The sequence below is a fragment of the Plutella xylostella genome, chromosome 16 (genome assembly GCF_932276165.1).
Source record: "Plutella xylostella chromosome 16, ilPluXylo3.1, whole genome shotgun sequence".
Lineage (NCBI taxonomy): Eukaryota > Metazoa > Arthropoda > Insecta > Lepidoptera > Plutellidae > Plutella > Plutella xylostella.
In genome coordinates, this window is record NC_063996.1 from 221614 (window position 1) to 343509 (window position 121896).

The 121896-nt window shown below is 39.6% G+C and overlaps 7 protein-coding genes and 1 non-coding gene across 9 annotated transcripts; 5 read left to right on the plus strand and 3 right to left on the minus strand.

Annotated features, from left to right (window-relative positions):
* Nucleotides 1-25079: 25079 nt before the first annotated feature.
* Nucleotides 25080-26602, minus strand: LOC119693899. Its single transcript, XR_007267178.1, has 2 exons — nucleotides 25957-26602; nucleotides 25080-25703 (listed from the first exon to the last, which is right to left on the minus strand). It is a non-coding gene; the product is annotated as an uncharacterized LOC119693899 (transcript).
* An 831-nt stretch (nucleotides 26603-27433) lies between these two features.
* Nucleotides 27434-29022, plus strand: LOC119693792 (circumsporozoite protein). Its single transcript, XM_038118288.2, has 2 exons — nucleotides 27434-27594; nucleotides 27948-29022. The coding sequence occupies exons 1-2, from the start codon at nucleotides 27559-27561 to the stop codon at nucleotides 28644-28646; spliced, it is 735 nt and encodes a 244-aa protein (XP_037974216.2). The 5' UTR covers nucleotides 27434-27558; the 3' UTR covers nucleotides 28647-29022.
* Nucleotides 29023-42046: 13024 nt separating this feature from the next.
* Nucleotides 42047-43690, minus strand: LOC105382657. Its single transcript, XM_011552578.3, has 3 exons — nucleotides 43428-43690; nucleotides 43216-43317; nucleotides 42047-42947 (listed from the first exon to the last, which is right to left on the minus strand). The coding sequence occupies exons 1-3, from the start codon at nucleotides 43566-43568 to the stop codon at nucleotides 42507-42509; spliced, it is 684 nt and encodes a 227-aa protein (XP_011550880.3). The 5' UTR covers nucleotides 43569-43690; the 3' UTR covers nucleotides 42047-42506.
* A 527-nt stretch (nucleotides 43691-44217) lies between these two features.
* Nucleotides 44218-52528, plus strand: LOC105382656 (bleomycin hydrolase). Of its 2 annotated transcripts, none has more exons than XM_038118658.2 (12): nucleotides 44218-44414; nucleotides 45224-45381; nucleotides 45696-45826; nucleotides 46714-46828; nucleotides 47715-47852; nucleotides 48378-48498; nucleotides 49066-49193; nucleotides 49610-49737; nucleotides 50128-50226; nucleotides 50569-50689; nucleotides 51971-52081; nucleotides 52327-52528. In XM_038118658.2, exons 1-12 carry the CDS (start codon nucleotides 44318-44320, stop codon nucleotides 52450-52452), a joined length of 1473 nt encoding a protein of 490 aa, XP_037974586.2. In that variant the 5' UTR covers nucleotides 44218-44317; the 3' UTR covers nucleotides 52453-52528. The 2 variants fall into 2 exon arrangements, with proteins under 2 accessions (XP_037974586.2, XP_037974585.2); XM_038118657.2 differs by lacking the exon at nucleotides 44218-44414 and adding an exon at nucleotides 44732-44912.
* Nucleotides 52529-53361: 833 nt separating this feature from the next.
* Nucleotides 53362-54942, minus strand: LOC119693857 (uncharacterized protein F58A4.6). Its single transcript, XM_038118684.2, has 3 exons — nucleotides 54389-54942; nucleotides 54186-54300; nucleotides 53362-54060 (listed from the first exon to the last, which is right to left on the minus strand). Exons 1-3 carry the CDS (start codon nucleotides 54742-54744, stop codon nucleotides 53761-53763), a joined length of 771 nt encoding a protein of 256 aa, XP_037974612.1. The 5' UTR covers nucleotides 54745-54942; the 3' UTR covers nucleotides 53362-53760.
* A 378-nt stretch (nucleotides 54943-55320) lies between these two features.
* Nucleotides 55321-86230, plus strand: LOC105397604 (eukaryotic translation initiation factor 3 subunit A). The gene is made up of 24 exons (XM_048626511.1): nucleotides 55321-55507; nucleotides 55736-55964; nucleotides 56179-56353; nucleotides 58321-58509; nucleotides 62288-62392; nucleotides 62854-63062; nucleotides 63726-63892; nucleotides 64234-64371; nucleotides 64976-65180; nucleotides 66783-66882; nucleotides 67287-67516; nucleotides 67994-68140; nucleotides 69925-70075; nucleotides 70434-70563; nucleotides 71049-71251; nucleotides 71702-71853; nucleotides 72511-72637; nucleotides 75737-75842; nucleotides 76533-76764; nucleotides 77078-77158; nucleotides 77474-77567; nucleotides 83213-83445; nucleotides 84486-84553; nucleotides 85038-86230. Exons 1-24 carry the CDS (start codon nucleotides 55459-55461, stop codon nucleotides 85091-85093), a joined length of 3576 nt encoding a protein of 1191 aa, XP_048482468.1. The 5' UTR covers nucleotides 55321-55458; the 3' UTR covers nucleotides 85094-86230.
* A 922-nt stretch (nucleotides 86231-87152) lies between these two features.
* On the plus strand, nucleotides 87153-111701 carry LOC119693879. The gene is made up of 2 exons (XM_038118791.2): nucleotides 87153-87688; nucleotides 110471-111701. Exons 1-2 carry the CDS (start codon nucleotides 87683-87685, stop codon nucleotides 111449-111451), a joined length of 987 nt encoding a protein of 328 aa, XP_037974719.2. The 5' UTR covers nucleotides 87153-87682; the 3' UTR covers nucleotides 111452-111701.
* A 1364-nt stretch (nucleotides 111702-113065) lies between these two features.
* On the plus strand, nucleotides 113066-120858 carry LOC105382654 (phagocyte signaling-impaired protein). The gene is made up of 13 exons (XM_048626149.1): nucleotides 113066-113221; nucleotides 113324-113548; nucleotides 113871-114064; nucleotides 114450-114906; nucleotides 115226-115461; nucleotides 116110-116225; nucleotides 116558-116652; nucleotides 117269-117391; nucleotides 117860-118029; nucleotides 118550-118737; nucleotides 119099-119400; nucleotides 119830-120062; nucleotides 120363-120858. The coding sequence occupies exons 1-13, from the start codon at nucleotides 113155-113157 to the stop codon at nucleotides 120693-120695; spliced, it is 2739 nt and encodes a 912-aa protein (XP_048482106.1). The 5' UTR covers nucleotides 113066-113154; the 3' UTR covers nucleotides 120696-120858.
* The last annotated feature ends 1038 nt before the right edge of the window (nucleotides 120859-121896 follow it).

Below are 121896 nucleotides of genomic sequence, written 5' to 3' on the forward strand. Positions count from 1 at the left end.
AAAATAAATATAGCTACCTGCAAAATTATATTATTAATTTATCTTTTCAATATAAAAACACACATTTAATTTTACATGATCATGCTCACTGCATGCAGTGTGGTTCATTTAAAAGATCTCTTAATTTTATGCATCTACAGTTTTATTTATTTTTTACACAAGCAAGATATGTTAAAAGCAATCTGTAATGTTCATATTCAGCGCAAACTCGACATAACCGGCAAAATCTGTACCGGGTTCAAATTCTGGCCGGGCAGGTTTTCCTCTTGAGTCTTGAATGATCAAAGTGTGTATCCTTCAATCTCTTACATTACCGATTGCATTACCTCCAACCTCCAACTGTGGAGGATTGTCCATTTGATTATAACTTTTTCCGAAATTAAAGTCGTAACTTTCTACCTATTTACCAGTGTCACTGAATCAATTAAGAAGGAAGACGTCATTGCTGCCACGTGTTACGTGCCTATGAAGGTAGGTTCACGTAATTTATTTATTTATGGAATAAATTCGGAGTGCGTCAAGATTAATGGTCAGGTACAATATGTCCTCAAAGTCATTGCTTTTTAAAATTATTTAAGCAAAACCACTTTGCTATTCTCTGCGTTATATAAGTAAATTACGGCTTATGTTAGCTGTGAAGATAAAGCTGGCTGGTTAAACCAAAGCTTAATGGGGTCCTTATGAGGATCACATTTGGTTGAATTTCGGCAAATTAATGGGTTTCAGTTGAGTTAAGATTTTGCCACCAAACCTGCAATAATATTGAAGTTTTCAGCATTTTAGTCACGTGAAGAGGCACGTGCCCACATTTAATATAATATATAATTACTAATATACTGTAAGTTTGAGCGTGAGAAATAAAAGAAAATACTAATTATTCCATAAACTCTGAAACCAGTTATAAAATTATACGTTACGTCTAGAAATAAGAGTCGAGATGAATGTAGCCCAGCGATTTAATTTATTTAATCATTTTAATATGCTCGTGAGATTCTTGTAATAGCAAAAAGTTGTCGCAGCCATTGTAGTTGACTGATTGCATAGTTTCTTGACATGATAATCTAAGTAGGCCTTGTACAGTCAACAAAAAAGATTATGACAAACAATTTGATCCTAATACCCATGTAGGTATTCTACTAGTAGAATTTATTAATATAAGTAAATAACTTCAGAATTCATTGTTATTATTGATAATTTGAGTCCTTTAATGAATCAATGCCATGGTCAATAGGTCATGTCACGGGCCTTGCTTGGCCCTTCGCCAAAGATACTGATGGGTACATACATAGTTATTTACTTTATATACTATTATTGCATAAGCACATCATAAATCATATTTTACATATGCCCCACTGACTGCATGTACAGATATGGCCCCCAGAACAGGACAACATGTCAAACATTACATATCTTTGTACATAGGCATACTTACTTACAATTTTACATCGTACATAAGTTATAAAAGTGTCACGTAACAGAAAGTCTAGACAAAGTTGGCGTCACAGTAAAACAAAGTAATATATTATATACACAATAAAAGTGTATACCTACTTACCTATGTAGGTATTGTAATTTTCTTATTATAATATCAATCACGGCCATCCGACCGCAAGGTAGGCAGAAACTGTAATATTATGGGTACTGGACAGATGATAATATATCTACCTACACAATAACACCCAAGACCCGTCTATAAATATCTGTCCTTAAAAATATCTGGCCCGGCTGGAATCGAGCCCGGAACCTTCGGCATAGCAGCCAGTGTCACTAAACACTGCACCATTCGTTCCATATGCTTGTTTTTGCTTCATTATTTAAAATTTGTGTGTAGGTAGCTGATACCCTGGATAAACAAATAGGCTTTTTATCCCGGAGTTCCTTAGAAAACATATCTCTGCGGAGTTCCCATGGGTACTCTTTGAGAGTAGTTCGCAATTGGCAATCGTACATAATATGGTCTTCACCTACTTGAAGAGCTTTGCAGGAGTTTATTAGAACTGCAATCTGTGCACTAAGGGTGCCTTCTGTCTACAGACATCAAACTAATTTCGGTACATTGACTCTGTAAAATATTACCTCATATAATATTACCGAGACTACGATAAATAAGATCAGCAAAAAAATCACGTTTTTCTCATGACCCCAGTAATTTATTTAATTTTGTTGTAATTGGACTATGAAATATAAAACCTACGTATCTACATGACCTTGGCAACTAATGTATTTACACATGACTATTGTCTACTGTTTAGGATTAATGTATTAATTAAAAGAAAGCTATTAACATCTGATGAGTTCTACACCTTTGCAACATTATCAGGACCCGCTGCTGGCCACGAGATGGCCGCGGGCGTCCCACGCAATATGGGTAAGTACCTATATAGGAATGTATATAAGGCCAATTATTGTAGCCTAAGTGGGTATCCATTTCATTCGTACAAGCATATCTAAAGTGGACAAGGTCTGAATGACCTGGACGCTCCGTTTTTAAGTTATTCTAAGGTTCACCTCTAGGTCATCAGAGATAGATAGCTAGATAATCTAGAAGAGGATGCTAAATACCGGATGAGAATAGGAAGTTAGTCTGAGGAACATTTCCTGATGAGATAGATCTATATAAATAAAAGCAGATGCTGTTTTTACCTAATTACTATTCTATTATCTGAGGGGGTATAAGTATCTGCACATCCCCAAGGTCTAAACTGCATTCATAAGGTTGGACCATTCATCACCACGCTGCCGCTGGTCTACTGCGGGTTGGTTGGTTCACATATCTAGACGAGCTAAATCTAGATTGTGAACCGCATCTGTCGTGCAAGAAGCGGCCGGCACCATGTCGTCACCGATTGACCAGCTACAATAATAACAATAGGTAATATAACATATTCTTTCACTTACACACAATAGAATGCCTAAATATACGTACACGGAAAAAATATCAAGTTAATTTGACAGACATTATTCAGAAAAGAAAAGAAGAAAATGCAAATGTACCCTCAGAGATTAACAGAAGCCCCGCGCTCCTATTCCGTGAGAAATACGATCGAACGCAATTCTAAAGCGATACTCAACACAATGTTTTAAATAACGTAACTTCAAGTTTTATACATATTTATCTGTCCTGGCCGGGAATAAAACCCGGGGCCTGCGGCATAGCACTCAGAGTCACTAACCACTACGCCATTCGGTCGTCAGTAGCTTCCAAGTCCAGAATACTGCTGCCGGCGCGTCCGCCTGTAAACCTTGATGTCCTCTCAAATGAGGTGTCCATCCTCGTGAATAAACATGACCTTTAATCACTGGCTTAAAGAAAGAAACTCTAGCAGAAATACTTACCCGGAAAGCAATAAACTTTTACGATAAAAACAATAATTTAATGCTTGATTTATTTCAAAATGGGCGCCATTTCGTCCGTTTTACGAGCGTTAATTATTTACCGAGGAGCTGGCGCGTACAATATATATTGATTGAAGTTATGAATGGTGTTGCAAAAATGGTATAGTAAAGGGGTAACTGATGCCGAATTGCAGAAAGGAACAATAGCAAATGTCGGCATTAAATCTATGTCTGTCTCTTACTGTCCGTATACTGTCAAAGCAAAGTAATAGATTTAATGCCTGCGTCCACGCCTACGTCCAGCAGTGGACTGTTATAGGTTGATGATTAGCTTAGGTTCCTTTCTGCAATTTAGCGTCATTCTAAAAAACCTTTGTTCTAAGACCCGTATTTATAAAGAAGTACCTAGTTACTTTTTGCTAAGTAGTAGTGCTTTTGGCCATTCGCTCTTCAGTGGAGATATCACCAACAACAATACTTCAATCTCCGTCTTCTTTAATCACATCACTTATAAACTGTAGGTATTCTTTAATTAGTCGGCGAGTGCTTGATGACAATGAATAATGGTGAAGTTTGCGTGCTTCTAATGACGATGACGCCATGTCTCTTTTACATCTTTAGTACCTACCAAGTACATCTACTTCCTCAGGAAAAAAAGGAACAAAGATACTTCCGATTGTTAAATCACTTGAAACTTTGTATTTCCTGACAGACATTCAATTATATATCCCTATGTACATTGTAAAGATAAGACATAATTCAATCATTATTACAAAATTTATACTTATTTCATTATATGGAGCAAGTCTCGCAACTCTTCTCATTAATATTAGTTATATTGATAGTTATTAATATATAAAATGTTGTCACTTCTAGGTAATGAAAAACTAAGTTTCGGGGGCTCTATCTGGTTATATCCCCAAGGACTAAACTAGGACCATTTCCCACCACGCTCCGGTCCAGTGCGGGTTGGGTTCAGAGATCTAAGATATCCTAGATCTAGGTAGATGTCGTGACATAACCACCAACACTATTATGTTTCTGTGAAGATTAAACACACAATATTGTTCATACATTAGCTTTATTGTTTAGCTGCGCTGGCTTTAATCTGTGACGGCCTCACCTTGGGATCTGTCTGTTTCTATTTTCTTTCCATTATACTTTCTTTCTTTTGTTTACTATTTTTTGCACTTACATTTTGCCTTGTGAATGACATAACAAGGATAAACTATTTTCTGGCAAGGACGCTATCAGTAAAATACGCGATTTTAGATTCAACTTGCAAAGTTCGGAATTTTTATAATACTTAGGTACAAAGAATGCCCTTAGGCCTTAGGAGCAAAATGTAGCTAAACACTTTTGTACCTTGTCAATCTGAAACCGCCTATCAATTCATTGAAACATTGACGGTTCGTCAGTTTGACAAGGTACAGAAGTGTATAGCTACTTATGCTGCTGACCGTACATTAGTCAAAATAGGAACAAGACGTTGAAATGTACAGACAGTACATAAAAAAAATGTGCAATAATAGAAGGCATCATCCTAAGATTCCTAAAAAGACGAGTACTTATGTATTCTTACATTCAGAAATTAAAAAAGAAGCTAATTTTAGAAGAAATTACCAGAAAGCATCTTCAAAGCACCACCACAGAATAGGAGGCGACGCGACGTGACGTAGCAAGGGAATCCGATCACTCGTCTTGGGAATACTTACATATAGTCCTGTTACTCCCCTGTGGAGCTTAGGCCTACAGACATTCTTCGCCACGCTTCCCTATCTTGAGCCACCTCGTTCACTTGGGCCCGCGATAGACTTGCTCTCTTCATTTCCGCCTCCACGGACCTTCTCCAGCTCTGTACGGGTGTACCTGGTCTCATTCTTCCGCCAGGCTGCCACTCGAAAAATCTTGGGAATCCCCTTTGCATATTCGGTAAACAAGCAATTGTCATGTCGTCATCACGCCGTGGTCCTCATAACACTCCGTATCGCTTGTGGATGTGAATCACGTATGTGCTAGTTGGGCGGCCTTGCTCTTACGCGGAAACAACGCGTTTCTGTTGTCGAAACAAAGAGAATCCAGGAAATGACCGCCGCCCTTAGGGACTGAGATTTCATACATAATAATGTACTTTGAGGTGCGTGCGGTGTTTAAATGTCGTAGTGAATACGAGTAGGCTCTTGCATGTCGAAATAACTAAGTAAGTACTTGATGGGTATTAGTGTTGAGAGACAAGTTTTTTGAGTTATTAGTCCAATGCAATGCTACCTTTCTAATTTGAATTCTATTCAGTAAGTAGCCCCTGAACCTGAAGTCTGCTCAATTTTAGTTTAATCAATAGTAGTCAGTACCAATAAGGAATGACATAATTATTTGCCTACCAAATAACTGTTAAATAAATTTCTACAATAAAATTTAGCAGACTTCTTGCCCTGGTGTGGTCTAGGTCTAAGTAATTCAGACAATGATTTCAAACAATGCACTAATTAGAAACGGAGACCATCATAAACTTTACGTACATTTGCAGTGTCCATATAGCTCCACTTAAAATTACATACTGTACAAAGTCCACATCATACTGCCCGCATAGACCCCGTGAATGGTCCATTACAGAAGATACTTCAACATTACATCTATAAGTCCATAGGTACTTACAAATTACAAGCAGGATACTCAATTACTCACGTGTGGTTTTTGTCTAACCGTGTCATATTTTGGCCGCTGGACTGCTAGCTATATCAGAGCGGGCAGGAGTCCAGCGGAGATCAAGCGTTTATCATCTTCATCATAAATGCTACGTTAATAGCTGCAGATGAAGTAGGTGTACACGAGTTGTAGGTGTACTTGTGACGACGTGTCGGGCATCGATTTAAATAGTCTGGTTATTTACATCTTCTTTTCTGGTTATTCCGCAAACAATAAGTGCCGTTCAAAAATCGTAACGATTTTATCACGTAGATACAATTGTTATCCAGGCATCATGAAGCAATGTTTTTATTGTTAGGTAAGTACTTATATTTAGAAAAAATTGAGGCAAGTACATACCTACTACCTAGTGAAAATAAACCCTGGACGACACGTGAATGTAAACAAAAACGTGACTACAACAAATGTTTGTTTAATGCGCGCTCGCGGCGGCAGACATTAAACTTTCATGCAGTTTTTGTTCGAATAATCTTTCTGAATGAATACCAAATGGAATTGACCTAGCGACACAGTCGAGACTTATATATCTCTGAAATAATTGGCTTTTTGTATTATCTACCTCTTCTATCCTCTGTGGGGGTGTAAGTACCTGCACCTGGCTCTCTCGAATGGAACCTTTGTGCAATTCCCCAAGGTCTAAACTCTCTTCTTAACTCTCTTCTTGATTAAGCTTGGACCATTTCTCACCACGCTGGTCCACTGCGGGTTGATGGGTTCACATATCTAGAATATCTAGATGTTCTAAATTTAGAGATGCAGGTTCCATACGATGTTTTCCTTCACCGTAAAGGCTTTAATATACATTGTACTTAAATTCCAAAGAACTCATAAAACTATCCGTAACGCGGGTGTGATGCAACACATGTGATATGACGCCCGAATGATGAAGTGGTTATAGTGACCCTGGCTGTTATGCTGAAGGTCCATCATCGTTATCCAGGTGTCCATCCCCGGAAGGTATTTGTTTATAGGCCGACACGGCACTGATATTTAGAAGTTTATTTTTATACCATTTTTATGTTTTGGTTGCTTCTGTAGTGGATTATTATTACGGGCTATAATTTAGACAAATTACAGTCGAACTATAAAGTCCTGACAATAAAGAGTGCGCTTTTGCTAAGACTTTTTATCATTGTCAGTTATTTACTTACTTTTAGATACCTACATTTTACGTACTTTATAGTTATAATGTAATCTAAAGTAATCATCATCATCATCATCATCATCTCAGCCATAGGACGTGCACTGCTGAACATAGGCCTCTCCCAATAATATAATTATTATATTAATTAAGTACTTATTGCTTCAGGATTAAGTAAGTAAGCATAACTACAACCTAAACTATATCCACTGGAACGCATGTGTAGGCTGCACGTGTCGCCCGCGGGTGTGGTCGCCGCCCGCTCGCCGCCCGGCTCCCGACAGTAATCGCCACTGAGACATGTCGTGTGACAACTTGGGACGGGTATTTCCGGACTGTGGACACTCGACCACTCGCTCATCTAACTTCAGTTCCTGTGGGTGAGCTGTGTTGCGGTTAAAGTTCAAGTTAGGGCGTATTTAGTACTTGCTGGTAGACTGGTCCGTTTTCATTGGTTAGGTAAAGTATGAAGTAAGTACCTCTTAGCCAACATATTTTACTACCGTCAAGGTACAGTACTTCCTCAATTTCAGCTTGAAGTATCAAAACATCGCGAGGAGACATATGTCCCAAAGGGTGATATGAGAGGAATATAATATCATACGGGATCCTCACGGGAGTATCGTGTTGCCGTTTACAGCTCAATATCTTATTGAATATATATAAGAAATGTACATAAAAGTACATACTTACTCAAGTAGCAGAAGAAACGTGAGCTTAACTTAACGATACATGGAAACTTTACACTCTGCGAAAGTGTCACTGAACTTGTTACCAAACTCAGTAATCCATATAGCGGGTGGAAAGAAACTTTGTTTTCTCAGATCACTGATGAATACAGGGGCCCATACTACCGCCCAACTGGCCAGGTTTCCTGCGGGCCAGCGAACCGCAGGGCTGGCAGGGCATCAGTGTCTGTTCACGTTCTGTGGTTTTTCTTATTGTGTCGTAAACACAAGAGCTACACTAGGATTTATCCATTGTGGTGATAGGATCCGTCAGATTAGTTTCAGTCGCTAACAGTGCATGGTGCGACAGAAATAAGGAATACGTGATACGTCACTAGGGGACACTTCTTTCTTACACCTGCTGTAGTAACTGCTCATAAATTTGAGTAAGATAGCTGGACGTTTCCTCAAACGCCCGGTGGCTCTGCCTGCGACATGGCGCGGCACGCTCGCGCTCCCAAGGTCGGCCGAGGACAGTGACTCCTCCGTGCAACTATAACTCATACTCGGCTCGAGAGTCCCCGATGTACTAGAATGAACTGCGCGAGCCTTGTTGTGATTGTTTACTTGTTGATGAAAAACTGCCTCTGTGGTCTAGTGGTAGAAGCTTCGCTTCATGACCCAGAGGTCCCGGGTTCGATTCCCGGGTGGGACCATCAATTTGTATTTCTAAATTGTGGTTCCAAGTTTGGTTAGGACATAGAAGGCTGATCACCTGTTGTCCGAAACAGTGAAACGATCCATGCTGTCGGATGGGCATGTAAAGCAGTCGGTCCTGCGCCTAGCTCTCTCCAGTCGTGTCGGTCAATCCGTCCCATTGGGCTATGAGAGTGATGGAACAGAGAGTGCTCCTGTGTACTGCGCACACACTTGGGCACTATAATCTACTCCTGCGTAGTTGGCTGATCTCAAAAATGAAATTGGCCGCCGTGGTCGAAATTCGGCTAGGAGTACATCATTACTTGTTGATGCATAAATTAATTAGCTGTTTAATTACATTTGTGGCAAAGGAATGGAATTAATTTTGAAAAGTTCACGCTAAATGAATTTTAATTTTAAATTGTGTAGCTCACGGGAAAATATTATAAGCATGCTTTAACATCAGGAGAAACAACTACTAGTTGTGTTGTAATAGTGCTACGCGGCGGCGTAGCAGCATAACGGCTACGCGCGCCGCTACGCGCTGCTACGCCGTGCTACGAAATCCGTTACAATACTTACAACAAAGCTTTGACTTTTGTGGCCAGGGCACAACGGTGCATTATAATTATGTAGAGGGATACAAAACTTTCAGGTAAGTATTTTTATAGATTACTAGCTGTTCCCGCGCGCTTCGCTTCGCCTTAATAAGTTTTCCCGTGGGAATTCCGGAATAAAAAGTAGCCTATGTTCTTTCCCAGGGTCTAGACCATATGTATACCAAATTTCGTTCAAATCCGTTCAGTAGTTTTGGCGTGAAAGAGTAACAGACAGACAGACAGACAGACAGACACAGTTACTTTCGCATTTATAATATTAGTAAGGATAACTAATACAATTAAGTACCTAAGTTGAATAAAAAAAAAAATAAGTACTTACAAAATGCCAGACTCCTAAAAATATTTTTGGAATGGTCCTATGAGTAATTATTACTTAACAATAAAAAAAGTCTTTTGTGTGTTTTTTTTATATAAATTCATGATAATTTGTCTCTTTTTAGCTATCAATATCTCTTTGAAGTTGTTCAAATTTTCTTCGTTAGGAACGTCGATCGTATCATTAGCGGTGGCTGCCTCGCCTCGTAATACTGTTGTGGATTTATTCGTGTGCGAGGTCAGCGCCCCCTGGCGTGAAGCTTCCAGCAACAGGTGTTAGATAAGGGAAATGTTCAGAATTACTCACTGAAAATACAGACGTACACACACCCACGGCGTCTGCTGTCGTAACGAAGGTTATATAAACTGGTGTGAACCTATAACTGATTGAATTAAGTTTATTTCTTGCATGTTAATTAAAACCATTTGTTACGTAACCTACGAGTAGTCACATATACATAATTAAATACATGCCTTACGTAGCTAAACGTGGTAACTAAGCGAGTGATGGTTTTTTAAAGTAGACAGCGTTGCACTTGCGTAGGCCACTGGGAGTGATATCACCATTTTACTAATCGAAAAAAAATTATTGCAAAGATATAAACAGGAATTAATGCTATCTACCAGACAACCCACAGGAGTTCCAAGATAATTTAACTACAAGGTGTGAAAAATAAAACAATTGTAGATTCTGGTGGTGACCCCGAGTTAATTAAGTACATCATGCAACTGGGACTACATAAGTACAGTTCCCCAAAATTGATAATGCGCATAGAAATCTTCGCCATTGTTCGGCAACGGTCGTATTTCCGAGCGCCAGAAAACTATATGTATTTAGAGTGGTTAAGTGCATATTCTTCATGCATTTTTTTTAGATTTATGTGTTTGGTGCTAAAAGAGATATTGATTTATCAGTAACAAAATTTGAGTCGATAATTCATAATATTGTCATAATATTAAAATTTACTTCGAAAATGTTACAGTACTTTTCAAATGTCTTGCTCAAGCTGGTGTTAATATGGATGAAATAAGGTTTGAATAACACAAGGTTTATGTTAGAAGAAGAAATATCATGGATTTAAAACACAGGTTTACATTAAAATCTCAGTTCAAAAGTATTTACAGCGCTGATCATTCACAATAATATTACAATTACAAACTTGGTCTTTTGGGTGTGGCTTTATTGGCTAAGTGAAGTCTATGAATGTGACGTATATTTTATTCTTAAATGTGCCTCATAATATGGCGTCGTCAAAAATAATTAAAGTTGAAATTAAATTCACATTTGAATAAAATAACAAGAACGATGTGTAATTGCAGCTCTTCATAATTCCACAAAAGTAATGCTGATCTTGACCTTGAGATCTTTGACAGCCACCGACCGCCCAAATTGTTTTCGATTATGTGTCACATGATATTGACTACTATTTCTTTCGAACAAGGATCAAAATGCAAGTGCTCTTACGATTCAATGATTCGGGTGTTTCCGGGAATACGACAGTTTGCGAAGATTTGCATGCGCATTATTAATATGGGAGAACTGTACCTACATGATTGTAATTTGTGCCTTTTTATGACATTCTAATAATAATGATTTGTAAGTTATATTTAGAGAAGTCACGGCGCGGGCACTCGTGGGCGGACCACCACGACCGGTGTTAAGGGTCGGCAATAGGCAATCGAGGGTTGGCATTGTCATAGAATTATGTAGTAAATGATGCTCTACAGCCTTGAAAAAAATCACACCGGTAGTCGAAGAGTCTAGCTAGGTGCTGAATCATTTGAATTTAAGTAAAAGCTTATGGATAACTGTAAATTAAATTCAGAATATGACGAAAAACCAGTAAATGACACTCCCGTATTGTAACAACTGTGTCGTAATCATCGAGAATTTTCATATGATTTTTATCATATTATAAAGTTAAAGGCTTGGACTAGGCGCTAAATACCTTGTTTTTTAATAAACACACACTTATTTTGTGTAAATTAATCCCAAACTTGAGCAATTTTTTCCCTCAAAACTTCATACAAATATCTATGGCGGTTTTCTGTGTTATAAAATCATAAACACAAGTGACGTTTGACTCAGTTGGCCGCTGGCCTCCAAAGAAGGGTCACGTCGGTTTAGGCAGCACTGACAGCTCGCGATCTTATCGTGTACAGATACAAAATCACTGCACATTGGTTGTCATTGCACTTTTTCAACTTTTATGACACCAACATAATTTGATTTGAAATTGAGGAAGCATATTTCTTCCAGTATATTCAATACATTAAATTAAATTAGATAGTGTGCAATATTCTCGTGACATTACAGTCTCGTAAAGGTCTGATGAGGAGCAGGAATATAGCGAATGGATCTAAGTGATGACAATACGCATTACGCACCAACATTAGGTTAGGGATCAAAAATACAGTCTCTTGGTGCTGGTTGAGGTATGGTCTCGTGAGGATCTGATGAGGGCAGTAACACGGTGGTGGCTCAATTTTATTTCAAAGATGTTAATAGCTAAAAGCATCGAGTTTGGGCTATTAAGTATGTTTTTCAGAGAGAGAGAAAGAGATTTTATTTTTCCTCTGGATGTGTTAGGTTTACTGGGTTTACTAAGTTCATTCTGTTAATGGCATCAAGTTGTTATGTGTTCATAAGTAATAATTATTTTTTAACAAAATGCTGTTGGTTCTCCACGAAAATGTAAAAATAAAAATAAAATAAATAAAAATAAATTCGTAACGTAAAATTGTCAATGACGGAATTTCTTATATAGACAGTAGCCACAAAAAAAACAAACGATAGATGGCGTGATTTGAAGATAAAGATACATTTATTCGACACATAGACAGCAACAACAAAAAAAAAATACAGATTTAAAGTAAACAAACACATACTTATACAAAACATCAAAGAAAAAAAAGGATACACATCAAAATAACTGGAAAAAATATAAGCCCCAATTTACTTGTGTGGGACAGGGAGTACCATAATATTTTTTTTGGGTTACTCCCCATCTATGCGAAATATCAGCTTGATATCTTTACCCGTTTCTGAGAAAAAGGGCGGTGACAGACGGACAACAAAGAGATCCTATAACGGTTGCTTTTTTTCTTTTGACGTTCGAAACCCTAAAATTAAGTAAAAATATTATGCTGCTACCAAAAAATGTACTTACAGGTATTGAAAAAGCGGTATATAGTACTAAAAAAATTATAAACAAACAAAAAACCCGACTGCACGCTAAAAATATGAAGTTCACCATTTAGCTGAATGTTACTTAGAAAACGGCCTTGAGTGGCGGTCAAGTTGGTCCCCGCCTGCGATACTTTCCATTAACATTGGGACTTGTTTTCATGTTTTTAGCGTACAGTCGGGATTTTCGTTTGTTTATAATTGTATTTTTTTATTTGTAACTTTTTAGTTGTTTTTATTTTATGAAATTTTACGTCAGTAGTTCATGATCATTTTTTATTTCAATAATTTTGGTGTTTTTATTTAAATACCTTCAATATGCATATTTTTATAATGTGAAAATCAAGCCCTTTCATTTGATACCTTACACGGCAAAGTTGAATTATTATTTTTTCGATCATCACGTTATGTCCTCTAGAGGGCGCTATGTTCATTTCAATGGAACGTCACATAGCCTATAATCATCGCGCCATCAATACGCTTCTAACAATACCTCATACATCAAAATCTATCAAGCCGTTTAGGCTACAGGAGGGAACAAAGAAACAGACAAACATAAATACATACAATCAAAAAACATTACCCTCCTCTTTCGGCAGTCCGGTAAAAAGGATTAAGACAGGGGGTCATTCTGAACTTTTACTCTGCGAGTTTTGGAAATTAACTTTGTTGGACATGTGACTTTTTACCATGGAAAACGAATATTTTTTTTCGCGAATTTGCAAATCTCGTAGAACAAAAGTTGTTCAAAATGACCCCTTGAGTCATCCCCTTTTGGTTTAGTATAGCCCTTTTGCGACACTATGTATTTTTGCGACACTACTTTGTCGTCGGGGTTCAGTTGGCTGGAGAATGCCCGAAACTTATTATCTACACTTTAATACTTGTAGTTACCTTTCTACAAGTAAATACCACATTTGTTTGAGAAAGCTAATCGGGTTCCGAGTATAGAGTAAAGTGGCACCCCTATTAATTTCTACTCTTTCCTGGTGCCTACCAGTGTAAGTAAGAATTATACTTACTTACCCTAAAATCACCCAAAATGTACTTGAACATAATTGTCAATAAAGTTGGCGAGTAAAAGTTTATCGACCCACTGTGCAAACTTACATGTGTGCGTGTCACTGCGTGTGCTGTGTGAAGAGCATTGAAAACCCAAAATTGGCGCGGCACGTCACCCTGTACGGGCCCTTAAGTAAATTTGTAAATGAAAGGTTATTGCTCTTTTCCTTATATGTTATTCAATACATATTATATTATAAATGTATTTTGATTTGACTTTGAATTAGTTTGTATGGTCTTTTGAGTGAAAAAGAACAATGTACAAAATGTTACTTGTATTACATTGGAAGTAACATTTAAACCACCTCTGAGAGTACACGTAATATAAATTAATTTGCAGTCCCAATTTCTCAGTAACAATCCTTATTTCAACAACAAACAGGTGGCAGTGTTCGTGTCCGAATATATTATCCTACGCAGTTCAGAAACCTGTAGCCTGGGCTAGAAAAGGGACATCGAAATTACGAAAATATGTCTATTCTGAGATCCCTAGATGTGTCCCACTTAAGCTGCGCTCTACATTTTGTTATTATCGTAATTATATAGGTATTTTAAGCCCACGAGTTTGTGATACACCAGATTTATACGCTTGGTTACATTGTGTAGGATTATTTCCTACCTACTTACCTATATGCAGGGCAACGTTATACTCTTTATAAATATTAAGTATAACAACATCAGTCACTGATAGTGAATATGTCCTAGAGAGGCAGGATACAAAGGTTCATGTCGCTTGTTATATTTTATGAGAGTTTACGACCAAAAGTTCTGGCATCAGTGTCCATAGAAATTCAATGAGGATACGAATCCCGACGAGTTACAATCAAAGTTTTTGTGAGCCACCCACTTTTCGCAGCACATTTGTACTCAAGTGATAGGTTGCGAACCATATCGCCGTTTTGGAATAAGTACAATGCACTTAGGATACACATCTAGAATCTAGATGTAAAGGTTTCCTCACGATGTTTTCCATCACCGTAAGAGCACGTGGTATTATTGTACTTAAACTCCTCAATTGAAAACACAATTGAAAGAATTCATTGGTACAGGCCAGGATTTGAACCCACGGCCTCTCGATTGAGAGGACGAGGCCTTATCCATTACGCCACCACCGCTCTCTATCAAACACGCGGCCATTATATTGACCAAAGCAATAATGAGGCAGTGAATCAGGTTAAGATTACCTAGATCTAGGCAATAATGGGTAAATAGGTCCTACAACATAATAGTGATGGTACATAAGCCGCAGTTACACGCGCCACCACGCTGTCAACAAACAACACGCGTACCCGTTCCAGCTCCCGCTCAGCGTCGCCCGCATCCCTGTAATATTGAAAACATATTGAATAATGAAGCCCATTGTCCGCCGGTGTACACCAGCAGCAATCAGCCGCCTCGTGCCCTCACGTCCTCGTTAGAGGAAACCCGTGTAATGTACAGAATGAGGGAAAACGAGCTACTTTGAGGAAATTAAGCTTAGTTATATTGAGCTAAATTGCCGATGTAAGAACTGCGCAGTTTGAGAGCTAAGGCTTAGGCAAGTACTCAATATAAAACTGTTAATGTGAAAAAATAACAGTTAAGAGAGTACCTAGCCTCTGTCCATCATCTCCTTTCATGTTCTCAAAGCTTTCTTGAGAATAATTTACGAAATCTACACTTGACTTTTAAAATAAAAATTAGAGGGTTATGATTATGATGAGTTCCTCGTATTTTTCAATGCTTTGAACAGACCAATGATCGCACATGATCACCAAAAGTCTCGACAGGACATTAAATTCAACACGAAATTATTAATATTCTACATAGCCCTCACCCCAGCCCGGCACACACTCCAGTGCTCACGCCGCGGCGCCGCGGGGCGTCCCACGGTCGCCTACCGCGGCATGCGCTACAGCGGCGTCCGACCCGCCCCGCTGTGTCCAGTGTCAAGGGGGTCACTCTATATGACGGAAAACTAAGTGCGAGCCACGACTCTATCTCGTCGTATTAAACGTGCCGATGGCACGAAAGCTCTCGTTCGTTCCTATTTCGTGAGTATAGAGTAAGTACCCAGTACCCTCCAGCAGGCAGTGGCTGACGTCAGCGGCCGAGGGTGCAGTCACTGCTTCACTTGCAGAACCAACAAATTCCAATGCACTTAGTGTAGTTTCTTCCAGTCATGTTCATACATAACTGTCGATGTATTTATTTAATACCTACTTTTGTTAACAATCACTAATAAAACCATTAATTCACGGCGGTTGAAAGCTGTCGGAGAGACATTCCAGCTACACCTCTACTGACTTTAAAATTATATTAATGTTATTATGTACTTGGTGGTGTCATCATGGTTCATCCACGCAACATGCCCTCGTGTGTTCATAAAGCCTCTGAAGTTTACTGAAGTTTACCAGGATATGTAAATTAACCAGGAAGCCAAAATTATTATAAGCAAGGTGATTATCTTATATTTATTTTTAGATAACTGTTATGAACTTTTCAGGAGGGTATCATTATAATTGAACAAGACACGTGTAGTGGCAATAACGCAGCTATTCAAAGATTATTATAATTCTCCAGAGAAATTGAGCTTATAGTGCTACTAAATATAATGGAATTGGCAAGCTCTATCGCCACGCGCGAACTTTTCAGATAAAACTAGGTACAAAGTTACTATCTTCAGGCGGTGCAATGAACTCTGTACAGTAAGCTTCACAAGTTTGTGTTCACATTTTAGTGACATTTAATAACTTGATAAGCCTTATTTCCACATTTATCCTCGTCCCTGTAGGTATAATTATCGTATGTATTGGGGGGTGGAAAGGGAGCCTCTTCAAGCCTCAAAATCAGTAAGCTGAAGTGGCTGTGGGCTTCCATATATAGCGAAATACCGATGACTAGTGGTGTAAACGAGTTCTTGCCTAGTCACCTCCATCGAACTGGCAAGCGTAGCTAGACACCCAGGCCGCTGGACCAGACCTTGTACGAGTAGCCGGTAGTGGCTGGATGAGGAAGGCCAAGGTGGTAGGATGAGGACAGAGTGTTGTGACGCTGCTTGGGAGAAGGGCCTATGTCCAGCAGTGAATCATTACGTACTAATGATTATACTTATAGTGTATGTCACAGGTAGAACTTATGAGGCCGACTGTACACTGCTCGCTGCTCTCTTATTAGATGTGTAGTAGGTGCGCCCGGCACGAGCGAGCTATATTACATTACACGAGTACCTCTAGGTACATCACATTAGAACAAATAGAAACCATTTACACGGGGAGATGATTATCAAGACATTGCCGTACTCGCATTTTCACAGACAGGATTTTTGTTGCAGAAAATAACTCTTAAAACAATAAGAAGTAACATAAGAAGTAGAGGTACACTATTTCTAGGGGTACCTCATCATGATCATCATCAGCCAGTTATGAAGCCAGCCACTGCTGAAGTCCACTATATAAGCATCTCGCATCAAGGAGGGCCAAGTTGTACAACACAATCCATGTCGTTCTCTTGATACCTAGTATATGTATAAAATCCAGACATCTGCAAACACCTTAGTGGATGGCAGCCATTGGCAGCAACAACATGGAAGTGCGTAGTAGCTTCCCGATGCCCGAGTGGACTGCGTTTGACCTGGATAAGTTTGCAAATACTCCGGTTTCCCTTCACCCTACTGCGCTACTGCTAATACCAAGGTGGTACATCGGTAGATATGGTATAGTGCAATGTGCGTATGTATGTAAATAAAGGTCTGAGGGAGGCGAGGTCTCCTAGGTGAGGTCATTGTCTCGATGTAGCCTTTTAGGTTTCGGTGAGAAACAGTTCTGTATTTGTAGCCATTCGTCATCGTTGTGATGCGCCTAAAATAGCTGAGATAGGGGAGCCGGTTGGGCCACGGGCCACGGATGGAACTGTTGGTAATGATTAATTATGTCACTTTTGAATGTTGATGAAACAGATGAGGTGTGTATAGAAACTAACAAATATAACCATAATGATAAGGTAATGTTATTCACTTTTTGTTTTGGACTTAATAAACATTGAAAATAAATTGAATAAATCGAGTTTTCTAATTAGATTGTGATTATCTTTGTGTTATGCTTATTCTCTATTCTATGTAAATCACATTTCCATAGCATTTCAGCAAAAGTAGTAAGTGATTATATGTGTATGTATGTTTGGTTGGTACACAACTCCACACGGCAGACCCGTCAGGTCTATCAACCTTTGACCCACTTCCAGACTATTTACTAGTTTGAGTCGAGCGAGGAATGCCCGCTTAACGCGCGGGTTGGACCCTGCACAAACTTTCCCTTATTAAAACACTGTGGTTTATTGCTCCTCCGCACTGGAGGGTACAAACACAAATATTTGACACTACGAGATGTGAGCTCGTATGTTGAGGACTTAGGACGAACTTAGTGCGGCTGTTTGGATTGGACTTAGGCGCTGAAATGTGGTAGTTCTTTGTTGAGAGTCCACTCAGACAAAGTGGTCGTGTCTTCTCATTTGTGGGTACTTTGTCTTTATCGATGCGACGGATTGCGGGTTCATCGAGGACTATTGTAAGTATATTGTGGGTCCGCAATTAACATTTAAATGTCCCGACAACTCAAAAGCAGAAGGTAGGGGGCAGATTTGCCTATACTTTGCAAAATATACTTAGCATGAGCCTTATGACGTTTGATTGACAGATCCTTATTCCTGGTAGGTAAATCAAGTTGGTTTTCCCTTGAAAACAAACAAATGTATGAAATGTAGGATTTGACAGTTGTCATAGGACTCATGGGACTCATGCTATATTTTACAAAGCATAGATGGCATAGGTGCTGACTTTCGTCAATGGTGCTGACCTATGTGTCAGCGTGTCATGTCGACCGATACAAAATATTAACAAACAACAATATTAGTATTGCCTATTACAAAAGATTCGAGACTCTAAGAAAGCTCTATTTCCTTAGTTACCCCAGTTATCTGTTATCATAATATCCACTGCGAACACCCTCAAATTATAACCATTTTCTCTTGACCCACACTCGTTCACACTTCGTCTACATGAAGAGGTCTGCCTAAGCTGTTCATGTACAGTTGGCTATTCTTTTGTCACTAGTGGTGTAACGTTTATTAGATTGGGTCACCTCGATGTCTGGACTCCTGGTATGTGGACCTAATGTTATAAGATTGAAAGATGGCCTCAGCGGTGCGGTAATAAACCTAGTTGTCACCTCCTGGGCTGGCCTGCTCCCCTGCTCCTTATCAATTCCCTTATTAGGAGCACTCCGTTATCGAGAGCAGCCTGTGTCATCAGTTGGGGCTGGTAAACAAACATACTTTATGTAATGGCATAAATATGTAGATAATAGGTAATCTTTATAGCGGCATCTCAGTGTTGAAGTAAATTGTTTGTTGTCTGTACTGTATGTAGGTACCTTGAGCCTTGGTAATCCAGACAATTGCTATAAACAGGGGCTCTATAGCGAAGTCAAAACAAAATAACATTATTTTACGAAATATTGTTTTAAAATCCAAAAATTATTATATCAAAACATTTCTTGATATGCTTACTTAAGGGGATTACGAAACCTAAAATGCTAAAGTCGGTTTGATATACTTGATTAGATTGGAAAAACGGTAGCTTCTATCACTTTGAGAAAAATATATATTGTAGCAGAGGGTATACTCAACATGATATTTGCTTAGAAATTGGTGCAGGATTATAATAAGTATGTTAAAAAAAATTGCAAACAGACCATGTCTTTTGCCATTTTTCGACTTATTATGAAAAAACCCTCGAAATCAGAGGGCCCATTTTCATGGAATCTTATATGTATGTGTTACCTACACATACATATAAGATTCCATGAAAATTAAATTCTTAACAAAGTTACCTTAAAGAGTTGGATTTAATGGACCAGAAGTCAACTTTTTTTGCAAAAAACTAATAAATTCCGGTTTAAAAATGATGACGCCGTGACAGATTTCAGATTTCTTCAGTCGTCGCCCTGGTGGCGGCCTGTTAGGAGCGAGCAAATATTTCACAAAAACTGATTAAATCAACAAATGATGACTGCAAATATTATAATACATATGCATTTGCTATGAAAAGTTAATTTTCTAAACATTTTAGATGGAGAAAAGCCGAAAATTTTTAGAAAACATTTCGCCTTTTCGATTTGTTTACATTTTTTACTATAGAGTTACAGATGCATAGATAAAGGTAAACATTACACATAATGACACTTATTAGATTCTCCGAATAAGAACTATACGGTCAATACAGTATGCCAAAGCGCGAGCCTGTTTATATTCTGAGGGGTAATAATTTAACTTTATTTTATTTTAACGGTTGTGTATGCTAGGTAAGCTACACAATATACAGGGTGTTGAAAATTAAGTTCTCAATTTGTATTATTTGAAACCAAAAACCGTAATTTTTTATAATATATATTTTAAGATGTGGTAGTCTGTACACTAAAGGGTGTTCAAAAGTATAAGTACTTTTAAAAATTGAAGAACTAAAATGTACATATTTTTTTAAATCTATGAAGGTATTTAACAAGCTTTGCAAGCGGTTAAGTGCGACTTTATCAACATATATACACACATACATACACTCTCACGCCTTGTACTAATGTAATCCCTTGCGGGGTAGGCAGAGGTGCATTGCTGCACCCACTTTTCGCCAGTGTTGTTTAAATCCCAATGTAATGGGGGGCGGGCCTATTGCCATTTTACTGATATTACCTATATAGGATGTTGCAAAAAGATTATACTATGCCAACAGGGGGTGACTCAGGGAGTTATTCTGAACAACTTTTGTTCTACTAGTTTTGGAAATTCTCGAAAAATAAATTCGGTCTTTATAGTAAAAAGTCACGTGATCGAATAAGTTTCTTTGTAAAAGGTTTTATTTTGTGAATTTTCAAAATTGTTGAAAAATTGTTGTAAAAGTGGATCAGAATGACCCCTAAATCCACTTTTGGCTTAGCTTTATACCCATTTTGCAACACCTTGTATATCGTCAGCGTAACCTCAGATCGTAATCATCGTAACTCCTCGTGACCAACTTTAAGAGGAGACACATATACTGTTTTATTTGTAGTTCTAGTTGACATTGATTCATTAAAAAAAATGGACAACATTTCATTTTTTTTACCCTACATTTTTATTAGCTATTCGGAAAGTTTATTAAAAATTAGAGGACCCGTATTTTTTTTTTTCTTGTACATTTCTTTTTCCATGTTATTTTTAACTTTAAAGTTTATTATTTTAAAACCGGAAGTGACGTCACATATTAGGCTCAATTTTGATTTAAGTCCTTTGCCTTAGTCTCGAAAAAAAAAACATAAATGACACTGACAACTGACAGGTGACATAAACTTTGTTTACGTGCCAACCAGCAAATGGGTCATTTTCAAATGACAAAAAAAGTGTGACATTGATAATTCTGATGATACAAAATACTTATCATGAAAAAATAATTTTACTAAGCATTCCAGTCAAGCATAATTGAAACACATGAATGCATAATATATTACTATTTTAAAATAAATATAACGTACTTATCCCAATTTTTTTAGCTATGTAGGCGGTGGCATGCTCTGGGACATATTATATAGCGGGTCATCTCTTAATGCGTACTAACCATTTTATATACGATCAATAAAAAAAAAGTCAAAAAGTGTCGGAACACAATTTATGAAAATGACCCAAATAAACAATAAAACGTCAACGTCAATCAAAAATGACAGTTACTTTTTGTTTTTCATCGATAGGCTTTGAGCAACAAAATTCATCGCACCTAATGCATGACGTCATCAGCACTTTTTGACTATTTTATGAATTTCTCCAAAATGATACATCCAAAAAATTCAAAAATATTTTTTTCGTGGCCTTTATAGCTAAATCTCGAAATGGTTTCCGATTTATAGCAGCTTTAGTTTTTTGAAATGTTGTCCATTGCTGGAGCTGTGCTCGCCATGCAGTGCATGGGCTACTTAGGAATCTGGGAGGCTGTTGCAAAGGAGTCCGTTGCCTCTATACGGTACGGGTGCCGTGCGATTTATGGCCCTTCCAGGAGCACCTGTTTTGTCAAGTCGAAGAGAATGGCTCGTATTCGACGCAACCTGCAGTACTGGTGGGATTGGTTGGAGGTCTGGACAGCACGTAGCTGCAGCAGCCGTCATGCCGTCATTCGACGCATAGATGCAAAAAAAGTTGAAATTCATGTTAATAATTAGATTTTAATTTTACAATATTGCAAAAAAAAAATATTAACATTGTTGAGTATGTTATTTTATTTTAGTAAAGTAGTAATAAAAACAAAGGCTTATTGCATAGTTTTCGTTCACGGTTAATACCGGTATTGAAGTAATACCGGAATCGGACTTTTTAGGCTATAAATAAAGCGATTAAGGTATAGTTAGCCTTGTGTTCTTATATACTATGAAAGCGCACTTGTTTCCAATAGTTTAATGTAGTTTTTGGCCGTTGGAAATCTACTGTTGCCCATGCGTAAACCGACACCAATTTTTTTTTTCAAATCTATCATTTTAACTCTAATACTCAATTGTCATAGAAATCTATATCTATAATTACAGAATTTGATTGCCTTTTCTTGTTTAATTTTGGCCTATAGTCCTTTAAACACAATATTTGCCATTTATAACAACAAGAAAGTCTAATACCGGTATTAGTACCGGAATCCCGAAGTAGTAATACCGAAACTCAATACCGGTATTGAAAATTATTCCGGTATTGCATGCCCTAATTGACACCAACTGACACTAATTGACTTTTCGCCGAGAAAAGTGGAGTTATAATGTTTGCGATCTAAAGTGATTATAGAATAATTAGAACTATCTATTTTTTTTCAGTTCACCCGGTGTTGACTGAAATTGTAATTAGGTACTGACTCCTTGACTTGAAAATAACTTTTTTTATAATCGTTATTACAAAACCGCAATTTTTTTAATACAGCAATATTTGTAGGTACTTACAGTAAGCAAAAGAGCGCAACAAGGTTTTATTTTTTTTTGGTTTTAAGAAACAAAAATATTATTTCTATCATATCCAAAATACACATACTTAAGTACATATTATACCTCACCCAGACCACCCCATATCACCACCTTTGCCAGCTACGTAACCTTTTGGGACACCCTGTATATGCAGAGTTCTGCAAACTACTGTTCTGCTTTTAAAACACCAAAATAAAACAGATCGTCTAACTAAAAGGTCACGTGACCAAAAAAAAATATATGGAGAAGCGTTTTTTTTTTTTACGAATATAAAAAAATACGTAGGATAAAAGTTATTCAGAGTAACGCCCTTTCGGCTAACTATACTTTTTTTAATACAACACCCTGTAGTCCCTCTTATATTAAAATCTGCCCCCAAGTGAGGCTATACTTAATTCGCGAAAAAAAAACGCGAATTTTTACATTCTGATTTCATTTCCAAGGTTTTAGACATAACATCAATAACATGCTGCACACGTAGGTTTCGGCTTAGTTTAGTATACCCTTTTTGCAACAACCTGTATAAATATCGGCACGGGCACGACTTTTTATAATTAATGATTAAATATTAAAAATACTTTCAAATAAAAATAAATATTTTCGTATCACTTACAAAACAATATTACTTACTTAGTATATGTTTAACAAAGTGGCATGTCTTCACTTTAATGTTTTCGAGTACTATGTTAAAATTTCATGTCATTGTCCGGAGAACGCCCCCGCATACCTCAACCCCCCTCACTAGATTTGACAGATTCTGATTTTCTTCTAGCTTTAGTGACAGCCTTAAAGAAGAATTCATGATACAGCGATCTTTTTGTGTAATGGGTTTGTGGTGGCGGCCGACATGTAGGCCGGCGCTTGAGTTTCAATGTTTCCAGTCCACTTCAGCTAAAATAAGCCGCCCTCCGTCTCACTGTGTTACTCTCCTCATTTCGCAAGCGCATCCACCTACAGTCCACACGTACTCGCAGTTTACGCAATCCTTCATTCATTCACTGCCTACCTATTTTGTGCAGTCAAATTATACGACAGAATATTCTTGGCGGATTTTCAAGAATGCTGTAGTAAAACTGGTGTTAAACTTGTAACGGGCATTGTTTTATGGTGCCGAGTGGATTTAAGCTTTATAACTAGGGAGATAAGGACTAACGCGTCAATTATTGCAGAAATATCGAAATCAAATTTGGTAATAGTGACCAGTATATTATGAGCTCTCGTGATGCCAGCTGGCCCTCTTGTTGCTACTGCCGGGGAGGGGTCACGTATCCTGGTGGAGGAGGGCTGGAGTGTCCATAAATAACAGTTTATTTGCAATTAACTTCAGGCAGCCAGGTAATGTGCCACTGTCAGTATTTACAGTTATCGGTCAGTTTCAGTGCATTCGTCTTTGAAGTTGCTATACATTTGAGCAAATAAAACATTTAAGGAACTTGTCCGTCCCAAATAATAATAATAAAGCATTTATTTCAAAGATAATTCCATACACAATGGACAACATTTCATTTTCTTTACCCTATATTTTTTTTAGCTATTCGGAAAGTTTATAGAAAATTAGTGGACCCGTATTTTTTTATTTTGTATATACATTAATTTTTGCATGTTATTTTTAACTTTAAAATTAATTATTTTAAAACCGGAAGTGACGTCACATATTAGGCTCAATTTTTATTTTTGTCTATTGCCGGAGTCTCGAAAAAAACATAAATGACACTGACAAGTGACATTTAAACTTTGTTTACATGCCAACCAACAAAGGGGTCATTTTCAAATGACATTGATATTTCTGATGATGGAAAGTAGGTACTTATCATGTAAAAAAATAAGCAGAAGCATTTTTTCAACTGTGTAGGCGGTGGCATGCTCTGGGACATATTATATAGAGGTCATCTCTTAATAATAAATAAAAAAAATAGTCAGAAAGTGTCAGAACAGAATTAATGAAAATGACCCAAATAAACAACAACGTCACGATAAAACGTCAACGTCAATCAAAAATGAAAGTGACAGTTACTTTGTTTTTAAATCTATGGGCTTTGATCATCAAAATGCATCGCACATGATGCATGACGTCATCAGCACTTTTTTACTATTTTATGATTTTCTCGAAAATGATACATCCAAAAAATACAAAAACATTTTTTTTGTGGCCTTTAGAGCTAAATCTCGAAATGGTTTTCGATTTATAGCAGCTTTAGTTTTTTGAAATGTTGTCCATTGTGTTAGTAATACAATACTTAATCTATGTTAGTTAGTAAATTAAATATTAATCAGTATTTATGTACACAGAAATTCAAATTGCACAGCCAGCACGCTTCCTAGGCTTTATCACCTGTTCGGTTTCAGGTGTGGTGTGTCCAGTGTTGTAGCGACGGACTATATAAGTTTTGCCCAACCATGCACACATTATGCTACTACTATACCTACTATTACTACCTATAGGTACAAATGAGATACCTACACTATCTATATGAAAGTATACTAAAAATAAAAGCATCAGTGATAGTATTTCTATATGAAAGTAGGTATACTAAAAATAAAAGCATCAGTATTTGTATTTGGCCAGCACGTTCGCCTCCCTCATGAAAGTTTCTTTCATGAAAATGCAAGTCCGTCGCCAACAACGTCTTAATAGTTGTAGTCATCCGGATAACCGTAACCGCCATCGCCTCCGCGGCCGCCCCCTCCCCCGCCTCGTCCGCCCCTTCCCCCACCCCGTCCGCCTCTTCCCCCACCGCCTCCTCCTCTGCCACCCCTCCCGCCGCTGCTGCCCCCGCTGCCGCCTCTGCCGCCGCGGCCGCCGTCACTGCTGGCCATCGCCACGGCCCTGCCGTCGCCCGCGACAGCCGTGGCCCGGCTGCCGTCGCCCCCCGCAGCGGCGGCTGCTGCTGAGCCCTCGCCGCTGTCGTAGTCATCCGTGTAGCCGTCGTCGTAGTATGTTGCCGTTGTAAAAGCAAACGTGGCCATTGCCTGAAAAAAATGCAGGTATTGTCAAGAAAATGCATTATGATAATTATGACTACTCCTCTCTCACCCCGCTGGCGATCAGCCCTGCCGTCGTCGTCTCCTGGGTCTCTCCTAAAAAGCTCTACCGTAACCGTAATAGATACGATGGGTGACACAAATTAATAACAACAACGATAAACGCAAATAAATTAACAACATATTCGATGAATTCACTGTCTCTTGATCCCAAACAGACAAAAAGAATTAATAGACTTACCACACAAGCGAATAACAATATCACTAAAGATTTCATTATGTTATGGTTTCTGATATTATATTCTCATTAATAAACTTAGTACGAGTACCCAAACTAATGTCCCCACACTCCCCACTTGTAGTGGAGTAGATGCACTGACTCAATACTATTAATTGCAATTAATTTATAGGGTTTTATTTACAAATTCGAACGACGCACAGCTATGGTGCATTATTTCTGTTTATGTTATTCGCATTAATTACTCGTATTGACATCGTATTACAGCTTTTCTAAAAAATGAGTTTAAATTATTGTTATGTATAATTTATGGAGATAGTAAGACAGTCCCTTGGCGGATAATCAAAGTGTCCGATATTAGGTACGAACAGTTAAAAATACATGACAAGTTTAAGACATCGAATATAGTTTATTTCAAAAAATCGTGCGGTTATCCGCGATCACCACCCCTACTGCATATTATTGTTATTATTAATTCGTGTGAGTAAAACGAATTTTGTTGATATTTTATTGCAACTGTTAAGTTTAACAAACATAAAATTACACAAACCCGTTAAATATACAAGTTGGGTAAATAACTTTACATGCAACTATGAGACAAATAAACAATTTATGTATAATACTTATGTACACAGCTGTGCTGTTGTTTCATAGCTGAGGTCACCCAACGATACCTAGAATACCTAGAGCTAGTTCGCAAGGTATTAGTATCTGGAGGGTTACTCTATCTATACTAATGAAAAACGAACGAACGAGAGCGCAAACGGCTCGTTTAATACAACGATATAGATTCGAGTCGTCATACAAAGTGACCCCCTGTAAGTAGACTATACTTGTCTCGGCATCACGACCCTTCACTTCCTTACTTTTTGGAGCACGTCCACCACGCTGGCCTAGTGCGGGTTGGTGGACCTCAAAACAAGTAAGCTTGTCCTGCGACAGTTGTTGGGCAAGTGGGCCATCCGACTGTCAGATATTTTTAAGCTGCCCGAAGGCCTCTGGCCTCTGACTAGGCTTAACGACTGCTGCCGAAGCAGCAACCAGGACCCACGGCTTAACGTGACGTCCGAAGCACGGAAGCGTCCAGAAAAGAACCACTTGAAATCGATCACCCATCCAATGGCTGACCATGCCATGTGCTTTACCTCAGTGATCAATTACGATCACTGAAGCTAGCTGGACTACGGACGTTTCTTAAAGAATAGAGAAAAAACCACGCTGGGGCCGTTTTGGGGAAGTTTGAATCCGAAAATTGTTATCAAAATGATCGCGAAAGGGCCCCTTGAGCCTTACAGCATATTCCACTGCATCACGTACATATGAATTAAGTACATTAATATGAAAGACAAAATAATAATTAACTATGACAGTAAATAATTTAACAGCGGAACAAAAGGCATGAACATATTTCCATTTATTAACCGAATACAAAACCGCGTGATGAGTGTATCTAATCGTATCAAATTGTACAGAATGTGAGTGCATCAGGGTCCTATAAATGATCAATTTTAGCGGAGTAGAGTCACATTCCCCTCACCAGCTGCAGTGAAGGCATTTGGATCAAGTTACTTTTCTCAACGAAGGTAGTAAAGGAAAATAAAAATTATGAAGTCGTTTCTGATCCTGTCAGTCCTTTGCGTGGTAAGTTTATTAGTTCTCTATCATCATAATCATCAGCATAGCAGAACACACACTCAATATCGATCGATAAATACGTTTTAACACATCTATAAAGTCTGCCTGGCATCGAAGAGCTCTGAATCCAACGATAGATTTTAATGGACCTGTAATCCAGCTCTTTGTCTTTGTATAAGCAGTCCCTGTATGTATACTTACATACATACAATGACTGCTCAGTGCTGGGATCCAGAGTAATTTAACACTTGTCTATAAGTTATTAATCAATAGGTGGCTCACCGGGAACTTATCTTATGAATATCCTATACTAAATTCTCTGGCAGCAGAAATATTTAAAGATCCTTTGTATTTTTCAGACAATGGCCACGTTTGCGGCCGCCAAGCCAACTTTCGACTTTTTGTCGTTTTTAGGCGGATCCCCTTCACCTTCGTCGCCGTCGTCTGATGACTGCGACGATGGGGGCGGCCAGAACGTAGCACCAGGGGGCGGCCAGAACGTAGCGCCAGGGGGCGGCCAGAACGTAGCGCCAGGGGGCGGCGGCGGCGGCGGCGGCGGTAGCAACGGCAACCCAATCAACAACTATCCCGGCGGAGGGCAAGGCACCACTGCTCCTATTCCTTCTAACCAAGGCCAGGGTTATCCTACTACTGGCCAAGGCACTTCTACGGGTACTACAGCACCAGCTGGCGGGAATTCCTCTGCTGCTGCTGCCTCTGCTACTGACGACGCCGCCGCCGCGGCCGCTGCTGCTGGCAACAAAAAGGGTAATAGCAACGCTTCTTCTGCTTCTGCTGCCAACGACAACGGTAGTGCCAGCGCGGTATCGGCTGCTAGTGGCGATAACAACGGCGGTGCTAGTAGCACGGCGGCGTCGGCTACTAGCAACGGTGCCAATAACAATGGAGGTAATATCAACGGCGCTCCTGCTGGAGGCAATAACAACGGTAATGGTATCGGCGGGGGTGCTCCCGGAGGCCAGCAGGACCTCGGGAGCGCGGCGGGGGGTGGAGGGGGCGGGAACATGGCCCCGGGCACTGGTGACGATTGCTATTGAAGACAGTGTTGGCGACGTATTGAAGGGATGGCTTTCTCATAAACTAAATGTATGGTGGACATTATAATACCGCTAGGATCATTATCTCTCGAAATCGCGAAGAATATAACAACTCACAAATAAAAAGAAAAGGTTGATCCTGTTCGAGATCTGGTGACGGTTTCACTAATAAAACTTCACCCTATTACCCTACACTATGAAAAGTATCTCCTTCTCAACTTAACCAATTCCACTGTGATTGTAATTACTTTTAAATGTTGTTTTAGATTTTATTCTTATATTTTTTTTATAAATTATGCTATCACTTCCAAAATTTTGATAATCTGTTATACTACCTACATATGTACCTACCATAATAAAATATATTCATTTTAAATTGACTTTTATTATGATACTGAAAATTTCATCTTTACACCTCTCGAATAAGACCACAAAAGGTGGTCTGCAAAGGTCTAAAAAAGTCTAAAAGCTATGAAGTTAATCCCTGAAAGAAAATATTATGTAGCAGATACCTAGCTACCTACAGCAAGAATAATTAATACTTTACATGTAAGTGCACGATAATCGCCTGACATCCGGATCCTCATTAAGAACTCGTTAAAACGTCGATCAATGGAAGCCACAATTAAAATAATAATGCCATCTATTCTAAATACCATCCATGATCGATTATACTTAAATATGAGAAAAGTAAGACAATAATGTAAGAAGGTAGGTGTAATTTACTTCAAACAATAGGGAGGAAAACCAAAAGAAAATGTTAACTGGAAACCCTTAATTTATAATATACAATATCTAATATCTTTGTAGAAACAATTTGTTTAAGTATTATTGATTTAAAAACTGTATTACTTACCATAAAATAAGTTAAACCCGTACAGAAAAATAAATTTTCTTATTAAATTCACCTCATAAGTACCAACTTACTTTGTTAATAATTCTACAAATTAATTAAATTTCCTGCTTCCGATCATAATTATATTCAGTTAATCACTAATAATTACTAGATCAAACGGTGAAAACTGCCTTCGTAACCAATACATTTATAATTTGATTAATTTTCTAATCTAATCTACACATCGACACGGGCCTACTGAGGCGCGAGTCGGTCTGAAACCGCTGAAATTTGTCCTGAAAGTGTCACGACGACTCCGGGGTCGTTCACCCCGCACCTTTCACAATTCCTAGGATTAGAGTGATCCTCACACCCGGTGAGCAGCGAGCGGGAACCGACAAACAATCCACATAGGCACAGTCACTTTAAATCTACCAAAACATGAACTTTATGTTCTCTGGTGTTAAAAGGTAGATAATATATATTAGTTTAGTAATGAAATTAAATTACATTCCTTTCAGAAAGACACTGAACCCTATTTTTGTGTCTCTTTTAGTTTATCCATCCAAAGTTGTCTGAAAGAGATGGCTATACCTAAGCGATAAGACAGCATTTTGTACCCTAATTAAGTTGTGATGAAAATAAAGAGTACTCTATCAAACTCTATCTATCTACACCTATATCTTCCATGTCCATACGTTACCCAGTATAATTTTATTATCAATCAACTATAAACACAATTCAACTATAAATCTGCAGCCTTGACGTGTCGTGTGGAGTGCTCGCCTGCTGGCACCGCGGCGATGCCGGCTGCTCTTGTGCTGGGCTTGAGCTGATGGTATCTCCGAGGGGCATATTGCAGGTGGTATTCATGATGATGAAAAAAATATGGTTAGGTATAGGTATGTTATTTTATATTAAAATGTCATTGGGGAATACAAGATAAAGCTTTATTGTAAACTTTGTAGTAGTTTCCTAGCTAGCAGGTACCTGTAACACAAAGTGGCTTCCCACTGCTTGCTGCTTTCGTTCAAAATCATACCGAGTCCGCGTTGTTCTATGTTCAAAATACATAAAAAAAACATCTTACTGTCTCCAAATTTTGAAATAGTTTGGTACTAGACCTTTTGTTTTGTTTGTTAAAAAACATAGTAAATAGGTATCTATTTACATTTATTCACAGATCAAACTAAATTATAATAAGAGACTACTAAGACTTAATTTTAAACGAAATTGATAAAATGTCGCTTACTATTTAACCAACTCAATATTTAACACCTGTGTAACAGTGTAACATGCAATATTAAATTTGTATATTTTTGGATTTGTGTTGACTTTAAATTCAACCGATCCGATTCGCCTACAATAACACAAGCAGCCAGCATACATGTAGGTGCTTGTACTTATAAGTTTGTAAATTCAATGTTTCTGAAAGAATGTCATTATCATCAATAATTTTAACTGTTTGTAGAAATGACTGAAGATTGCATATCTTCAGCTCCCAGAATAAGCAACTGGAAATGGCACGTGAGCAGCTGAGCAAGAGGGTTACTCTATCTATACTGACGAAAAACCAACAATAGCTGTCGTGCAATCGGCATGTTTAATATCACAAGATAAAGTCGTGGTTGCAGCAGGGCTCCGTAACTTAGTTTTTCGTCATTATAGAGTGACCCCTCAGCACTCGACAGTTTCGGGGTCAGCCCCCGTATTATGTAACTCCGAGTGGGGTTGGTTGGTATAAAATGGCTGACAATTTAGAGCATTATTAATTAATAACTTTTTACTGACTTATCTGATTTCACAAACGTTTATGTTGAATGTAAGGATATATTGGTAGGCTTCTTGCATATTTCTTTCACTAAGATTTTTGGTGTTTTCGGTTAATAAGTCTCTAAGTTGATACCAATTATCACCGGTTGCTAACTCTCAAAAAGTTACAAAATACGGGGGCAGAGCTGAGCCCGTAATGGACGAGTATCGAGTAGTGCTGCGGCTATCGATGTCGATAACTGTTGGCTTCCGCGGGCGACCTCGGGCAGTGTGTCGAGTGTTACTGCTGTTTCCTTTCAGCTAGTGTTGGGAACATACTGAGTCTAAATATATTGGATATACTGGAATTGTAGGTAGTAGGTATACTGGGTTTGTTTTAACTGTTAACTAAATTAATGCAGACAAAAAATATATAAAACGTGTTTTTTGTATCATTTTAGTGCATAGAATTACTGTTTCAACAATAGCAATCGTTATCGTAGCAATAGCAAACTAAAGAAGGACATTATTGTAAAGTTGGATATTTATACATACAGTAAAATAAAAATACAGGCATATTTATACAAAAGAAGCGTTGTAGATTGTATCTAAGTGTTCTTTAAAACTTGGAACTCTCAAGCAGCTACCAAAAAAACTACTAACCACTTTATAAATGTAATCTTTACACATCGACATCAATTATTTATGTGACTGTCCCATGTCTAAATATTGGATAGTTATCGGCAACTAATATTCGAGGTTGTGTAGACGGCGGAATGGCATTCGAGATCATCTTGAATTCACACTATCTACCATCTTCAGATGCATTTTTGCGGAAACCTCTCGTGAAATGCACAAATGTTGTCGATACTGAAATAGCTGAAAGGTATAACCTATTATGAAGGCCAGGTATACATGTTGCAGTTTGGTTTCTCTTGGTCTGAATTTCTGAAAGTATACATTTCATCATCATCATCAGCCTATAGCAGTCCACTGCTGGACGTAGGCCTCTCCCAAAGCACGCCACTGGATGCGATACATGTAGGTAGTAGATATCGATCGTTTGTTCAATAAATCGAGGTGAATGACAAGTGACTAAGCTGCTACAGGATGGTAATGTTAGTATGTATATCTACTGAATAGGGAAGACGTACAAAGGGTAACTACTTATAAAATAACGGACATCCATGTCTTTTTTAAATAGCTGCTGCTATAGCTCGCGGAATCAGACTATGCGAGCAATACTGAACAAATTAACTGACTATAAGTGTACCATATATAAGTGGTCTAACTTTTTATACTTAATGTATTATTGTACGTATCTGAATAACAAACCGCCGGGTACCTAAATTATTCGTACCGTTATACCGATTCATCAATTCTTCGAACCGTTATATCGTTATTTATTGAGTTATACAAACTATTCGCTGAAACATTGTAATTGAATCTGGAATTCTGAGCGTATGAACAAACGCCCTATTTATAGTTTAATAGAGCAAGATTAGAATATACGTGTGATGTTGTATGGACATGAAACACCAAATATACAGCATTGACATAGATCAGGCTCCGCCACAGTCTATATGCTGTGTACAGTCGGAGACATATTATAGTTGTATAAGTAACTTATTAATGAAGGTAGTAGATGCCTTTTCGGTACTTTTATATCGTTCGTAGACATGATACTCCTGGAAAACTAATGGCTAAAACGTCCACAGGTGACAATAAAATTCATCTTATCGTGTCGATATTTTTCTTTGGTATTCCACCACCCACGGTGAAAGGATTGGTCAGTCAGATTAGCGTCAGTCGCTGACTGCCCACCTGCCCAGGTCCAGCGACACGAGTTCGTATCGACTACCTCAAACTTGTGAAATGCGCGCTCCACTAATCACAGCGGCGTATTTATCGCGAATGGCGATAATGTGACGTTTACGTCGGTAACTAACCCATGCAGCGGGAACAGTAGTACCAGGTGATACGCCTCTTGAGAGGGCTGCTTCCGTGGAGTCCTGGTGACAATTGAGGATGACTTGTGACTGCAACTGTCCTCAGTGCATCAGCCGGGGTCACGTGGAGGCGCGAGGGTCACGCAGGTGTGATGGCGGCACAAACGTGAGTGCCCTGCCGCAGCCTTGCAATGCTCCGAAGGGTTACTCTAGATTACAAAAACGCGCAAATACAATGCAAGACGGATCTTCTTGAGATCAGCACGTTTAACTAACCCAACCACAACGTTAAAAAAACCCCCGAAATTCAACACATTATAGGTCGTATAAGTTTATAACGGCTGAGCCGATTTTCATAAAATATGGCTATGAACACATGTATTTATTTTGGTAACTGCTTGAGGGTGAATTCGTCCAAACATCACGTTACACGAGAATAACTATACCGGAATTAAAATTATACGCGAGTAAATATCTAGGATAAGTACATTTGCATTCTACCAAGTTATACCATGATTAAATTGAATGAACGAGGAACGAAACTGTAATGCAACTAAAATAAAAATAGCTGCGTTTCAAAGCATGCAATAGAAATGACATGCCATTTTATTCGCTGTTGTTATTCTGAGACTTTGCCTTTTAACGTACTTTTGTTTATGTTTTGACAGATGTGTTTATATGTCATTATGACGGTTTTCTAATCAGCTGATGTGCTGCCGCCATTACAAAATTACTCTCGGATAAGCTCGTTACACGGTCAATTTTGGCGGTATAACATTTTATTCTTGGGATAAGCTAGTTATCTTGGTTTCAGGTTTGGTAGAATGCAAAATCTGCCTACTCGCGAGTAACTGGTACTTTACTCGTGAGTAAAAAGTTACTCGACGTTGGTCGAATCCGCCCTGAGAGTTGCAAGTTTTAGTAGCTAAAATATTAAGAAGGGCGAAGCTCAGCCACCTTTCCTAAGAACCAGCCAGTATTTGGTTTCCTGCAAAAAACAAATAATGTCACCTAAATAACGTTTACTTTGAAGAAAATTCCTTTGCGATTTCTTTGAACCACAACTTTTCTCAGATATTTTGAGTCCTTTACATAGAACAACGTCCTTTAAGAGATTTCAGAGACTGTGGCTTCAGGGTATTTTTTAGGTATTTATTTGATTAGGTACTTATATAGTTAAAATATCATGTGAGTATAACGTAAGCATATATCACACGTCAGATCTCCGTAATTAAAGATACCTAACGATGTATTGTTCATTTCTGTATGTATGAAAGTCATGTTATGCAGGACTGCAAGTAAATAATTTACAAATAAAGGTTTCTATTTATTTCTTTCGACAAAATGTAGGTATAACTATAAGTACTTCATAGAAATAATAGAAAAATCTATGTAATGCCGTCTTGTCTGCTGCACCATCATATTGACAGTGTCAGTCGGTCAGTCCTAATAGATCTTTAATTGCTTAAAACATGCATTAGAAATGCTAAATGAATCACATAATACATAATAAATAACTACCTACCTACTTATGTATTTCAGAATGAGACGCATTTCGCTGTGGAGACGAAGTTTACAAACAGTGGGCCGCTTCATGCACAACTGCACACTAACTGGAGCACATTTCACTAAAAATACATTGGTAAGTGGGTACAGTCAACAAAAAAAGATCGAAACGCATTAATAAGGGTCATATGATATAGGTGGAATACTTATTAGGAATAAATTAAAAGATCTATTCACTGTACTTTATAAATAATCTATCTCTTGGATAAGTACTTGGTGAATAATGATTCAGTAAGTAAGTTAGTTTGTGCAATAAAAATAAAGATCTAAGTAGTAGACAGTAAGTAGAACCTTAAATGAAAACTCCTTCCCGGATACTTGCAGACATGAAAACTACTTGCAGGTTTTCAAAAGTACTTACTTTTTTCCTGAAAAGATTTTTATTTCAGTTAAAGAAGTCGTTCTACAAAAAAGTTATAAGTAATTACATTGCAACGCTTCATTAACACAAAACAAAAGAAAAACATTACGAACACCAGAAATGAGGCGTCAAATTAATTAATCAACAACTTTTTAGTCGACCTCTAGTACACTTTTTTCTTAAAATTGTCGACAGCCAGTAAAAACGGCCAGTCAAGTAAAGAGGCTATACCGCGTAGCAACTGGCCACCGAGTAGGAACAAGGAAACTAAAGATGAGAAAATAGTTTCACAGCTTGATTTGAGTAAAAACTTTTTGTTTGTAAACATTTAATGGATCAGTGGGTCAGCCTTGCTTGTGATACCGGAAAGCGGTTTAAACTGTTTAGTTAGTTTAGTTAACTAAACTGGAAAATAGTAACAATCCTTCCGAATATTCAATAATGCTTAAATTTTCTGCCTGTAAAAATATATCTGAAAGAAAGAATTCATTCCTCATACTAAGAAGCGATAAAAAAAACTTCAATTTATTATATAGGTATGTTCCTTTTGAGGCGCAGAAAGCGCGAAAACCATAAAAAGCTTAATATCCCTGTAACCTCGGGGGTCGTGCCTGAAACAGCTGAAGCCGACATGTACCCGGTTCAGCCGGGGTCGGCGACCTTGCCGGAAGCACTCTGGTTCGCAGTAAGTACCGCGTAATGGGCCCTTACTACATATATTTTTTATAGGTTATTCGGTTGTTATTCTAATTTTATTATTTTACTACCCACGAAGGAATGGAAGAAACTGAGGTTTGATTTAAAGAAATTGTTGTTCCATCGAAGATTTATGAATTATGTGCCCATATACTTGCTTATTATCCATGCCTTAGCTACGGCCTGCTGAATTACAGGCTGATGATGTAGTTGGTAAATAGCACAGTGTTTTCCCTGGTTGACTCTTGAACTATTTTTTCTTATACCTACTTAAGTACCAACAACAACTAAGTATGAAGAGGTACAGTTTGTAAAGTTATAGGGTAAGTAAGTACTTATAGCAATTCTCGATTTGCAGATTTTTACAAGAAGTGGCATTACACTTTGTCCACTCTGCAAAACTCTACAGGGACCGAAACATTCATCAACAAATCAATCCAAAAACAAACTTCAAGTCCAACGATCGATGTGAAACGAGCAAAACCCTGAGGTATATAAATATACAAACATTGTGTTTCACAACACAGGTAAGTAGCTAATCTCACTCGCATTACTTTACCAAATGTATCTCCATATATTTGAGTATGTTATGCACCGTGGTTTCACTCGCAAGAAATATATTTTAACAGGTGTTTAGATCACTATTTTGAATATTTTTAATTCGTTTTACCACGTATTGACAGCGATTAACTGTGGTAAAGTCAATAAAATTGCGACATTTTCGGTCATCGTGTGCACTATAAGTATACCTACTACAATACATTGCATATTAATACCAAAATCATTGTAAGTGATATTAAAGAATGTAAAAAACTATGGCGATCTGTGATTGGACTTTCAGAGACATGAATTGATATGATGCATAGTTGCATACGGTCTACAAACTGACGACATGTAGTGTTGTACCATGCCACAAGGAGGTCTGTGCAGCAGACGACCGCGATGGCCACAAGAACGATGCCACCGACAGACGGACAGAGCATTTACGAAGTTCGTTGCAAGGATTAAATATAAACAGTTCCAGCGAGTGAGTCACCGAGTATTTACAGAGCGCGCTCTTGACGGCTCTTCGGCTCTTCAGGGGAATATGCTGCAGCTGCGGATTGAAGGGTACATCTGTAGGTACGGCTACGTACTACCAACCAACAAACAAAACAACAATCCTTGCTTATCGTTAAAAACTGACTTAATTTATAGGATCTGATATAGGTATGTACGTTTAATAGATTCGATTACAAATAAGCTCTTATAAATTTTAATCATCACGACCCATCACGTTCCCACTGCTGGGGCACGGGTCCCCTTCCACTGAAGGAAGGGTTTAGGCCTAGTCCACCACGCTGGCCTAGTGTGGGTTGGTGCATGGACCCCAACACAAGCAAGCTTGTGCTGAGAGAGTTGTCGGGTAAGTGGGCAACCCGACTGCCAGATGTTTTCAAGCTACCCGAAGGCCTCTGACTAGGCTTAACGACTGCTGCCGAAGCAGCAACCGGGACCCACGGCTTAACGTGCCGTCCAAAGCACGGAAGCGTCCAGAAAACAACCACTTGAAAACGGTCACCCATCCAATGGCTGACCGTGCCAGTTGTTGCTTAACCACAGTGATCAGTTACGATCGTTAGATACTACGGACGTTACTGCTGTGCATGGGCCACATACTACATGGGTAGGCTACCCATGATGGGTAGTAACGAATGAGCAACCTGCCTATAAGCGAATATCACTGATAAAATTCCAGCCTGTACTTTTTTGTCCTTAATTAAGTACCATGTTTATAACTATAATCATTAAGAACTAACAATATTTCAGTGCAGTAATTAACTCTTATACACTCCCGGGCAATGAAAAAGTTCCACTCACAAAATGGCGACACTAAACTACCCCAATTTTTTCACACATTTCATTTAAAATTTGATAAAATGTCATTGATATTTTGTTCATTATATCCTCATGCTCTGTTAAATGTACTTCAAAGTTGCAGAAGGTGTCATTAAGCTAGCGTTTTCTGTTTATGAGTAATTTGGTGTTTTTCTCAGTGGAACCTTTTCATTGCCCGTGAGTGTACTTGTACTAACACTAACCTATATGATTCATAACATTTCGATTCTCGGAATAGGTTTCATGAGAGTAGATTTCAGTAAGTAGGTACTTATTTGTTTTGTAAACTTCATGCTCTAGAACTTTAAGGCTAAGCTTAGTCATTGCCTGAGACGAAAATATAATAAACCATCAGGTTTAATATACTGAAATAGGAAACATTTCTGATGAACAACGCGGACTCGGGTGTACCCTCGATATTTTCAGTAAAGTAAACATTTTTTTATCTGTTATGAAATTTATGATGAATTTAGGTATATTATGTTTTATAAAATCCTAACTGATTTTGTTCCACGATATTCACCACATATCTCATATAATTAAGAATATTTATTCATTAATTGCTGAAAAGATCACCAATAGCATAATAGTCGATGATGGCGTTTTGGTAGAGGCCTGTGTCCAGCAGTGGATGATTTATAGCTGATCAAGGATATGTCTGGTATGTAAATTAAGAAAGCATTTGTTTATCACAACAAGAAATCATCATACATGTTACATTGCGAAAGAAACACGCCTTGCCGGAGACCGCTATTTAAATCGAAAATTTGAAATTCGTATTCAGACAAGGGACCGTTTTGGATCAAAATTATGCTGTGGCTGTGGCCAGTATTTTACAGTTAAAGAAATCGATTTATTTTATACTTACATTTCCCATAGTTTACCTTACCTAACAATCTACCTAATGTACTTACATACATAGATACATCCATCCTGACGTCCCTCAGCAGAGACAAAGGGCTTTGAAGAGATTTCTCCATCTGACTCGATCTTGGGCAGCGGCTGCGAGATCTTCCCACTCCATCACCACAACCTTTGCCTCCTTCTCCACTAATGTACTTACATAAATAAAAAAACAAGAGTGATTTCAGGACGTTATTAGGTATAAGTACAGTAAGAAAGTGATTTTGAGGTTATTGTATCGCTGAAAACGCTGAAAGCTGCGTAAGATCTGGGGCACGTCTTGATGTGGCTGTAATTTTGTATCTTTATGGCATCTCTTTTGCAACTCTCAGCCTTTTAGTACGTTTTACGGTCTTCCTTCCACTGTAAAATCCGTTACTCGTATTCCAGACCGAATAATTGAACAATGAAAAAGTTCCACCTTATGGCATTTCCTTGTCATATGATGACTATTCGCATCATCATCATCATCATCATCAACATTATCTCGATAGGTACGTATACAGTAGCTTTGAAACCCTCTGCCTACTAATCTATCGAGCACTATCAAGGTAAAAAGAAAAGCGAGCGTTGCCCCTCAAACTGTGTCAGAGTGAGAATTAAGAATCATCTTTTTATAAATTACAATTATACCTACAACATTCATGCAATGGCGTAATGATTACAAAATGAAAACGTGATGTTAGAAATGTAAACGACGCGATCGAATTCAGGACACGACGCCATGTTTGCCTAAAATACACAGATTTGAAATTCTATGAACCGTTGCTCATGGATTTGAATTTTGAACCCATTTCGAACTGATTCTCGAACTACTTAGGTACCATTGTTTATAATGTAGGTACATACTTACCTATAGGTACCAAGACATCCTACTCGTAAACAAAATTTATAAAGTTGTGTTGTTTAATTTTTAAAAGCTTTTGTGTTTACTGCTTGTTTCTTTTTAAGAGTCATCCATTTCATTTACTGCATACATATTTCTTTGTTTTATCCATACAATTGTTATTATTATTATGAGGATCGGCTCCTCAGTCAGAAGATCGCTCTCATATCTTAAGTAAATAAGCATCAAGCCACGTACAGGAGCCTCCGCGCCTCTCAAAATAGAATAGAATAGTGGATGTCCGCGGCCATTATTGAGAAGTTCACAATTTTTTACTAATCTTGCCCGGCCGGGATTCAAACCGTCGCAACAAGTCGTCGTCTCTGCCACGCCATCCAGTCAGGCACAACTACATCTGCATCTTATTTCAAGTAGGTATACTTTTTTAGGTAGGTACCTATGTACCTAATTCATGAATAACTGAAATCATTCTTACTCACCTACGACCTTTACAAAAGCGACGAGCCGTCGAATCAACAAACCACTTCGTCCACGTTCTGCTATAAAAAAACGGCACACGTGTAAGATATTTTCAGTTTAAGCGCAATTTTCTTGAGTCAGACAAGAGAGACAAATCTCCTCAGTTCTCAGTCTCACGCTGGGATAATGAGCTCCAGCCGCGGTCAGCCTTGGAGGACTAAATTATGTTTATAAGTGGATGTGGTCGCGTGTACGCCTACCGCTGGCACGAGCCACCATTGATGATTCGCGATTCATTGCTAACATATTTAAAGAAGGCACTCAATTAGATGTATAATAATAAATTCATAAATAAATATCGAGTCGTGAGCAACTTTTGTGCAACTTCCACTAATCTAATCTTGATATCTAGGTCTGAGCATATTATACCTACTACCAAAATTTAATTTAATTTAAACCTTTTGGTGGAGGATTGACTTGAAGAATAAATGGGAAAAGCGAGTGAGGGCGAGTGGTAGGTTTATAAAAGAAAACTATTTGAATTTACCTTTTTATTGTTATTATTTCAACCTACCTACTTATACCTACTCTTAATATAATCTACTTAGGTATATAGTTAATGATTAATTAATTTATAAATAACAAATTGAAACTCTTACAGGTACTTACTTTTAAGAATAAGCTAGGAATCTACCGTGGGCTGTTCGTCGGCATACGCATAGTTATTGTTCGCATCTTGGAACTTATTCGCACTGTCGTTGTTGTGCGTTTCTTCATCATTGAACATCTGATCTATTTCTGACGGCTCTTCTGCACCTGGCTCTTTCTCTTGTGCCTTCACATCGTCCACCGTTCCTGTTCCTCCTTGCTGATCCGTTTGTTCACTTGATTGTGATCTAAAGTCATTGTATTGTGGTTGTGCATATAGATTTGTGTTTTCATATCTTGGCTGTTCTCCGTCATAACTCTTATCATCTGGTATGTATTCATTGTTTAAAGTATTATCTTCAGCATTGGATACATCAAGAGGCCTTTCATTATAAATTTCCTTTTCATTGACTTGAGTATCTTTAGATTCATCATCATTTTCTACTTCGTTTTCAGCATCATTGCTTTGATAGTTGTAAATGTTTGCGTTAGTTTCCTGTATCGGAGATTTTTTGTCACTGTTCACATAATTTAACTCATCATCAGAATTAACTCCACTCGATCCATCAGTTATATTTGCTTTGGAATCATTACTGCCAGTTTGTTCTCCAGTTTCTTTGACTCCTTCGGTCATATCACTTCTTAAGGTACCAACAGTGACCACAGCTTCGTAAGGCACTCCGGCATTACCAGCGAAAAGCAGCACGACGTAGTTGTACCCCGGGCCGCCTTCAACGATGTTGGCTTTGAGATCTGTCCCGAAGTCTATACCGCTGACTCTCACGTGGATGATGGTACCGCCATCGCCATCCGCTGGATACTTCAGAGCGACCGACCCACCAGGGACTGACAATCTAATCTTTTCAGTGTTTATATTCTCTAGCGCTTCATTGCCAACGTCTAGTAGAAAAACGTAAGGGTATTTGTGAAACGGATTGGCTAAGCTGAGTGCGACTAGTTGGTGGAATAAGATTAGTTTTAGGAACATGGCGACCGGTCGCGTTGTTATTGTTTGTGATTAGTTGTGGTGCGGCGAGGATGGTATTTATACAGATCAGTTTCATGGTCCGTGGTTCTGTTTTTGCGGAGTGCGCGGCGATGCGGCCGGCGGTGTCACGGCTGCCTCCCTTCCTGCAGAGACGCTCACGTGCCTTGGACCAGCAGGTCTTGTGAAGATGCCACCTACCTACTTCCTAAATACTTATTGGGGAAAATTCAGTTGTGGAAATATTCAAAACGACAGCATTCAAATCACAGATTAATTTATTTCAAATATATTGCAGGTAAGATTTAATTTAACAATAATATCAATCAATAAAAGACACATTATATTTATTGTTGTGTTTCACACTTTGACAATATTTTTTACTATCACATTATCATAACTTTTCATAAACAGGGATATTGGAAGAGCATAACAAGCACGACACCGTGAATAGTTTTAACTGAAAGACTTTGAAAATATTGGATACGTAGGTAGGTATAGCAGGTACCTTAGTATACCTTAGTATAGCAGGTACACATAGAATACACATTTACAGAGAGAAGATATAGATTTACTATAACCTAGGTAAGGAGGGTTCTTGTAAAAGTCTAGTAAGGAATAACAAATAAGTATACCCCCGTAAGCATGTAAGTAGGTACTTAGATATATGTTATTAAGAATCTAGTGTATTGTCAAGCAATTAAGCTACAATTGATTATATTACTAGCCAAAGATTCATAAGATGAGTATTTCCACGCCGAATCCCTTTCAGGCGCATTTCCAACGTTCTGTAAACATTACCCTACCTACTCTCGTAAGCCTTAAAATATACTAAATATCACATTTCCATCGATCAACATAAGAAATTATTAAATGCTTATTCAAAATCTTACTACCCAGGTTGGGAATCAGGGGACAATTAGATTTGTTTCTAGACCATCAAATCTCATATCAACAAATATGTAGCTAGCTGTTATAATTTTACTTTTTTCTCAAAATGGATGCCATCTGCTTATTCTGGTGGTCCATGGAGGACTGCGCGCGGTCCGCCTGCTGCAGGATGCGGTCGAGTTTGTCCACCTGGCTGGTCACCTGCGCGCCTATGTCCTTCACCGTGGACTTGCTCAGAAGCCCCGCACCCTGGATCTCTTGCATGTTCTCCAAGTCCGACAGAGCGCTGTTTATGTCGCCGCCATTTTGGAACTTAACGGTCGATTTTCCCGCGCTTGCTGACACTGACAGCTCCCTGTCACTTGGTCCCAGACCCGTGTTCACAGACCCTGCGTCTGCGGAGGTCTCGGCTGGGACATAGTCCTTGTCGTAGTTGGTCTGGCCGACGTAGCTTGGCTCGCTGGAGTAAGATAGGTTGTCTTTAGCGGCTAGTTTTACCCGGAAGAAGTTGGTCAAGCTGCCGCACACACCCTAGAACAGATATTTTATAGAGCATGAGTTAGCGGTTAAGCTTTAATAGGTGAAACTATGTAGGTAATACTAACTACTTCCATAAGCATGAATATGCTCATGACAGTAATCCCTTAGACATATCCCTGTTCTCTGCTTAGGGGGAAGTCAAGTCAGACAACCGTATAGCTCAAGGTAGGTTATTTTCTCTATGGGTAGATGTTTTGTTATATTTAGGTTGGTGCTTGTTACCTACTATAATTTTATAAAATTATGACAAAATATTTACCTTCAACTTGTTAATTTTCGTCTGTGTTGAATTCAAAATAGTGTTCAACTCAACAAATCCCCCGCTGGTGGCATTTATGTCTTCACCCAGCATCGCAGTGTTCTGAAGATTATATTTTATATAAATATTAAATAGTCTAACACTTATTATCAGAATTTATAAATATCTTACAGTTACTTACACCATCTAAAGTCTTATAGATAACTACATACCTCAGCACTTTTTATATCCACTTCTTCAAATTCGACAATATCCAAATGTTTGTTTTTGGCCAAAAACTCGTCTTTATCTGGTTTGGGTTGCCCAAATAACTCTGCCCTGAGGCAAGCATCTTCATACGCTTTCAGTGACATCCTTTGACATATACCTACTTAAATGCACTTATTCTAAACACTATGTAGATGTGAATCACGCCTATCTATAATTTTTATCTTAAATTGTACAGTGGTAATTATTTATACCCAGAGCTAGAACAGTGGAACTACACATAGTTGCGTATGTCGAAGTTATTGATTTTCTCTCAGTTTGGCTACGGCTAGACTAGGGTATGAGGGAACTAAGTAGGGATATTAATGCGAATATATTCACAGTAAGTCTAATATTAGTGTTGATCTAATAAAAAACTCTTTACAAGTTTAAATGTGAATTATGAAGCAATACTTACTCAGTTATATGTTTTGTACAGTAAAAGTAATGGTAAACAAACACTTACCAAGTTATTCTCAAAATTCCCGCGCGAAACCAGTGTTGCTACAAGTAAATTTGGCAGCATTCTTACGTCATTCACCATTTTTTTATTTAACTTTATTTAAATTAATTATACATAAATGTCCATTATTATCCAAGTTAAAGAAATAAATAGGTACCTAATATAAACTAAATACCAGATCCTGTTGCAGAAAAATATATTGAACGCATCCGTAACTTTGTCCTAGCCGGGGCATTGACCTTGTGTCCGCCAAAATAAACTGCTGTTGAATGAAAACGAAATTTCATTCAGTTCATGGGAGGTCATTGTCATTGTGATGCTCGGTACAAACTGTAACTTTATTTTGTAGCTGTACTTTTATTAAATCAGCTGTGTTATGTTCTGTTTGAGTAGATGCTTGTAAAGTTAGCGATTACCGCATTAGTGAAGCGCCGAACGCCGTTGTCCTCGAATTTGTTCAGAATATCAAGAGCCACCATGTCGACAGAACGTAAGCAAAATATCGTTTACTTTATAAAATGTATAAGTAATCTTCAAAAAAATACATTAAATTTGTGTAGTTATTAAGTTATTTTAACACAATTCCAAATGTAGGTAGTAATTTAAATAGAACATTAGCATTTATTATTCTTCTTTTTATTAAGTTTTTTACTTTTTAGACCAACCAGTCTCAATTTCTTTAAATAGGTACCTAATACCTACTTACACTTGTACTTACCTTTTTCATAACTAATAATAATAACAAAAGGAAGACCTAATACTGTTGCTATGCTGTTGCTTCTCTACAATAGTGACACCTGACAGAATAGTTGCATCTTTTGAAAGTGCACTCACTTGATTTTTTATCCATAATAATTTTATTAACAAAAGTGCTTGTGATCTATATCTATGACCACTCTCTCCCTGAGCACCCTGTCCAGGAAGGACAGCTCCTTCCTGCAGACTCAGGCACAGGCCAAGAGTGATGGAGATAAAACTCCTACTGAAGGTTTGTGTGCTGTGGACTTTAGTTAGTTCTGTAGAGATACAGCTACAGATCTTATTTAAAATATTCACAGAAGTATTTACAGTTTACACTCTAATATTGCACTCTAATATTCATCAAATATTTTTTATTGGTGTTACTATCCAATAACATTGATAGATAGATAGATAGATAAGTTATTTATTTACTTAACACAACAATGGTTATTTATTTACTTAACACACACAGGTCACATGGCAAGATACTAACATTAACATTGCAATATAACTGGCTCCACCCAAGACAACATACCCATCAAGTATTCTTGATTCCAGAGCCCCTTACCTTGGAGGCACTGAACAAACTGAGAAGCGACTTCTATGCGGACCCCAAGAATGAGCTGGCACAGAATGTGTGCACCCGCTTCGACCCATTCGAGGTGGCCATCAGCCGGAAGAAGGCCGACTCCACACTCCATGTCTATAATATTAAGGTAAATTCATAAGAAACATATACCAAGAAACATATACCAAATAAGGTTTAATAGCAGTTTACCATGAACTGTACATACATTATAATATGAAAGAGTTTACTTACCTCATTTGTAATTCAAGTATTCTTGGCCATTTGCTTCAGTATATGGCATATAAATATAAAGTACTTAGGTACTTAGTACAGATAATTAATATTAAGTATGAATTTTGCGCTCAAAATTGAATTGCATTAAACCTCACCTTCAGAGTATCAATACTTCATTCTGTTTATGTTTAGTGTACAATTGTTAATGTTCAACCTTCCGTCTGGCAGATAGAGTCGGAAGGCAAGCCGGTGACGAACCAGGAGAGCTCCGGCCGCTGCTGGCTGTTCGCGGCGCTCAACTGCATGCGCCTGCCCTTCATGAAGAAGTACGCCATCGAGGAGTTCGAGTTCTCACAGAGGTTCGTAGTCTATTCTATTGTCTGTGGGGGTGTGAGTACCTTCACCTGGCTCTCTCCAGTAGAATTTTGTGCATATAATTTCCAACCACGGCACATCTAGATATGCAGGTTTCATCACAATGCTTTCCTTCACCATAAGAGTGAAAAACATGATTTTCCGGAATAAGATAAATATTGTAAAATCGGTAAAGTAATCGCGCATAAACATAGCATCTCCTTTTTGTGTCTAAACACTTGATGCTATGTTTGTTCTATGTTATCACTATCAGTCAGTTGTAAGTACTTAAGGATCCACTCACTAATACTTTAAGAACATTAAATACAACACCGAGTAACCGACACAGCTATGCTTTTGTACTGAGGTTCTAGATTAGGTTGTAGACTAAACAAAGTGTCTCGTTGCTAGCTGCCGTAGCTGCCCATAGCATAGCAACAGCTAATTTTAATGACGATTTCGTACTGTACAGTAGAAGCGAGGTAATCTGGCGCTAATTCTAGGACAACAGCTTTGGGCTTATGTAAAATTTGAAACAACGGATTTTGGAAAAATATGCAAATTAAATGAAGATTCATTCCAGAAGAACCGTGAAGTGGCGACATAATTCACATAATCATGTAGGGTTAATTTCGCTATAAAATTGGTGCATAAAAATTCTGAAATTACCTACGATAGATCGCTTACCGTAACTACAGACCGCAGTTTTTTTCCGTCCCAACATCATATACTTTACCTTGATGAGGTCTGGCCAGCCGCCCCGGGATGAAACAGCAACGCGATGCCAGCGTGCCATCCGTGTAATATCATGTGGAACTCTGGCTGGCGTCGCGTCGCCGTCTCTCCCTCTGCCCAGACCCTAGCCCTCACACGAGCCCCCTGTATCCCGCAGCTACCTGTTCTTCTGGGACAAGGTGGAGCGCTGCCACTACTGGCTGCAGAACATCGTGCGCACGGCCCGCGCCGGCGAGCCGCTCGACGGACGACTCGTCGGCTTCCTGCTCAAGGTACCACCACCCTGTGTGTATGCAGCTACCTGTTCTGCTGGGACAAGATGTCTTCTCCCTGTGGCCACTTCATCCCACTGTTTTAGTCCGATTAATCAGATGACGAGAAGTCTTTCCGGATGGTCCGATTGTCTAGTAGAACTAGGAGAATAATTTTTCAGTCATTTTCGTCGATGTCGTGAACCTACGAAAAACGTTGTGTTTAATTCTTGTTGTTCGGCTGACAGCAGCCAGTAGGGTAATAGTGGGTGATTTATCTATGGGGTTACTAAGCTATTGCGTCACCGAAGCTCATGGTAGACAGCCAGTAAGCAACCTAAACTCTAAATAGGCACTGAGCTAGAACAAGGACATTCTTTACTTTACTAAGCGTAAATGTTCTTTCCTAATACATAATTACATTCATTCTATTTCTATTATTCTCTTGTTATTGGCAGTAAAATCATAAAGTACACAATACTAGCTATTCACTACCAGTAACTAGTCACGTAAAACCACTAAATATTTGTTCAATGATGCCTTTGTGCAAGTGTTATGTCATCCTATTTACTGACAACTGTAGGTATATAGAAATACCTTATCATGTGATAAAATTATGCAGCTTGTGTGCAACTATTCATAACTTCTATTGGAATAATTAGTCAATTTAATGAAAAAGACTCATTAATGACTGGGAATTTCGAGAAAAACTAGAGGATGTCTGCTTCGTACTTGCAAATCATTAGCCTTTCAAACAGTAACAAACATTTAACTGAGCTACCACCATCAAATTTTGGCCATTACAACATTAGCTTGCTACAAGTGTGAAACATGACGCTATGTATTCCCCCCGGACCCACGACCTCTTGACACAAATGTGAAACGTGACGCCATGCATTTCCTCCAGGACCCGATAAACGACGGCGGTCAGTGGGACATGATCGTGAACCTGGTGAACAAGTACGGCGTGGTGCCGCGCCGCTGCTTCCCCGACGCCTTCAGCTCCCGGCGTTCACTGCACATGAACGCTATACTCAAGACTAAGGTGAGCACTCTGATGGTATAGACGGGTGTACCCTAAAGGAGATTGGTGCCTATTGAACCTGTGTAATGGCTTCCCAGAGGCTTTTCGTTCTAGACTCTCAGCTGTGGCAAATACTATAAATAAATATAAATACTGACATACATAATAGATTTATCTTATCTTGGCCAATACACATTACACATGTCTGTGTTTAACCATAATCATTTGCTGGCGTCTTGTATCAGCGGTAGTGGCCAAAAGCTTTATGGGAAATATAATTGATAGTTATTATGATGTGGTTTACCACAAAAGGAATATTGATTACAAAAGTTATAGGATACTTTCCTACATGCAGTAGATTTACCTACATCTTTCCGAATGGGGAGTAGTTATTAGTTGATTTTCATTAAAATGTTTTGTTTATTTATTTATCAGCACCCAATACTCACCAAAGGGCATAGGCTTCCTTTAAAGAGTATTGTAACCCTCTCCTTGTTTCAAGTCGGCCAAGAGCCAATATAACTCTGTTGTTATCTTTTATTCCAGTTGCGTGAGTACGCCAAGGAGCTGCGTGACCTGGTGGAGGAGAAGGCCACGGATGAGGCTATTCAAGCCGCCATCAGCCGCCAGGTGGCCGTCATCTACAATATTGTCGCCACCTGCCTCGGTAACTACACTTCTTATTCAGCCTGTAGCAGTCCACTGCTGGGCGTAGGCCTCTCATAACACGCCACTGGATGCGATCCGTAGCTTTCCGCATTCAATGTTTATCAGCCTTTTGCAAGACACCCTATCTAGCTGGAAGGCGCCCTATGTAGAGGTACTCGTACTACGGTAACTTCACTACTGAGATATTACTCCAACAACAAGCCGGGAATCGAACCCGGGACCATCGGCTCAGTAGTCAGGGTCACTAACCACTACGCCATTCGGTCGACTACTTCGTCATACTCCAACATTAACAGACAATAATGAGAGTGCTCTGCTGGACATAAACCTCTTCCAAGGAGCAGTGTCCATAGTTCAAAATAGCTGCTGACCATATTCTTAGCTTATCTGTGACAAGCACTAGTGCTGGTATATATTTTTGGAAAGGATAAGCCAGTCAGATTATAGACAGACGTATATAAAGATGCTCCTTTCGTCCACCTGACAAAGACTGACTAAATTCATAACGCTGGTCTTCTGCATTATTCCGCAACGTAGTCTAATTATGTAAACCCCCTATTTCCAGGCACTCCCCCGGAAAAGTTCCAGTTTGAGTTCTACAACAAGGAGAAGGCGTACCACAACTTCGGCATGCTCACTCCACAGCAGTTCTATGAAACGCATGTTAGACCCGTGTTCAACGTGGATGACAAGGTACCTATACACGGTGTTGCATAAGTTGTATACTAAGGTGGGAGGGGAAGGGGTGACTCATGGGTTATTTAACAAATTCTGTTCTACAGTTGAGTCACCCCATTCGGCTTAGTTTACCGCTTTGGCAACATCCAAAATATACAAAATTAATGATTGACAATCAGGTAGACTGATATATTTACTACCAGTAAACTTGAGGTTCAGTTACATAACTATAGAGGGATAAATGAACATTTTAACCAAAATCACCAACCTACTTACTTATTCCAAAATAAGTAATTCCAATCGGTCCATTCATTTAAGGTCCTGGCGGCAGATGTAGTTTGTTGCCGCATGCATGATTCCTAAAAATTTTCCCTTCCCCCTCCTGTCTACTCTTAACCATCAACCCTACAGTAATATGTCAACCTCCGCAGGTGTGCCTGGTGAGCGACCCGCGCGCCTCCAACCCCTTCGGGCGGCTGTACACGCTGCACTGCCTCGGCAACGTGCTGGGCGGGCGCCAGACCGCCTACAACAACCAGCCCATAGACACGCTCATGCAGTACGTACCAACCTGCGTCTATACATATAACCCATACCAGAAGGGCTAGCACGGGGCGCATTTATATTTTGCATCGCGCTCACTCACATCGCGCAGCCTCAAGAGCGAGCGCGACGGAGACCTTTTGTCACGTTTTAATAGCGCACCGTGCTACAGGGATAGGGTCAGGTACTATGTCATATACTATGGAAGTAGGTTATAACCCGCAAGTACATTATAAGTACCTACCGCCCAGTCAAGCAGTCTCGTGCCGCCAACAGCTAAATCTGTAATAGTTATAGAACTTAAAACACAATATGAGTGTTACAAAATGTGCTAAATAACTTTCCTTCTACATTGTGCAATTTACAATGTCTCAAACTATACAATAATTGTGTGTGTTTGTTGCAGGGTGGTGAAGGCGAGCATCTCCGGCAACGAGGCGGTGTGGTTCGGCTGCGAGGTGTCCAAGCGCTTCGAGCGCAAGAACGGACTCGAGGACCTGGACGCGTGAGTACCACCCAGCTACTGCTTCAGAGGTCCTAGTGGGCAGAGGACCTACTGAGAGTCATTGTAATCTAATTGACTTAATGCAAAGAACCTGGCCCCCGTAGAATATAAAAAAACGAAATCATCATCTTCCCGAATCCTCCTTACATCCGGCTCGGAGGACCAAATTATGTTTGTGAATTCTTAGCACTTTGTGTTTGCCTTGTGTCTGGTTGTCGTTTATCTATATATTTGTGTAGATATATCATCTCTCCAACTCTTATATTACAGGCTCTGCCTAGTTCAGGCCGGATTGCCCTATGAGATGTCCCCACATATTTATATATTTATTTGCCTCCTCAGCCACGACTACAAGCTGGTGTTCAACACGGAGGTGCAGGTGGGGCTGGCGAAGGCGGCGCGGCTGCAGTACGGCGACTCCTGCATGACGCACGCCATGGTGTTCACCGCCGTCGGCACCGATGTGAGATACTACCATTTATTATACAGGCATAAATTAATTTATAGTGCAAATAGTTTTTTTTTCACGGACGTCAATATTTTACTATCTACTCGCCGTTCTGAAAGGGTCATTTGTCTTTGCAAGGAGAAGAATGGAAAGAAGAAATTCATATTTTTTTCAAAATCTATTGCCTTTACTCCTACGGCTACAGGATTTGTTATAATATCGCGTTTAGTCCTATTGTATTGAGCATATTACAAACTAACTTTGCCACCAAAAATTACTGAAAACATACTTTATTTATTTTGTACCAATAAACTCTATTTTGTAATTAATTGTATTTGAGTGCCTATAATAAATGTTATGAAGCCTGTTTGGACGTCTCGCATCATCACTCGGCGTACCAAGATCAGAGTTTTTAACTCCAATGTCAAGTCAGTCCTCCTGTACGGGTGCGAGACATGGCTCGTTAAGAATGAAGTAACCAGTAGACTTCAGGTGTTCGTGAACAAATGTCTGAGGCGCATACTGGGGATCTACTGGCCACGAACCATATCTAACGCAAGACTGTGGGAGATGACTGACCAGACACCCATTGACAAGGAGATCCTACTCAGGAAATGGCGCTGGATTGGGCATGTGCTGCGGAGACCAGACAATCACCTGTCCAAACAAGGGTTGAAATGGCAAGCGAAGGGGAAGAGAAGGCCGGGCCGCCCCCGTACCACCTGGAGGCGGTCAGTTGAAAAGGAGGCTGCATCAACTGGTCTCGGCTGGGACGACCTGGAAGCGGCCGCGCAGGATCGGGAGAAGTGGAAATCCTTTCTTCGAGCCCTATGTCCCTGATGAGGGATAAGAGGATTTCATCATCATCATCATCATAATAACTGCCTCTGTGGTCTAGTGGTAGAAGCTTCGCTTCATGACCCAGAGGTCCCGGGTTCGATTCCCGGGTGGGACCATCAATTTGTGTTTCTAAATTGTGGTTCTGAGTTTGGTTAGGACATAGAAGGCTGATCACCTGATGTCCGAAACAGTGAAACGATCCATGCTGTCGGATGGGCATGTAAAGCAGTCGGTCCTGCGCCTAGCTCTCTCCAGTCGTGTCGGTCAATCCGTCCCATTGGGCTATGAGAGTGATGGAACAGAGAGTGCTCCTGTGTACTGCGCACACACTTGGGCACTATAATCTACTCCTGCGTAGATGGCTGATCTCAATTGAGATTGGCCGCCGTAGTCGAAATTCGGCTAGGAGGACATCATCATAATAAATGTTATATGATTTGATTGTGTATGTTGCAGGAGCTGGGCAACCCCACGAAGTTCCGCGTGGAGAACTCGTACGGGGACAAGGAGTACGACAAGGGCTACCTGCTCATGTCCGCCGAGTGGTTCAGAGAGTTCGTGTTCGAGGTATGTACACATTACAAATAACCACAAAATTATAGATAATAGATATACATTTGGCCTTAAGTATACAGCCTGGCAAGCAAGAGTACCTATAGTTTTGCAATGTATAATTTTGTCCCATAAATGTAAGTATACATAACTTCTCTGACATACCTACATATCACAATGTACCTATATGAATTCTAAAAGTACTATGTAACTCCAATAAACCAAACCATCATAACCCCCCCCCCTCTCTTCCCCCACAGGTGGTAGTGGACAAGAAGTACGTCCCGGCGGAGGTGCTCGAGGTGTTCAAGCAGCAGGCGACGGTGCTGCCGGCCTGGGACCCCATGGGCACGCTGGCCTGCCCGCTGTGCGACCGCGAGTGCTAGCGAACTTATACCAGAGAACCTTAGTCCAGCTACCGTACCACCACTGATACATTAGCAATGAACAATCTATAGCAGCGCCGCTCTCCTGTCACATCTGTCAGATGCATATAAGTTACGTCAGATTTGGCAAGCGAGCGACACTGCTAAGGATTGTTTCGGGTGGTGGTAACCCCAAGGGTACTTAACACCATCAGCGGAATCGGATCATGTTCTATTTTCATACTAGTGGGCTATTAGCGTCCGTCCTCTAATCATGTAAAACCGCAAAATCAAGCATATCCTTACGCGTGAATTCTTAATACGACCAATCGCAAGTAAGCAAGGATATTATACCGACTCTTAGATGATTGGACTATGGTTCCACGGTGCTTTCGCAAGATATATAGACAATAATATTGTATAATATATCCAAAAATAGTAATGTGCTAGCTCAGTAATGGTCATGAAATCGAATGTGTAAACAGTATGCACATTCGATTTGTTTGCATTGTGTTTAGTCATTTTGGATCTGTAAATACAGCCTGCGGACACAAATAAATAACTTAGGAGATTGCATTCCAAATTAAGATTGTCATCTTCTGCAATAGATCTATCATAACCTACTAGACAATAGCCAAAAAAATGTTCTTCACTGTGTTTGCCGGCTGTATTGTATTGTACTGGTAGTGTACTTTTATGAGGGGTTACATCCCTGTTTACCATCAAGTGCTCATATTTTAAGAGAATTTAGTGTTATTTTGTAAGTTTTATGTATTTATTTTCTCTACAACAACAGCAAGAAAATTAAGACTGTCAAGCAATAATAAAGAATGTGAATAGTCTCATTTCTATTGTAGGACCTTGAAATTTGAGTGGATTTTTATTTACTTTTTTATCTAAATTGTATTTAAATTAATAAAAGATATAAAATACTTTTCTGGGTGTTTTTATTAACACGTACATACTTAATTACAATTATTTACAGCACCAAACAGAGTTTATCTACAAAATTACAAACACACATTATATGCAGTTTACTTTAATAGTAATTTGTGGAAATTGGAACATGGGACAGTCTATAGGATATGGTTGATAGTCAGTAGAGCAGGGTTTATACAAAGATTATTATTATTAAACACCAAATCTAATTAATTTCTTGCCATTGTACCTACACAACATTTTCAGGAACACAACAGCAATTATGTGGACAGGTGTCTAAGGGTACATAAAATGCTACAACTATAGAAAACTAAATCAAACATTTATGTGTGTATTCTCCATTAAAGGTTATCATAACTTTAATAACAAAACTTGTAACATAAAACAAGACTAGACATCAACCTTTTTGTCACCATCTTCCTTGATCAAATGTGATGTGGAACCTCTCTTTTGTGCCCGCATGTACTTGAGCTTGGCCCACACCCCCTGGCACATCCGCAGCAGCCGCTTGTCCTTGGTGTCTCGAGCGAAGCTCGCCACATGCCTTGTGATATGCCGGGCTAGCTTGAGGTTGCCCTTCTGGGCCCAGGATATGGCAGAGTACAGCTGGCTCCGGGCCGCCAGAGAGTCATCTCCAAGCATCATTGACAGTTTGTACTGTCTCTGCGATATCCTGCCGGCTTCTTCAGCCTGAAAGTAGACCATAATTTAAGGATACTAGTGATTGGATTTCATAAATTTTGATGCAAAGATGTAACAGGTTCTGATTTATAAAATAGACATAGGTTATCAATCTTTTATGTTAAAATACTTACGCAATTCTCAAAATAGTCGCCTAAAGCAGAGTAGGCCCCACCAAGAGTTGATAACCAGGAAAATGCATTCTCTATTTCAACTCGGCTCCACACTATCCTCAATATTCTATCATTCCTGTAACAAGTTCATCAAGGTTATGTAAACATACATAATGTATGCATCCGTGAATAACAGAATTAGTATTTTACACAACAATGCTCACCATGCATAGTCAATAAGTTCTTTGTCCGGAGGATCTAAGATTAGCTTAAAAAATACAGTTTCTGTATCAGGAATGCCGCTGAGTTCTCGTAAATGCGTGAGCACCTTCCATCTGTAGATGTCTGACTGTATGCACTCCCGCAGGAAGGGACGTAGGAAGTGGGCACTCGTCACCAAACGCAGGGGTTTTCTGCCACTCGAGTCATCTTCACTGTTTACGAAGATATCGCAGGAATTGTGCCTTTCAAAACCCAAAGCCTTGTACACTTCTGCATTAGGGAACACGACGTCGTCCTCTGATATGTAGCTAACCGTGTACGGTTCCCCGAAAAGCCGTATTTTGGTGACTAACTGCATAATCGAAGTGTGAAGGTTAGTTGGAAAAATTCACGTGTAACAAGCAATTTTTCACAGTAAATTGTGCTTGAGAGCTGGGAATATCTCAGGTATCTTGGATTTCACGTGAAATTAGCTAGAAAACTTTTTTTTTCTGTTTTGGTAAGATTTTTACTTCAGCGAAATGATTCAAAACAAAACTGAAATATGTAATGTAGGTATGTGACACTGACAGCATGTGCCAATGACAGCTGATATAAACTGTGGTCTGTAATGCAAGCCCCTTATTATTCTGAGATATAAGACCCTAATGGCCACGTTACACGATACGTTTCATGAAGAAAGAAGCAGACAGCAGGAATATTTGAAATCCTCCTCTTGAAAGCCGTGAAGAAAATATTTGATGGAAACCCTTTGTACTGAAATGTCCGTGGACATCGTGCCTAAAGTTTCAATAATACGAATGAATCTGTAAAAACGGATGTGAGAATGAATGAGTAGCATCTGCGTTCTCTATTACAGTTCACAAATTCTTTTATTGGTCAGTTCAAATTCCAACCAATGGAATGACGTAAAATGTTTTCTATGAAAAAATCCTACCGGAAGTCGGCCATTTTGCCTTGTCGAAAGTGACAGGGCCGGTTTACAGAAGAAGAATAATTTTCGGATTATTCTTTCTTCCACAGTTTTGAGACAGAAGTTTATGTAAACGGCCTCAAAATTTCGCGCTACACCATGGCCCGTTACGGTCAAAGACCGGAAAATGCCCTCAAACGGGCTAATGGTATGTACAAAAACCCTATCAATTTACCACGTTGCAAGAGGCTTGTCAACCTTGCTTTCCTATCTTTCCGATTACGTGAATGCTATCACCTATCTTCCACGCCCAAAACTATGTATATGTCCTTATTTCCACCTCAAAACCACAGAAATAACCACCAAAATGTCGATCACAACAAACCGAAACCTAACCAAAAACAAACAACCTCTAACTAATGTTCCCACCATGCAGAGTTCATGGACCTGGACAAGCCAGCCCGGGCCCTGGACACGCTGCAAGAGGTATTCCGCAACAAGAAGTGGGCGTACAACTGGTCGGAGTCGGTGCTGGAGCCCATCATGTTCCGCTACCTCGAGCTGTGCGTGGAGCTGCGGAAGAGCCACATCGCCAAGGAGGGGCTGTTCCAGTACCGGAACATGTTCCAGTCCGTCAATGTGGGCTCGCTCGAGCAGGTCATCAGGTTAGTAGTGGTGTTTTGTAAACAAATGTGTGTTTGTACCTAAAGTTGATGTGTAATGTACAGTAAACTTAGATTAACTTTACAAGCTCCTGATTCCATCGTTTGGATGGTGAATCAAATAGATTGCATTGAATAAAGGTGCTAAAGCAATGCTGTTCCAACTTTTTAAAATAAATAAACCTTTTAATTAATTATGTTTTATATAAATCCCCAGAGGCTACCTCCGTATGGCTGAAGAGCGCACCGAAGCAGCCCGCACCCAGTCGGCGCAGGCCGTCATTGACACCGACGACCTAGACAACCTCGCCACCCCTGAGAGCATCCTGCTGAGTGCCGTGTCTGGGGAGGACGCACAAGACCGTTCCGACAGGACCATCCTTACACCATGGGTAAATTAACTGATTACTTATACATTGTAGATTTACCATGCAAAGGAGTACAGAGTTACTGAAGTATGCCAGTACTGGTTACAGAGAGACTGCTTTAAAAAGCTGTGTCTGTTTTGTTTTGCACCTTGCTGCCTACTGGAGCAGTTAGCTACTGCCACCAATCCTTTCATCACAGTAACAAACCCTAGTCTAGCTAATATGTTTGTCACCTTCATAATAAGAAGAAGGAGGCTGTACACTGCAGAGCAATTTTTTTAACACACTCTGTAAGCCTACATCACTATTAATAATTTTTTCAACATCACCAAAGTTAACTGGTACTGGTAGAGCTACTAGCATTTAACCTCTAGAATGCCGTGTGCCAGATCTGTCCCAACCCCCCTTGTCTGCCTAGTGACAGATCTGTCCCAAGAGCACTTCATCGCGATTTTTGTGATTTTAGTTATTAATTACCACGAAATAGAGTATGAAATCACCTGTTATTTATTCTATATGAATGAAACAACCATCGACAACTTTCATTGAGTCAAAAACTTCACTTGTTTACTAGTAGCGCGAAATTCAAATTTTGGTACCTTGAACAGTCCTTGTACTCGCGACTGTTGGTAATAAAATAGTGATTTCGTATCGAAAAAACGTCACAAGGAAAGTAAATACTATGTTTTCTTGTTATTTATTCGATTTTGAAGGTATAGTGATAAATCAATATTATAAAAAATTACAAAAAATCGAGTTTTTATCGATCTAAAATTGTACCGGATTATTGCCTGAAGGGTGCGTAACTTTTTAAACTGTTTTCTATTCTGTTATGTAAAAACATCAATAAATAATTTATTTCATTTATAAAGATAATTTTATTGATAATACATATTTATATCGGTTTTTTCAATAAATTGCCAAAATATTAGGGAATATCAATATTTATCAAGGTGCATCCAAAATTCACACACACACATACGCAAACAAAATGGCCGCCGCTCGTGTATGCACACGAAGGGCGTTGGGTTGCTATACAGCGTGTTTTATTTTTTAGGATTTTTTCTCTACTGAACGTGAAGTTTAGGCTCTTTAGAATGCTATCGGTGTATAGATGAGTCTGAGAGGGTGATTACTTGTCCTATTTATATAAATAAATATATGTATTTATATATGTATGTATTTATAGTATCATATTTGTTGAAAGTAGGTTAACAAATAAGTAAATATGATTCAGTAAGTAACTTACGGTTAAGTTTTTATAATTTAGTATGCTAAAATACGAAACATTATAAAAATAATTATCATTCATGTTTTATTTCATCAAAAGTGAACACCCTTGATTTGGGACAGATCTGTCTCACGGCGCACTGGAGCAAACTCTTGTCACGCACACATGCACATGTACAGAAAATTGTGTCTTTTGAAATACAGCAAATTATAATCAGTTTTCAAAATATAAATTATGAATCTATTTCCTCTAGAGTTTATATTTTATTGATATCAGTTGATAGCTGTATAATCTCTTCAAGTAATAAATATAAAAAATCCTGGATTGAAACTAAAATTATATTGAAAAAGACGTATTTTTCTGTGATGGGTGCAGTTTCAAGTAAAAATCTGTAATCAATGACCTACAGAAATCAAATAAAACAATTATAATCAATAAAATTCATTGTAACACGTTCATTAGCTATCTGACAATAAATTACAATCAATACATTATTGAGTACCAAACAATAATACCCAAATATTCATATAAATGTGATTCCCGCGCGGGCGCTCTCAACTGTCAAAAAGCGCCGGCAGACGGCGGTTACATGTGTGCGCGGCCGTTCGGCATAGGAAAGGTTAATTCCCCTTTGTAGCAATTTACTTTGTGCAATTATGAATTTTGTAATAGTAATAAGTAACCTTATTACTATTACAAAATAGGACTATATTACGATTAAAATAATTACTCTAGCAACACCTTATCTCTTCATCCCCAGGTGAAGTTCCTGTGGGAGTCCTACTGCCAGTGCCTGGAGCTGCTCCGCACCAACGCGCACGTGGAGACGCTGTACCACGACATCGCGCGGATGGCCTTCCAGTTCTGCCTCAAGTACTCGCGCAAGACCGAGTTCCGCAAGCTGTGCGACAAGCTGCGCAAGCATCTGGAGGACATCTGCAAGCTTACTGTGAGTAGAAAAAATCATTTTATCTGATCAATCTGATCATATAATAACGCTGGAGGGATCTAGTTGCAAAACAATTAATAGTATATATAAATATAAACAAAGCAGCTTATTTGTGATCATATCACTGACGACAAATGGCAATCAAGGGAGTATACAGGGTGATTGGTAATTAGTGGCGGACCCGTTAAGGGCAGATAGAAGAGGTCAATTCTAGTCGATTTCAACAACGTATGTACTATCCGAAAGTTAACCATTTCTGAAATATTAATAATTTTGGAATTTTATAAAAAAATCGTCCGTAAAAAGTTTAAACATTTATTTAAGAAAAAGTAGACCTTTTTTAACCACTTTTTAAATGGTTTTACATTATTAAATAATTGAAAAATAATAATAGCTATTAAATTTACATAACTAACGTTATCTTAAGCCATATAGGCTTCAAAACATGAAAATTAAAATAAAATAAAACAGTCACTTTACAGAAAAAACCTTAATTAAAATAAAAAATCACATAACAATTTTTGTTGCAAATTAGCTTTAAAACTTCAGTATTTCATTAGAATGAGGTATAACAAACCTAAATTGGCCAAGGAATGCCAAAAATATGACTTACTTAACACAATAGGACAGGTAAAAAACTAGAACAAAAAAGTCAAAGGAGTATTGTTATCTAAGGACTACTTGGCAACCTTTTCAGTCCACTCCTGAAATTTCATGCGTTCGGATGTGTTTAAGTAGTCGAGCGGATCTCAGTGATCGTAACTGATCACTGAGGTTAAGCAACAACTGGCTCGTTCAGCCATTGGATGGGTGTCCGATTTCAAGCGGTTCTTTTCTAGACGCTTCCGTTCTTCGGACGGCACTGCTGGGGCACGGGTCTCCTTCCATTGAAAGAAGGGTTAGTCCACCAAGCTGGCCTAGTGCGGGTTGGTGAATCCCAACACAAGCAAGCTTGTGCTGAGTGAGTTGTCGGGTAAGTGCATGGGCAACCCGACTGTTCAAGCTGCCCAAAGGCCTCTGACTAGGCTTAACGACTGCTGCCGAAGCAGCAACCGGGACCTACGGCTTAGCGTGCCGTTCGAAGAACGGAAGCGTCCAGAAAAGAACCACTTGAAATCGGTCACCCATCCAGTGGCTGAACGAGCCAGTTGTTGCTTAACCTCAGTGATCAGTTACGATCACTGAGACCCGCTCGACTACGGACGCTTCTTAAACACATCCGAACGCATGAAATTTCAGGAGTGGACTGAAAAGGTTGCCAAGTAGTCCTTAGGTAACAATACTCTTGCGACTCTTTTGTTCTAGTTTTTTACCTGCCCCATTGTGTTAAGTAAGTCATATTTTTGGCATTCCTTGGCCAATTTAGGTTTGTTATACCTCATTCGAAAGCTAATAGCTTGTTTCATAGCCAGCAGTATGGTTTTACAAAAGACAAATCAACAGCCGATGCCGGTACTGCGTTGATTAAGCACATATTTGACGCCTGGGAAGACCATCACGATGCTATTGGAGTCTTCTGTGATCTGTCGAAGGCGTTTGATTGTGTAGACCATCAGACTTTAATTTCGAAACTTAGATACTATGGAATAGGAGGAAAGGCTTTAGATTTGATATCTTCATATTTAGACAAGAGACAACAAAGGGTCGATATTAACAATACTAAATCACAGGGGGCTCATGTAAAAATAGGCGTCCCTCAAGGATCTATTCTAGGACCATTTTTATTCCTCATTTATATTAATGACTTGCCTTTTATGGTTGAAAAATTGACTAATATAGTTTTATTTGCTGACGATACTTCTTTGCTTTTTAAAGTTAAAAGAAGAGAAAATAATTTTAATGAAATTAATTCAATTCTATCTGACATACACGATTGGTTTACCGTTAATAATCTTCTATTGAATTCTAAGAAAACGAAATGTATTAAATTTACACTGCCGAATGTTAGACAATGCGATACTAACATTATTCTAGATGGGAATAAATTGGACCTAGTTAATGATACTGTCTTTCTTGGGATGACTATAGATTCAAAGTTACAGTGGGGACCTCACATTGAAAAATTGTCTGGAAGGTTGAGCTCCGCAGCTTTTGCTGTACGGAAAATTAGACAGCTGACCGACGTTGAAACCGCCAGATTAGTTTACTTTAGTTATTTCCACAGCTTATTATCGTATGGCATTTTGCTTTGGGGTAGAGCAGCTGATATTGAAACTATATTATTATTATTAAAGTAAGTAATTTTTTATGTTGTTTTATATAACTATAATAATATTATTGTTTAAAAATGTATGGTTTCTATGTGTAAAATGTTTAGGATTAAGTATTTATTGTGTTTGGCAATAAAAACCATTTTCTTTCTTTCTTTCTTTCTTTCATATTTGTATTACAGAAAAGAGCCATCCGCTCTATATACAAACTTGGTTCCAGGGATTCATTGAGAGAACTATTTAAAGAAATTAACATCCTTACAGTTCCATGTCAGTTCATTTTTTCCAATTTAATGTATGTACGAAAGAATATTTCAACTTTTGATACAATTGGCAGTAATCATGACATTAATACTAGGAACAAGCATAAGCTGGCTTTTCCAGCGATGCGTCTGGCGAAAGTTAATAAATCGTTTTTAGGGTACTGTATTAGATTTTATAATAAGCTTCCAGCAGAAGTTGCTCAAATGCCAGAGAATAAGTTTAAGTGTTACATTAAAGAGAAACTCAGTAAAAAAGCTTATTATAAAATTGATGATTACTTAGAGGACGTAAATGCATGGCTGTGATAAGTAGTTAGCTCTGCTCATATTATTATAATAATAATTATTAAGCTTATATGTATTGTATACCAACTAGTTTTAAGTCTTTTTTTGAAAAGATGGCTCAGGAGTTTCTTGCCTCCGTTCTTCTCCTTAGACAGAAAGAGCCCCCCCTTATCCGAACGGAGAGTAATTTGTAAAAATTGACGTTCATCAGAAAATTTTATATTTGTACGATGAATAAAAAAATTTGAGTTTGAGTTTAATAAAATACTGAAGTTTTAAAGCTAATTTGCAACAAAAATTGTTATGTGATTTTTTATTTTAATTAAGGTTTTTTCTGTAAAGTGACTGTTTTATTTTATTATAATTTTGATGTTTTGAAGCCTATATGGCTTAAGATAACGTTAGTTATGTAAATTTAATAGCTATTATTATTTTTCAATTATTTAATAAAGTAAAACTATTAAAAAAGTGGTTAAAAAAGGTCTACTTTTTCTTAAATAAATGTTTAAACCTTTTACGGACGATTTTTTTATAAAATTCTAAAATTATTAATATTTCAGAAATGGTTAACTTTCGGATAGTACATACCTTATTGGAATCGACTACAATTTGCCTCTTCTATCTGCCCTTAACGGGCCCGCCACTAATTACCAATCACCCTGTATAAGTCCAAGGAGCATATGAATTATCAATGCCTCTATCGAATTATCATGCCATGTTTTCATTATATTCTTGTGGTGAAGATGTGAGGGTTTCAATATCTGAAAACATACAATAAAACAGGTCAGATGAATCAACAGTGTTTCAAGAATATGCCTCTGAATTAAATCCCATTTCAAGTATCATCTAGGTACTGGAGTGGTAGGCCTCAGAGGAACATAATATACATAGGCAAATCTGTGACGGAGCATAAACATTTGTGTTTTATAACATTTTGTCTGTACAAACTTTCTTTCTTTTACAATAAATTAATTTGTACTACTAAGGCAAAGTAATGTAATATGTATGTGTAACTTGCAGGTCCAGACCGGCAACGTGAGCATCTCTAAGCCGGAGACGCAGCAGCTGAACCTTGAGACCAGACTGTTCCAGCTGGACAGCGCCATACAGATGGAGCTGTGGCAGGTAAAATTCTCACTTAATTACTCTACAAACCTGAAGATTAGAACAGGGAGATAATAAGTTTCGGAGCACAGCTAACCACTAATCCTATCACGGCTAAACCCAATCATATTGTTTTATATTTCAATCTGAAAATAACTGGGTGACAATATTCACCAAAATTTAATGCACAAGATTAGCTCAGAAGCATCTTTTAGGTTCACTGAAGGCGCGCGCGCATATCATGTAAATGCTCAATGCCTCTGAATTAAATCCCACTTCAATTATCATCTAGGTACTGGAGTGGTAGGCCTCAGAGGAACAGTATAGCTGGTAAAATACCACGGGTACACTACTATTTGTGTTTTCTATGTTATTTTTGCCCACACTACAATCACTACATATTCATTAATCAGAAGAATCTTATCCAATGTAACTTATTATCAAAAAATACAGTCACGAGCTTACACAATACCACCTTACAGGAAGCATACAAAGCCATCGAGGACATCCACAACCTGATGAACATGTCGAAGAAGACCCCCGTGGCCAAGACCATGGCCAACTACTACGGCAAGCTGGCACTCGTGTTCTGGAAGGCGGGCCACTGCCTGTTCCACGCCGCCGCGCTGCTCAAGCTCTTCCAGCTGTCCCGGGAGATGAAGAAGAATATTACGCAGGAGGAACTGCAGAAGTGAGTGTGTTTTGTTTTGTGAGATGCTCATATTGGTTAGACGGGTTAGACCCAGTTTCGTTGTCTATTTGCACTGTTTATTATAGAATGTTAACAACTGATAATATCATTGGAAACAATCAAAAATCACGACATAGCTCTCTTCTTGGTCTGCATTCAACATTGTATATTTTATAGTGAGAGCCTCCAAATTAAATCCCACTTCTGGTGTCTACCTGATCACGAAGTGGTAGGCCTTGGAGGCAGAGCAACGGGACTTGACGCGACAGGCGGCTACTACATCTGCTGTCTGTGTTAATTTAAGTCACAACAATTACTTTAAAAAGTTCATACTAAGCTATAGAAATTAGATTTTGGAACTCACTTTTCTTTTGTATTCTTCTTTAACACCGCTTCTCTATGGAAAGTAGTTATTCTAAAGCTGCCAGTACCAGTGATAGTGCGAAAATATCACTATGCACTACATGCCACATTATGGTCTCTATACTCTTATTCTACTTAGCATATCGTTAGCAAACACTACAGCATAACTAGAGTTTATAACTGTGGTGAGAGGATGAGTTGAGCCCAGGGTGCATTGGACTGATATAAAGAGGCTCAACACATACGTCACTCAAGTAGTCTCTTTTCTCCCCACTTCTAAACCCCCCCTCTTCCCTCCAGGATGGCGTGCCGCGTGCTGGTGGCGGTGCTGTCGGTGCCGCTGCCCTCGCTGCACCCCGAGTTCGACCGCTTCGTGGAGACCGACAAGAGCCCCGTGGAGAAGGCGCAGAGATTGGCTGTGCTGTTGGGCCTGCAGCAGCCGCCCACGCGCGCTAGTTTGCTGAAAGGTATGGAGGTTCTACATAAAGTGTGCTCAAAGGTGGATAATCTAGATAAAAGTGATCTAAGAGTGTTATAGGTCATGGAGAAATTAATGCTGCTGGTCTTCACGGAAATTACCTCACGCTAAATTACCTACTAATGCGGAATTCATTATTGAGTAATTTTGGCTCAAAGCTCCCATATCTTGTTCTTCCCACTATTTTCTCTGCGGAGTGTGCCTGCTGGCTCACTAAATTTTACTTTAGATTGGTATACCTAATGTCACGAGAGCTTACTCAACCGAGCTTCCACCCCTCCCACCTATACCTATCAATCACACTAACCCCCCCCCCCCCTCTCTCCACAGACGTGGTGAAGCTGAACGTGGTGTCGCTGGCGTCGCCGCAGCTGCAGCAGCTGTACGGCTGGCTCGAGGTGCAGTTCGACCCGCTCACCATCAGCCGCAACGTCAACGGAGTGATCAAGGCGCTGCAGGAGGAGCCCAGTGAGTGTGCAGATTTACTTTATTACTAGTGGTGTTAGCCATTACTTGTAGATAAATAATGTTCATTATAAGACATACGAATAAGGTGAGATTGTATGAGCGCATCCGCCATTTTATAATGCATAATGCCACCGTCCGGACAAGCGGATAGAATATCACGGTGTCATTCCATATTCAAATCTGACAACATCAGTCCCATCTGCTGGACATAGGCCCCTCCTATCCTAGGATGTACTTATGTTGTCCAGCCGTTTGTAGTGTGGAGAGTAGTAGATAATTTGGAAACTACACTGCCTCTGAATAAAATCCCATTCCAAGTATCAATTAGATATTGGAGTGGTAGGCTTCAGAGGAACATTATTCAGTGGGTATGATTTTAATACATTTCATAGTCACATTGTGGATTGTTATAATCAAGCCTGTACATAAATATTTTTGTCCATGTAAGCATTATACAAACAACATGGATATCCTTACATTTTGTAAGTAAAAACACTATTTAGATAGGGGAATAAGAAATACTTCATAGTTTTCTTCTCTTCATCATCAACCTCAGCCAAAACTTTCCCCATAACACAAAACTAACACCCCCTCCACCCCACAGACTCCCCGCTGGCCCAGTACACCTCGGCCCTGAGCGACGTGTCCCTCGTCCGTCTCATCCGGCAGACGGCGCAAGTCTACTCGCACATCCGCTTCGAGCGGCTGCTGCAGCTCGCGGCCACCGACGACCTATTCCGTCTGCAACGCCTGCTGGTGGATTGTGTCAGGCACAATGACATGCAGATTAGGATTGATCATGCTAACAAGTGAGTGGGATACTGTTGTTATTTTAGGGGCAGATTTTTCAATAACATATTAGGTCCTTACATATGAAATTGGCGTTTTCTATAGGAGGAACATAAAGTCGTTTTTTTTTTTAAATGAAATATATTAAATTAATCAAAGTATGTACCATTGCTATGTATGCACTTTTGCCATCTCATAGGTAGTTCATTGATCCCCTTACTAAAAAAACCATCCGGGCGGGAATCAATAAAATCTTTGAAGGCGGTTTGGACTGCCCCATCGGAGTTGAATTTTTTTCCTTGCAAGTAGTTATCCAAATTGCGAAAAAAATGGTAATCTGTTGGAGCAAGGTCCGGAGAGTACGGTGGATGTCTTTGAAGCTCCTCTAATTTGGTAGCCGTCTGTTGTGCAGTGTGTGGTCTAGCGTTGTCCTGAAGCAGCAGTGGCCTAGAGCGATTGACCAGCACCATCATGGTTTGCAGTTGCTGACAATAGATATCTGCCGTAATCGTCTGGCCAGATTAGAAAGCTGTAGTGAACGACACCGGCACTAGTCCACCCAACACTTACAAGCAACTTTTTTTTAGTAAATTTTCGCTTAGGGCAGGATTTGGCTGGTTCGCCAGGGTTCAGCCATTGCGATGAGCGCTTCCGATTATCGTAGAGGATCCACTTTTCATCACAGGTAATGATTCGATTTAAAATTCCTTCATTATTGTGCCGGTTGAGTAACGTAACGCACAGCAGTCGACGCGCGTTTGTCGGTTTGCTTCACTCAATTCATGAGGTACCCACCTTTCAAGCTTTTTCACCTTCCCAATTTGCTTCAAGTGGATTAGAATAGTTTTATCACTAACACCGGAGCCTGCAGCTAACTCGGACGTGGTTTGCGATGGATCCGCTTCCACAATAGCCTTCAATTCTTCATTATCAACTTTGGTCTCCGGCCGTCCACGAGGCTTGTTCTGCAGGCCGAAATTTCCAGAACGAAAACGTTGGAACCAAAAACGCACTGTGTTTTCTTTTGCGACACCGTCACCATACACATCATTAATCCTTCGAGCCGTTTCTGCAGCACTGGTGCCACGGTGGAACTCATACTCGTAAATAACGCGATATTTCAAGTTTTCCATTTTGTAAACAGAGTGACACAAAGAAAAAAACAAAAGAAGAAAAAACAAATGAATTAGGTGGTTTGAAACACAAATGCATGAGTAAATAGCTGTATGAATTTGAATTTGGAATTCCTAACCATAAAGGTAATATTTGAGATCAAAGTGGCCAGTACGACAAAACGCCAATTTCATATGTAAGGACCTAATATAAAGCCGCGCGACTTGCAACAACCGTCTGCTGTCAAACACTGCGTGTCGCGCTGCTCTTTATAGTATAGTAGAAGTAGCAGCGAGTCAGCCAAGCGTTTGTCATGCTGCTTACGCATAACTGGCAACCACAATGTGAAGGCGCTCTAAAATTTATGTCACATCTTGTCTGAGCTACATGCGCTGATCCTCTGTCAAATGCGCCCACTGTGCTCTTAGATCACAATCAAGATTCACATATTCACAATATCCCCTATAAACAACACAAAGTGCACATAGTGTAACGTATGTTTTCCCCAGGTCGGTGCACTTCGGCGTGGAGGCGGGCGGCGGCGAGTGGTGCTCCGCGGCCGACGAGGCGTGCGGCGGCGCCATCCTGCAGGCCACGCCCGCTGAGCAGGTCTGTACCTGTTTGTGACACTGTATGAGTAGAGCTCTCTGTGTGAGGGTACTACCCGATTGATGTAGATAAAAAGGTGGTAGAGAGGCTATTTAAAAACGACATAATACAAACAAAATGTTTATATATCTAATTGTTTCGCTTTTTGAAATCCCCCGTCTGGTAATACTTGACTGGGTTTTTTTAGATATCCTGAAAGTTCTTAAACTGACTTCGAATCCCAAGCCGATCGTAGTAAGGACAATATGTCTATACAGACTGTTAAAAGTAGCATAGTAACCTGAGAACTCGAGGGGCCTAAGGAAGGTGCTCTGGATTTTGTTAGCTCAGTTCATCTCTAAAGCTAAAATGACTCTTTCCTAAAGATTGTTGACGTTCTAAACAAACCAACACCCCCTCCCCAGGTCCGCGAGCAGCTAGTCCGCGCCGCCGAAGTCCTATCCCGAGCAGCCCACACCCTCTTCCCCGCCCGGCAGCGCGCCTCAGCCGAACGCGCGCGCGCCGCCATGCTGGCGCACTACCGCGAGAGCGCCGCCGCCGACCACGCCAGGGTGCTGCAGCGGCACAAGATCATTGAGGAGAGGAAGGAGTATATAGAGAGGCTGAATACGAGAAGGGAGGAGGAGGAGTTGAGGTGAGATATTATATCTATTATTCAAAATAATAATGAACTTATTGGCAAAAGTCGTAAACTTGCGCAGAAGACACAAGATCATCGAGGAGCGGAAGGAGTATATAGAGAGGCTGAATACGAGGAGGGAGGAGGAGGAGCTCAGGTGAGGATTCAGATAGAATATATGCCAAGCAGATGGACCGCGGAAACGCAAAGACGGACCGACTTGAAAGAGAGATAATATATGCCAAGCAGATGGACTTCAAGACTTTGCGTTTCCGCGATCCAGCAAAAGATTATCTGACTTGCGGGGATAATGTGACGTCGGAACAACAGGGAGAGACATTTTGATGCCGGAAATAAATATATTTATTACAGCAGAAGCTAAAGCAGGCGATCAAAGACTGCATTGAACTTGTAAATCATCTGTAGTGATGCGTTGTTGTTATTCTTTTATACTACTCCTTTTCACTTGCTAACTATTATTATCTATTCCAGACGCCAAGAGGAAGCCATGCGTCAACAAGCCGCCGCCGAGGCTCGTCGCCTCGAGGCGGAGAGAGAGGAGAGAGAGAAGAAGAGACACGCGAGCGAGCTGGCCGCCATGCGCGAGCGGCACCTGCGGGAACGTATGGCGCTCATCAGGTGAGTGGCACGGGAGGCACCTGCAGAGAACAGAGAAGCTACTAATGTATCCTGCTACATAAACTATTTTAGTTTTTTATAAGTAGTCATCATCAGCCTATAGCAGTCCACTGCTGGACTCTCTCAAAGCACGCCACTGGATGCGATCTGTAGCTTTCTTATAGTATTATTATGGATTTCATTGGGGTCACAAGTTAACTCTTGAGGGTTGTAAACTGGGAACAATATGCAAGAGCTTATTTAAACTTAAATAATGAAACAGCAGTTGTATTGCACAATATCGGAAGAGACTAGTACCAACAACACAGGGTATCCTACTGTGGGGCTATAATGTGGCAAGTTGCTTGGCGACCCTCCTTGCGGGGTGAAAGAAGTGGCGGGGGCGAGGTAGCACGACATGCTACACACGTAGAAAAGTGTGCCCGGATTAATCTCGCGATAGCTTGTAACTATTTCTGACGTAAGTAAAATTTTATTCTATAAGTGTTCCCGTAAATGTCATATTTAGCTTAAAATTTATAGTTTGACAGCATTCAAATTTGGATGTTTACCTTCAGAATATCTACCAATTTGAATTTATTTATGTAAAAGTGTTTTATTTTATAAATCAATTTCCATGACACTTTCATGTTCACTCTCTGTTTGAACTTGTTCATCGTCGTCGTCATCCTCATCTTCATCATCGTTTTCATTAACTTCAATTATAAATCTAAGACAAAAACCAAAAAAACATTATAAACACTTTGAAGTATAATGTACTAGAGTATGCCAGTCATATTAGTTCAGTGTACACCTATAATATGTTATGTTTAATTTACATTAAATTATAAACAAACAATAACATACCTGTCCAATACATCGTCAAATACTCTATCAGATTTATAATATTCGTCTTAATTTTTTATGACATGGTCGTCACAATTTCTCCACTTTTCAGGCGAATAATTAGAGAAAAGCAACTCAAAGTCTTTTATCTCTTTATCTAAGTTAGAGTCAATCGACGTTCGTTCTTGCGAGCTCGCCTTTCACGTACCGCCACACAAGTTCAATAGGATTTAATTCCGGGTGGTATGGGGGTAGGCGAAGCACCATATGACCATTTTCTTTCAAAATTTCATCAATTTTGTAATTTTTCTCTGTGTTTTGCTCATTAATTACTTTCATTAAATCACATAAATTTTGGTTGCTTTCCTAGTACAAGAACTGACATCTGACGCACTACACTGTCATATGGACTCTTCGTCTTTGTTGTTTACTTTTTCGTATCTGACTGCGCAGTACCAACCTTTAGCCGCGTAGCATGACTGATCCGGTACGCTGTTCTACATGAAGCCCCTATATTGAGACATTATACGATTTGTTGTTTTTAACGTTATTTTGTTGACGAATTGTAGATACCTAATAATAATATAATGATAATATTAAAAAGGCCTCAACACTCATCCTAAGACTAATGGTCTCAGGATCAATGATCTCATGTGGGTCGCACTCAAATTATGACAGACTATATAAGACATGTGGCCGCCTCGGCTGCGCGGCCGAGACTGCCGTAACAATGACATGCAGTGCACGCGTTGCCCTTCCCCGCTACCCTCCCGCTACCCGCTGTCGTCTTGGGTACCTCGTCCCCTCCGCGTCTTTCACCCCGCAAGGAGGGTCGCCAAGCAACTTGCCAATCTATAGTGATAACTATTTCATTTCAGTAGTAAACATTAAGAAGGTCAAATTACCACATTATACCTCAGCACATCACATTCATTCTAACCGTTTATTCCCCCCCACAGCCAGAGCAGCCACGGCAAGAAGGTGCTCCAGAAGCTGGACGAGGAAGACCTGAAGAAGATGGACGCGGAGGCCATCGCGCAGCGCGAGGTGGAGGAGCTCATGAAGGAGAGACGCGAGCTGCAGGCCAGGCTCAAGAGCCAGGAGAAGAAGGTAACGTGATGTGGAATTAGCTAGAAAATTGTTTGTTGTTGGCGTAGTCATTGATTGGTTCATCAGGCGATTTGAACTTAAAGCATTAGTTATTGAAAAGCCAATTTAGGGCCAGTTTCTTATTTAAATACCTACGTCCTACCATCTCTTTCCCAAAGAGCATAAAGCCTCTAGCTTTGGCTTTGCAATTACTTCCTGTCCAAAATCTTCCGTTCCAAGAGGCTGACGGTCTCTCACGCTATGTTTGCCTGTTTTTCTTCACTCAAGACCACGTTTATCCCGAACTTTATAGGCCTTTTATTGGCCTTTTTGTCTACAAACCAAAATGGCTCCCATTCTCACATCACCCATTCCCCAGGTGGACTACCTGGAGCGCGCCAAGCGGCTGGAGGAGATCCCGCTGCTGCAGAAGAGCCTCGAGGAGAAGCAGGTGCACGACAAGGCCTTCTGGGAGCAGCAGGAGCAGGAGCGGATCAAGCAGCTCATTGGTGAGTGTAGAGGAGGCTATAAGGGTCACAGTAGATATAAAGAAGCCTAACGTAAACGAACTTTTTTTTCTTTTGTCAATCGGTGTTAGCGAGCTCGCGAAATCCTGGTTGACAGAAGAAAAAAAGGCGATGCGTTTACGTTACACTTATATGTGCTGTGACCCTTGTATTACTGGCGTTTGTGCCTTTTCCCCACGGGGTTAATGTAACGCATTCCTCGTGTGAATTATGGGAGTTTATTGCCTTTGGTTCTGTCAGTAGTCTATTTCATCTGCCTAGGTAGAATACTTTCATCTAAGCTTTGTAGGTATACCAGCACAATATGAGCGTAGAACCTAAAATTACAGGATTTATGGCGATCACCATGTCATGAATGCACTAAAACACTCTTAAAAAACTCTGCGTGAAAACCCTAAATGTGACGACCTCGTGTGGTTTTTTTTATAAATCTATTTCACCGACACTCACTCTCCCTCCCCCAACAGAGGCCCGAACACGCGACGTGGCCACCTCGGAACGCCTCTCCCGCATGCACCAGTACCGCGACGAGTTCACCTCCCGTCTGGCGGCGGAGCGCGGGGCGTCCCACCAGGCGCGCCTCAAGGCCTTCCAGGAGAAGCTGGCTGTGGAGAGAGAGAAGAGGCTGGCTGAACGCAGGAAGCAGAGAGCAGAGAAACGCAGGCAGGAGGTGAGGATGCGATGCTACGTTTGAAAAATATTTTTTTCAACAAATTCGTTACGCATAACACTATTTGTTAGGTACTACATAGGTTAGGTAAAAGCACGATAAGTAGCTATTGCTGGTTGCAGTCGGTTTTCATTCGTTTTAGAGTTTAGAGCCTTGGTTGTCCACTGACCTGCTAATAAACATCTCAAACAGATAGATCTAGTGAAAACAGTAGACTTTTAACCGTGCGTAGAATCTTGGCGGCACTAGCCACGTAGCCAGACTTTATATAGCCCTGGCTGTCAATATCCTCAACTTCTACCCCTAACTCAACTAAACTCCCATTACCATCACTCATCTAAACTCCCATTACCGTCACTCATCTAAACTCCCATTACCGTCACTCATCTAAACTCCCATTACCGTCACTCATCTAAACTTCCACTTTACTCATTTAACTCTACATCACAGTGGCTGAACGAGAAGCGTCTGGCGGAGGAGCGCGCGGCGGAGGCGGCTCGCGCGGCCAAGGAGGAGCAGGAGCGACGCGACAAGCAGGAGCTGGAGAGGAAGCGCCAGGAGGAGCTGCTGGCGCTGCGGGAGAGGAAGGAGAGGGAGGAGAAGTGAGTACACGAGGCACGGGCGGGAGAGAGAGAGAGAGACAAGCAGGAGCTGGAGAGGAAGCGCCAGGAGGAGCTGCTGGCGCTGCGGGAGAGGAAGGAGAGGGAGGAGAAGTGAGTACACGAGGCACGGGCGGGAGAGAGAGAGAGAGACAAGCAGGAGCTGGAGAGGAAGCGCCAGGAGGAGCTGCTGGCGCTGCGGGAGAGGAAGGAGAGGGAGGAGAAGTGAGTACACGAGGCACGGGCGGGAGAGAGAGAGAGAGAGACAAGCAGGAGCTGGAGAGGAAGCGCCAGGAGGAGCTGCTGGCGCTGCGGGAGAGGGAGGAGAGGGAGGAGAAGTGAGTACACGAGGCACGGGCGGGAGAGAGAGAGAGAGACAAGCAGGAGCTGTAGAGGAAGCGCCAGGAGGAGCTGCTGGCGCTGCGGGAGAGGAAGGAGAGGGAGGAGAAGTGAGTATGATGATGCTGCTGATTTATCACACATTCTGATAAACAGCTGATGAGCTTTCTGAAATCCTTGCATATTGAAGTTGGAGCACACAAAGTATATAATTAGAAGAACTTTGATAGAAGAATACCATTTCTATGGCATAATCATATCATCGGTTTCTCATCTTAACTTTTTTAAATATCAAAACTAACAGTTGTTGTTTATCATCAGGGAGCACATGGAGATGCTGGCGCGCGCGAAGGCCAAGGCCAAGGAGGCGGAGAGCAAGCTGGAGCGCAAGCTGGAGCAGGAGCGAGGAGGCGCTTCTACCTGGCGACGGGTGAGCTATCATTATTGTGTTCTTCTTCGTAGTGTCGGTGACGAAACCTAAAGCTGAACTAGTGTTTGTTGCTATGGTTTAAAGGGTTAACCGGTCAAATAAGTTGTCAATCGCTGACTGGACAGGGTGCCCTACCCCACGATGGCGCATTACTTATAGGCTGCTTCGATCCCCGCCTGATTCTCGGCTCTTGCATGTTATATTTGTGCTATGTGAAATTTTCCAAGCGTGGAGATAAAAAAGCCCATTACCTAGAGGAGGTAGAGCTCCACCGGGCAGAAGTCTTAAAAATGAATGAACTCCATTATTGCTATGGCTTTGGTCAACATTGGCGGCTTTTACAACCATATAATTCTTGGATGCAAACATAAAAAACAATTTAAAATTAAAGACAGCTAAATCGAAACAAAGAATTCATAAAAGTACCTTGCTATCTACAGGGTTATTGGTAAGTAGACCGGATCCTTTCAGGAGGTGATAGAGGAAGGCATTTCCAGTCCAGGGTGTCCACTTTCTGGAAAGTCAGGGATAGTCAGGGAAAAGTCAGGGAAGCTCAAGGTGGTCATGGAAAGTCAGTGAAATTGATGGGCCACCTGGAAAGTCAGGGAAAAATGACTAGTAAAGCATTTTTTTGTAGTTACTTCCTTTAATAGTTATTATTTTTCTCCTTCTATTTTAAACGTAAAATACATAAGTCATAAAATAAAATCTCGTTAGCCAGATTCCAGACTGAGTTCACAGTTTATTAAATAGTAGAATGATGTCCCCGTAATTCAATTTCTTTCAAAAGAGTGTGACTCAGCTTGCCATTCTGAACAACTTTTGTTTTAAGAGTTTTAGGAGTATGTGATGAAAAATAAGCCCCCATATAACGTGACGCGCTGTATCGGCGCTCATTTCATCGATAAATTCTCATACTTTGCGCCGGCAGCGGGACCGCATGCAGACGTGCCTCCACGCGGCACCTAATGTTTTTTTTAAAGCGTCGCGCCCATTCGAAAATATTTGAATTTGGTTTTGTTTTAATTAAATAAATTAAGTACTGAATTTACAAAGCTGAACCCGCTTTATTCGAGTTATTTCGGTTTTGATGGCCCTAAGATTACTATAGACCTAGTTACAAGTTTTATATACAAAATTTAAAAGTTTATTTTATCTACCAGCTTCCAACCTCGCATTTTCTGAAAAAAAATGGGGAGGCGTACTTTTAAAGCACTCTGTTCTAATCCTACCATCAATAAGTGTTCTTTAAATAGTTCTAACTAAGGTATTTTGCAATAATAACCAACAGTGGATCCCGCTTGGGTTTCCAAAATTTAATGACTTTTGTCCAAAGTAAAATGACATTTTGAAAAATAAAAATTATGTAGGTATTTCTCAATTTAGCAAATTCAAAAAATAATTACACGTTATGGCAAAATAAATGTATTTAAACTTTGTTGTACAAAAAAATTAAGTAGGTACGGTGCCCTGCGCCTAAAAGTATACAGGCGGAGTTTTTAAAATAGAAATTTCAAGCTCACATTTTCAAGCATAAACACCACTGCTACACATATCACACACAACACGTCCCCGGATTTATAACAGATGTAGCTGGTCCCTTCATCATCAGGGATCGCTATTTTAAAAACTCCGCCTGTATACTTTTAGGCGCAGGCCACCGTACTTATTAAACTTAATTTATTATTGCTTTCTATACAGCATGTTGCAATAGTGGTAGGTGAACATAGCCGAAACGGGGTCAATCGAAATAACTTTTTTTTAAATAGTAAAACCTGACCTGCAAGTTTTTATGGACTTGCAAATTTTTTTTTTTCAATTTTATGTTTTTGAAAATGATCTGTCTGAGTCACTCTTGTCTCTTTCGGCATGATATACACTTTTTACAGCCCCTTGTATAAATATTTTACGCAGTCGAAGTTTTTTAATAAGTTTGAAGCAAATGAACGAAAACTCTCAAATCAAGCTTTAGTTTATTTTGATCTCTGGTCAGGGAAAATTTCTGAAATGGTCAGGGAAAAGTCAGGGAATTTTTTGGAGCATTCTGAGTGGACACCCTGCAGTCGATTGAACCCAATAATACATTATCCTAAACTTAACCATTTCTAAGATATTTCATATTTAAGGTTTTTTTTAATTTTTTGCCAAAATTTTATGCTTAAAACCGAAAATAAAAAAAACTAGCCACATTTCAATAATTTTTTTGGTTGTTTTGCATAAGTAACACCTTAATAAACTAATTAAAATAATCAAATGCTCATTATTCGACTTAAATTAGACATAATACCTCAAAATAGTTAAACATTTTGAAAAAATATTCAAAACGCAAAAACAAATAAATTAAATTAAAAAAGATTTTCATATGACATTTTTTTGTGCACTTCAGATTAAAAACATGGTCAACTAATAAGCTTTCAAACAAGATGATTCAATACCAAATCGATTAAGATATCACCAAGATATGGCCAAAACAACCAGAGAAAGCGGAGAAAACTGAGCAGGGGTTTCCATACTAAAGTTAACAGGACTAAAAACAATCACACTTTTTACCTTTAAATTGGGCTAATTTTGTTAGTTTTCCTGTTGAATTTTGTCCGTCTGTGCTGGTTGTTTTGGCCATATCTTGGTGATACCTTAATCGATTTGGTATTGAATTATCTTGTTTGAAAGCTTATTAGTTGACCATGTTTTTAAGCTGAAGTGCACAAAAAAATGTCATATGAAAATCTTTTTTAATTTAATTTATTTGTTTTTGCGTTTTGATTATTTTTTCAAAATGTTTAACCATTTTGAGGTATTATGTCTAATTTAAGTCGAATAGTGCACATTTTATTATTTTAATTAGTTTATTAAGGTGTTACTTATGCAAAACAACCAAAAAAAAAATTGAAATGTGGCTAGTTTTTTTTATTTTAGGTTTTAAGCATAAAATTTTGGCAAAAAATTAAAAAAACCTTAAATATTAAATATCTCAAAAATGGTTAAGTTTAGGATAATGCATTATTGGGTTCAATCGACTGGAAATGCCTTCCTCTATCACCTCCTGAAAGGATCCGGTCTACTTACCAATAACCCTGTATATGTCCCACTCTCTATAATAACACATGTCTCCCCCAGGGTGAAGCTCCCCCGGCGCGCGCGGCCCCCGAGCGCGAGGAGCGGGAGAGCGGCTGGCGCAGCGCGCCCAAGGACGACGCCAAGAAACCAGAGCCGTGGAGACCAGGTCAGTTCCACCACACTACACATTCACATTGAAGAACAGTCGATGACCACATACGGTCAGCTGCATAAGTAGCTTTATATATTGCTCCTTATTGTCAAACTAGCTACATCACAAACTGACAATATTTGAATAGGCAGTTTGTGTGTTTATGTACAGCTACTTATGCACCTGACTGTACATGGCAATCCGGCTCGAAGGATCAGTGTCTAATGGCGTTAACTGAATACACTGGAGTGAATATGAGAAAGTAATTAAATAATACGCACACGGATTAACCCATTCAGAAGCAAAAAGTACACAGTTCATTTCGGGATAAATAGTGGCCTACGTTACTCTACAAACTTGACAATAAGTCATTCCATGAGAAATTTGACCTCATAACTTCCTCCGAAATAAATCCCACTTGCGACCGCGCACAGGTGGCAGGTGGTAGGCCTCGGAGGTACATTATATTCTGATTTAACGCGACAGGATTTGTCTACTAAAATTCTGTGTTAATTTAAATCTGTACAATCTATTTCTTTGTTCCCCATAGGTAAGGTATGACTTAAATAAGTCGAATAAATCTATTCTGTCGCCATATAGATGGCTTCATTTTTATATTTAACCCCCGACAGAAACGACATTACATAACAGCATAACATTATGCACACCATATTGCGATTAATAATGTTGACATCTATCTTTTAGCCCGCATGCGCGAAGGCGCGGACCGCCCACGTTCACCCGACCGCCGCGCCGCGCCGCGCTCGCCCGACCGACGTGGACCCCCCGCCAGGTCGCCTGACCGCAGGCCGCCGGCCAGGTCCCCGGACCGCCGCCCCGCCGCCCGCTCGCCCGACCGCCGCGCGCCCGCCAGGTCGCCTGATAGGAGAGGACCGCCGAGGTCGCCCGACCGTAGGGGACCACCTAGAGATGACAGGTAACTAGCTGTTGCTGGACCTATCTTCCACTTGAAATGTTTTCCCGTTGTAATTCCAGGGTGTTAGCTTTCTGCATACCAAATTTCATAAAAAATCTGTTTAGTAATTTTTACACTGTAATATTAGTATGTTAAAGAAGTCACATCTGTGGTATAAGAGCGTTCCATATAATTTTGTAACATTTTAATATGCAACTTCAACTTTAAGTGCCTTATTTATGTCTCTAAGAGATGCAATAATTTTCAATTTGGAACCCTAATTTAGTGTCGCTGTACAAATATTAGTTTCATAATGTTGTTTGTTGTCCTGCAGACGCGACGACCGCGGGCCGCGCGACGACCGCCCGCGCGACGACGGCGTGTGGCGCCGCAACACCGACTGGGAGCGAGACAGGTAACACACACTCATACACTTCAACAGCTAGAGTGCTTCAGTCACCCACAGCAGAACTAAGAGAATAATAATTATTATAAGGATTTAATGCTCATGTAGGCAGCAGAGATAAATCTCGGTGAGCCGGGCATTTCAGTGAGTTGAAGTATCTTCGTCTTTTTACGTCCAGGGCACGATGTGCAATCATTGACTGCTAATCTGACTGGCGAATCCTTTCGCCCCAGTGACAAATGTAGCTCTTATGTTTGTCGCCGACACTATAAACGCTAGTCATGTATGTGTTCCCTCGTCATTAACCCAATGTTTCCACTCCAGGGCTCCAGCCGCGTACGGCGGTCGCTCCAGTGGCCCGGCTGATGGAGGCAGCTGGCGCCGCGCCGCCGGGGCCGCCGAGCCGCCGCCACCAGCCGTGAGTATACTCACTTTTTAACCGACTTCAAAAAAGGAGGAGGTTCTCAATTCATCGGTATCTTTCTTTTATGTATGTTCACCTATTACTCCACCGTTTATGGACCGATTTTGAAAATTCTTTTTTTATGTATTGGGTTGAGCTCCAAGATGGTCCCATTTTTTTATCAGGATTTTTTATCCCTATAAATCTGTACTTCAGAGATTACTGTGTACCTAAGTGTATAAGTCCACTTTATTTTACAATACACTTTATTTGAACCAAGAACAAAAATTACAAAAAACAAAACTTAAAAATAAAACAGTACATAAAGGCGGCATTATTGCCTTATTTTAGTCTCTTTTTTTACACTTATGATAGAGCTTATTCACCCGATCCCAATAGATTAAAACATTTTTTCTTAAAACGTCTCCCTCTGAATTTTGGTATTTTGAACATAAGACGTAGAAAGGATTATCATCAAACAGGCAATATCTATGTGAAATCAAACTTGTTGTCTACAGAGAAAAAAAACACAGTCGTGTATAAAATAAAGTATTCCTTGTCCTCTGAATAAAATCCCATTTCAAGTATCAACTAGGTACTGGAGTGGTAGGCCTCAGAGGAACAGCATCTTGTGGGCACAGATACACGGGTGCACGACTGTTTGTGTCATCATTGTTATTTTCCCTGCACAAAAGATCATTTATCAGCTTTCATGAAACTAAAGCCAACTTCTTAAAACGTGAACCCCATGCATCTTCGTCTCATCCTATAGCAAAAATATCCCAAATTATTCACACCATCATTGATTCATTCATCGGTTGTTACTTGTCGGTGTAAGACGCATCAATCCTAACACCCACCTACCCTCTAAATAAATAATTATGGCGAAGTGTGATATTTGTAATAAAATTGTAACTAAAAAGACCCCTGGCCTAGAGTGTAACAAATGTGAAAAACTAGTGCACTTTAACCCACAATGTAGTGGTCTAACCAACAAGCAAATAACTGCCCTTCGTGCCGCTGAGAACCTGGAGTGGACCTGTCAAGAATGCTGCAACTCATCAACAAAACGCAGGTCAATCGTTGTGCCGGATGATGAGGAAGAAGAGGAAAATGAGGCCCTGCAGAACTCATCCATTGATGTCAAGCAACTCCTAAAGGACATCTCCAAAGAAGTCGAACGAGCTATAAAGAAGGAGCTCCGGGAGGTAAATACTGCAATTCAATACTGTTCTGATAAAATAGACGAGTTTACAGAATGTATGGAATCGTTCAAAATTCGTGTGAAAGAGCTAGAAAAAACTACTACAACAATGAAAAATACAAATGCACACCTGCAACTCAAAGTTGGAGCTATGGAACAGCGCATACAAGAATTAGAACAGATTCAGTTATCGAGTTGTATTGAAATTGCTAACATACCCAGCACCCTAAAAAAAGAAAATACGCAAAATATTATACTTAATATTGCCAAGAAGCTAGACAAAAACCCCCAAGATGTCAAAATAATCAGAAACGTCTCCATTCACGAAACCCGTGGCGGTTACATCCAACTAGAAATGAAGGAAGAAGACACAAAGGAAGGATGGATAGCAGCCGCGAGGGAGAAGAAACCTTCTGCTTCGGACCTGTCCACTGTGGTCACTGGAGAAGACGGCCGAAACAAGATCTACATCCGTGAAGCTCTGACGTACTACAATAAAACGTTACTCTGGACCGCTAAACAGGAGCTGCAGGCTACACACCAATTCGTATGGTATAAGAAAGGCAAAATACTAGCTCGGAACAACATCAGTAATAAAGTATCCAATATTAGATCTATGGAAGATATAAAAAAACTAACAAATAGCTCTTCTTAAATCATAATACTCGTATTATTATACTATACCTATTATATGTACTAATTTAACAGAGATATCCAATGGCGGTTGTCAATAACTCAATCACAGAAGTATTTAATTGTCCTAACACCAATACTTTTCTTCACCATAATCTATCAAAAAACAAAGATAATTTAACTTGTATGCACATAAACATACGATCATTAATAAAAAACTTCGCAAAGTTAGAACAATGTTTGTCTAACTGTAAACAACTAATAGATATAATTGTACTAACTGAAGTCGGAATATCAAATTGTATTAGCTCGTTTTATTCACTAGAAGGTTATACGATGCAAACTAACCTGCGTGCAAATAGAAAGGGAGGTGGTATAATCGTCTATGTAAAAAATAAACACAAATTCAACTTAATTACCATCACTTTGTTACACGCAGAAAGCTTGTTTCTAAAAATAACCACTTCATCCAACTATTGTTTATACCTTTGCGCACTTTATAGACCACCTAAACTAAGTAAACACTTATTTATACAGGAAATTAAAAAAACTTTGCAGCACCTAGCTAACTCGTCTGATATATGTTTTCTAGGGGACATAAACATTGATCTGAAAACTAATAACTCAATAAGGGACCAGTATCTAAACATGATGTCGGCGAGTGGGCTCGAGTGCGGGATAACTGATTACACTAGGATCGAAATGAGGAAGAACAAAGTTACAAAAAGTTGTATAGACCATATTTTTATCAGATCACGCACACGAGTTACCACCACGGCGGCATTAGGAACCGTACTGGCTGATCATCGCATGACGATATTTACTTGCTCCGGGCAATCGACTGTACAGGTGTTCCAATATACAAAACCATTATCGATAGCAAAAAAATGATCCAGTATCTTCATAAAATCGAATGGGATACAACAAATAGTATGAACTGTCCAAATGAAATATATAATTATATAACAGATAATTTTACCAACTGCTATAATTCATCTAAAAAAACAATCAAAGTACCAAACTCAAAGAGAGGACATGAACCATGGGTCACATTAAAAATAGTTAATTCTTGTAAAAAAAGGGACGAAACCTTTATAAAATGGAAAAAAGATTGCAATAATTTATCTCTTAGACTAGAATATAATAAAATAAGAAATAATGTGAATAAAATCATAGATAAAGCTAAAAATGAATATTATAAAAATGAAATTAAAACTAATAATAACAATCCAAAAAAAATGTGGGAAATATTAAACAGGATATCCGGTAAAATCATGACATCCATTGATGAAACAATACAAAAAGCATTTCATGACCAATCTGAGCAAGTAATAGCAGATAGTTTTGCTAAATTTTTCGATGAGAATGTAAAAACAATTGTGCCAAACTGCAACGTACCCCTTATCAATAAAGATAAATATGTAAGACCAGCAAATGTATCAATATACTTTAAAAAGGCATTTAAATCTGACATCCAGAAAATCATAAGAACCCTCAGCATAAAGAAAGCACCAGGAGTTGATGGCATTCGAAAAAAATAAGTGATAAAATATCCTCGGCTATAGCAAGATAGTGTAGTGTAAAAGAGGGCATTTACCCAAAAATGCTTAAATCGGGTGTAGTGAGGCCTATACATAAAAAAGGTTCCCTCAAACAGCTCGATAAATATAGACCAATTACTATTTTACCAATAATCGATAAAATAGTCGAAAAATTTATATGTCGCCAAATACACGAGTTCTTCCGGAAAAATCAGATACTTACAACTAACCAGTATGGATTCCAAGAAAATAAAAGCACTACTTTGCTTCTATCAAAATTCACCGATAAGATTAATACATTGTTGAACGAAAAGAAACACATATTTGTTGTATTCATTGACTACAGTAAAGCATTCGACACCCTGCAACATGACATCCTAATAGAAAAGCTACATGATAATGGCATAAGGGGTAACTTGCTAGACTGGTGTAGAAACTACCTACAAGAAAGGAGCTTTTCTGTCAAAATAGGCAGACAATTTAGTGACAAGATACCAGCTACGGTTGGCACTGCACAGGGTTCTGTGTTAGGCCCGTTGCACTATCTCACTTACGTTAATGATATGACTAACATGGTAGATGATTGCGAAGTGTATTTGTTTGCGGATGACACTTGCCTTGTATCGTCCGACGTAAATGCTGACGCTGCTATGCATAAACTTCAAAACGATTTCACAAAAATATGCAAATGGTCACATGATGCGGGGCTCGTACTCAACGCCGATAAAACTAACCTTTTACATATCCACTCTTGTCACAATAACTCGGGAAAGGCACATACTGGACTACTAGCTCACACCCAACACTGTCTACACAGCGCCCACGTAACTTGCGATTGTCCAACAATCAAAGAAACTGATAAGCAAGTCTATCTGGGTCTTACTATAGACAATCGTTTTAACTGGGATCCCCATATTGAAAACATATGCACAAAGTTACGCGCATTACTGGCAAAACTATACTTAATTAAGAATAAGGTACACTTTCCGGTCCTCTTACAAGTATATAAATCATTAGCAGAATCGATTATAACATATGGATTAAGCAGCTATGGCCGAACATATGTAACTTACTTAGATAAAATACATGCATTACAGTTGCGTATGCTTAAATTAATAGTGCCTATAAACATCAAAGAAAAATATAGTAATAACCCCATTTCATTATTCAAATACTGCAAAACCTTACCAATCCACCTTCAAGTGAAATACATGCTCCTTAAGGAACAATTCTTCCGTACTGACATTCAATCACAAACAGACCACAAAATTAAAACAAGAAAGATTACCAATAAAAAACTAAATATTCCAAAAGAAAAAAATTTATACGGCCGGAGAACGTCGGAATACTTAATCCCAAAATTAATCAATAACCTTCCTATAGACCTCCGGGACTCATTAAATATAAAAAATATAAAATACAAGCTGAAATCATATCTTCTAAGCACACTTTTATTATTCCCTAGATACGAATCAACTTTCCAAATTTACATAACATACCTACATATACTACTTATATATATATTTTTTACAGAATAGATAAATAGGTTTTTATTTTCAACAAGTTATACCTACTACACTACCTCTAAAATATGTTCACATTCACACCCTGTAGATCTAACACACAAATATTGTTTACGCTTATCGCTATACCTACACCCAGTGTACCGTAATTAATACCTGTTTTTTACAAGAAGCGGTGAAGTTGTTGTGAAGCATTATTTTATTTGTTTGTTCATGTTAAAATTTCATTACATTATCAACTCAAGAATGTTTTCTAATAATACCCTACTATGTTTTTGGAACTAATTTATAAGTAACACCAATGTAATCTGATGTGCAGATAAACTTTTACTAGGTTTAAGTCACATTATTTAATAGAACAATAATGTAAACTATTAAATAAATAAATAAATAAATAAATAAAAATATGCAAATGACGCGAGAGAGTGTTTGGTTTTTCTAAGCGAGACTTAACACTTTCCTCAATCTGCATCCTAAATATATTTGACAAAGAACTACAAATTAGCATTCTTTACTTTCTTACAATTTTCCTTTTCACGTCACTCAGTATTGCATCAGTGAACGAGGATACAAGCATAATATTTGTAGACTGACTCAAGTCCGTCGGGGTCTCCTGGGAAAGAGCCCAGGACAGAATCGTCTGGAGGATAACTGTGGAGGCCCTATGCTCTTCGTGGAGTCAGAAGAATAACAATGATAATCATGTTATAATAATTGTACAATTTCCTTATCAAATAAACCAATAATGTCATTACACAGGAGCGTTCATCCGCCTGGCGTCCCAAGGAGGGCGCCGCGCCGCGCGAGCGCGAGGGAGGGTTCCGCGACCGCGAGCGCTACCCGCCGCGCGACGGACCACGCGACGGACCCCGTGATGGACCACGCGATGGACCACGTGATGGACCGCGCGACCGTGACGGACCTAGAGACCGGGACGGACCAAGAGATGCACCCAGGAGGGACGATAGGGACGGACCTAGGAGGGATGATCGGTGAGGTTTTATTTTGTTTTGTATTAGGTTAGGTTAGTTCTCGATATAGGTTAGCAATGTATTGAAGGTGAACTACAAGCCAATGTGCCTTTAGTGCTATTTATAAGCATAAGTTTTGGAACCTCAAAATTTTAATAGTTTAGTTTCCTCCCAATTCCCAACCCGAACTGATGATCTTCACAATAGGACAGCGTTTATAGAGTCCTATATCCATAAGTGGGCTTGCACAAGCTGCAATAGTCAGAGCTAGTAGAGTAGCACTAACACGTGACGTTGCACGGACAGGGAGCGAGCGCGCCGCGACCCCTGGCGACGCTACGATGGGTATTTACACTGTTTATTGTAGTAGGATAGACTCTACTAAAATATTTAAAATGTCTGTTGAGATGTAAAAAAAATAAGAAAGCAGTAGTATATTGACTTTACAAGAATATAATTATGTAGGATGTTTATTTTATTTATTTATTTTTGATGTTAGTTGAGGTAGCTTGGAATAGTTAGAGGGAGAATAAAAGTGTAGCATAATGTAGTTGTGTAGATTTGGTAATCAGATACAGAGCGTATTTGTAGGGTCCATCATCAGCAGCTACTGCTGGGTAGAGCAGCAGGGTAGCTGAAATGTGTAAATTGAATTGTATGTAATTTCAGAATGTATCAAGTGATATGTATCGTTTATAGCAAAATTTAGAGAACATAACAGTTGACTCGCTCTTCTCAGATATACATATACCATTCATTTAAGTTTTCCTCCGAAATAAATCCCACTTGCGACCGCGCACAGGTGGCAGGTGGTAGGCCTCGGAGGTACATCATATTCTGATTTGACGCGAGAGGATTTGTCTATTAGAATTCTGTGTTAATTTTAAGTCAGTACAAATACAACAACAACAATAGACGCAATTTATGTCGCTTGAGGATCGAATGTTCAAGATAGAAATCGATAAAAACCATTTATCATCATCAGTCAACTACTACGGAACAATTAGAAATAAAAGATACAAGTTATTATAGTAATATTAACTGATACAATCTTATTGCAGTGGAGAAGCTCCACGCCGCGACGACCGCGACCGCCGGCCGCCGCCCGCGCGCCGCTCCGAGGAGAAACGTGAGTACCACACGATCATCTATCACTTTATCTACGTAGATAAACGTCTATATCATCGGGACGTGCTGTATACGAGTTAAATAAAGGATGGCGGACAGCCAGCAGATGTTTATATCAGTGAAAAATTTCGTAATTGTAATCATTTTTTTCACATTTTTTTCCTCCGAATTAAATCCCATTTGCAGTCACACAAAGACTGCCACATGGTAGGCCTCGGAGGTACATGATGGTCTGATGTGACGCGACAGGTTTTGTATTTTATAAATCTGTGTTAATTTTCATCAGTACATATTTAGTCAATACAGCGATCCCTATTCTTAGTTTAGATGCAATCGGTTCGCTTGAGTTTTTCCCCTGAAATAGGGTAAAGTCGTGTTCACAAGAACACAACTACTTTTCACAGTAGCCGACCTCACATTTGTTCACATAATTTTTGTATTGAAAGTCTATTAGCATACCGCTAACGATTCTTTATCATCCGCAGCGCGCCCGGCCGCTGATGCTGACGACGGCGAGTGGAAGCCCGTCACCCGCCGCTAGCCGCCCCCGCCCCGCGCCGCCCCCGCACACCCCCCTCCCTGCACCCCCCACCACCGCGGCCGCCGGGTGACCAGTGATACCAACAACAATTACTTCACGAGTCGCTCCAGTGGGCCGATTCTCGATCGATCATTTCGTTTGACATCTGTCAAAAGTCGTGTTCAACATAGAGTTAAGTACATTTTTAGTAGTAGAGTGTTCAATGGTACGTCTCGTATCGGACACTCGAAGTTTCATACATGTTTTATGAAATTTCACTACTCTTGAAGATACCGAGTTATCTGCGATTTAAATCTATGATAAAGATAGATATTGCATTGGTATCAGATTTGTTGAACACGGCTAATGGCTGAAAACATTTTTGAGACATTTATACTGTGTGTCGATTGAGAATAAGAATTACATAGTGCTGGCACTGTCCTGTCCATTACATTGCATCCACTAAACTCATGCGTTTACTCATTACTATAAAAAACACCATAATAACATTACACTGTGTAAGTATTACATTATGTACTAACAGTCTTGCGGCGACGAAGCTGAATCTAGATATTTGGACCCAAAGAGTGCATTTTTACCTTATAACAAAAATATACTTGACGTATTACGCTGCACTGTCCATATATCTTCATTAATCTTTGTCGTTGAATCATAATTTATGATATGTTTTGATATTATTAAAGGTTTCCGTGGAAAATTAAGGGTATTGAACAGCATTGTAATAACACTAAATTCAAATTTACGAGGCATCGCAAATGGTGGTTTGGTAATCATTTAATGTTTGCATTTAAATTGTCTACATACATTCTGTTCACGCCCCTTTTCACGTAAGGTACATTGGGAACTGCCATTTATTACATGGGCTTGTATTATGTATTTCAACTACGCATACAGTTATGATTTTAGGCGAATGGTATCTATTGTCTATCGTTACACATTCTTCGATTGGTAAAATAATCGTATTTATTAATCAACCTTTATTAGGCTACATTCTAAGAAAAATAAGGTCACACTTCCTTCAAAACCCGCTTGCCTTCGTCATAAAGTGTATGCCTATTTGAAATACGGTGTAGTTAGTATATCATTGAAATCTGTGTATTCTATGTAATCTTAAATAAATGATTCAGTAAAAATATATATATGTTTTTTTATTTATTTCATCTTAGTTTAGTTTGAGGACTTTTAAATAATTAGAGCTTTAAATGACAATGGGCAGATTGGGACCACCCTCCAATAGCATTAAGACTAACATCGTTGGATAGATCTTGTCAATAGGAATAACTTTTTCTATGACAGCTTTGTTGTCACAGTTGTCCGTTCAGAGATATATGACTTATAAGTTCCGATACTCGTCAGTTCATCTTACTGCTATTGGAGGCTGGACCACCCTCCAATAGCAGTAAGACTAACGTCGTTGGATAGGTCTTGTCAATAGGAATGACTTTTGCTTTGACAGCTTTGTTGTCACAGTTGTCCGTTCAGAGATATATGACATATAAGTTCCGATAGGGGGTTAATTAAATATTTTCTTGGGAAGAAAAATAATAGCACTGGTGATTCTTATTTATTATTATAATTACACTATCTACACTATACATAAATAAATAAAACTGACGATAAAAAACAAAAAGGGCAGCGGTGGAGGTGTATTCTGCCTCCAATAGCAGTAAGATGAACTGACGAGTATCGGAACTTATATGTCATATATCTCTGAACGGACAACTGTGACAACAAAGCTGTCAAAGCAAAAGTTATTCCTATTGACAAGACCTATCCAACGACGTTAGTCTTACTGCTATTGGAGGGTGGTCCAGCCTTTAATAGCAGTAAGATGAACTGACGAGTATCGGAACTTATATAAGTCATATATCTCTGAACGGACAACTGTGACAACAAAGCTGTCAAAGCAAAAGTTATTCCTATTGACAAGACCTATCCAACGACGTTAGTCTTACTGCTATTGGAGGGTGGTCCCAGCTCCCATATATTTTTGCCCATCCTCTTTAATGCGACTATCAATATAAAATTTTGCAACGACTTAAAGGGGTTTGCATTTTATCAGTGAACGAAACAGCATAAAATATGTGTTACCCTACCGTGAACAATACGAAGGCCTTGTAATGTTATAAACAAACCATTTTCGTATTATTAAGGAATCCTGAATCAAGGTCCGTGTAAATTTAGTACATTAACCTTCCATAGGGGGTTCACTGGTAACATTCCACCCCGTATAAACAAAAGAGAAAGAAACAAGTTTAGTAAATAGTAAGTGTTGGCTGGTCCCCGTGTGTAGCCACAACAACGGCTCGACAACAAAGCGTGCTAAAATCGCGGCCAAGCGAGAAAGTTGTGTTTTTTACTCGAACCCGCCGCCGCCAGTCGCCGCCCGATCCCCTCCGCGGCGCCACGCGCGCTCGCTCCTACACAACTACAATTTAATACATAAACATTACGTGTTATCGATATTTAAAAAGTAAGGAAAAAACTAAAACTTCCGCCCCAAGAGAAATCTTTGGATTGTTTGTGAACGTGACTTTTTTTGTTGGCTGTTTTACTGGCTGGTCCTGAAACAAGGAGGCGCTGTGAAAAATGAACGTAAGTTTTTTTTTTATTACCGGCCAGCTTGCCCCAAGGCTGTCGCGCGAACACGATAGTCGATCATTTGAAATTGGAATATTTGAACGTTAGAAAGTATTTTGCATGCATAGCAATAACAACTTTTTCTAACACCCAAGTGCAATTAAACTTGTTTGGAGAAGTTTAAGGTTGTTGATCTTTAGAACAAGGTCAAAATAGAAATAGAGCTATAAAGTTGTATATTAATATTAACTAATATTCTTTATGAACACGTTATTTTTAAGGTAAACAATATTCATAAAATGTCGCTCCAGTTAACTTAATTTGTAGTTTCAAGTTGAGCAATATGAGCGCATTAACGAGTGCTTAAGTACCTAATGAGCGAGGAGGCGCTAATTAAACATATTTAATGTTAAACCTAAGTAGGTATGTTTAGAAAATTGCTCAAACACTTTATAATTATAGAGTTGGAGATTTTTATAGAGGTTTTTACCCGACTACGGCGAAGCAAAAAGGAGGGCTATGATTTTGACCGGTAAATTTAAACTAACTGAGTCCTTTAGTATGTACCTACTTATACAAGAATTATATAAGATCCCAATTATATTAAAACTGTAAGTATAGTTTTAATTTAGTAATTCGCCTATGTCTATTGCTAAGACGGCCGGGAGGCGCAGTGGTTAACGACAATGCTGTGACCAGAGTGCCGGGTTAGATTCCCGGCCGACACAGACATAATTAAGTATAACTTACATGTTCTAACATCAATATTTACACTGGGTTATGTTGTGTCCAAAGGATGCATGGCTATTGGCTTGCCCTCTAGGTATAGGTACTCGCACATACAGCACTGACGCAAAGTGAGTGCAGCAATGAGCCTCTGCCTACCTCGCAAGGGAGCACAGCACAGTATATCAAGTAAAAATACATAGCAACACGCATGTTTTCGTGTGTGCACTTATTCCAAAAAGGAATTTATTCCAGCCACCCTTTGGGTGGCAGCACAGCGGCTAACGCGTCGCTCATCAAGAGTGAGCGCGGGATCATCTCGTATACCTGTTTACCTGCTACTTCTACCTTGGCACCGCTAATTTAATGTTAATTCAATTTAAATCGCATCGCATATACATGTCTCAATTATTTCACAGGAAAGATTTAGCAGATAATATAGGTATGTATTTCGTATAGCCGTAAAATATGCTCTAACATTTTTTACAACCCACAACAATAGTCAATTCTCACGAAACACAAAATAGTTTCGAAAATCCAACGTGCTTATCGCTAATATTGACATTGACTTGTCTCAGATATGAAACTATAGCTAAGTAATTCCGTCCAATCCCTAGGTTTCTAAACGTGAGGCGAGATATGTATAATTTTCTACCACTGGCCCAGTTTTCTATGCGATTTCTCAGCGCAGCTTAGCACAGTAATAGCCTCCATTGTTGAACGAGGTGCCAGGTCTTTCTGTGAGCTTGTTAGAGGAGAAAAGTTAAGCTTCTTATTTCATTTTTTATTTGTTGAGTAATTAATTAGATAAGTACTTACTTACCTAATTAATCGTGGGTGTGAAAAATATTATCTTAGTTCTACTATATCCTAATCAATCTGCCTGTTTGAGTTTTTGGCAAGTCCACTTCCTGCTTTACTTGAGATTGAGACATTAATATGCTTTTAAATAATAAACTAAGTTTACACCTTATTCGCGGTATGAAACCGCAGCATGGGTCACCAGCCCTGACTCATTTTCCCTGAGTCACTGTTCCAATAAATACTCGATTACGAACAACTGAGTTCCCTAATATTTATAAGCACTTCCTTAGTTTGGTCATGTTTGGTATTAATAATAAAATAAGTAATACATAATATTCACTAATCTGAACATAATTCTTATAAGTTAGTAATAAGGTAACGTGTTAGTATTAGGGCATGCAATACCGCAATACCGGTATTGCGTAATACCGGGATCCCGGACAAAATCCACGCTTTTTTCAATACCGGTATTGAAAGTCGGACATTTTTTAGGCTATAAATCAAGCGATTAAGATATAGTTAGCCTTGTGCTCCTATATACTATGAAAGTGCACTTGATTTCAACCGTTACATGCGGTTTTTGGCCTTTTGAAACCTACTTGTGGTCCATGCGTTCTAAAATTTTAACTCTAATAATTCTCGTAAAAAATATAACATAATACAGGGTTTGATTGCTTTTTCTTGTTGTATTTTGCCCGATACGACCTTTAAACAAAATATATGCCATTTATAACAAGGAAGTCTAATACCGGGATCCCGGTATTGAAAATATTACCGGTATTGCATGCCCTAGTTAGTATTGGACTACCTAGGTTACCAATATTAGTTTTTTTTTCAGCACATACAATCCTTAGTAAGCTGTTAAATAATAGTTAGACTTCATTAAACCAATTACCTATGAATTCTACAAAAAAACTTCTAAAATAAACCAAGTTAGGAAGTGAATTTTTCATGCTTCAGCACACTCGACTAGCAACTGCAGACTTCATTCTGGCTCAAAGTAGGTTGGTTTAATGCAACGAAAATTAATAAATAACTAGTTATACGTGTGGTTTTGCACTGTGATACATGTGTGTCGTTAATTTGTTTTTTAATGCTTTATTAATCAAATTCAACATTTGTCACATAGTTTGCAAAGCACTATCATTGATTGGCACGCTATTCCAATGTAAAAGAAAATGATATCGTTTACTTTTAACAATAATTGTTTACCAGCAGTCTGATGATGATCAGTAACAACTATAACTAATATAGCCGACCATAGATTAACATAATACGAACTCGTTAATTAGTATATTGTTAATCTAGAGTCGGATATGTAGCTTAAAGTTTACACAAATAAAAAAAGTCCACTTGCACTCGCTGTTCTGAGTAACTTATTGCCAGTTTGACTAGTTTTTTTTGTCACAACATCCGCTCAGCAGCAACCCATTGTGAAACCGGTAGGAGATCAACTACGGAACGTCTCTCCTATGACGAAGCTCCGACTATTTGAAAATTAAGTTATACACTGCATCTAGTTATCTACACAGAGCTTTTTAAGCTACAACGTAACTAAAAAACATAGGTATTACCTAGTTAGGTAGGTACTTACATATAATTAAAAAAAAATATTGTTATCACTTGATATGGCATTAAAATGAGTGCAGCACTCACCTTCTGCTAGTATAAGGGGCTTACATAGTAAAATTTGATTAAAAAAAATATATGACCTATCAATAGTGTACAACTTATTGTATATTTCTTAGTTTTTAGAGTAAGCATTTTGCTTTCTTAGTTCATAACTAGGTAGGTACTAAAAGTATACTACGTTATGTGCTAGCTCTTACCCAACAGACCACTACCTAGCTATAAGTAGCTTCTGTTCATATTCGTGTACTTACTTAACTACCTTGACATTTCATTGCCCCATAGTATCACTGCACTGAATCTTAATGTTTCAAACTATTTGCTTAACTACCTACCTAACTGTACAAAGCCAACCGTTTTTATTTATTTAAGCAATTACCTATTTTCGTAGGGGTGTTGCACCAACCACGACTCAATGCTCGTATTTATCTATCTATCTATCTATTTAACGTAGGCCCCGATTGCATGAATAAGTTATCTTGTCAATGTTAAGCTACTTATATAGCTGCAAGCTATGTATGTATATAGACCCTGCTGATTAGTCCAACAATACAATAGATACATCTAAAAATGTATGCACACATCAATCAATACCAGGCTTATAGTAACTGACCATAACTTTCCCGTACCTAACAGTCTAGCAAGCTAAAATCCTCATTGTTAATGTCAACCAATCTAGTTCTGGTGATCACCTGGTCACGACATTTTTATGTCTTGAGCTGATTAGTGAGGCAACCGCCATCCTTCTACAGCTGTATCGTGACTGAACGCGATGTCAGTCGGTTCGCCAGCGCTTAGGTACAAAAGTTGCATTGCATGCGGCAAATTTATTCGGAGAACCATTTAAGTCTTTATAGAGAAAGCCATGTTGTAACAAAAGAATGGTGGGTACCTCGGGATAGGAGAGCCGTTGGAAAAGTGTAGCTTATTTTGTCATCATAACATAACAAATAAGATTTTAGGTACTTAAGTATACATAGTTTCGAAGACATGGCAAGTACCTAGTCCGTAACGTTTTCCGAATGTCACTCGGGAAGGCCTCTTTTGTGGATAGCTGACCCTCTTATATTATAGTCTCCAATACTTCCAACCCCTTAATCATGATAATATATTCACACTGAATTAAATAATATCTTATAATGTACTTGTAAGAGTTGTAAGTACAACTTACATGTACCCACCTATCAATAGCACAGAATAATAACTACATAGTAGGTACCACCAATAGTTAAGTAATTTGTTTCGACATCTAAAGGAACAACCTGTGAACTAAATAATCAAGTAGGTACATAACAATGGCCTGACACCACATGGTAGTTCCCATACAAATGTGTTCTATAGGGTAGCGTCACATACAACGTTAACGTATTTGGACCAGAAAGATTCAAATCTGTTGTGGACACATAACACCGCTACCGTGTACAATGTGCATGCGTTTACACTACATTGATAACTGATATTTATTATATAACTGTAGGCACCTGCTTACATAATATTATGATGTTACCCTTTCCCTGAAAATCCGGAAAATTTAGGCAGCGTCCCGTATCACATATATTTACTTCTCCACAAATTAATATTAGTAGAGAATGTAAGTCCTAAATCCTCTTACAATAAGCCGTGTAAGGACGTCAGTCGTGCTGGGAGTGTGTCGTTCCTAGGTCTCGTAGAACAATCAAGCGGACGACAAAGGCTATCCTTGGCTCTGACTGTTCCTAATAACTCTTTGTCTACAGTACCTACCTAGGTAAGGTTACTCTACCAATGTGCCGATGTAATAGGTATAGGGACATTGTTTAATTAGTAACCTTCAGTGGTCTCTCTCCCATTGACTGAGCGTCCTCAATATTTTCAAAAAAAAAAACAACACGCATTCACGCCTTGTACTAATGTACTCCCTTGCGGGGTAGGCAGAGGTGCATTGCTGCACCCACTTTTCGCCAGAGTGTTATGTTAGTCCCAATGTAATAGGGGGCGGGCCTATTGCCATTTTACGGGCACATCCAAGACCCGAGAACAAATATCTGTGTTTAAACAAATATTTGCCCCAGCCGGGAATCGAACCCGGGACCATCGGCTCAGTAGTCAGGGTCACTAACCACTACGCCATTCGGTCGTCATTTCTCGGTACGTCATATTTTCAGTACCTACTTAATTGAATATCTACCATCAAACCTCCAAGATTTAATTCAGATATAAACCTAGGTCAAGTAGACAATGACGAAACGTCTTATTTATTGGTAGAAGTGAGAGTGGTCGAGGAAATGCAGCATAATGCATGCGCATGAGCATGGCCTCTAGTGGCGCGAGGCGGCGGCGGCGGCGGCGCGGCCAGCCGGTGAAGCGTGGTGAACGAACGCTGAATCATGTTGCTATTGTTGATATAACTTTATGTCTTTTAGGATGTGAAGGGTTCCTTACGATGCTTTCCTTTACCGTATTTAATAATAATATAATATAATATAATATATGGGGACATCTCACACGGCCATCCGACCCCAAGCTAGGCAGAACCTGTGTTATGGGTATCGGACAGCTGATATATCTACACAAATACATAGATAGATACATACTAAATATAAATATCAACACCCAAGACCCGAGAACAAATATCTGTGTTTAAACAAATATCTGCCCCAGCCGGGAATCGAACCCGGGACCTTCGGCTCAGTAGTCAGGGTCACTAACCACTACGCCATTCGGTCGTCTTAATAAGCACGTGGCGTAAATTTGAACCCACGGTCTCCGCAATAAGAGGTCTCTTATCCGTTGCGCACACCACGGCTCTAAACTACTTAGATATAATCATTCGTAGACACTCAGGGGCTTATTGTGAACAACTTTTGCTCTACAACCTGTGAGCTCCTGAGTCGCCCCCTTTCGGCTTACTATACCACTTTTACGACACCCTGTATTGATATTTAAACTATTTAATCATTCGTAGACACTGCGACAGCCATACGGTCTCAACGGAACTCAGGTGGTAACAGAACAACCATCGAATACTGATCGTAGCCTTGCAGACGTGGTTTACCACTTCCGGACTTCCTTAAAGCACTGCCATTTCATTAATATAGTTGGTAGGTAGGTACTTGCTTAAATCGCATCGCGAGAGAAATCACTTCACTTTGTTTCCATTGTAAATGTGAATAGTTATCTAGAATAGGTAGAGGTAGGTGCTTAGCCTAACTACAGTAATCAACCTAATAGCCTGAATTAAAGAATATCAGTTGGATACTGTGTTACGTTATGTAAACGCAACGCCTATTGAAGCGAATTGAACTGCTAAATTACACCACAGAAAGTAGAAAATGATTATGATCTTCATTTGGATGGTGTGATAATTTTATAAATTATACCTATACTTAATTATGTACCTACCTTTTTACATAATAAATTGCATTGCACGGCACGAGTATTACAAAGGTTCGGAACTTCGTAAGTAATCCTGACAAAACTATACTTAGGTACCTATAACTACAAAAGGAATAAGTTAAGTCATAATTTTTGTTACTTATACTTATGTGAGTATTTAGTTTTTTTCAGGAATATTAAGATAAATTCCTTCCTAAATTCTTAGCACAAAAGTTTCTCAGAATAACGAGGTGCACCTCCTTATTGGCATTACTACTTGCAAATCCTGTAAATTTCAGCTGTTTAAGGCCGAATATGGTGCTATAACGAGGTGCACCTCCTTATTGGCATTACTACTTGCAAATCCTGTAAATTTCAGCTGTTTAAGGGCCCGTACAGGGTGACGTGCCGCGCCAATTTTGGGTTTTCAATGCTCTTCACACAGCACACGCAGTGACACGCACACATGTAAGTTTGCACAGTGGGTCGATAAACTTTTACTCGCCAACTTTATTGACAATTATGTTCAAGTACATTTTGGGTGATTTTAGGGTAAGTAAGTATAATTCTTACTTACACTGGTAGGCACCAGGAAAGAGTAGAAATTAATAGGGGTGCCACTTTACTCTATACTCGGAACCCGATTAGCTTTCTCAAACAAATGTGGTATTTACTTGTAGAAAGGTAACTACAAGTATTAAAGTGTAGATAATAAGTTTCGGGCATCCTCCAGCCAACTGAACCCCGACGACAAAGCAAAGTAAATACATAGTGTCGCAAAAGGGCTATACTAAGCCAAAAGGGGATGACTCAAGGGGTCATTCTGAACAACTTTTGTTCTACGAGATTTGCAAATTCGCGAAAAAAAATATTCGTTTTCCATGGTAAAAAGTCACATGTCCAACAAAGTTTCTATGAAAAAGGTTTTTTTTTGTTAATTTCCAAAACTAGTAGAGCAAAAGTTCAGAATGACCCCCTGTCTTACTCCTTTTACCCGACTGCCGAAGGAGGAGGGTAATGTTTTTTGATTGTATGTATGTATATATGTATGTTTGTCTGTTTCTTTGTTCCCTCCTGTAGCCTAAACGGCTTGAGAGATTTTGATGTATGAGGTATTGTTAGAAGCGTATTGATGGCGCGATGGCTATAGGCTATGTGACGTTCCATTAAAATGTACATAGCGCCCTCTTGAGGACATAACGTGACGATCGAAAAAATAATAATTCAACTTTGCCGTGTAAGGTATCAAATGAAAGGACTTGATTTTAACATTACAAAAATATGCATATTGAAGGTATTTAAATAACAACACCAAAATTATTGAAATAAAAAATGATCATGAACTACCTGCCGACGTAAAATTTCATAAAATAAAAACAACTAAAAAGTTACAAATAAAAAAAAAACTAAAAACCTGACTGTACGCTAAAAACATGAAAACGAGTCCCAATGTTAATGGAAAGTATCGCAGGCGGGGACCAACTTGACCGCCACTCAAGGCCGTTTTCTAAGTAACATTCAGCTAAATGGTGAACCCTCTGCTGGTATAATTTGTTTATATACCGCTTTTTCAATACCTGTAAGTACATTTTTTGGCAGCATAATATTTTTACTTAATTTTAGGGTTTCGAACGTCAAAAGAAAAAAAGCAACCGTTATAGGATCTCTTTGTTGTCCGTCTGTCTGACTGACTGTCTGTCACCGCCCTTTTTCTCAGAAACTGGTAAATGATGGGGAGTACCCCAAAAAAAATATTATGGTACTCCCTATCCCACACAAGTAAATTGGGGCTTATATTTTTTCCAGTTATTTTGATGTGTATCCTTTTTTTTTCTTTGTTGTTTTGTATAAGTATGTGTTTCTTTTCTTTAAATCTGTATTTTTTTTGTTGTTGCTGTCTATGTGTCGAAAAAATGTATCTTTATCTTCAAATCACGCCATCTATCGTTTGTTTTTTTTGTGGCTACTGTCTATAGAAGAAATTCCGTCATTGACAATTTTACGTTACGAATTTATTTTTATTTATTTTATTTTTATTTTTACATTTTCGTGGAGAATCAACAGCATTTTGTTAATAAATAATTATTACTTATGAACACATAACAACTTGATGCCATTAACAGAATGAACTTAGTAAACCCAGTAAACCTAACACATCCAGAGGAAAAACAAAATCTCTTTCTCTCTCTCTGAAAAACATACTTTATAGCCCAAACTCGATGCTTTTAGCTATTAACATCTTTGAAATAAAATTGAGCCACCACCGTGTTACTGCCCTCATCAGATCCTCACGAGACCATACCTCAACCAGCACCAAGAGACTGTATTTTTGATCCCTAACCTAATGTTCGTGCGTATTGTCATCACTTAGATCCATTCGCTATATTCGTGCTCCTCATCAGACCTTTACGAGACTGTAATATCACGAGAATATTGCACACTATCTAATTTAATTTAATGTATTGAATATACTGGAAGAATTATGCTTCCTCAATTTCAAATCAAATTATGTTGGTGTCATAAAAGTTGAAAAAGTGCAATGACAACCAATGTGCAGTGATTTTGTATCTGTACACGATAAGATCGCGAGCTGTCAGTGCTGCCTAAACCGACGTGACCCTTCTTTGGAGGCCAGCGGCCAACTGAGTCAAACGTCACTTGTGTTTATGATTTTATAACACAGAAAGCCGCCATAGATATTTGTATGAAGATTTGAGGGAAAAAAATTGCTCAAGTTTGGGATTAATTTACACAAAAAAAGTGTGTGTTTATTAAAAAACAAGGTATTTAGCGCCTAGTCCAAGCCTTTAACTTTATAATATGATAAAAATCATATGAAAATTCTTTATAATTACGACACAGTTGTTACAATACGGGAGTGTGATTGACTGGTTTTTCTTGATATTCTGAAATTAATTTACAGTTATCCATAATCATTTACTTAAATTCGAATGATTCAGCACCTAGCTAGACTCTTCAACTACCTGTGTGATTTTTTTCAAGGCTGTAGAGCATCATTTACTACATAATTCTATGACAATGCCAACCCTCGATTCCCTATTGCAGACCCTTAAGGCCGAATATGGTGCTAGTAGACATTAAATACTCCTAATCACGAAAAACAAGGGAGAGTAGAGTCTACTCTCTATTAGTCTACTCAGTGACCAATCGTAACGCTAGTAGGTATTTGATGTAAGTTTCGATTAGTCATCGGTGTGACACTGCGTGATGAGATGAGACTGCGCGGGCGCAGCGCTCGGTCAATAAACGTAGCGGCATGCGCAGCCGCCGCCGCCGCCGCCTACTCGTCTCATCACTCTTATTGCACGCTGCCTTGCAGACCTTGAAACATTGTGGTTGATATTTTCAGGCCCTTTTGCAGGTTTGTTGCAAAAGTGGTATAGTTAGCCGAATGAGGAAGGTTCAGTCACTGCGTAAAAAGTGCACCCCATAGAACAAAGTCACGTGACCATTAATGTTTCTATGGAGAAATAAGTTTTTTTCCTTTAATAAGTATTTTATTTGCTACTAAAAAGTTCCATTCCATCTAGGTACGTGGGTCCTTAGACAACGCTGGGTACTTTACTGAGTTGTTTCCGTTGGTTCAACAGCAACAGAGTTAGTTAATAACTCACAAAACATCTCAATTATTAAAAAAACGATTAGAGATTCTTCACATCATTAGATAATGCATAAATAAGTATAATTTCCTTCTGCTCTACGTAGTAATAATGGACAACATTTCATTTTCTTTACCCTATATTTTTATTAGCTATTCGGAAAAGTTATAAAAAATTAGAGGACCCGTATTTTTTAATTTTGTATATACATGAATTTTTGCATGTTATTTTTAACTTTAAAGTTAATTATTTTAAAACCGGAAGTGACATCCCATATTAGGCTCAATTTTTATTTTTGTTTATTGCCTTAGTCTCGAAAAAAAACATAAATGACACTGACAAGTGACATTTAATCTTTGTTTACATGCCAACCAACAAATGGGCCATTTTCAAATGACATTGATATTTCTGATGATACAAACAAAGTAGGCACTTATCATGTAAAAAAATAAGTAGAAGCATTTTTTCAGCTATGTAGGCGGTGGCATGCTCTGGGACATATTAAATAGAGGTCATTTCTTAATAAGTACTAACCATTTTATATGATAAATTAAAAAAATTGTCAGAAAGTGTCAGAACAGAATTTATGAAAATGACCCAAATAAACAACAATGACTCGATAAAACGTCAACGTCAATCGAAAATGAAAGTGACAGTTACTTTGTTTTTAAATCTATAGGCTTTGATCATCAAAATGCATCGCACCTGATGCATGACGTCATCAGCACTTTTTTACTATTTTATGATTTTCTCGAAAATGATACATCCAAAAAATACAAAAACATTTTTTTTGTGGCCTTGAGAGCTAAATCTCGAAATGGTTTTCGATTTATAGTAGCTTTAGTTTTTTGAAATGTTGTCCATTAGGTAATACACTTTCTCCTCTGATTGTCCAGTCCGATGCAATCAAAATGGCGGGATTAAAAAAGAACAATGGTGGAATTTGAAAAATGGCGCCAATTACGTAAACGATGCGTTCATGATAAGTGGTGAGGTGAATAGATGCGTTCAAGGAAAAGGAAATAGGTCCACTATGCGCGGCATTTCCACTTCACACGTTGTTGTTATACGGCCAGTAAGTACGGAGTATTGCCCATTGTGCGTAAAGGATGTTGCTACTGAATTCCAAGAAATGAAATCCTATAAGCATTAATGAAGGAAGTTCTAGAAAGTAACGCGGTAATAAAAAAAATGAGAGGCTTATAATGAGGTTAATAAAATTCGAGATTCATTCGCTTGTAATCACAACACCTAGACCTAACTATAGCTAGCTAGACATAATATAGGAACAAGAAAATACTATTTTTTACAAAGCCTATATTAAGCGAATAGTAGTAACTCTTGGTGGTTATGGCTTTTAATCTTTGTCCTGTACCTAATTGAACTATTCATTACACGTCACGACAACATTCGGCTCACGATCACGAAACGAAACTTGTAGAGGTAGATTTTTTAATGAGTAGGGGAGTTATAGATCTGAAAAAGGCTTGTAGGGTCACTGCGGCAGTTGCCGGCCACTTTTTAAACTTTAATCTTACTTATAAAGTAGCCAGGTATTATGATAATGATACATCTGTTACGGCTAATACATAGGTAGGTGAAGTACATAGGTAGGTGAAAGGTAAAATTAAGATTAGCCGGTTAATTCTGAGATTAACCGGGAGGAGCAGATATTGTAGGTAGGAGGAGTAGGAATAAGTTATGATCTGGACGATTTTAGAGTCATGGTGATTGTGCCAATAGTTTTTATAAGATTCACTTTTTACCGATGAACCTATGTGATCTGCCGTGGATCTGCCAATTACCTATACACTGGTTCATAAATTATAATGCCTGAAATATTAGATGAAACCACATAGGTAGTTTAGTAAAAATAATAAGTTTGGTTATATCGATCTACCATTTGACTACCCCTGATATGACCTGTTTTTTTTTGACACAGTAAAATGCAATATTACTTATGTTATGGATTTAATTACTTACTCGGACCTCTCTAAAAGCGCCCCAAGATATTAAGTAAGTAGGTATTATGATATCGGCATAACTACAAAAGATACACTGCGATACTGAACTAAAAACATGAAGGCCACATGACTTCGCATGCAATAACTAATAGTACATATTTCATAAAGTAAAATTTACTTTCACTCACTTTTTATCAAAACTTTCCATTAAAGGTTGATCGGTCAGTCTGTGCAAAACAAAAAAGTTTGTTCCACATCAAGTGACTCTTGTTTTCAAAAGATTAATTAAGTTAGGCTCACTTATTACTTTTTTCTGTCCTCATTTATTTATGAGTAATTTCATGCCGTCAGGTTGTCGACAGTGACACTAGGTTCGATTTCCGAATCGCCAAATCCACTTAAAAACGAAAAAAGTTCCAAAAATTCGTCTATTTGTGCGTGGTTTAAATTATTAACGGGCATAAGTTCTTATATCCTAATCCTAATATATTATAAATGCGAAAGTTACTGTGACTGTCTGTCTGTCTGTTACTCTTTCACGCTTGTCCACCTCAGCTAAGGCTGTTGGAAAAATTAAATAGATATACTTAAGTAAAATTGTACTAGAAATAAGTAAAAAATTGTATTAGATATAAGGAAAAAGTTGAAAAGATGCTCGAGGAGTTTCTTTCGCCATTGGGCCTTTGTGAAATGGTGGTAGATTATATATATATATATATGACTTTTGACAAGTAATTCTAATATTCTACGTAAAAAAAAAACGCCAAAAATACTGAACGGATTTGAATGAAATTTGGTATACACATGGTTTAGACCCTGAGAAAGAACATAGGCTACTTTTTATCCCGGAATTCCTACGGGAAAACTTTTTAAGGCGAAGCGAAGCTCGCGGGAACAGCTAGTCTATAATAAAATAGGTACTATATGTAGGTATTTATAAGTAGGTAGACACTTACTGAAAGCAAAACGTGGTTGAGAAAGGAAAGGGTACGGCCCAGTATGGACTTGCGTAGGTCGAAGCACTAACCAGTTTGTCGGACATTCGCAGCTCCTAGTAGGAGGCCATTGCTGCGCCGCCGCCGCCGTCGGTAATGATTTTAACCACTTTGCCACAGAAACACCGAGTTTATTGACTTCTGACATAAATCTATTATGTAGGTATACAACGTTTACGGAAATGTAAGTAGGCGCATCTCGTGGGATCAATAGGACATTTTCTTAACCTTCATACAACAACAACAAAAAATGAGGTTTTACTAGCGCTATTTAAGATTTTTTTTAATGTTCAGTCAGAAAATCTCATGTTCCAATATCTTCCCTTGAACACAATTCTCTCCAAAGACACACCTAATAGAAACCCTATAAAACTAAGAGTAACCGCACAAGCAATTACTGGGTGAATTTCCCGCGGCCAAAAATTGCGTGGCATCAATGAAATCGGTACTAAAAAACAAAGTTCTGATTTTCTACTATTTTTTTCGGGTTAAGTGAAATAGTAATCTATGTGTAGCATTAAATATTTTATTAATAGGATTTATAGATACGGTAAAAAAATTTATTAAACCTCCAAATCTTTCATTGCCGTGTTTGTCCCCAGGTCATCTCGTTTTGCATTATTCTTCATTGATGAAAAAATATTGAGTATTTAGATATAAACTTAGTTTCATTTCATACCTTAATAGTTAAAGTATTGTTACGAAATACATTTATTCAAATAAATAAAGAATATAACGAACGGTAAGTAAAAATTCATGTGTCCCAGAACTATATTTCATCGCCGTGTCCTAATCATGATCAATGATATTGTTTTACCTATGAACTTGGGTGCCCCCCTCGGTGCGCTAATCGTTTCTTACAAGTGTGGCCTAACTGCTCGACGTAGAAAGAGGTAGACAGGTGCCCACGTTTTCGCGCTATAATGAAAGTCATATTTGTTTTTGATGACTGGACATTTTTTCTTTCATCGCCGTGGATAGATATAACTTCTTTAAAATGAAGTTTGTCTTCTTGAGTAAGCATTCAAAAGAAAGCATTTTGAAAATATTTACCTTATAAAGGATTTGTTTCTTCGAATAGTTAATACTTTTTTTGTTATTTATATTTAATGCCTTGTTTTTCATCGCCATGCTTTCATTTCCGTGGTTTCCGTGGCCAAAATTTGCTATGGAAATGAAAAAAAAGTCACGGCAATGAAAAAAATTTCATCGCCATGTCTTGTAAAATTATTTGTATTCATTGCCGTGGCCTTGTTATTCATTTCCGTGGCCAGGATATTCATTTCCGTGGCCAGGTTATTCATTTCCGTGACATATGTTTTCATCGCCGGTACAGGTACTTACACCCCCAGCAGGTAATAATAATAATAATGTCCTCCTAGCCGAATTTCGACTACGGCGGCCAATCTTAATTGAGATCAGCCATCTACGCAGGAGTAGATTATAGTGCCCAAATGTGTGCGCAGTACACAGGAGCACTCTCTGTTCCATCACTCTCATAACCCAATGGGACGGATTGACCGACACGACTGGAGAGAGCTAGGCGCAGGACCGACTGCTTTACATGCCTATCCGACAGCATGGATCGTTTCACTGTTTCGGACATCAGGTGATCAGCCTTCTATGTCCTAACCAAACTTAGAACCACAATTTAGAAACACAAATTGATGTTCCCACCCGGGAATCGAACCCAGGACCTCTGGGTCACTAGACCACAGAGGCAGCAGGTAATAGAATAGCATAGAACACATCTCTGCAGGAACTGAGCTGGATGCTAAGTGGCCTAAATGCTGCTTGCCAACGTGTAGGCCTCTGTATGAACTTGGCAAGACGAAAGTCATGTAGAATATTGTAGAATGTTCACATCAAATCGGAGCCGGTGAACCAACTGGGTTGGACTGCATTCGGGTATCATCGCCACATATTATGCTCCTCGGCCATTCCTCAGAGCCTGAAGACAAAGGTCTTGAACCAGTGCGCCCTGCCAGTAATAACGTATGGTGCAGAGACGTGGTCACTGACGGTGGGACTGGTCCACTGATTTCAAGTCACTCAGCGTGCTATGGAGAGAGCTACGCTTGGGGTTTATCTAATGGATTGTATAAGAAAAGAGGTTATCTGTCAGAGGACCAAGGTTATAGGATAGCTGTCAAAATATGCAGGCTTAGGCAGGTAGCAGGTAGTGGTTGGAATAGGAAGGCCGTGGACCGAGTAATGTGGCGCTCTTTGAGTTGAGGCCTATGACCATTAGTGGATGATTATAGGCTGATGATGATAACATACATTTCATGTTTATTATTATAAAAGTTAAAATAAACTATCATTTAGCATAAGTTCATAAAATATTCTATCCCCCATCAATACCCCTAGCACCAAAATCTAAAGATAGGAGCGATGACGCGAAAAGCGAGGAGGTGCGGTTAGGTGCACATGTTCGTCAAAAGCGAAGCAGTTCGCAGCTAAGCGGAGCGGAGCGCCTCCCCATATAGTGCTATTCTATTCTATTCTGTGTGGGGGTGTAAGTACCGGCACCTGGCTCTCTCGAGTGGAACCTTTGTGCATATCTCCAAGGTCTAAACTGCCTTCCTAAGCTTGGACCATTTTCCCACCACGCTGGTCCACTGCGGGTTGGTGGGTTCACACATGCAGGTTTCCTCACGATGTTTTCCTTCACCGTAAGAGCATTCGTATACATTGTACTTAAGTGAAAAGAACTTATTGGTACATGTCAGCGCCGGGATTCGAACCCGCGTCTCTTGCGTGAGAAGCCGGCGCTTATCCGACTGAGATACCAGCGCTCTTACATGGGCAGACGCTTCGCTCCTCCTCACTTTGCTCGTCGTCGCGTTTAGGTTTTGGTGCAAGGAGTTTTGATGGCGTCATTATTATTGGCGCTATGTGGGGAGACGCATAACTGCGCCCCACTTTGCTGTTCATGAACAGCTGCACCTAACTGCACCTATCTTTAGGTTGTTGCTAGGGGTTTTGCCGGTGTTATTTAATTCAGCACAGATTATGTCATTATATGATAGTATATTTTATGAATTTTACATAAAATGAACAGTACATATACGAATTGAATATGATACTTTATGAAAATATAGATTTTATAGGTAAGGTTAATTATACGTTGTGAAAGTTGCGTTTACCTTATATTCTTTATTATTTTATATATCATGTCGTTCCAATAATTAATAATGAGATCCATAGTCTCTGCCTACCTCCCTGGAAGACAGGCGAGAGTATATATATGTATGTTTGTCGTTCTTTTTTTCGTTCCAATTTCTATCTAAATATTCCTACCTTACATAGTAGGTATGTCTAAGTTTGCGTTTCCCTCACAGATACTTCTTTAAAAATTGCAGTAAATTGATTCTTTCATTGCCGTGGACGTTAGTTTCATTGCAGTGGACGTTTGTTTCATTGCCGTGGGCGCTTTTTTCATTGCCGTGAACGCATGTTTCATCGCCGTGGCACGAAATTTTTAATCATCTGTATCTCGTTAAGTTTTTAACTTATCTGCTAGCCATTAAGTAAGATCACTAACATTAACAAAAACTTTAATGTAAGAGTTTTTTTGAAATTAAAAACCTAAAGATAAAAAAGTCCACGGAAATGAAGATTTTTTAGGACTTGTTGAAATCCACCCTACTATTTTATCACGAACATTTATTAAAATACCCTAGAAAGCTGACATTTTAATAAGTATAATAAATTGTATATTTGCCGTACCTACGAGCAATAAGTATGGGCGCGAAAGCGCTGCCTTGCGGTACGCCCAACCAGACTTGCGCTGCCACCCTTTCTCTAAGCAAAAGGTCGAAATACTGCAGTTATCGCACAATTTATTACCTACTTACTCTACAGTCTACACTTTACCCAGAAAAATCTTACATTGAATGAAACGCTAAGTATAGTTAAGTACTTAAGTAATTAAATTATAATTTATGCAATCGGATGCTGCGGCTATTAAGATAATTCATATTATTGGCAGCACGAAATACTTTATTTCAAATAAACATTAATTGATGAACCGTTCAACGGTTCACCTACTTGCGGTTTGATAACTTTCTGAACAATATTTGGGTGATTCTTCAGGGACCGTATTTTCGACGGCGTTGAGGATATCTCTGTAACCAATTAAAATAATGATACGTATTTTAATAGCTCTATCTCTATTAGTAACCAATCTAATTTTTTCAGTAAATGCTGTTTCAGTACTGAAAAAATATATTTGAAGTGTGTTATTCTGATTCATATAGAGCGTCCGTTTGCCAGCTTTTAATTTATTAACATAAATTAAAATTTCCTTTCACAAAAAAAATATTTAGTAATAAAATGTCCATATAAATCAGACGAAGAATAGAATTTCTAAGGATCACCCATTTATATATTATAATTCATACACTTTTTAGTCACCTAATGTAGGTAGGTGTTGTAGGACTTCACCTGCCACACCTTGTCTGAATGTAATTTTTTTTTTTCCTAGTACAGTTATTTCCGATATTTCAGTTCTGTTCCGTCTAAGTTTATGTGACACATTTTAACTTCTCAGGGTTTACCGTGGCTATAGACTCTAGAAAAGGCTGGTAGGTAAGTAGGAGGTAGCTAGTGGCTGGATAAGAGGCCAAGGACTGGGTCCCCCTAAGTTTTGATTTTTTTACAATAAAATATCCCAAGGAATAGTAGTAGTTAGGTAGGTAGTCAAGTAGGTAGTCAGTTTTCCTGAGTTAAATAGCAAGGCCTTATAGAGAAAAGTTTTTACCTACGTTGTTGCCCATTTCCTGAACTGAAGTTGGCATTCCTGAGCGAGAAATGGAACCCGTCCAACATCCGAGCACAGGCCCAGGGTACCGTTATCACATCTGTCAGTGTTTTCACTTTCCTTGCCGATTCGCTGCACGCCCGTTCTGGGCCGCCACTTGAATTTTAAGTGCATTGTCCTACTGCTTGTGGAATAGTTGTGGACTATACTAATGAAACACTGGCAATGTGTGCGAAATATTTTTAGGTAAGTATGTAGGTACCTTATGTAATAAAAATAAGGTAGGTAATAAGTAACAAAGTACAAGCTATATACCTAGAAGAATATAGAATACGTCGTGGTATCGTAACAGTTAAACTTCAAATTGACCTTCACAAAATAGTTTATTCCAAACATAAACATAAAACTCGTGATGAATAACAATTAATTTCCTCATCGAAAACATCATTTTTTGATAGCTGAATCCAATGATATTATTATGTTGGTCAATAACCACGATCGACACATCACATCAGGCCATGATGATGCCCCTCACGCCTGCACTGACCCGCGATTGCCAAATACGTCCCTATTGTTCTCCATGTGGTAATGGTAACACTGCAATGACAACGCGGCAATAAATTAATTTAAAAAAAAAACAAATAAAAATGGCGGACCTATGACAACTTAACCTGATTGGTTTAAATTTAAAAAAATATGCTGATATTTGAGTAGGTACTTATAAAAGTTTGTAAAGTGTTTTGGTACCTACCTTGCCACCTTCAGTGGGGCATTATACAGTATGTAGATTGTATAGTATTGGCATATGCAATAGCCATGACCATCATTCACCCATTCACCCTGCATGACAGTAGATAAGAAAGCATTCCAAGGTTTACTTTATGCGGGCAACGAACAAGTTGTAATATTAGCGTGTCGTTTGTTTGAAAAAAAAACTATGCTATTTAAAATAAGTAAGTAGTTTAACCCTGGGTTAAGCCCGAGATCACTTTTAATCATGCTGAGAGCGGCGTTTAGAAATGGTCATGACATGGTCTGCAAATAAACCACTGGTATCAGATCTATACTTTCACTTACATTTGCCAAGAACCTAAACGGTTCTACCTTTTTTGGCATAATATTTTTTTGCCTAATCTCGTATCGCATAGTAACGTTTGGTCAAAGTCTCGTTACGCCGAAAATCGTATGGCATAAATCTCGTTTAGTAAAAAGTTATTTCGCATAACATTGTTTAGCCTAATAATGGTATGGCCAAATCTTGAATAGCCTAATAATGCTATGGCATAGGTTTATACAAAGTAATAATATTCGTTTGGCTTTAACTTTGACGGAGCGTCTCCCTACATAGCGCAAACTGGTGCCTTGTATTGTTTCCGCTGTTTGGAAAACGCTCCGCTCCGCTTCGCTGCGCTCCGCTTTGGTTTTGATGAGCATGTGCACCTAACACGCTCCTCCTCGCTTTGCTCGTCGTCGCACCTATTTTTAGGTTTCGATCTCATGGGGTTTGTAATAATTATATTGGTCGTTAACTTTCGATTTTTTGTATGAACAATATCGTGATTTTCGGGATGTAGGAGAAAAATACCACAATTTGTACATTTACTACATACTTAATATATTATTTATTAAGATAACATTAGGAGAAACAAGATTATACATAGGTATAGACGAACATAAATTTGAGCAAACGAAACTTAGGTGTTTAAAGATTGTGCCTAAAGAGTTTTAGACGAAACGAGCCTTATGCCACATAAGTCTTGGCAAAGTGATGGTTCGGCCAAAAAAGTTTAGACCATACGAGTTATGCGAAATGAGTTTTGGTCAATAAAGATTATGCCAGATGAGCGGAACCCACCTAAACACGTCTTGTCTATCTACTTATTACCTTTCAGTGAAACGTGATATTAATCTTAATGTCTGCTTGACCATAACACGCGATGTTACGTAGAGACCATAGGCCGTGGGTAGAGACTGGCATAATAATAATTACTTATATCATACATACACGATGCACCTCTGTCCTACCACTAAGCGTTCACATTCTGGACTTCATCTACTTTTTACTGCACAAATACTTATTCAATTGATAATCGTAGAGTTTCTATAGAGCAAAAACTAGAAGATAAAGAACAATACTGATCGGAGTGATCTGCCGAGGTTCCCACGCCGCGATATCATCATGTAATATAATAATACAATACACTAATATTATGTTCGTTTGCTCGAAAAAACCTTGTTAATTTAATACACGAGCACACAGCCAGGTACTTTCCCAACTCGATGAATGAAATTGCACAACTGAATGTAGGTACTGTGAAAAATTGCCTAATATCAATTCAAAGACTATTTGGCGTTATGAATATATAGATACTTTAGCAAAATAAATATGTAGGTCGCTTAAGTTAGTTAGGTATACGGGGTATACCGAGTATTTTTTATTTGGATTCATGAATATGTCTTATAATGTCTAAGTACGATTTTATTTATTTACCTCATTTGTATTTTGTTTGTTTTATTTGTGTATACCTAGCCCAGGGTACCTAGGTATTTTATTTTTGACGAGGAGTACTTACCTATAGATTTTAAATTTGATTAATTTTGTATTATGAAATTTTGATTTAACTATACTTAAAGAATAAGTTCTATTCATCTAATCTATAGGTAAGTACTCCCCGTCAAAAATAAAATACCTAGGTACCCTGGGCTAGGTATACACAAATTCTATTCTATGAATAGAATAGAATAGAATTTGTGTATACCTAGCCCAGGGTACCTAGGTATAGATTTTAAATTTGATTAATTTTGTATTATGAAATTTTGATTTAACTATACTTAAAGAATAAGTGCACTTAATTTAATATATTTAATAGATAATTAAACTTGATAAATGTATTATAAATTCGGAACCCTATTAATTAGATTGTATTTTGTTCACTTATTTAACTTTACAGTTAACAAATTCCACAGAGTAACTTGAATTTGATACTACGAGTACACGCGTTGAACTCTTTTGTATGGAAAAAATGGCGGAGGCCGGTTTCTAAGTACGATTTGATATATTCCTTGTTTGCAAGTTTGCATTATATTCACTAATATAATTTTCATGGTTTTTCCGGTCGCCGGGAGTCGTAAAATAAAACTACCAAGCATACACAATACACAGACATGCCACACGATTTCGCATCAAAGTCTCATAAATACTCATAGGTAATACACACATATCTATAACTGCGGCATTCGTAACTACTTATCCTACAAGGATTCCGTGACTGAAAGCCAACGGAACTTTTTGCAAAACATTGGAAAGTTTGAATTTACATTTTCTCTACTATTTTCTTGAGTCGATCTATTTGATTTAGTGCCAAAACTGTCGAGTGCCATAGCAAGGAGAAAAGTTGTTGCTCTAGGTCGTATCTTAGTACCTAAGTAGTTTAGTTAATATTCAGCCAACATACGTAGACAGACGAACCTATAGTAGAGTCTAATGAAAGCTGACCTCGCTACTGAGAGGGGTGTTTCTTAAATAACTTCCTCTATAACACATTCAAAGGAATAAGTACCTACATACACGTAAAGCGTATATACCTAACCAAGACGGAAAGAACAACGACATAATACCTGATATAATTATCTGTATTGTTCCTAATTGGCAGCCATTAATAATTTAAGCCGGTGCTATTCTCGTCATAAGCTTAAGGAAGTTTTCATGAACTCACGAGGTCATATAAGATTGGTATCGAATCAGCAGCCTAACGGATGTTCCTAGATTCTATACAGGGGAGTAGTAGGTATTATTTCCTGCACCTAGTTATGTTGCACTCCTGTAATCCTGACAACGCAATTGAAATATACTGCTAAAGCTTGCTTAAATTTTAAAATTAAATATTCATCACCCTTAGGAATATGTAGGTACTTCATCTATGATGTTCGTCGTTAGCGTCTGCATGCAACTAAGCCTACAATAAGTTATGCTAATTTGACAGCATTATTACCTTTAATTTAATAATAACAATGGAGATGATATCGAATTTAATTACGCGATTTTTTCCTTGTTAGGCTGTCATGTGTGACTCATGCAGATTTTTTAATAGGAAGGGCGAGGGCCTACTCCTAAGATATAAACGTCCTTACGGGCCTAGGGGCGCGGTAAAATATTAGGCATACGCAAGACTGACGCAATACATTGCCTTTCAAGAGTAGGGGGGCTGGTCAGTGGTCATTGCGCCAGTGATAAGGGTGGATTCTAATTAGAATTTTGAACACTCCGATTGATATTTTTTCTAAATATTGTTTCAAATCCTACCTGTTTGGACGCCAAATGTAGCTTCTGGAAAAACTGGAACTTCCTTTGAAGTAAAGCTCAGGATTGCTCTGGATTTAAATACAAAGTGTGCTGCTCACAGCTTGTTCAAGTAAAAAGTCATGGAGATTTTTTTTTTGACACTACCCTAAATTATAAAGAAATTAATACTACCCTACACCCAAAAAGCCTATTCACCTGCAAACTATTCAAAATAAAACGTTGCTATGCAATCTAAAATAATGAGCAAGTACTTACGTAATATGCTTTTCTAGAGTTAGACATTCTTTAGCGGCACCAAATAAATAAATAATTCTAGATAATCCATTGTATTATCCTCTAATGTAACAATTTTTTCATGTAATTTTTTAGAGGATTTTTTTATTCTACAAAATCATTAGGTACTTAACTACCTAAATAGAGGTAAATAATAGTCGCCGGCATGGTAACTACCTGCGTCTTTATCGTTTCTTCACGGGAACTGCCGGCTATTGCTTATTGTTCGCAACCGGTTCGCTACCGAGAAAAACACAGAAAAACATGCCCTTTCGTGCTATTGTGCAAGTACATACCTATACCTACTTGGAGCTGCATTATCCGGGTGTAAAAAAGCGCTAATATTGTTCCATGTTGGTTGCAGGTGGTGTGGTGGTGGCTGGGCGCGGCGGCGCTGGCGGGCGCGGCGGCGGGCCACGGCCGGCTGGTGGAGCCGCCCTCGCGCGCCTCCGCCTGGCGCTTCGGCTTCGACACGCCGCACAACTACAACGACCACGAGCTGTACTGCGGCGGCTTCACGCGCCAGTGGAAGCGCAACGGTGGCCAGTGCGGCGTGTGCGGGGACCCGTGGGACGCCCCCGCGCCGCGCGCGCACGAGCTCGGCGGCCGCTTCGGCAAGGGCGTGATCGTGCGCCGCTACGCGCCCGGCGCCACCTTCCCCGTGCGCGTGGAGCTCACCGCCAACCACAACGGCTACTTCGAGTTCCGCGTGTGCGACGACCCCGCGGCCACGGACCAGCCCTGCCTGGACCGCCGCGTGCTGCGCCTCAGCGGCCGCGACGAGACGCGCTACTTCCCGCGCGAGGGCAACCGCGTGTACGAGATGCAGTACCGGCTGCCGGAGGGGCTGGAGTGCGCGCACTGCGTGCTGCAGTGGCGCTACATCGCGGGCAACAACTGGGGCACGTGCGAGAACGGCACGGGCGCCGTGGGCTGCGGCCCGCAGGAGGAGTTCCGCGCCTGCGCAGACATCGCCGTCGGGGACAAGTACGCGACGACCACGCGGCGGCCGCGGCCCACGTACGTGCCGCCCGGCCAGCGCCCGGCCCTGCCCACGCCCGCGCCCGCGCCCGGCGGCTCGGCCTGGCACGGCGCGCTGGTGGCGGCGCTGGCGCTGCTGCTGGCGCTGGCGGCGCTGGCCGGCATCTACCTGTACTACTACCGCGGCGGCATGCGCATCAAGAACCTGCTGCGGTGGAACAAGCCGCCCCCGCCCCCCGTGGCGCCCCCGCGCGCGCGCCGCGGCCCCTCGCTGCCGCGCGACATCCCGCCGCTAGAGGGCGCGGAGAAGGTCGCCGTCATCTCGGACTCTGGATTTGAAACTGTAGACCTAAGAGCCAAGTGATTCCTTCTAACGATAGGTAAACAGCCACTGCCGAAAAGTGATATTTAAAGAATGTTTAGGAAATGTGACGTGAGAGTGTGCGGTGTGCCTGCGCTGCACTGCCGTGCTTCAGTGATGATGTATAGAAAATCTCCGTGTTGAGATCTGATTGTGAACCTACGTAGTTAGTTTAGCTAGGTAGATAAGTTATACTTAAGTTTGACTCGTGTAAATTATTGTTTTATTTTTTATTATACATTTTACAATACAAGGAAATGTCTTTTCTTTATTCAAAAATCTTTCCATGCTGGATATAGGCCTCACCAAAGTAGGCTCACATTATAATTATGTTCCTTTCTTCCGTGAGTTAATTCTAATAATCTTCCCAACGCTAAAGTTTAAAAATCTTCCCTACGCTGAACTCTGAATACTTCTACCATGCGGTACCAAACCAAGTGCACATAGGGTACCTGGGTACATAACGTACATAAACGCTAAATTGCCCTATCACGTATGTAATAACAATGACGTGAACGTAATGAATGGCTGTACCGGAACGGTATTTACAATGCGGAACCAGCGGGTATTATAGTGCTAAAGTGCAATCAATTAGAAAATTATTTTAAATTCAACGTAACTTAAATGAAACAAAACTCTATTATTCCTACCTAGGTACAGACAGGTGCAAAGAGACCTGCCTGACCCCCCTCCCTCTAATACTAACAATGCTTCTGCTGAGGGGGGTCAGGTTTATCTGCCCCTTACAAACGGTAACCTCTATAGTTACCTACCTCTTCTATCACCATTGGTAGGTACTTGGTTATAATTATATTATGATTATTATCACTATCTCGGCTAAATTAGCATTTGTCACAATGAATAAGTGGACTCTGAGGGGGAAACGATTTACTCCAAGGAACATACGACGAGATAGGTACCAACGAGAACATTAACTCAAATTAGCTGTCAGTCGCTGACTGCCCATCTGTCTGCACCGGATGTACCTATAAAGATCACAGCGCTAATATACCTAAACCTTAAACCAGTAGAACGCGAGCTCGATAACGCCTGGTTGACAAAAGAAAAAGAGGCGATTAATCCTTTACGTTACGCCCATATGTGCGGTGACCTTATGGCGCTCACCTTACTAAAAGATTAGTAACTATACTGAATTTCCATTAGAGAAGTAGGTAGGCCTACCTATTATGTTCCATGATCTCAAAAGCCTCCTGCCTATCGTCGAGGATTCGAGTGTTACTGCAAGTAGGTACTACAACTGGATCCCCTTTATATAAACCCAAAATATAATATCAGCACCAGCCGTGCTAATAACTGCCCAGTGCCCAATGCAATGGACCTGCATTAAATAGATTTACAGTTGAGTATGCTACAGTTTCATCCCAGTCCAGTCCAGCAAAAAGAAGGTCCTGTATTCCTTCTGGATTATCTTCTTGGAAAACAGAGTTATCGACTAAGGTCCCTAAACAACCCCTTCCAGCGGCAGCGGTGAGTAAAAGATATTTAAAATGGTAAAAAAAGTGTTTCCGTTATTATTCTGAGGTAGACTGCAAAAGGAGAACCATAGATACATAGAGTTTAAAAATATAAAAACAGAAATGTCAATCTAATCATCTGTCAACGAAACGTCAAATCGCCTAAAGATATTTTTGTAAAACTCGCTAGAGTTTGTATTTATTTAATTTTAAAGTTTATGTAAATGAAAAATGGCAGTGCGTCCACTGCACAATCATGATGGTGGGATCATGGAGCGCCGGCTTCGTCCAATATACGGTATATTTCTGTTCTTGCAACAAGTTTGATCATCGCCATGGGGGTGCAAAAATTTTTCGGCTCAACTTTTTTTGTTCTTAAACTACTGAATATACATTTCAGACTGGTTAGACAACGGGAACAATAAAAAGGCGGTACAGGAGGCTGAAAAAGTTTTGAAGAAGACGCCTAATTTGCAAGCGGCGAAGGCTTTGAAAGCTTTAGCGCTTTTGAGGTTAGGAAAGTCTGGTGAAGCGAAGACGGTGCTGGACGCGCTGACGGCGGAGCGGCCCTGCGACGACACCACGCTGCAGGCCATGACCATCTCCTACCGGGAGTCGCAGCAGTGTACGTGCACCCTAACTCTACTATTTACTATATCAATTATCATTACCAGACAGTTCATTACAACCTATATTATTTTGTAAGCAGATTAAACTGGTCAGTAAATCTACTCAACATTCATAGTCTTCTGTAACATTTAAGTTAGCTACTTGGTATAACAAAGCCTTTAAAATCTGCAAGCTGAAGTAGCTGAAAGCCGGAAATCTGAACACAACCTTAATAAACTTTGCAGTAGTAGAAACTATTGCTTAATTTTAAATTCATATTGTACAATCTAATGTACATTTTTGCCGAACCAGTCCCACAACAACCCTCTCTCCGCCAGTGGACAAGGTGTGTCGCCTGTACGAGGAGGCGGTGAAGCAGGAACCCTCGAGCGAGGAGCTGCACTCGCACCTGTTCATGTCGTACGTGCGCGTGGGCGACCACCGCGCGCAGCAGCGGGCCGCCATGCAGCTCTACAAGTTCGCTCCCAAGAATCCGTATTACTTCTGGGCGGTCATGAGCATTGTTTTACAGGTTTGTGCAACTGGACTGACTTAAATTGAATATTTGTGAATATCCCTATAAGGGCTTAACTGCCTTGGTAAGCATGGATCATTTCCATCCGGTTCAGAAATCTAGATGTGCAGGTTTCCTCACAATATTTTCCTTAACCATAGGAACAATAGTAGGTATATTTTGTACATTAAAACTCTTCTAGGATAATACATGTCACCCCAATGTAAGAAGTACATTGAAGTGACGGTCTGATTGAGCTACCACTTTCACCTACCATTCTTTTTACTTGAAGGTTATAGCTGTTTATTTATACAAAATAACACCTTAGTTTAGATCATTAGATAGGTGCTTATGTGTAAAAAATAAAACTATATGTTATTTGTTTATGTATTGTGTGTTCCAGGCCAAATCAGAACCAGACGCAACCAAGAAGAACATCCTGCTATCCCTGGCCAAGAAAATGGTGGACAACTTCATAACCGAGAACAAAATAGAGGCAGAACAGGAAGCGCGCCTCTACATCATGATCCTGGAGCTGCAGGAGGACTGGCAGGGCGTCCTCAACTTCCTTGAGAATCCTCTGTACACGCGCCTGGTCCCGGGCTCGATGCCACAAGCATGCATGCCGTACTTGAAGAAAGTTGGGCAATGGAAGCGACTGAACTTGCTGTGCAAAGATTTGCTCATAGACAACCCAGACCGCTGGGACTACTACATGTCGTACTTCGACTCGGTCTTCGAGCTCATCAACAACCCGTCTGAGGCTGATGGGGATGGTAATGCGGACGACACTGCGGAGAAGTGCCATGAGTTCATCTGCTCGCTGATTGAGAGTATGAGCACGGGGAAGCGGTTGCGAGGTATATGTATAGCTTTTATTGTAGACCTAACAAATTTTAAGTTCTATTTTGGAAAAAAACTACTTAGCCTCTGTTTTTCTATCTCGAGATCCTTATCCTAACAGTACGCAATACGTAAAATACTCATTTTTATCCAAAAATATGTACCTAAGTATTTGAATGACGAATAAAAACCAATTTTCAACATGCTTACCCGAAAACCTAACTCTCCGGGCTGTATACCTCTTATCCTTCTGTTTGCACTCCACTGCTCTTCCAGCAAACACTAGTATACTCACCCACTTTCCGCACTCATATCACAATCTACCATTACCTCCAGGTCCATACCTAGCCCGCCTAGAGCTCTGGCGGCGTCTCTCCACCACGGGCGACGCGTCGCTCCTGGGCAGCGGCGCGGCGCTCTGCCTGCAGTACCTGCGAGCCTTCGCCCACAAGCCGTGCGCCGTGCCGGACCTGCGAGCCTACCTGGATGCCCTGCCGCGGGGCGAGAGAGAGGCGCAGTGCCAAGAGTTTCTGACTTGTCTGGGGTTCGATGAGGACAGCGAGCCGGACAATGTGAGTATATGGTGTTTTTATATAATTATGAAAGGTGCTTGGATAGCTAGGTTGAAAATAGGGCATTCAAGGGAGCCACTTCGTCATCAGTCCTTCATTTATTGTCCACTGATGGACATAGGCCATTCCTAAGTGTAAGAGCACACGATGCGCAAAGATTCCACCGTGTCCGTGGGCCCACAAGCCGTGCCCGACCTGCCTCGACGCACTGCCGCGGGGCGAGAGAGAGGCGCAGTGCCAAGAGTTTCTGACTTGTTTGGGGTTCGATGAGGACAGTCAGCCGGACAATGTAAGTGTGGATACGGTGGCTCCTTGGAAGTAGTGCTGTTAAAGTTGATTAAAGTCTGATGTGTTTCTATCCATGTAAAATTATAGTTATTAATTTTAAAAGGTATACGAAAGTTCCACTCACGAAAGCTACTTACAGGAGCTTTATTATGTTAATCCCTTCCAGTTTAGGAGTGTATAAAATACAGCTTGTAGATAGTTTACTGCAGTACGTGGGTCTCTTCCAGAATTGAAGAATAGGTAGTTCATAGATTCCCATAGATACTTCGTGGTGTTGCGTTTAAATCTTGGCATATACCAACGAATTTGGAAGGTTAATGATACCAGGTATAACCCCTCCCCCCTCCTCCTTCCCCCTAGATGGACGACGTGCAGCGGCACGTGAGCTGCCTGGGCTGCTGGCGCCTCGCCGCGCCGCCGCCCGCCGCGCCCGCCTGCCTCGCGCTCGCCAACACACTAAGGGGGCATTATATACGGTATGTTACGGAATGTTCACAAAGTTTACTGGCTAGACTGCTAAGTCTAGCGAATTGCATATACTATTACTTAGGAGTTATTTTTATTTTGGGGGTGCACTAAAATAGCGCAGCCATATTGTGAACGGTCTGAACTGTAGACTCTACAGCACATGCTGAGGGGTTGCCTTTACAGGACAACATTTTATGTTACTCTCTGTTTATTGTACTGTTTCCTGTATTGTTTGCAGTGTGTCATAACATAAACCACGTTCGTTTATTGTTTATCAAAGGGCATAAGAGTGTTTGTAACCGAAACGCTAAGATTATATTCCGTTATCGTCTGCCTCCAGTTGCGTGGAGCGGGGCCCCTACTCCAGCACGGCGACGGAGTTCTGCGCGGCCGACGTGTACGCGCTGCTCGCCGCGCACCACTACTACTACGCAGGTTAGTCGTCTTCTTCTTCTGGTGCCTCTCCACTACTGGAGGTTGGCGGTCAGCTCTGGATACTCCAATCTAATCTTCGCCAAGCGCATCAACTGTTCCACGCTGGCCACTCCCGCCCATTCTCTTATATTGCGGAGCCACGACTTTCTCATTCTGTCCACACGTCTTTTCCCCTCTACCTTGCCCTTGCAGGTTAGCCTACGGAGTAATTATTACAGAAACACATACAGGATAAAAACAGCTGTTCTGTTGTTCTGTTTACTTTTTTTTGTGTTCGTTAGTGTCACGGCAAAGCCGGAAATCCCACGGAAATCCCTGGGGGAAAACAAACAATAAATAAACAAAGTTTTCAGTATATTATTTTATTGTGCATGACAGTGATTTTTATGTGAACCCTGTAGTTTAAAAATAAGAACATTATTATAACACATAATATCTAGCGCGGCCTGAAATCGACCTTATAGCACATCGCCTTGATCTCAGAGGCAGAAATTCTAAAAGAAAAATCGTGGCGTTTAGCCCATCGCGTTCCAGTTGCACAATTTTCAGCATTAACAGTAACGCGCTAACAGTTTGCCTACTGCAGAAGTAGTGCTAACCTTCCACTCTCTTGCAGCGCAACAGCAGCAGTCGTCCTCCCCGCTGCTGTCTGCGTGTTCGCTGCTGGAGCTGCTGCTGCGCCGCTCCCCCGCCAACTTCCACGCCAAGCTGCTGCTCGTGCAGCTCTACCACACGCTCGGTGAGTATACTACTTTATACTGTCTATCGTTGTAGTGCAAAGTTGCTGATCCGGCTCGAAGGACCAAAGTACAGTCTTATACATGTACAGCGTTAATCTCTAAGGGTTTCCGTTGCTTCCCGACTATCCCTTTAATCCAGTTTCTTCTCCTTCAGATTTTAAATTGGTTGTCGTCTTCGTAATCCGTAACCCGATAAACAGTTTTATTAGGTAAACGGTACCCTTATTCATTATTTTGTTTGCTAGTCTAACAACCAATCTCCGCTGGGGAACAAAGGGCCGAAGTGAAGCGCCGCCATTCTTTACGATCTTGAGCCAGCTCAGAGACATCGTCCCAAGACATCTACGTTTGGCCCATTTCCTTCTTGACAGAGTGCTGCCATGTTTCTTGCGGTCTGCCGAGTCTTCATTTTCGCCCTCAGCTCTAATTCCAGCTCTATATGACCCTGACTCTTATATTCCCATCAGGTAACGGCCTAGCAGCCGACCACTGGTTCTCCCGTCTGGACGTGAAGCACGTGCAGCTGGTGTCCCTCGGCTGGCTGCACGCGGCGCGCCTGCCCCCCGCGCTGGCGCCCGCGCGCGCCGCCGCCGCCAGCCAGCTGCAGGCCACGGCGCATAAACACCATGCTAAGGATGTGAGTGAGACGAACTGTTATATTATAGTGCCTAGTCTTAGGTTAGAAGGTATAGCATACAGCGTAACAGACGCAAAGACATAAATGTGCAGAGCAATAGCGATGATGATGATGATTTGTTAAGTATAGCATAGTTATTAATTGTTTTTAACTTAAATATTTTATGTTATATTGCACTTTTTTGTAATATTATTATATACCTAGCACTTTATATCATTAAAATAGTAATGTGATCCCGAGAGGAGGGACGGGGTCTCTGTAATACAGGTCTCGACTTAGCACAGGACCCCGGCGCTAAGTTTTCTTTGTAAAATGTTTTAATGAATAAAGATTTTAATTTAATTTAATAATTTAATAGCGTCGCAACGTTTTAGGGACGCAGACAGCGTGCGTGACGGCGACGTGACGTCGACGCGACGCTTGCGTGAAGAATGTGGTCATCTTACACATATTCTCTTCGAATCACTTACAGATTAACTGTTTGTTACAGCGCATAAACATGTAACTTTCTTCTCCCCAGAGCGTAGAACACCTGACCTACGCCTACAAATACGGCACATTCGAGAAGCTGGTCTCCCTCCTGTCTCTTCAGCGGCGCATGGCGGCGTGCGCGGGCGCGCGGGGGGGCGCCGCCGAGGCCGCCGCCGCCGCGCTGCTGGCCGCGCCCGCGCCGCCGCCGCCGCCGCCCAGCGCGGATGGGCCCACCACGTGAGTAACAGTAGCCAGCGTGAAGGGGTTCAAAGTAAAGTCTTACCCCTTTATTCATAGCGACGATTTAGCTATTGAATAGTTTTGCCCCTCTCTGTCAAAGTACAATTTGTTCTTAAACCGTTTATAATATTAAAACAATTCCATTTCTACATCTGTCTGTGAGTTTTTTTTAAACAGCTAATCCCTCAGGCTTCGCTTCGCTTAAGTCTTTGAGTGTTAATTACGGTATCAAAAGAAGCCTTTGTAACATCGAGGTTTTCAGCTTCCTACAAACCAAATTTCGTTCAGTAATTTTTGCGTCAAAATGTAACCTCCCATCACAACATCCCTTCATAATAATTCCACTCACCCCCTCCAGAGACAACCGCGACCTAAAAGTCATCGTGAACTGGCAACCCTACGAGCAACGCGACCACACGATCCAGCAACGCTCCTTCGAGCAGGACGGGGCCTACGTCCAGCTCAAGGAGGCCCTACTGCAGGCCGTGTCCACGTGCACGGAGCTGGCGGACACGAGGCCGGTTGCGGACAAGCGCGGACAGGCGGACGCGCTGCGGACGCTGTTGGCCCGGCTGAGTGACCACTATGAGAAGTGTCAAGAGAAGTATAACAAGAAGGAGGCGACGGGCTTGAGTGTGCCGCTGCCTAGTCGGATTATTGGTGAGTTTTGTTGAATTTGAACATATTTATTTGATATAGCTTGGGTAATGTTTTTCCTGTGCTTGTAGTAAGCTTGGTATGACAGGGCCCATCGAAAACATTTAACCTTGCGCGGATCCTTCCAAGATGTAATAGAATTTCAACTGTGTGTGCTTAATGCGTGTACAATGTGGATATGGCTACGTAGCCCTGAGATAAGATCCCCTTGGGTCTGATGACCGACCTCAGACAGATAGCCGGTAGTGTCTAGATAAGGATAGAGTGATGTGGCAATCCTTGAGAGAGGCCTATGTAAATCTGTGTCAATTTGTTGTCTAGCTATCTGATGATTATGTATGGCAGTTTCTTAGTAATTTTATGGGTCTTTATACTGTACTGGTGCAAAATAGTAATACTACAATTTCCTGAAGCCATCACTTTCCCTCCCAGCTCTAGTGAACTCTCCAGTCCCGTACCGGGAGCTGTACGTGGGCATGTTCACGATCGTGGCGGACCTGTCGCTCAACCAGTTCGACGACGCGGCGGCGCAGTGCGAGCGCGTCCAGCGACTGGTCGAGCGATCTGTGGAGCTGCTGAGCCAGTCGCTGACGGAGCGGTTCGGCTGTGACGATCCCGGCTGGGTGATGCGGGAGGCGCTCGAGGATATGGCTAATTATTGTGAGGTGAGCGCTCTTTGGATATGGGGATATGTTTATCCGCATTTTTAAGCAATATTTATGTTTTATAAACAAGTAAATTAGAGATTATATATGATATAACCTGTAAGCGGTACTGGGCAATTCTTGACCAGTATATATTTTTGTACATAATAAATTTTATGTTTTTAATTTTTTTGTACATAATAAATTTTATGTCTTTAATTTTTATTTCATCCAGTATAGTGGTTTGAAAGGAATCTATTTCTACAAGTACCTAAAATAACCCTGCTATTTACTAATAAACACCCATACATCCTATTCCAGTTCATAGGCTTCATATCCTACGCCATCGGGCTGTGCAGCGAGCTGCTCGCGCCGGCCAGCCAGAAGAAGAAGAAGAAGACGGGCCAGTCCCCGGCCGAGCTGCGCGCCGCCGCCGCCGCGCGCGCGCTCAACCACGCCACACTCGCCAGTCTCAGCACTCTCGACAACATCTTCGAACTGTGGCCGCAATACGTGGTCACTTCCACCCCACTGATAGCAGACTACAAATGCCCGGTTGAGGAACGACTCAAGACAGGCCATGCGGAGATGTTGACGGATATTAGGAATATATTGAAGAAGAAGGCGAAGCATTTGAAGAGCTTGTTTCAATGAGGGTTGTGAGGAAGGGTGGTTTGAGATGACTGGTGTACGGTGGTGTGCTCAAAGATTCTTGATAGCTAAGTACTGGTTAACTTGATTGACATTGTGAAACGTAAAATATTCGTTTTGAAAAAATATGTTTTTTTACGTTTTAAGTATGCATGACTAGCAGCTACTGACCACCAAATCAGGCTTTTAAAACATAAAAAAGCAAAATTACAATAAAATACTGATAGCAACGAAAATTTTCTCTATGAACTGAAGCACTCCTCAAATTGGGAAAACAGATTTTCTTTTGCCAAAGATGGTGGTTTAATCATTATCATTACTGACTGCAACTAGCGATACCATTCAACTAAAACTCAAGTGAGGCAATAATAATTGTAAATAAATAATAAACGGTTTGCTTTTCGATTTGTTTAGATATTAAATGAACACTTGATATTTTTAATGTATGATATACTTGATACTAACTTAGTGGTACGATATTTTAGCGTGTGGATTGTGATTGTTTCTTATACTCGCCGGTCGAGTGTGAAGTTGCATATCTTATAATAATTACTTATAATATTATAACGACCCATGGTTTGATGTTACATTCACTATTGATCCCAAAGGGGGGAAGTTATCAGTAATCAAGCCAAGGGCAGTATATCCACTGATGAAACCCTCCTTATATGTATTGATCAATTGTTACATAATTTAAAAACCATAATCTTTAATTCAATGGTTGTTGACTGACAAAGAAGACTTCCTAAGTAATAAAATTACATGTATACATGTACAATTGTAAACTAGTAGGTTCTTTCCTGTGCACTCCATTTCTCCAGGATGTGACCTTACCTCCTCTGATGGAGATTGCGTTTTGTGTTCACTAATACTGTGTTTAGATTTGAGTTTGTTGTATTACTCAATATATCTTCCACACTGTGACTTTATTATACTATTATAATAAGTCCCTAATGGTTGTCAAAACTACTTTTACATGTAAATAAATATGTACCTTAAAATAAATGTTTTTATTTAGTTTTAACGGTATAAAAAAGTCTAAATAACCAAGGTAAATTTGCACGAATCCAGAAAGACAATAACGTTACGTTGTTTTTAACTAATGATTGTTGCCCATATCAAGCCACATTTCTAGTCTATTCTCTGCCTAATCTGATGTGTTTTATTTTAATTCTACTAGATACACACAGGTGGATATGATGAT

Bases quoted from the DNA above. Each gene is read 5' to 3' on its own strand.
- LOC119693792 (XM_038118288.2), top strand. From the start codon at position 27,559: ATGAAGTCGTTTCTGATCCTGTCAGTCCTTTGCGTG. The intron at 27,595-27,947 runs GTAAGTTTATTA...TGTATTTTTCAG, and splicing joins TCCTGTCAGTCCTTTGCGTG to ACAATGGCCACGTTTGCGGC.
- LOC105382657 (XM_011552578.3), bottom strand. From the start codon at position 43,568: ATGTCACTGAAAGCGTATGAAGATGCTTGCCTCAGGGCAGAGTTATTT. The intron at 43,318-43,427 runs GTATGTAGTTAT...TATAATCTTCAG, and splicing joins TGGATATAAAAAGTGCTGAG to AACACTGCGATGCTGGGTGA. The intron at 42,948-43,215 runs GTAAATATTTTG...TATCTGTTCTAG, and splicing joins CGAAAATTAACAAGTTGAAG to GGTGTGTGCGGCAGCTTGAC.
- LOC105382656 (XM_038118657.2), top strand. From the start codon at position 44,813: ATGACCACTCTCTCCCTGAGCACCCTGTCCAGGAAGGACAGCTCCTTC. The intron at 46,829-47,714 runs GTACCACCACCC...CATTTCCTCCAG, and splicing joins TCGTCGGCTTCCTGCTCAAG to GACCCGATAAACGACGGCGG. The intron at 50,690-51,970 runs GTGAGATACTAC...TGTATGTTGCAG, and splicing joins TCACCGCCGTCGGCACCGAT to GAGCTGGGCAACCCCACGAA.
- LOC119693857 (XM_038118684.2), bottom strand. From the start codon at position 54,744: ATGCAGTTAGTCACCAAAATACGGCTTTTCGGGGAACCGTACACGGTT. The intron at 54,301-54,388 runs GTGAGCATTGTT...AACTTGTTACAG, and splicing joins GAACTTATTGACTATGCATG to GAATGATAGAATATTGAGGA. The intron at 54,061-54,185 runs GTAAGTATTTTA...GTCTACTTTCAG, and splicing joins GCGACTATTTTGAGAATTGC to GCTGAAGAAGCCGGCAGGAT.
- LOC105397604 (XM_048626511.1), top strand. From the start codon at position 55,459: ATGGCCCGTTACGGTCAAAGACCGGAAAATGCCCTCAAACGGGCTAAT. The intron at 63,063-63,725 runs GTGAGTGTGTTT...TCTTCCCTCCAG, and splicing joins ACGCAGGAGGAACTGCAGAA to GATGGCGTGCCGCGTGCTGG. The intron at 64,372-64,975 runs GTGAGTGTGCAG...TCCACCCCACAG, and splicing joins GGCGCTGCAGGAGGAGCCCA to ACTCCCCGCTGGCCCAGTAC.
- LOC105382654 (XM_048626149.1), top strand. From the start codon at position 113,155: ATGGCAGTGCGTCCACTGCACAATCATGATGGTGGGATCATGGAGCGC. The intron at 113,222-113,323 runs GTATATTTCTGT...TATACATTTCAG, and splicing joins CCGGCTTCGTCCAATATACG to ACTGGTTAGACAACGGGAAC. The intron at 116,653-117,268 runs GTTAGTCGTCTT...ACTCTCTTGCAG, and splicing joins GCACCACTACTACTACGCAG to CGCAACAGCAGCAGTCGTCC.